Source organism: Rhea pennata, chromosome 2 (assembly GCF_028389875.1).
Source record: "Rhea pennata isolate bPtePen1 chromosome 2, bPtePen1.pri, whole genome shotgun sequence".
In the NCBI taxonomy this organism is placed as follows: Eukaryota; Metazoa; Chordata; class Aves; order Rheiformes; family Rheidae; genus Rhea; species Rhea pennata.
The window spans coordinates 131,947,905-132,092,083 of record NC_084664.1 but is presented as its reverse complement, the minus strand read 5'-3'; the positions used below and the strand labels follow the sequence as shown (position 1 = coordinate 132,092,083).

Below are 144,179 nucleotides of genomic sequence, written 5' to 3'. Positions count from 1 at the left end.
ATCTGGTCGTGAGATATGAATATTATTTTTGTTGAAAGAAAATGATTTTAGCTGCCCTTTTTTTTCCATTTTGTAGTGTCTACCACAAGTTACAAGTGTGCATGCACATGTATGGGCACATGCACACACATGTATCCTTCCCACACTTGCCTACACAGTTTGGTGTAATTGAAAGGTGTGGAGAAAAAAAAAAGATCTCTGGCACAAATTACCATATAATGGTTTTAATCACTTTTACTGCCTTCAATTTAGTGATTTAACACCCTGTATTTCCAATTTGATGCTACATAGAGTCAGCAATATAATGCTGCACAGATGGATGATTTACATGACCCAGAAAAAAAATGTTCTGTTTTATTTTGTTTATAAGATTGTGAACAGCAAGAGGAAAAACAAACAAACAAAAAAACCTCAAAGAAACAGAGATTGGGAATGTGTTTCAAAAAGTTTGCTATATATTTGTATCCTTAGACTACATGTAGAATTTAAAATTAATCATAGTTACAGCTGCTTTTGCAGGTGATAATGCAAGTATTTAAGAGAGTTATTATTGTCACTCAGCTGACTAAACTGACGATTAGTTTTCTAACAAACCATTAAATATTTATCAGCCAAAAGAAACACAACAACAGTTATTAGACAGAGCAGTTTATCTTCCACTGAATGAGTTGGAACAGTATTTTATATTTAAAAACGCTGAAAAAATAGTAATTATGTATAAAGCAAAAATTTAAAATTGTTTAAAAATATTAAATCTATCAAGGATTAAATTAAAAACATTAAATTATTACAGGAAAATGTTCAACCTCATACATGTTGTCCGTCAAACCGGCCTTTTGCACTTCAGCTATCCTCACCATCGGATGCTAAAGTCATGCCCTATACTGGCACTCAGTTGAAATGAGCAGCGTACGAGTCCCAACTGTAGGGGCAGGTAATTGCTCATCAGCATCATGAACAAACTATTTCATAGAGGATGACTAGTTTCAAAACACTGAATCCCCATCTGGTGAGACCTAATGAGCAATGGAGAGGGTTGAAGGTAATGAAGCAAGTCTCTTTTTGGCAGATGCTACTTGACAGTTGTATCTTGGGATCTTAGCAGCACTACTGTGGCCTCATATTAATAATTCTCTTGAAGATATTAATATCTTCATCATATTATGATGAAGCGTATGGAAAACACAGGATCTCTTTCTCTACAACAGACTGTTATGTAGATATGTCTTGTATCTAACCCATTTAGTGAGTCTTGATTTCAAGAGTCTGTATCTGTGTTCAAAGTTCATTGAACTGTTCCTAAATCAAGTGCTTTAGCTCTTGCTTTCTGCAGGTGGGTAGCTGAATCCCAGCAGCAGATAAAATTGACCTAACAAGCCTGTCAGGGTGTTTCTCCTCCTCCCTCCCCCAGGCAAGGGGGAATAAGCACAGTTCTGGGTCACTGCTCATCACGCGCGTCTTGCGGCACGCACGTGCCGCACGGGATCTCATCAAGGGAGCGCCGCAAAGCGCCGGCCTCTCTGCATCCCGTTCAGCAGCTCGCTGCTCTCCCCAGGGACGGATTCCTGATTCCTGCTCCCTGAATTGTGCATGTTCCCCAGAGATATACGGCTTTTAAATAGCAAGTGCATCACTGTGTAGTCCAGCTCTCAGAAAAGCAGAAGAGTAACTGCTGGCTTGAGAAGCCATTAGAAACTACTACCAGAAAGGGCACAGGTGTTTCTCCTAGTCACAAGCTCCCTCTTAAAAACTCACCTGTTGCTGATAGGAAAAGCCTGCCTCACAGTATCAGGCCCACAGTATTACCATTAATCCCCTCGGCATTAAAAATAATAATACCATAAATTCAGAATTACATTTTATTCTAACAGGAAATTAAATTGTCAAAAATCAGTCTGTGATTTCCTGGCCTAATTACTGCAACACACTTGAGAATAAGAGAATCCTCAATAACACAAAACATAGTGAGGATAACCTGAACACTTTCCCTCATTAAATACCGAGTATCAAATGAACACTAAGTTCCTACCCTGAGCTTCAAAATTTGTAGCAAGATTAGACCAGGATTTAAGAGGCAGATTAAGCTCTAAGCACTTCCAAAGCAGTCATGATCTGTAGCAGTAATGACAAAACTGATGGAAAGTAAATACTGCTGGAGACTAGGAACTCTCTGCAACTGCAGAATTAATTTTCAAAAAAATAAATAAATAAATAAAAGTTTGCATTTGCCCAGGTAAATTGGAATATTAAGCCCTTTCTAAAGTTTTCAAAATATTTTAAAATTGCATCTAATGTGAAATCTAATGTGAATTCTTAATAAGAGAAGCCATGTTTGCCAGTTTCTCTCCCTCATATCTGAATTACTTTCTGTTGTGATCAAAGTTACCAGCTACCATCATCTGCTACAGCTAAAAGACTTCTGCCCAGAAGATGCATTTGTTTTTCCTTTCAGAATTTTATGGAATTACTCTTCCTGTGCATCAGCATTTGCATCCCTACCCTACCCTTTCTACGTACTAGTAGTAGTTCTTTGAGGTCCCAGCTTTTTTTGTCTGCTTATACAGTGTCCTATGGGCTTACAGACATCCACTGCTCTAAAAATTTTGAAATTTGTTTTTATAGATTTTTCTCAGGCAGATTCTTCATGGTTCTTATAGTTTTTTTTAAAAAAAGGTTTTGTGCTTTTTTAGAATCTGGAGTTCACAGAATTATCAGAATAAAACATCTTTTACGGTAAGTTTTAGTAGTGGCTAAAGAAAACCAGCTGCTAAACTAAGTTACTTCAGAATTGCTCTGCATAATTACATTAAATACTTCTTTAACTTTTCAGAAATATTTATCATATTCTTGTAAAGTATGTGAATAATTACAGGTTTGCACATTTAAGTCTAAGGTTTTACAAAGATGAATAAGGTTGGAAGATATTCAGTGAAATATATATCTGAAGGAAAAAAAAAAGCATTATCATGACCCTGGAATTTCTTTTATAAGGGTGAAATAAAATAAACCTTATGAAAAATCACTAAGTTAGCAAAGTTATACTAAGGCTAACTAGCTCTCACGCTTTCTACATGCCCCCCCCCCACACACATCCTGTTTTTTAGCTATTCATTCAAATAGACATATCAGTATTTGCCATGATTCCTTGATTAATGGCCAAGAAGGCAGGGAGCACAAAGGTCGGTCTCCGTTGGAGGTGTGCCTGGTACTTACAGCCAGACACACACAGATAAGGAGCAGTCTGAAACACTGTCACTCGCATTCACTGTCTTTTAAGTCAGATGGTTTAAGCAGCTCATTTAACAGCTAGGTGCCAAGGAGAGCCCCACAGTCCCTGGGAGAAAAGATCTGAGCAACCTACCCCGCAGCTCCCTCCTGATTCAGGAGGCCAGGGCACCTGCTCACACTTTTCAGACCCAAATCACAGCCAGGAGCTTGGACATAGCCACAGCAACAACCCTCAGGAGCCATGGCAGGACATCTGTGCCTAGATTTGATGAACACCAGCATAACATCTCCCAATAGCTGCTTAAACCTACGGCATCTAATGGGCCAGTTTTCCAAGAGGAAAATTCACTCATCATCTGCAGATAATCAGAAACATCGAACTCTTGTTAGCACCCTCGAGCAGCTTTGAAGGTGTGTCTTTCCTAAGCTCCCTCACCACTCCAAGCACAATTAATACTAAGACAGAACATAAGTCATTGCTTTCACTAGGGTAAGGAAAGTAATTATTCCCTTTATTAAAAGTCTTAAATCCCTATTCATGTAGAACTGTAAAATGAATTGTGCTAGGGCACTATGAATTCCCAAGCCAGGTACTATCATATAACAAAGAAGAAATCCTTCATAAAATGAATACTTTCTAATAACCACTAAGACAGAAGAAAAAGAATTTTAAAATTTTAAAATTTTTTATAGTCTTTTTCCGTGCCAATATCTCCTTTACAACAAACGTGGGGAGAGGGGGGAAGAGAGAGAGAGAGAGAGAAAGAAAAGACTTGTAAAGTATGACCTTTATCTTCAGGTATTTACAACCAAAAAAAAAAAAAAAAAAAAAAAAAAAAGAGAGAGAGAGAGGCTCAGTTAAAGAGAGATCTGATGTCTTATTGCATTTCTCTACTCATATCATCCTTTACTCCCACAAACATTTGCCCATTCATCTAACACGGGAATTCAAATCAAAACAATCTGTTCCTTTATTTTATTCTAACACCTGTATAACAACACTTATGAATCATAGCCCACGTTATATTGCAGTGCTACAACTTTGAGTCCAGTATCTTCACTTTCTTTTCACTGTGAGTCTACAAGGAAGTATTCTTCAAGTGCCATCTCATCATTAATAAAGTAATAACAGATACTTACTTTGTTTCTCAATCTCTTCAGGCTCTTCAGTTCTTCGGGCTGTGACTCTTCAGGTTTCGAGTTGTGACTCTTCAGGATTCAGCCTTCCTTATTTCCTTTTAAAGTGATTTATGAGAAGTGCCATTGCACAGTGTTAAAAGTCAATGTATCCACCTTATTTTTGACTCATAGTCTATTATATCCAGTGCCAAGGTTCCTACCAACATGAATGGATTTTTGAATCAGCACTTACTACTATTGGTGGTAAGTTCTACCAGACAGTAGAGTCACATACTTTAGGAAAAAAAAAAAAAAAAAAAAAAAAAAAAAAAGCAGATATCAGCAAGAAAACAGTAATGGACTTCAAAACCTAGCTACTCTAAAAGGTAATGAATACTTTTGTAAATGCTCTGTTTTATCAGCATAATATTTTTTTTTTTACTTAAGTTGTATTTATCTTTGATTTCTTGCAAGACATGATTCTTTTCTTAGTAAGGAAAGAGAAGAAGAAAGGCTCCAGGCCCAAAAGCTTATCTGTTGCTCACTTGCATTTCCCCCTGTAAGCCAAGCATCTGGTCAATAGAAAAAACGTAAAATAAAAAATAAAGCCTATGTTGTCACCCTCAATGTCACAACCACTGTAGTGACAGCTTAAAACAGCTGCAGGTGATGGCTTCTCAGAGCAGGTTCATTGCTTGTAGCCTTTATGGCTAAACAAAATAGCCTTAAGTGCTCTGATCCAGCTGGATTTATCTGCTTGGGTGGAGCACCATGCCAGTGTATTTGCTCCATTCCCCAAAACAGTTCACTCAGCAAGCACTGCTGGACACATACCAGCAACCTGAAGACTACTTTAGGACTCCATTATATTTATTTTAATAGAACTACTAGGTTGGGCAATGCAAGACCACAGGTGGCTTGGCAGGAGCCAGGTTTGACGCAGCCAAACAGATGCCTAATAAGCCCAGCCAGACCCACACTGGCTTCTTACAGAGTCACTCGGATGTGTCTGCATTTTACTACCTGATCGATGCCTGTGAGATGGGGGATAAGTACATGAAATGCCTGGAGTCCCGGCAGGACTGGTGCTTGCAGAAGATGTGCAAGCCCCAGCACTCTTCTGCAATTCTGCTCTCTAAAACATGCGTCTCCTGGGATTTTCCCTCCTGACAATAAAAACAGATCATAAATAACAACACTACTGCAGGAAGATGCACAGGTTCTGAACTCTCTGGATCCTCCACAGTCATCTAATGTATTTTAAGACTGTTTGGGGGAGAGAGATGAACAAGTTTACAAATAGACTATTATAGATCAAAGACAAGGACATATTCCATGGGCAGGCAGTTCCAAAAAAAAAAATAATAATAATCCAATTAGCTGTTCTTTCTAGTTTTCTAATTTACGCCAAGAACACACAAGCAGACCTACTACTCAATTCTCTCCCATACCTAGAAAAAGATAAACCTATTGCAAAAGATTTGGTACAAACCTAGATTTCAAGGTGCTCAAAAGAAGGCAGATAGCATTGCTCCCATTTTACTGCCGCATAAATTAAGATGAAATAGCTTTTTAAGTATTGTAAGAGAGATGAGTGGCAGAGAAAGGACTTTTTTCTGTCTCACGATGAAATGCTCCACTGAACCACGCTGTATATATCAGCTTGCTTTATTTCAGATATACTTGACCATTAAACCATTTCTGGTCTGCCATTTCGTTTGGAGGTAGACACAAAAAAAAGTGAAGGAAAAAAATCCACATATCTGAGGAATAAGCAGGCGCTAGAAATCTACGCATGTAAAAGGAACGGCTTAGCTGTGACAGCTCAAGCGATCCACAGAGTATGTTAGCTTGACCAAAGCTCAGGGCTTATGCTATTAACTTGCCTTCAGATCCCCAAGTACCAGTGTTTTCTCTTTTAGCAGAGATTAAGAAAGAAATGCATCGCATAACATCGCAGCATTAATTGCTAACAAAGGACGTCCGTCTGTGCTGCCCTGATAAAGAGCACCTGCGTTTCCTACCGTTTCAGCATTGCTACATGAATATAGAAAACTGACAAGCAAGCATTCCTGGGGCTATATAAGCATTCATTTAAACATATTTAATTGTATCTTTAGACCCCTGCTTACTCTTCATGAATAGATTAATTTAGAAATTGTCCATTAGGATTGCAGGAATACACGACTATTCTAAGCTTGTCAAGTATTTTCACCACAATTATCTATTTTTTTCTGATTTTCAATAGCTTCTTAATCCTCCAAGTTGCACCTAATTTGATATCATGAATCATTAGCTGAAAAAGGAAGAAAGTATTTCTTACTGAACACAAATTACACATAATGGCAATAAGTGATAATCTTAGGAGATATTTCACACCTTGGAATTTAATTAAACAAAGTAGAGTAAGAAGGTCAGTGAAAACCAAACCAAACAAATCAAGGGTGCTGCAGACGCTGTTAATATTTTGGTGTTTGGTGAACCAAAACCAAATCAAACCAACCAACCTAGAAAGCCTAAACCCCACCTAGCTCCAGTCTAGCACCTTCTTTCATATTAAACAATATTGCCCAAACAAAATTGAAACACATAGCTCATGTTGATCTAGTGCTTTTGTTGGTAAGAGACCTCTCTTGTCATCACAAGGGATTTTCAAGTAATTTGGTCTTGGTTCAGTTCAGAACCTTATATACTCAAATTTCAGTTTTCTATAAAGACTTGTTTTCCTAGATCAACAGACACTAAAGAAAGAAACCCAAACAATAAGGCGATAAATAAAAGTTGAAGGACACATCAGCAGAAAACAAAAGAATCAGCGTGAAAAATACTGCTAAGAGAATAAATATAATTTTAAGTATTTTTACAGACTTGTATACTTTACTGTAGGCTTATGATGAAAATATGCAACATGAAAATATTGTAACTCTGCTAAGTATATTGAAGGGAAGATTAAAAAGAAAATAAAAAAGACTTGATCAACATTTTGACAATGACTATTACTTTAGATTTACTAGTAAATGTTTTTGCAACTCTTACAGTTGCCAGGAACATGGCACATATGAGATGCCTCTGCATTGCCTTTATCTAAATATGCAATGGGCTCAGCTGAAGTCTCACACTAGAGCCTACCTGCTCTAATAGTGCCTCTTATTTTATTCATTTATCCTATCAATATCAACTTATCAATCCTTATTATATTATTATTTTTTCCACCAGTTCCACGGTATGTGATCACATTAATGCATTAGAAACATTTGCTTTAATAATAACAAAGAAAATATCTTGACTACAAATTAAAATGCCTACAAATTAAAATTGACTACAAATTAAAATTAATATGACTGATATATCATGATTTAAATATACCCTTAAAAGCTCAGGGACTTCATTAGTTTTCACACAGTTTCATTAGTTAGTAAGATAGTGTTGGAAACCAGAAGTGATTCAGCTACATGGTCAGTTTTAAATGGACCACAAGAACTATAAACTATTTTTCCTTTCTGCAGCATATAAGCAAGGCCCTGACCCACCCAGAGAACATAAAAGCAGAAGAATTATGATTTTTACTGAAATGGAAATATACTATTTATCCAAACTGATTCTTCTGGGCATACTTTACTTCCCATCACTTGGAGTAACATTTTGTTTTCTCTTTAACTCCTACCAAAGTTAGCTTATTCTCTATCAACTGGCACATATGGTACTATATAACACAGTTGCTGTAGCTCATGGAAACAAGAGTTTCATTGTGGATACTCTGCCAAAGGGTGTAAAACCTGGACTTCAGAGCAATCAGACATCTCAGGTGACATAGTTGGCTCTGAAAAGGAAAAAATGACAGTTGTTCAGCATATGAGCACTTTATGCCAACTGCTTCATTCACAGGCACCTTCTGCCAAAAAGCCTGCGAGGCATTTTTTGTCCCACTGGGACTGCAGTGTAAAAAGGTGGAATAAAGCAGAAATAACTATTACTGTTAAAACAAGGAACCTTGGCTAAACTGGAAATGGTACTGCTGGACACAGGTACAAATGGTACCTAAAGGATGGAAAATGATAGATAGCAACCAGACCTTTGCTAATGGGACAGCTTCATGTTCATTCCTGCCAGCCCCATTTGAAAGAAGGCACTTGCAGAAACACAGTGCTGAGAAATTTCAAAAAGTTAGAGTCCAGAGCTCAAAATCACTCCACACAAGAACACATTCCTTTCGATAGCAGCCTCTTGTTAAAAGAGTACAGCGTTCAAAAGAAGAACACACTGGCTCTCCCAACATCTTTGACACAGTGTCTCAAAAAGGGACAAATTCGCAAGCTGGAGACTTAGAAAAGCAGCATAAGCCTTTTAAGTGAGAGAAACTCTTCTAGTGGGGAAACAGAATATATGGACATAACCCCTGGTCTGCAGGGAGCAGCAGAAACATGACCAGAGGTTCCCAGAAAAGGAGAATTGCTTTGTCGGGACCGCTCAAGCAACCAAGATCAGAGATTACTGGAGCTTCTCACCAGTAGCATCAGACCGCAAATAGCAGCTCTTTTCTAGCTCCTGTTTCATCCTCACGTAACTCCAGTGACCTCAGAGGCGTAGTCCTCTGTTCCAAGCATACCATGTGCAGCTGTTGCACACAAGAGCAGGAAAAAACACATACTATCTACATTTCCATTGCTTCCCCACACTACCTGTGTGGTCAGAGAGAAAGAATTTCTCATGAGAGAAAGAATTTAAACAGCTGGTCAGTACACTCCTAATAAGCTCTCTGGCTACACTGGGTGTCATTTAAACCACACAGGAATTCCTTCAGCCAGTCGGCAGCTATCAGCCCTTCCCATCCTCTCCCAGGATAACTCCTGACCCTTCTGGTAAAGGGGTGAAGAGCCCTAAGGAGTTCATTTGACAAAAAGAGGGTAAAGGCTTGATATTTACTAAAGCATATGATGTTGATCTAGATAAACTTAATGGAATGTATTTTTGAACTTAATCCTAAAACACAGCTCATGATATCTGACATACAAAGAGAAAGGAGGAAAGGGAGATGGGAGTCTTTCAGAGTAGTAAAAAAAAAAAAATAACAAAATTCTGTTGCAAATCACTGGCTGCATTTTCATAAAAAGGAGAAATAAAATCTTAAAAATGAAGAGCTTAAGACTGAGTAGTTACTCGAAAATAATTCAATTCTTTGATATGGCTAAAGGAACCTACAGAAAGGTATAAATTCCTTATGTGGGAAATAATGTTTATCAACTAAAATATCTAATAAGCAAGAGCTGAAACTTCTCATAAGACCAAGAAATGCTTGCCTCCTCACTGTGTGCCCCAAGAAAGTGAGGGACACACAATCCAAATAGCAACCAGGAGAAACGAATGGTAAATCAATCCATATGCACACAGCTGAAGTTTTAACACAAGGGTCAAACTTCAATAAAGTGCTCTTCTAACAGAGAACTATGTTGCTTTCCAGATGCTAAATGTTTTTGAATCTGTACCTGGTAGGTGTAGCTGGGCAGCAGAAAGCTCAACCTCCTCTCTCTGCTCCTGCCCTCAGCTGCAAGCAAGGTAGCTGAGGAGGCAAGGATTGATTTGGCTGAGATAGCTGACTCAGGGAGCTAGTAGAGGAAATATCTAGAAAAGCCTTAATGTATTTTTTTGCAGGGGAGGGAATAGAAGAACAGACACACAACAAAAGCAAGGACAAAAAAAAAAAAAAAAAAAAAAAAAAAAGCCTCCAAAGGAAATTAAAAGTGGTTGAAAGTGTCTGAAGGAGATGGCTGGCAATTCTACTCATTAGAGAGAGGAAAGGAGAGCTGCAATTTAGCTTAGAATGGAAAAGTCAGATGTTTCAAATATTGCCTGTTGAGGAGGTGGGAGGAAGAAAAACATTTGTGAATATTTTGTTTAGCACATTTCAGATGACCTTAGGAACCTAGACTGCATCAGGCAATTTCTAATATTTGCTCTCCATCAATTCTTTCATTTGAAGGACTAATTAACTCTTCGGTGATCTCTCTCCTCAAGCACCCTGGATGGTGCATGTACCTCCCAGCAGCCTGCCAGGAAGGAGGACGGTGGATACCTGCAGCCCTGCTGCCCCAGCTCAGCAGGAGCCTTCTCCCTGTGCACCCACTCAGAGAGGCCACATGCCAGGTAAAGGGCTTCAAATCCATCTCTTTCTGATCATTTTCCTGCAGCTCCAACCAAGACATGCAACATTTGCTTGGATGGATGTATCCTTACTGTGTATGGCTCATCCTACCTACTCCTAGAGAGCTGCTGTATGGCTTTAAATTGCTGCAAATGAGAGGTATCTCTGGAAAGTGTTTTTAGACAATTATTTTTTCATTTTTATTCAAACACGTCTTCTTTGCAAAGGTTTATGAGCAAGATATGCAGAATGGTGACTATGAAGGGAAGCGGTATGATATACGTGGCTGTTTATGGGAAGGTTCGCAATGGAACTTGTCATATAACCATAGACCTTTTTTCCTATTACTTTCTCCTATTCATAGAATGCAGTTATACACTTGGGGAATGGGGCAACATCCTCTGCTTATGAGTCACACACCATGAATAGCCACCAGAAGTGCCATCCCATAGCAGAAAAACTTCTGCTTATGGTTTTCTCAGCAGCACCTTACAGCTGAACCATTCTGTTACTGAAAGCTATCAGATAAGTAGTTTACAGAGTTTTACTCTGACCATAATCTGAATCATAACAGCATAAGGGAGATTACCTGCTTATAACTGTCTGCAGTGTAAATAGGAGTAGGAAATTGCTCATCCAAAGAAAGGGCAAGCAGGGAAATATCTTTTAAAAATGTCAAGGCCAATGTTGAAGTATGCAGGGGATTGAATGAATTACTGATTATGGGTAAATAAAAACTGCTAAGACATTTAAACTCCTTAAATTAGGTACTATGAAACTAAGCATAGTTTAAACAGGCAGTCATAGCAATATTATAAGATAAATCCATTGTTCAATACATAGATGGATTAGCACAAACAGTACGGGCTGCATGACTTTTTAAACAGCATTAAACAGTATCATTACATGCCAGTTACAAGGAAATGACACTAAACAAAACAAAAAAACAAAACCACACACATAGACACTCTTCTCCCACCAGTGGAACAAAACTTAAGAAGTTCTGAAACTTCATTTCATCAAAGCCTTTACATTTGATCCTAACATCAATAGATTCTGACAATATAGAAATTCAGACTAATTGTTGTAACAAAATGAATTAATGCATTTTTGACCCGACTCTGGAGCCAGGTTTTCTGCTCACTTCTAATTGGGCTAAACTGTCATAATATTTCTATGTTGGCACAGATATCACTGAATCATTAAAGTTATTTCAATTTTTTTCATATGTTTTCAGTATTACTTGAAAAGTGCCATAGTTGAGGGGTATACACAGGCTGATTCCTTTTTTCCTTCAATAAGCTGGAATTATGCGATAGGTTGACACAGCAATAGTCTTAGGTCAAGAGGTGCAATTGCACCTAGTACTTGAAAGTACTCGGAATTTAACAGCAGAGCTGTTTTTGATATAATGAGCCAAATCTAGAGGCAGCTTCTGGCTGTGGCTGGCTTCCCAGAGCCCACGCAAAGCTTGATGCTGCTCTCCCCAAAGATAAACACATTCAGCTTGCTGGAACTCTGCCATAAGTAGGTACTGAGACCCCACAGTCTCTTCCCTTAAAAATAGATATACATCCAATATCAACTCTATCTCCAAAATCTCAACTGGATTAACTGTATTAGAAGAATGCCACCTACTGTGTTGTAAAGGTTTTGAGCAGCTACACGTTTATGTCTAAGAGCCAGTGAATCATGCATTTATAAGAATTGGCACAGAATATTTTCATATCTAAAACCTAGAACGTCAGTGAATCGTACCTACTGACTTAACTGTTAAGAAACCATTAAACAACTCTGATACCTGCACACAGGTATGATAGCAAACTATATTAATTTAACACATGGGGAAGAAAGTCAAAAGGCATGAAATAGGAAAAAAAATAATAATAGCTCAGCTCCTTCCCTTCATGTACTTACATGAACTAAACAAAACAAACTCATTAAAAAAAAAAAAGAGCAAAATGTCACACAATGCTGATGAATCTCCATGGGTTTTACTAGATTTCTATTTTATATAGTTGGTATTGGTGCCTTTTCTGAACCACAGTGTTAGGAGGAATAAAAGCAGAAAAATTTGGGAAGACAGTCCCAAATTGCTAGGAGTCAGAGCAGTTTTAGTATTTTCCATACAATAGTTTTATTTCAATAGGCAATTTAAATGACATTGAGCTGCTGCGTAGACCGAATAAACGACAGTGCTTCATTTCCTTTATTATTTCCCCAATGGCCTTTCTGCTGCGTTTGTCTTCAGATTTTCAACAAACGTACAAAACAGGGTACATAAATGCAGCCATAACAGTAAACAAACAACACAAACGTGCTGTGTTCAAATGAGCTCAGTCACAGGGATGGACTATTTCTTACAGGCTCAAGAAGAAGTCATGTTAAAATGGAAGCAAGACCCTGGAAAACACCTACTAGTACCCCTAGAGCACAGATTCTTTGCAAGTTGTAGTTGTGCCCTCTGCAGCTTGGGTCGCGGGCGACTCGAGCTGCCAAAATCCTCAGCTGGAGCTGGCACAGGCTGCACCCTGCTGCACACAGTACAGGACAGGCTTGTTACCTCCACCGAGAGGGTCTTCCGTCTCCCAAAGCTCCAGCTCCCACAAGTTTTGCACCTTGTAGTTGCGAACACACTGCTCAAGAACTGCTTGGCAGTTAGGTACTTTGACAACTGAACTCCTTACAGGCCTAAATTTCAGTGTGGAAAAGTTCAATAATCAAAAAATAAAAAAAAATAAAACCACAGCACACTTTCAGCTATGAGTCCACACTCCTTTGCAAACCTATACCTCTTCACTTCAAAATCCTGGCATAGAATCATCTGATCTTTCTAAATAGACAAAGAAACTCCGTGAAAATTATATAAAAATTCTTCCTCACACTTCTCTTCTAGAAATCTCCCTCTTTTCCTGCTACTTTCAGGGTGCTCTGAGTTTCATCTTGTTTCAACAGATGTCTGCAGGTCCAAAACTTATTTTAAAAAGGGGGTTCTCAAAGCTCCTAACTGTACGCTAGCCTTTTCCAGGTTTCCCTTAAAATGCCAAGGGCACTTTGTCTTCTCTGTCTCCTGGAGGTTCTCAACAGCCCTTGGTTCTTCCGCAGGGGACAAGCTGCAGAAATCCCCAAGCAAACGCAAACAGTGCCACTCAACCCCACAAGGAAATCCAGGAAAATATTCCAAAGCAGCACAGCTATGGTTTTGAGGCAACACACCTGCGGCAACAAGTTCTGCATCTCAGCTGCACACATACTTATGAAGAGCTAAATCAAGAATCCCTGCTGTGCCCCTGCCAAACAGCAACATTTGCCCAATGAATATTTTTCAGGAAGACCTAGAGCCTTTTCTCTGTTTTTACAGGTGGCAAGGTCGCCTCTCTTACCAAGACTTCTGTCAGTATTTAAGGGGCATCACATTTCAACAGAAGGATCCTGGCATTACTCAAGGAGTACTGTTAGATCAGGGCCAGAAGACCCTGAGGTTTAAAGCCAAGTTGTCCCAAAGTTATTTGGATCCAGACTTCTTCTCTTCTCCTTTCAGTAAAACTATCAGAAATAAACAAGAGGAAAATAAAAAAAGAGCTTTTTTCCTACATTAACCACTACTAACCTCCACTTCTGAAACACTAAAGAGGACAAATACTGACCATAATTTCATAGAAACTGCTCATATATTCAACAACAATGTAGCAGCATTTTCTGCATCTTCCTTGTAACCCAATATTTCAGGGCTCCAGTTTCAATGCAACAGTTCACAGTATCCAGTATAAAATTTCTGTCAGAGAGACCCTGTCTCCAAAAATCTGCTCTGGTGTTCCACTGCACACATGTAGTATTCCTGTAGGCTGGAAAAGGAACAGAAGCTTTCTCCTCAGCTTTAAATTTATTCACTGTTTACTCAGATTTTCAGCTCTTCAGCCATATTTCACAACAAGAATTAAAACAGGCATGATAGAGGTCAGTGCTCTGAGCAAAATCCAAGTGCCTTGTCATTGCTTGCTTACTTCCAAAACAGAGGAGGAAACTTTTGCCAGTATATACTTAACAATTCTTTATAAAGAAATACCACAGGCACACAGACTGGGGAAGATGGGATATTAGCCATTAAACCCATACAGAAAAAATGAACCGAGATTCATCCAGATATTTCCTGAGTTCAGCTGAAAGCTTGAACCTCAAAGCATAAACAGAAAACTCCATTAAAAAACGCTTCTGAAGAACATTTAATATATTACATTTTCATGTGAAAGTATGAACATATTTAATTCATAAAATCACCTAAATGGATGCTTTTACTAATTTTGTCAATTGATTCTAGTAGCAGTTATTAGGAAGAGTGTGAGAGAGAGTACCCAGAAGCACTTTGAAACTGAAAGGAAACCTGGTCCTTATTGAAGGGGCAGAATGTTATCGATAGAATATAGCATCAATGAAGAAGCCTGATTTACCTCAGACAACACGATGTTTTTGCTACAGGCACAAATTAAAGTATTTATTTCTGGAACAAAAATCCATCATAGCAAACTATCCTCAGAGGCACCATTTTCTCACTCCTCAGGGTGTCTGGCTGCTGGAAATGAGTAATCATGGACTTAAAACCTGATTCTGCAAGACTTAATTATGGGAGGGGATCTTACTCACACGTCATCCCAGAGCAGCTAAGGGAACTGCTTGCATGCATGAGATTCAGAGCTGGCTGGGAATGAGCCCAGCCTGTTTCCCCAGGAAACAATTTTTCCAGCGATACTGAAACTTTTGGGGAAATATGAGTTTTTACACTGAACTTTGAGTATGCAACCTTTTTAACTGGCCATGTGGGAACTGAGGGAGAACAGCCAGCCCTGGCACTCAGCTCCCACCAGAGTGCTAAGAGCTTAAAGCTCATTCAAATTGCAAGTTTGACTGCACCAAGAAACATGCACAGCAGTACTTGTCTGAAGCACATCCTTCTCATGCTCTCATATGAAGTGATCTGCTTCTTAAAAACCATTTGGTTATATATAAGCCTGAGGAGAAAGAAGTGGAGCAGTAAGGATGCTTGCCAGATATGCTGGGGAGCCAAGCTGAAGTAACCAAACAACCCCTACCTATAGACACAGTAAGGCGGTTCCCTAGGAAGAGGGGCCTGACAGGGACAGCTTCCATTCTAGAGTAATTTCTAGTCTGAAGATCAGAAAACTCACCCAGAAAATGGTGGTAGTGGTGGTAGGGGGGGAATCTCTACCAGAAACTCAATCTTGAATCTCCATAAAATAAAGTCCCCTTTTCCCGTGGGATTGAGGGATGACTGTTTCAGCTCTCGCCTGCTTCTCTTGATGATTTTTTTTTCTCTGCACAACTTTCAAAACAGGGCTTGGGCCAAAAGGACAATCTTTTCTTGCACTCACACAGTCCACACTTCAGTGAGAAGCTACTCTGGGCCTGGCACTCCAGTCCTAGGTCAGCTCCAGTTACATGCCATCTTAGCAGAGCCAAAATCCTGACAGGCATGTTTGACCTTCTGTTGCTCCAGAAAAAGTCCAAAGTTATAGAAAAGGAAAAGACCTCATTTCCTCCATGTTCACTCAGTTCCCCATATGATCATTCCAGAGGTCCCTTCCAACCTTACTGATTCTGTGATTCTATGATCATTCTGTTAAATCACAACTATCAATATTCCTTTCTGTGCCTTAGCAGCAGGCCCATAATGACAGATTATCACCCTTCAACAGCTGATTCTTTGCAATATCTCAGATACCTTTTCATTCCTATTCACAACTCTATGCACTGTTTTGTCTCCAGGTTGCAAGTTCTTGCTCCTTGCTTGAAAGGACAGTGACATATTGAATCCCACTGTAATCACAGAGGAAATGTGTGCCGCTAAACTGCTTGGGATTTAGATTCCCACTTGCCTGCCAAAACAACTTTATGCTTAACCAACTCAGAGAGACGTTTTAAGACTAACTTTAATTCTGAATCAGAGGAAAGACTCAAATACTGATAAAGTTTCTGACAGCATATATTAATACAGCTGTTATAAAGCACCAGTTAGCCTCGAAAAGCACATTTACCCAGAGATGTGGCACATTTCAGTCTAGCCATGAAAATCAACATAGGTCAAAGTCCAGATGTTTTCTCTGCTTCGCCAGAAAGTCCTACAGCTTTGGCTGATCCAGATGTCTCAGCTAAAATACTACCAGTATCCAAGCCAGCTAGTCTACATTCAGACAAGCCCAAATATTAGCTTAAGTCCATATATACATAAACACAACATATAGACTACTAAGCTGGCTTTGATTTCTTCTGTACTTACCCACCAATGGAAGAAGATGCAATTTAATAGACAATAGGCAGAAGATTTATATAACTTTTGAAAAGCTATGTTTTAACGTATCAAAGTTGGAAGGTCTCTTCACTGCCAAAGAAAAACAAGTTATTTTGTTAATACTGCATCTCTGAGGAGGTGAATGCTAAGAATTCTCCTGCTATGAATTTCAAGGCACATTTCACCATGCCATGTCAGGGATACATGGGCAACTTTTGAAGCAAAGTGCTTCTCCAGGAAAAGTACAATGTTATGCAGTATCATATCAAGTCCAATTCAAGAAGCAGAACAACATCAGCAAGGTTTTGCATCAGTACTAAATACAATCAAAGGCCTAAAAGGAGAAGCAGGATCATTTTTCTTGGTCTCCCCCACACCTCCCCTGTTATGACCATTACATATTTGTTTTTGGTACAGAGGGTTTTTCTTTTAACATCTGCTGTAGAGAAAAAGAATTTGATTAGATTAACTAAAGCACTGGCCAAGGACCTGGGAGAACTGTATTTGGGTCTCCTCATCTGGGATAGATTTGCTGTGGGACTTAGTAGGCAGGCTTTTTCTTCCGCCATGGTTAAGGTAATCATTTATAAAAAGTGGAAAAGCAGGTTTCCCCTCCTCCTTCTCCCTTTCTTCCAAGGATTTTGTAGGGATAAATATGTGGTACTTACAAGTGCCATATAGGAACATAAAACAGATAAAAACTGAATGACAGCCTGAAGAAAATGAGTATGAGGCTCATTCTTTTAAAGTAAGCATATTAAATCAGTCAGGCAGAAGTATATCATTAAATTATTCCTCTTTCCAAGGTCGTAAGTAAGATCATTCCTCTGAAAGTGACTTGTAAGGAATATGTATGTGCTCTGGAAGTTATTGATTTCTATTTGTTGTTGTTGAGATCAAGACATTTATTTCACAAAACACAGTGCTTTCAACAACCACACTGTTGAGTCAAATACCTGTTAAATTTTTTCATCATGCACCAAGAGAAATGGGATTTCTCTTACCTAGTTTTACAGCACATTTAAATCTGAGTTAGTTACCCAAGGCTTCCTTTAGATTCTGTGGTGTGAATAGGTGACTTAGAAGTGTGATTCATCACACAATTTTTAGCAGAAAACTAAAAATAGGTCAGAAGAACTGCAGTCTAGAAGCATTTTTACTTCTGTCAGTGGGGGTGGAAAGCTAGGATGAGAAGTTTAGCTGAAAAGATCTATATAGTGTCCTGCCACATATCAACATTGTTTTGTGTGGGTCATCCTTACCTCATTTCTCTGAGTGTGTTTACAGTCTTTTAGCACAGTCTAAGATAACAGCTTTCCAAAACATAACATGTTTAGAAAGAATTTTAAATGCAGAGTACATCTTTTCCTCTCTACAGGATGAATATTTATCATGAAAATAAATAATATTAAAACTTTATGGAGTTTGTCATACATATCTAGGTAGAAAATAGATCAGCTTGTCTTTAAAATTTTCTCTTTTTCTTCTTCATGCAATAGTAGAAGATACTGCTTCCACAGAAGTAGAATGTTTCCTGAGCTCCCTGGCTGACTGGCTATGGGATAAAAAAGAATATCTGGCATCCAAAGTGATATTACATTTTGATAAATAATATGACAAAAAAATATTTTAAAAAGAAAAAGAAATAGGTGGAGCCTGTGACTTCTCTTCTTAGGGCTTATATCTGCATACTCCTCTGTGTGCAATGAGGAGGCTTCTCAACCCTTTTGCAAGGAAAGGATTAAATGCTCAGCCTGTCCACAAGCTCAACACTGAATATTTGTAGATTTTCACAGAAATTGCACAGATTACAGAAGATATCTACACAAGAATAAAGCTCTGCCAGTAGTAGTTGGTAATAAATTGTGTTCTAACAACTTTAAAAAAAAAACACATGTTTTCATCTTGAATGCCAGAATTCAAGAAATCATTTTTGTCCAAAATAGAGAAGAGCTTCCAGCAGTCTTGATAATTTTTTCTAATCTAATTTCAGTGATCAATAACATATTTTCAGTATAGGCACCTGGGGAAGACCTACTGAATTAATGGTTACATTTACTAGAACACCTTCTTATTAGTAGTTATATTAAAAACAGTTACTTTTGAAATGAAAGACATGAGAAAAATCATGTTTAAACCTTTGTCATTAATATGCCAAGGAGGAATAAAATTAAAAATGAGCTGAGAAGAAAAGATGTCTTATATTTTTATGGCTTCTTCACATAGCAGTAATGGAGGAAAGAAAACTGAATTTTAGTCATAGAGCAATAGTACAGATCTGCTTGGAATTTTGATGGTCTTTTAAAGAATGAAAAAGTCATCAGAAAGTGATGTTTATTCATTTTAAACTAGAACAGGGACAGAAGAAAGAACCAGATTTCCACGCATACCCTTCTCTCCTTTCCCAATATCCAGCCTGTTCGAACATGCTTCTTCTCTCTTTATTAACAGATGTCTTTAAGTTCTCCTCCCCCCACCCAAATCTTAAGAAGCTATGAACTTCCAAGAAAGTGATACATTCTTCTCAAGTTATATTGAAAAGTCTATAACCACATGGGAAAATGAAGATCTTCTCACTCTTGGAGATTATTACAGGGAGAAGCCTAAGTAGTATTAGTAGGGCAGGTCATAAAATTTGAGTTGTGCTCTGGGCAGAGGAGCCACCAAGCATCTGAAGATCATTTCAAACACAGCCCAGCTGTGTACTGCTGCCTGAACTGGTGTTGGAACAACATGGAAATTTCATGAATCAATTTTTGACCATCAACATTCACTAGTTCAGGGTTTGGTCCTTCCAGTCCTCACTAATACAACTATCAGATATTGAAGTCCACATTTACAAATTTCAATAACATTTACTGTACTTTGAAGAAGTCCTAAATTATATTCAGCATAGGGAAAGGGGGTAACACAGTGGTTTTACACTGTTACCAAACCTGCAGCCTAACCAGCTGAAGTTAAAGCAATCACAAACATCCTTTAGTCAAGCAAGGATTGACAAAGGTTGAAAACGCGCTGCTTACACATAATTTTTCTAGGGTAAATTAGAAGGGCTCAATATACAGAAACTACTCAGGAAACATCACCTTTTTGTCCCCCCCCCCCCCCCCCCCAAAAAAAAAAAAAAGAAAAAGAAAAATGGGAACCCTGGAGGAGAGGAAATCAGTATTAGCTCCTTTGACAAAGCCATAGTAGAACACTATTCCCACCCACCTTCCAGTGCTTATGGTTATCAAAAATAAAGACGAAGATTATTTTTTTCTCAGAAAATATCCAATTTTGGCTGTGTGTAGCTACACAAAGATGCAACAAAGGCTTTAGACATAGATATCTTTTTAAGAACTTGGCAATCTGGCTCAGTATTTCACAAGAATTTAGTCTCACATGTGTGCACAGACACATACACCTGCCCTATAGTTTAGATTCATAATTTCTGTATGTTACTCTTCCTGTTTCATTACACAGCTCTGTCAAGAGGAGAAAGAATTACCACACAGGAGAGATGAATTGGAAAAAACTCATGTTTACATTTATGTTCCTAATTTAAATTTAATTTGCAACTTTAATCAGAATTCCAGCCCAATAGTCAGTTAAACACTGTTAAATCATTTGTAGCGTAATCTGTCTTTATTGAACAGGAAACTTTCCTCTGACTTGACAGAGCAGCAGCATCAGTTCTGGCACTTTACTACTTCACAATTATGTTACCAAGCCTTGGGGGTGGTGGTGGGGGGAAGAAAAAGAAAAAACCCTCACTCAACTCTTTGCAAATAAAAATGATTTCCAGCCAATTTCAACTAGTTGTCGACACTGTTGTAATTTGTTGTCAAGAGTCAAATGCTCCTAAACATATACAGTATGATACCAAATAAGTTGTCTGTCACAAAGATGCAATAAATTATATTGGGTATTAAAATAGAACTAAAGTGTAATTTGTCATGGAAGAAAACCTGAAAAAATAACCAGACAACTTTTGATCTCAGGTTCAGTATAAGCCTTAGTTCTTGCTAACTAAACGTGCACATCCCACCAAACCTCTAGTGCCAAGGCTAGTCAGATGCTTCTGCAAGAGAACTTCACCCCATCCAAAACTCATTTCCACTTCTTTGGGAAGCAAGACTGACAAAAGTCTTTCAGCCCAAATAACTCGAAGCATCTCTCACTCTTTCTGCCCCTTTCCCCAGCCCAGCCACAGGAAAGGCACATAGCCAGGGTAATCTGCCCCTGCTGCAGGGCAACTGCAGTGCAAGGCTGCAAAGTCTCCGTTATAATTCTCTTGGGGGGGAGGGGGCGGGAGGGATGTAAAATCTCAACAAAAGCCTCAAAAAAAAAAAAAGAAAAAAAAGAAAAAGAAAAAGAAATAAGAAAGAAACACCCTTACCATACTGTCACCAAGAATAAGAGTAGTGGTGGGACCAAAATAGTTCTTATCCATTCGTACAAAATATACTTTTGTTATACATAACACTTTCTCTATAGCACAAAGCACATCAGTTTAAGTCGTAATAAAGCAATTGGCACAGGTTGAATTGCAAAATGTGAATATGCCACACTAGCTGCAAACTGCTGCAGGTCCGCACTCAGTCCTAGCTTTGGCATTCAGTAGAAACAGAGTTTGTCACATTTCAGATACAACTGAGTAACTATTCTATTCCCATAATTTGACTTTTTTCTCCAGAGACAGCCTGAAGGCTGCTCAAAATTATGCAGACAGGAAGTATACAAAAGTTGGAAAAGGTCTGTAAATAAAAATGGAGAAGTGGTTAGCAGAGCATAGCAGTGTTTCTCTTTCTCCATTTATTGAAAACTCCCTCCTGTAAAGCATTTCTTTGCAACCTAAAAAGTAGACTTAAAGCTAAGTCTCAGCTCTCTTTTTATTGCTCACCTTGCACATAAAAGAGCTCAAATGTTGTGCCTTAAAGTAGGACAGAGAGAGTCTTCATCTTCTTTACCTTACAGGGAAGCACAAAAGCTACCCCAAAACCTGCAGTTCTGAGTGATCAAATGCAGCATATAGCTAGCAGCTAGCTCGAAAGTAAACCTGTTAAAGTCCCTCTACGGTGACCAAAGGCTGACCCTGAAGTTCAATCCCCAGCAACAACAGCTCAGTACAACCCTGGATTCTTATCCAGGGAGAACATATTGCAGAGCACATACTCTTGTCTCATGCTTTTAGTAAAGGAATGCAAATATAACTGCAGGGAGTTAAGTGCAATCTTGGCCTAGAGACCCACTTTGCATTTTTCCTCCCTCATAGAGTCATTCTGAATTATCAGTATAATGACTTAAATTTATCTGAAGCATCAGATGATACAGTGAACTCTTCTTCAAAACTGCCTTTAAAAACTGGTAAAACCCTTGATTCTCCCTGTCACCAAGCATCTAGCATGCCAGGCACCATCAGGAGTTTAGAGCAACGTTCCTGGTTTAGGACGATAGTATATTTTTTCCACCATCGATAAGAGGAATGCGTCTAAGCATGCACTTTATCCCAGTTCACAAATAGAGTATATTATTTGCCAAAGCAAAACTTTTAAACAAATGCTTAGTACGTGTTGGGATGGCTTCCAGGATTTATCTATAAAATTTTAATGTTCATTTTATACTTCAAGGTCAAAGCAACAGTCTTCTCCATACTAGAAAAATACATTTTACATTTCACTCTTCACAACAACATTCTGTGGAACAACTTCAAAATCTTTTTTTTTTAAAAAAAAAAAAGAATTAATGTTACAGTGCATTAACTACTCTTATGGCACTTGCAGTACACATTTAAGATATTAATGCTGAACTTGAAAGCTGAAACCCTTTAGTTTTGCACCAAGCCAGAGCCACAATGGAACAGGTTCAGATGCCAGAACCCAACCACAGCACACCCTCCATGCCAAAACGTAAAGGGAACCAGGCTGACTTCTAGCTAAGACGCACACCTAAAAGGCACCCAACTTAAGTATGGGCACAATCAAGACTTCAAGAGTTTGCCTACTTTTAAATTAAGGCTTAGGAGCACATTAAAGTAAACAGCAGCTGTGGAAGCAAGAGCAAACATCTCACAGTCACAGAGAGAGAACGAAACACAAACAAGCAAGCAAAGACAACGACAACGGTCTGGACTTACCTTTTCTCTTCCCTTTCATTTCCACTTCTATGCAACTGCAGCCCTTAACCTGTTTAAACTCCATTTCTTCAGGGGATGACACAGGATGAGCTGGTAATTAACCTGAGGAAGCAGCGACTAATGAGCCCAACTGTGGTTGGAGGCACAGATGGAGAGCTTTCAAAGCTAAAGTTAATCAGGAGGGGAGAGAGCTAAAAAAAAAAAACACAAACAGAAGAACTTTACTTGAGCTAAAGTATCTAACTGGGTTTGCAATGCTCCTAGGTTTGCCATGTTCTTGCTTTGTACTGCTAATTTAATTTCCTCTTTGGGAAAAAAAATCCTTTTGCATCCTTAAAAGAAATATATATTTTTAAACAATTTAAGTGCTTAAAAGGGCCTCATGACAAGGAGAATTTCTGAGAGACGTAAACATCCATACTGTAAACAGCCATGGGTATTCAAGAGCACTTTTTACTTTATGGTTCATTAAAACACTAATATCTAATAACCGAATTAGGGAATACTGGTAGTTGTTTGCTTCTCAGCATACCTCATGATAGTTCAAATCTGCCAAGTTTTAGCAACGTTATACTTCTATAACTATTGTAGAAGAAGACATTTTGCCTCTCGGTCCATCAAAACCGGTTGCGTCCTCTACAGACCCCAAGGAACACATGGGCTGTCCAGTAGGAGAGGGCTCACAGCTGCTCAAGGCAGGCGCTGTCTGCCTCTTGTAACTTCTTGCTTAAAAACATTAGAGGAGTTATAATAAAAGCATTAGCAGAAATCATTCACAAAACTCCTTACTAAAGTGGGAGGCAGGATGCCACTTCATCTGAGAACGCGACTATTTGCAGGAAAAAATAATGTAGTATATTAGTCCTGCCGCGATAAAAACCTGGGCATGATGTTACATGAGCTTTTGCAGGACTGCAGTCTAACATGAATGCATGATTTCCACCCCACAGCCTATTCAGATTTTCCTAGGCAGGTATGGACTTTCCTGCCTAAAAATCAGTCCAGCTGTATTTTTACTTTTGTCCATTTCTGCAGCAGTCCTCAATTCCACGTGCCGAACAGACGTGTGCCTGCTTTGCACCAGCCAGGCACACGGTGGGTCCGTGCGCCTCCTCAGACTGGAAGTTCACACACAATTTGCACTGCACAGCTCATGCTCTTCATGTTACTCAGAACAAAGATTACTTCAAAGCCCAGGGCAACAGTGAGCTCTGCACAGGACGGAGGATCTGTGGTATACAATTCCACTTCAAGACTCACCTGAAAAAATAAAAAGAAAAAGGGAAGCCAGCACAGTCTTTATCTTCCTTTGAAAACAGAATTTCTGAAAATATTCCTATACTTCTTGGCTTCCTACTTGAGGATGTTTCTGGACACAAATGGACCTCTTGCATATTTAATTTTGCAGTTACTCACATTTTACTCTGTGAGTAAATAATAATAATCGAAGCTATCAATGAGGAAAGAAAACATTGCCAAGCCTAGTCTTGATTCTGAATTAACATCTCCAGGAGCTAAGGCATTACAAAGAAGCAAAACATCTGGGCTATATCTTATGCATATGCACTATTAACACAAGAAGCAAAAAAATTGCAATTTTGGTTAAGTTTTCTGCTCTGGTTCAGACCGGATTCATGTAGTCGACTGAAGAGAGCGTTAACAAATATTTGTACTTCGGAACCTCCTATATGCAAATGAAAAATGTTGGCTAATGCGTTCTTAGGAGTACATGTTCCCCCTGATCCATCCATTTTCTCCTGTGGTAGAGCCCCTTGGCCAGTACTGTAAAAGCCTCAGCATTTCATGCGGCTGAACTGCTCATTGGTACCGGAGTTGAGGGCATTGCATAAGGCAGTACCCATGCTGCGTCGGAGCAGAAGATAAGAAAGAAAATGAAAGTAGTATTTTCCTTTTGCTCAAGCTTTTCCTCCACTTTGACGTGATTCGTTAGAATGCACTTAGTACTTCGGTAGCGTTCTTTCTTCCCCCAGTCAAGTTCCCGCAGCATTTTAATGGTGCCCCGGGGTGCCTGTCTCTGCCTGGTGCCTGTTGCAGCTGAAGGCCGTTAGCTGGCTTTGCACGTCGGAAACAAATTCTCGGTAGGGTCTGTAACTTCTTTGCACTGCTGCTGTGCAGCAAAGTAGTATCTGTTGGTCGCCGACTGGAGCTGCGGTAGGCCAACAGTTACTGCTGATGGGAGCCGTCCTCTGCCTCTGCGCATTAGGTAGCTCTGGGCGAGCAGGTCGAGCGGAGGGTATTCGGGTACACGACACAAGAAAAGGCTCTGCCCCTGAGAAGTACTTCTGTAAACAGAGAAGCTTTAAAGCGCTTAGATGTATAAAAATAAAAACACATCATCCATAACAGAGTAACCACGTGGCACAGAAAAAAAAGCCCAGGAAAAGTAAGACTTATGTATTACTAAATTAAATATCTGCATTGAAAAGTCAGCGATGGTAATGAATCATTCCTAAACTCCCTCAATACTTCATCTTACATCTGATGTTCCAAATATAAGCACACACACACACACAAGGAATTAAAGAGGTGCTAATATCTTCCAGGAAAAAAAAGCATAAAAAACACAGCAGGGGCGTGAGTCGTTCCCCCCCCCCCTTTTTTTTATTTTTTTATTTTTTTTTTTTTTGCCCTGCACAGATAATAGATATCTATTTGGTTGTAGTCAGCCTCTTGTCAGCACAGGAAATTCAGCAATTCTAAACCAGAAGTGAATACCTAAAAACATATTTTCTACATCACTTAAAAGCTGTTTTCCCATCTATATTTAAAAGGGCCAACCAGCATGGAAGTAACTTAGGTTGTAGTTCTAGTTCTGTTATTATGCTAGTGGCATATGCCATAGTAAATACAATTATATGAGTGTAAACCAAGTCAAATGTAGATATAGTGTATTCAATCAGCTCACAACCTTTTCAGATTTAATTTTTCCTCGTTTATTCCCGTCATCTGTGAAACAAATTTGTCACCTGCAACTTCAAATACTATTTGTATAACCTCTGATTATAATTTCCTCGTGCCTTTCTGCTCCTAGACTTTATCAGCTCTTCAGAATCACTATCATATCTCCAGTATCCAAAAGCTTCAGGTCACTGAGTGACTTGTTTTGCTTCCCAAAGTTTAATTGCTTTCTTCATCAAGGCTTAACTTTGGGTGTCAGAAACCCACCTCCGTGGGTCTGTCGCACAGCTATTTATGTTGCTGCCTTCCCAAAGCATAAGACACTCTTCTACTCTAGCTCACTCTTGGATTCTTCCATGTTTTCTCCCTCTTTCTGAAGCTCTTCATCAATCTCACTTTCATGTGTTTATTTTTATCTTATTCACGATATCTTACCTGAATTTATCTAGTTAGATGAAAACAATCAATTAATAAAACTGGATTTTCTTTTTCTTACTTTTGTATCTGGCTAGCAGCTCAGAGTAAGCTGCATACCTGGTTCATCCAGTTTCTGATCTATCCAATGAGAACTGGCACAACAAAACAATAGGCTCCAAAAGTTTCTTACTTTATAGTTATTGCTTTAAAACATGCACAATTTAATCAGAGAATTTCAAAAAGCTTAACCACATCTTATTAGTCTTTACTTGCAACAGTTTTAGTCACTTCATTAAGAATTTCAAAAGACACACGTGGAAAGCATGGTTTCTTATTGTCATATAGTTAAGTTGTAGTAACTTTGGGAAGTTGTATTGATTTTATTTAGCTATCATTTCTAGGTTACCTTTAATTTCTAACCCCATCTTTTGATTCATTAGGAGATTTCAAAGTTTTATAAGTGTAAGCATTTTGATTGCTGTAATAAAACACTAGATTTCTCATGTTGACAGTAGAATCTTAGCAGAGACAGAGAAAGAATAAAGCTAAGGAAATGTAAAAAGCGCTTCGTTAATATATGGATTCTCTATTGTTATTGAGCTTAGTCTGCCACTTAGCACCCTAATGAACAAAAAGAAAAAGAATTCAAAAAATCAAATTCTTATCAGTCAGATATTCTGCATAACAAGCATTTTTACGTCTCTGCAATATTGTGAAGAACCACTATATGGACTAATGCTCCTTATCCTGCTTGAGACCACAAATGTAATGAGACAATTTGAGTAAGCCAGGGAAAAAGCTGTGCTCCTCTGTGTGATGTTGAATTTCATGAATAAAAAGGAGCAAGAATTACTACTAGCAGCCCATCTAAAAGTAGAAGAAATACCCCTAAGAAAGAAAAAAAAAACAATTGAAATTGTACAAAGTGCATACTATAAAGTTAAAGCATATTTGGGGAGAAGCAAAAAATATATTTAAAATGGATAAATGCAGCTTACCTTGCTCTTACGTGGTATAAATTGCAATGTAATTCCAAACTAGTCAAATAATTTAAAATAAATAGAGGAGTCTGTTTTCATAACTCTACCTACAAGCACAGCAAAAACTGCTGAAATAATCCAACTATTCTTTCCAATATTTAATTTTATAGGATGCTGTCTCCAACTAAGTATCAGAAAAGTCAGCAAAATTTGGACAGACTTAATTCCATAGAAATTACGCTCGTACCAGCAACTAAGGTTAGAATACTATATAGGTGCCAATAAGTGGAATATTTTTTTTCTGAAATAATCTTATTTTTAATGTAGGACTTTTGCTCAGTTGTCCTCAGGCTCCAGCAGTTCCTCTGATGACTTTTATTGAAGAGATTTAAGATTTTATTGCCTCCAGATACCTGCCAGGCAGCTGGCTCTTTAGATCACCAGCTACACCTCACCCAACCCAATTCCAGACTGACACGTTGGGTTAACCATCGCACAGCAGCTGTGCTGGACTTTTGCTGGCCAAATGCTCCGGAGACATTGAGTTGTGGTGGCACAGACAGCATTTTTCTCTTCCAGAGCCTACATTTTAGTAGGATGTAACATGCTGCAGCACGACTGCTGCCAGCAGGTAAAATGGAAATGGAATGATGTAACAGTTCCCTAGAGATTAATATTTCACTTTTAAACATAATTGGAAGATCTTTGGATTCTCGATGGCTGTTTCTGTTTTAAAGAACGCAGACTCACCCAGTAGCTGTATATGCGTGCGGACAGATGTGTCCCTCAGGATTGCTTGTATGTGCAAAGCAGTCATATGCACTTGGGCTGTAGATTTTAGGAGTCTGACATCATAGCTGCTGTACAGCACTGAAATCATCAAAAAAGTTAACAGGAATAAATAAAAAGAAAGAACCACAGCAAAGGCTTGTTGCATTTGGCCTTCCTGAAACCAGTGAAGATATAGTGGAGTCAGTAAATAAAGGTTCTTCACTCCAAATGAAATAAGGGAGTATAGTTCCAAAAAAAAAAAAAAAAAAAAAAAAAAAAAAGAGAGAGAGAGAGAGAGAAAAGAAAGAAAGAAAAGAAAAGAAAACCTCTGAAATACAAGGCAATTTCTCACAGAATAGCACTGATACAGTGGGCCTTGGGGCTTAAATCCTTTACAAAAATCAAAGAATCAGAACAAGTGATGTTCTCTGTGTGTACTGCCTTTGCTTTCTCTGTCCCTTTCTTTCAGTCCCCCTTTTCACTATTAGAACTTTATTTAATCAAGAATTTCCTTTCCGATATAGTTACCTACAGAGGAGAAGATATGAATAAATATAAAATAGTAAGCATTACATTCATTAGAAATACCAGCCTGGCAGGAGAAGCTGCATACAAAACAGAATCACATTTTCGGGGGGGGGGGGGGCGGGGGAGGAAGAAGAAGGAGAAGAATTTGGATACAACTGCTTGCCCTAGATCCCACCAAAATTTGCCTGTCCTGTGCTAGGTATTTACCTCAGGCCGTAAACTACACTATTGGTCAGAGCTGGAATGAGTGTCAGGCAGTAATGCAGTTACAGTAGCATAGACCCATGATATCTACACTTATACTAAGTCCTTTTTGTTCATCCTACATGCCACATTTCAAGTGAACAATGAAAATACAGGATTTTTTTTTTTTGCCATTACTAATTCAAGAAAACAAAAGGAAAATTGTACCAAAAACATTTTACAAGCTATTGCCTGTTTAGAAATTTGAAAGCACATTATTTTTATAATTTTAGAGTCTTGTCCTTTTTTCACTATTAGCAATGAATTCTACTAACATTATTCCTAGTTATTTTTTTAAAAAACCTCTACTAGGACTTGTTTTACATTTTAAACTAACCCATCTTATCTCAGTTTATGAAAGTAATAACTGTGCATATATGGTCATTCACCATGCCTCAGCTGCAGTAGGTGGTGATTACTCGGTTATCAGCCAAGCCTACCAGGTAGCTCACAAATATAACATGAGACTCCCTCAGGAACAGACCAGTAGTGCAATTAGTCTAGGATCTGTCTATCACTGGGCTGGTACTATTAAAAGACAAGAAATTTAATAGCAGACTAGTGGGATAACTCATTTTTCAATATTTAGAAACTGGACAACAGTCTGACACACAGAGTTGTCTCCTCTTTCTTAAAACAAAAAAAACCCACCCCCTACCTCAAAAAACACAGCATAAATTATTCAGAAAAAAAATGCTATTTACATATTCTGTCAGTTTGTCCTTAGCTGTGTACAAAGCTGTGTTCAGTAACAGAGCCAGTATTAAGAAATGTACCAATACAGGAATTTACTTACTAGTGAATTCATAGCAGTGTTCACAAACACACATAAAAGAAGAGTGCAAAAGGTTAATACCATGTCTTCCAAGCACAGCTAAAACTGAAAGTTTTGCTAAAATATTTTCCTTTCCCTACTGAAAGCATACTCTTGAGAGGTATTCAGATTCCTCTGCTATCCAGCGCTCTTCACTTATTTTACATGAGACTTATCTGAATGTGTATTGTGAAAGGAAATTTGTCATCAGATTCTTTTCAAAATAATGTTGCTGAGTATGTTAAAAGTATTTTCTGTCCTCTTCATGAAGAGATGCATTTCTCAACCATAAACTGTGTGGATTCACTGGTGCTATAATTGCAGCAAACCAAACTGTTTTAGAGGACACTTCAAGACAGCAATAAACAGCCAGTTTTCACTTCCGAGGAACAGGAGAATGAAAATTAGATTTCTAAGAAGCATGGGGAACTTTATGAGGATTTTTTCGAAAAAGGACAGAATGGAAATTGGGAAGTTCTTTGTTGAAAATTGTTCTTGTATGATTCTTTATTTTCCCTTGATAGTTTACTCCATGTGTTTTGAGGCTTTTAGGAAAATTTGAACACAGGGACAGGAGCATCTGATATTTGGGAAGAGTAAACTGAGATACTTTGCTGGAGCAGGACTTAAAGTTCCATTAAATATATTCATACATTTGCACTTCAAATCTGACCTATAAATATTAATTCTGGCAGCTTTTCCATTAGCCTGATTATTAATGTATGCAGTGATGTTCACTGCATTAATATTAGCACAATTTCCTCAAATAGCATATAGCTATGCTTTGTTAAATGATTGGATTGCCATGAATGGAAAATAAACCAGCAGATAAAAATCCTGCATACAGCCCAGTACTTTGCAGGCACATACAGGGAAGGAAGAGAGACACTTAGGTCTTGTTTATGTAAAACCATTCTGAGGGTTAATTATCCTTTTTTTAAAGTGTAGGTTCTCCCTTACAGAAGAAAAAAAAAAAAAAAACTTTTAGAAATACAAAACATTTAAAAACGTAGAAGAGAATGTTTTACAACATCCTCTATTAGTTCACTCGAAACAGTTTCTCAAGTTTAAACCTGAATTTATGAGTACTTTCAGAATGTCTTAGAAGTGTGTGAGGGATTGTGGGGGGCAAACTTCCTATCTGCCAAATTATACTGCTGAAGACTATAAAGATGTATACAGATACATATGCAAGTTTTAAGCATAAATGTGACTGGGCCCTGCATGCACTTGCCAATATGTCCTGCTTCTCCTGAGATATATCTGACAATCTGTCCCAAAGTCCAGAATGCTCTCAGTTTTAAAGCAAATTTGTGCAGCCACATAATCCCACACGTCAAAATACAGGTTTAAAGAACAAGAGCTTGCCCCTCTTGTTAGCATTCCCCATCTAAAAAAATCCTTCAGTCTGTCTAAAAGACTTCAAATCTGACTATCTAGCACCCTTACTATAAACTTCTGCTTTCTTTTTTGATGCTTCCTTTTGATTTGGAGAGGTGAGCACACAGAAATGTTCATAGCAAACTTCAGAGCAAGAGACTTTAGGCTGGATAGACAGTTTCTGCTTGCTCTGTCTCTAAAGACAATTCAGACCAGCTTGTGACAAGAGATTGCTCAAATATTGGCAATTCATGATTAGATATAATTAATACACTAAAAAAAAAATCATTCTCAAACAGCAATCAGTGAGTGGCAGGTTTGACAAGACACTGGGTGGAGTGAGGTGGAGGAAGAATGTGCACTCTTTATTCTGGAAACCAGCTGCCAAATTGGCTCCATACTCATGGCATTTCTACAACTGAATGTTTTCATAAACATCTTGCAAAAAATTCTATTATGTCTATATGTTCTATTGAAAGGGAGTTTCCAGCTCGGAATACCAAAAAATACAAAATAAAAAAATAAACCCATTAGATTAGAGCTTTAGGCATATCATGCAGAAAACAGCCAGACATGAAAAACAAAATGCGCTATTTGATCACAGTTCCCACTAAGGAGAAATGAACTTCTCTAGATCCAAAAGAGCGCACAGGTTAACAGATGGAATGAGAACTGCCAAACCTCAAGCAAAATCCTGTTTTGTCCTTGACAAAGCAGAAATAATTTGTTCAAGATGGAAAAGTATCTTTTGACCAACCTTATTCTTTTTACGGTTTGCTTGATTTCTTCACAGGAATAAGTAAACTATTCTTGTCTACCAAGCAACAAACTGTCATAAATAGATAAAATGTAGACTTGACACACTTCAAGTAAAGAAAGGTATCATAAAATAAATGAAAGGAATCCTTTTTTTAAAAAAAATTAAATAAGTATCTGAAATTTATGTCTGAGAAATTATCATCTATATTCAAATGGCAACCAAATAATGCACCTATTTATTCAACTTTTTATCCAAATGTTTTTCATATTTTATGTGGATGCCCATGCAATTTACCCGAGAATTGCACGACATATTCATCTGCTAGTAACATAAAAAGTACTCAGTTGAAGTAGCATAGACAATATTCATCTCTGTTAGTAAGTAATAGGTTCACATCTAAAATAATCTTTTCCAGAATTTTTTTAATCTTCCAATGGTCAGAGCCATTTCAAGAAGTGGTATTTTCCATCCCTGAGGCTTGTAAGGGAATTCATACTTTTTGAGGCACTTCAATGGTGTGTCACATGCATTTATAACCTGGTTAATAATTAAGATACAAGAGAGGATTTCAACTACATGTAGTTCTGTATTTAGCTTATTTAGTTTACATTTAAGCAGCAGTAGTTTTGTATGTTTTGACAGAATAAGGTTATAGATTAAATTAATAAAGAAAGATAAACGGGACCAATTAAACGCATACTTTCCCTAGTGTTCTTGTGGGTATATTTACAATACTGGGTAATTTTTTCCTTACAATAAATAAGCAAATTTGTTCCAGAGCAGAATTTTTTTTACTTCTATCTTTTTTCAAATGTAATGCTTGAAAAGTGGTACACTGTGGAAGTTCAAGGTATTGTTTATAATATATTGCAAAACATTAGAACCACTAAATTAATTTAAATACTTCAAAATACATCTCTTAATGCCCAGAGCTTTCATTTAATTTCTATTTATTTTCCATATTCTGTGCAGTGCCTACTCTTTAATTCTCATTTAAGATCCCATACTAGTGCTATGCTAAACATTGATTAATTCCAATGCACCAAAGAAAAAAGTCTAACAAGATAACACCACACTCCTCATATAAGCTAAGATGATTAACAGACACCAAGGTCAGCTATGAAGGAATGGTAGACATCCCACCTGCAGCAGCCTGGATGGATCTGATGCTCTTTTAAACGACAGAACTTTTGACATAAAACTGTATTACCCATGACATAAAAGAAATTAGAGCTGAAAACAAATAGTTTTAAAAATGTTTTGGCAAGTAACATCTTGTCCAAATAAACCAAAATTGCAAAGCACATCCATTAGGAAAAGGGATATTTCAACGGTTTTCTCTTCAGACACTTCACTCGCTCTCTTCTATACGGTCTACAACAAACTCTTTCCAGTGTTCTTCCACCCTCTCTGCTACATCTTTGCACATTTCTTTCGCCTTTTGGCAGCATCTCAGCAGGTCCCTGGCTGACTCAAAAAGTCGCTCCATTTGCGGAACAGGGAGCATTTATGTAGCACTTATGCAGGACCTTATCAGCTTCTACAGAAGGGACTCCCATGCTCAGGAACTGGGAAGGTCCAGCCTTAGACTGCACATTCTTCGGTGCATGGACCACGCAATAGGCTTGGCACACGGGCCCTTCATGCATGGTTAGTGCCTCTAGCAGCATGAACAATGATAGTAATGTTTTCGATAATACTGGTGTAATTCATCATTTAATTTCAATATAATACACAAGCAATTCAATTTCTCAAATAAAGCCCCAGTGATCAGCTGTGGGTAGGTGCTGTAATTGTGAATTGCTCTTTTCTTCTTTAGGCGAAATAAATGAGTGAGCTGCGATGAAATTTTTATTGTTCTCAGTTTCAAGAAAGAGATTTTGAAGGAACAACATGCAGTGCTGTAGCTATAAAATTTGCTGCTTAGCACCTTCAGGTAATATACTGTATTTGAGATTGATTCAATTGTGATCAAATTCAACCCAAAGTTTTTTCATTTCACTTTAATTTTCAGCCATCCATTGCCGACTCATTTAAGAAACTGCCACTTGCTTCCCAGATTCCAAAAAGAGCTGCAGGCAGGTTGCCATCGAAGCTATTAAGACAAAAACAACGATTATAAAGTTCTCAATGCTCTAGTAACTCTCTTCTAAAGGTAAACTAGCATGACTCCTCTGTCAGATCATCACATTTGTGGACACAAACTTGGACGGGTAAATGAAGTGTGTCCACAGCAGTCTTAATAAGTTATAATTGAACTAATTTTGATTTTAAACAATTCACAGGTAGGTAGCAGGCTCAAAAACTTAATCACTTACAAACTCACACTCTGAAATGACAATCACTGATAATCCTGTTGCTGCAACTATTATTTAGTGTTACTCGATCATTTTACACTCCTACAAAACAAACATTTCCATGCATCCTCCATCCGATACAGAGTCATAAGGAGAAAAAAAATTTCCTGTGGGAACCTTAACTAAATGACAGTAGAGGCAATTAAGCTGAGAAACATCTGCCATTACTCTCCACGCAGTGAAGCTTGCTTTCAAGACTATAGCGTAGGAGTCTTCATCTCATGATTAGACAGAAATGTATCCTGGCTCAAGTGCAAGAGGAATTAGCAAAAACCATACCAACAAATGCACACTGGTCACCCCCCTCACCCCCAGGACAGTCATATCATGAGGCCTCCAACCTGCCACCCAACAATACTGTTCAGCTTATGCATGTTTCAAGACATTTCCTCTGAAGGAAAGAAAAATTTTGAGAAGAAAGCTTTGGGAAGAGGTTCTTCTTTCAGCTTTGCATTTTAATGAAAGTAAAAGGGAATATTTAGAGGAAATCCACGTCGCCCCCACGAATCACAGTGCAGAGAGTCTATAATATCTGTTCAGAGTCTCTCATTTGGCCCAATATTAAAGATCCACTACACAGAAGCCCTCTCCCTCTCCTCCAGTCAGTCCCTTGTTTAGCTGCAAACTTAAAGGTATATACAGTAGCCTGCATTAAGCACTTGTCCTCCTAGTCCTCTTTTTGCTTCTGCGAGGCTCCAAAACAGAGGGTGGGCTCAGGCAGCCAGGTTTGTGGAGCAGGGAGGGCAGGGGAACCGCCAAAGCCAGGCAGAGCAGACAGCTAAAGGCAATGCTGAAGAATGGGTGAGACAGAAAGGTGGGTCTGAAACGTCACACTGCTTTGGGAATAGGGTGCCTCTTTCAGTCCTGCCATTTATCTTCGTTGAGACTGAAAGCCCTGACACTGACCTGACAGATGCTTGTGCTGCTTCTTTCTCATCAAAAAAAAATGTGCCAGCATCAGCCCTTTCTTCCTTCAGTAGCTCAGTAATTACAGAAGCAATTTTCTAATGTTTCCCCTTCAGACTTTCTGTGGACCTGGAGAAAGAAGGAAAGGGAAGGAATTATAGGGAGAGTGTGAAAGACAAAGGTGGTCATGGCTCACCTGGCCTGGCCAGGGCTGACCAGGCCCTGCAGGGAGCAGGAGCAGAAGGATGGGAAAGAGAAGGAGCCCAAAGGAGCACCCTATGGCTGCCAGCAAGTTCACTCCATTTCCTCCTCAGGGGCAGCCGGAGTCCTCTTATTTTCTTGACCTCTGTATATTTGCTACTTATTTCTGGGTCAAAATTTCCATTTTTCCAGGCTTTGTCCTACCCCTGCTGAGTTCCCACCACTTTCCCTTCCATATCCACCTGCCCTCCCCCAGTTGTGAACTAAGGTTAGAGATATCCCAGCTCAGCCCTTTTCTCTCTGTTACACTTCTTCCCCCTTTCGAATGGAAAACTTACCTGGTTTGTTCTGGCTTCTGTTCCTTCTCCTCCCAAGATGATGACTGTGCTCAATATAAATTATTTAAACACTCACTGGGATTGGAAGTTGATATTCCTTTCTCTCCCCAGAGAGGGTTCTACCAATCAAAAATACATATTTGTTAGTTGTGTCTCTGACTTAATACTTATTGAATTATTCCATGAAAATGAGAATAAGTTCAAATGAAGAGAGTGAGAAAGTCATGTTTTCTTCCTCCTATAACACATAATAATCTGCAGCTCTAATTAGCCCATTTGAAAGGCAAAGAGGAGTTTCAAACACACTCCGATCAAGGACAGAAATGCAAGTGTCTGTCACATACATGCTATTGCTTACTCTTTTTTCTTTGAGGCCTAATATACATTTTAGTTTCGAACCTGAAAGCAAGAGAGTTGGAGAAAAATCTACTTTGCAGAACTGAGAAATGTGAATGTGACCAACCCACTCTACACAGCAAGGACTTAGACCTAAGGACTTTCATCTGTGAAACATCGTAAGTTTCTACACAGAATTTTCTTGTCGCCATCAGTTTGACATATTTGGGAGATCTGAAAGATTTAGTTAGAATAACGTACTCTCTGATTAAGATAGGTCCAAAGTCAAGCAAGGATGCATGATTGCAGCCCACCAGCAATATAGCTGAGCTGAAAGGCCCTGGTCAGGGCTTTGGAAGCCTCTTGACGCAAAATCTCGGGAGCTTCTCACAGCAGAGTACAAAATCAGCAGGGTTCTTGTCCTTGCTACAATACTAATAATACCACTTTTCATCCTCTCCTTCATGACTGTTGATTAGTTCCACTCCCTCACACCCTTTGCTACTACAAGAGCAAGCCAAGTCCACCCTCGATGGGGTTATACACAGTTCCCTGTCATCTTCCAACTTCCCTCCTTGTCACTTCCTGCTTCATATACTATCATCCTCCTATGAATGCTCCTTGTCACACGTTTCAAAATGATCCAGAAAAGGCCTCGCTTTAAATTCAAACAAATTCATTTAAGGAAAATGAAAGTGTAAAACCTAATGTGACAGGTAACTGGTTATATTCTCCTTGCATATGCTGTATTCCTTTCCCATACACTTCCCCTCTTCTTTGTCTTATCTTAGAAACTCTTCATAGATGATAGAAAATTTTTTTATCAGTGAAACCCTATATTTGTCCTATTGACTTGAATGAAGCCAGGATTTCATCCTTTTCACAGTACTAAGTAGTGCTACTCCTGTTACTCTAAGTCAGAGGATAATCCAGTGAGAAGTTTATTGTTCAGCTATTTTCTCTAATGATTTTATTGTCTGTTCTTAGCAGTATCCCCAAGCACTAATTAGGAAATTGCTTTGACACAGAACTGAATTCTTCTCAGAGCTTTAAAAATTGTAAGAGAAGAGTACTTGGCATCTTAGCTATTGTTGTTTGTGACCAACACTTCTTATAGTATCATTTCTCCCTCTTTTATATTGATTCTGAAATCTCCAAGCAACTTAGCAGCAAAGCAAAGCTTTGTTATTCAAAGCAATTGACTTGTACAAGCCATCTTAAAAATAAAAGACAGACATACAAACCCAACATAAAGGACATGCAAGTGATTGTACCTTTTGCTCTATGGTGCTAAGGCCATGTTAAGTGTTTTTTTCAGAAGAGTTAAATACATAAAAGAGGGGTGATACATTGCCATTTTGCAGAAGCCACATGTCTGAGATCAGTACTCCCAATAGCAGCCAAGTGGCCTCAGCATGGGATTCACAGCAGCCAGCGTTATGTTTTGGGAGCTAATCCAGCCAACCAGGCAGAAACACTGAAGCCTAACAGAGGAAAAGGCGACTGAGGCTCACCTTCACAACTCGGCCCAACTCTTATGTGTCATCTGGGAATGTTTATTCAAAACCTCTGTCTCCCTGGTTTTGAAGGAGCATTTACATCGGTATGTCCTCCCTTCTGGAGCAGTGTCACCCACATGCTCTGAGATTTCTTTTCAGCCAAATCCAGGAGAATTGTTTTGAGCTTTAGGGACAAACTGAACTGGGGACAACCTGCTTCGCGATTCTTGCTGGGGCTTCAGTGGCAACTAAGTCGCCCAACTGTATAAAACTCCACGGCAGGCAAGTAGGAATCAGGCACAGCCCTTGAGAAGCTGTGGGCTGATAAACTTTTATCTGACATGTCTAAAGTGGCAGCTAGACATTTGAACTCTTTTGTGGACTTTTGCCTGTACGATTTACAAGTCCCTTTGATTTAGGATTGCAGTAATTACCTATTCTTTTTAAGGAATTTATACATTACTCTACTTAGCACTGCAGTGTTTAAACAATGTACAGACATACTGTGATTTAAGCATCTCGGAGATTAAACCTATTTAGAAATGCATAGAGGTAAACTTTTGGGGAGACTTTGAAAACACTACCCCTCACCTTTTTCTACTAAAATCATCAAGGACAGTAGTCATCTCACTCAATTTTATTTGTCTCTAATAGGATGTGCCTACTGGAAGTACCTATTCATTGATTCTGGAATTTGGCTTCAACTGAATTAGTAAAGATTACTTAAAATTATTTGATGATGAAAAGATGCCTGCCCTAAAGAATTCTGCTTGGATATCCTGAGCTGGGCATACTGTTTAATGTTCACAGCTACAACGGGTTCTACAGGAAGTTTCACTTAAGAGATTTAAATGATACCTCTTTAAACAAAGTAAGTTTGCAGCTAATTTACAGGATTTCCTAGTGAACATACAAAGGGAGGACAGAACTCCAGTTACAACATGGTTTATCAAAAATCATTTCACAATCAAGCTTATTGGTTATGATTTATTTAAAGGAAAAGCTCTTGTTTTCACATATATCTACTTTTTTGTGATAAGTAAGGAAAATGATGAAAAGTATTGGGTGAATGGCAATGCTCAGTGTTGTGTGCAATTATTACATTACTTTGCTATATCCTACCATGGCGGAAACACTCCAGGTAGCTATTTTAAGATTACTTTAGAAGCCTAAAATAAGTTTACTGGCCTTTGTAATAATCTACTCTTTGATATTGTATTGCTATATCTTCTGTGTTCAGAAAAAGAATAACCCAAACGTTTCCTTATTTTGATTGTCTTGAGAACTTCTTTTTGTAATGTCCTTCTGTCTAGTGGTCTGTCAAATTAAATACTTGAGGCTTTAGTATGTAGTCATTTTATAAAACATTAAGAACAATGAATTGGGTAGGTATTTGAAGTTCATATTCACAAGAGAAACTCTTTTCTGCAAAGGCTTAATTATTTCCAGCAGTATTCACCAATGAAATGTTTGGAGGTGGTTTGTCCCATAATACTAAAGTCCAAGTGTATATCACTGGATTAGATTTATGCAATTTGCTATCTTTTAAGTTATTAACTGATAACATGTTTTTCATAAGCCATTCATGATAGGCCCACAAATTTTGATTTTGTAAGGCCTTACCTATCATTTGCACTTTTTAATCCTACTCTAAAATATGCATGAAATTACTTTAATAGTAGACTTCAGAAAATAGATTTTAACAGCCAAATACCAACTGGGTGCCTTTTTTCTCTACCAGTTTTCAAATAAAATTTAGGAAATATGCCACAGCTCATTAGATTTCTCCTATGGCAAGTTCTTAAGACCTCTTATCAGATCCCTTCAGCCAGGCCAATCTGTAATTATTGATGCACAGCATGAATCATGCTGAGGTCACATTAGCTTTACCTTGATTCTCAAAGGGTTAAAAACTCTGTCCTTCCAAAAGGAGAATTTTTGGCGTATAAGTTTGAGATCTTTACTCCTGCCTTAGAATTAAAAAATATAAAATCAATAGGCTGATATAGGTGAAATTCAGTAAAAAAAATAATTTACTAAATGTTTACGGTAAATATTTGAGATGAAGACACACTGACAACATCATTTCAGAATATATTGAAATAAAGCATAAATCATAGAACTTTTAATTCACTTTCTGTTCTCATAAATATTTTCACAAAGACGAATTCTATAATTAGCAGCAAATGGAAATAAGACCCTCTTCCAAAGACCAAGATAACCAGGATTTTTGAAAAAGTACTTCTTTTTCTAATAATATATGTACTGTACATAATGTCATTGGCTAATGGGAAATCCTATCCTGCCTTGACCTTCGGTGCTTTCATGAATTTCATGCTCAGAATTTCATTTTCACAGGCTGCTAACATTATCATAAGCCAGGAACAAAAATTTTTTTTTATGTTTTTAATAATCATACCAAACCCTCTTAGTTAAAGGGAGTAAAGTCCATTTAGTAGTGCTACTGCAGTATTTGGTGCAAGACACAAGGAAGAGGGCGTTGCACTGACAAAGCAATAGTGGTATGGGGTTATTTGGTCTACAGTTCAAGATTGTGACTGTTTGATAATTATTCTCTTCTAAAAACTTCTTTTCTTATTCTCTTCTTAAACCTATGCAGAAAAATGTTGAGAGAGTTCTTAGTTTCTGTTACACAGTCATATTGGGAATCAGTGAAAATTGTGTAATAGTTTGAATAGTAGTAACAGCAGGAATGATGCTTAGAACCCCCCAAAATATAGCAGAATTTATTATTAACAACAGGTTAGGATCACACCACTGTTAATCCCCCAAAATATCTGTTTCTTCTCCTCCACAAAAGTGAGATAAGATCATGGAGATATATATCATGTTAAAAAGATTCAGCAACAGTTAACAGAAATCCAAAATCCCAAGTTCTGGCTATAGGAAACCAAGTCACTGGGTGCAGTCACTTAAAATGACGATCTTACTACAGCTGTGTAGAACATACACAACCTTTACTGCAGGGAGAGTGCTGTGAGTAGAAAACAAGGGCTGTAGAATGAAGCCCTAGAGGGTTTCCTAAGCAGGTGGTTCTTGTCGCCTCCTTTTGCATCCCTCAGTATTTACAAACTCTGGTCTGAAAGCTTTTTAGTGGTACTGTGAGTAAAAAGTCCAAAGTCCAGCCAACCTTTGAACCCGTGTCTTAGAGTTGTATGGTAAAACCTCATATTTGTATATTTGCATATTTTCAAGCCTCCCCCTGCTATCGCACTAGTTTAGAAAAGTGCTTTGTTTTTCAAGAGACGTTGAAACCGCACACAAGGTTGTTGCCAGTGCTCACTGCAGCTCTGGCATTGCCAGCGAAGCTGAGATCACGCTACGGCAGCGGTACCACAGGTCCGTTTGTCTCACGCTCTAAATAAGATGCACACTTCTTCAGCCTCTTCCTCATGCTTTGCCCTATTTTCAAAAGTAAACCAGCAATTACCAGAGACAGTAAACCCTCTGGACTGCAAAACTGCCCGCTTTGCTAACCCAGAGTTTTGGAGGGCTAGGCTGGCAGCTGCTGCAAGCACCAAGGAAGGACTAGGATCTGTTTGTGGCATATCTAGTAAAAAAGGAGATGGATGTAACTTTTGTTGAGCCCTTCACAGCAGAGAAGGGAATGGTGCTGCAGGGCATTTCCCCTCAGGACCGCCTCTTTCTCTGGGAAACGTCATCAGCTCGTGGCCGGGCTTTAGCACCACGCGCATCAGAGCGTTTAACGCGCGTTTGCTTCACGACAGCTACGTCTGCGAGCTCACAGCCACGGGTGGCGGGAAAACACATTTGCCACACACACAGTTCTCCAAAGCAGCAGCCTGCTAGCGCAGTTATAGGGGTCTGTACGAGCCACGCACAGGTATCAGCCGTTCGTGAACACACAGCTATTAGCCGTGCCTATTTAGCCATGTCTTTTGCACATACCCACGTCCCGTCATCCCAGAGTGTCTCAAGTGAGCACTGGCATGAAACCCAGAACACCTCAGGCAATTTAAGAGATCTAATTACACAGCTAGTCGAGCCTTTACATACCCTTCCCTGATGTGGCACCCTGAACCTGCATGAGTGCAGAGCTGTAACCACATCAGCAACCATCAGCATTAAAACATGCCTTAAAAGAAAATGATTATACTCTTATCTCCTGAAACAGAAATTTCAGAGAAGAAACTTGCTCTTAGTATTTGGAAGTCATAATAGGACTCACTTAGTAAAATAACATTATATATATCTTTCAGATATATACCTAAGCAAGTAACTCACTAATATTTCATCATGTAACCCTCAATGTCATTCTAAGATTTCTTTTTAATCTCCCCTTCTAACAGTTCTGTCAGCATGTAATCTTCACATTTCCTGTAAGGCAATACTGCCCTCTCTTGGTGCAATTTACTATGCACAGCGTTTTTGATACAGTTCACCTTCGAGGTTAGAAAGTGTTTGAGATGTATAATTTGATTTTTACAGAAAAAAACATCCTAAATGAACTTTGAAAGATGATGACAAACTTCAGCAAATGAAGTATTACAAATATAGATTTAGTTTTGTAGGATGTTGATCCCCCCAAAAATCACTACTACTAATAGACTACCGAAAGCCAGTATTGCATAATGTTAAGATTTAAAGCAAATAGCACAAAACACATAAATTCTCTATAATATTTAGTGAAGAAAAACATAAAGGGAAGGCCAGGACAAAAACCGATGTAAGTTACAAAGTTTATAAAAGCAGACATTGAAGTGGTTAAAACATTTATTGAGCAAAATTTGCTTTCAATCTTAAGTAGGTAGATTGACAATCTCACCTGGAAATCAGCAGCAATTAAAGATTTTGAAGCAGGAATCAAAAAAATCCGTGCTAAATCTTTCAGAAATAGAAGTAAATTAACTGACGTACTGCTACTCTTTAGCACTGCCATTTATCCCCAGAGAAATTTTCACTTGATCTTTATCCTTGCTCCTGTAGAATGCCAAAAATCACTTTTTGATGATTTTGCTATGCAGCTACAAAAAGATACGAAGCTTTGTTTTCAACTTTGTAACTGTGTAGCCCTGTAATACATCATTGTCGTACTTAGTAACAGGTCATATGCTTTGCATTGAGTTTGCAGGGCCTCACAACTGAAGCTTATCAGGCTTGCTGTCTGAACATTTCTAGACCTGCCTATAGCTTTGTTTTACTTGGTTGATCTGTGACAACAATTTCTCTCATTGACCAGGCTTCTCTAGTCAACTGTTTTACTTCACTTTATCTGTGTGGTACAACCATATTGTGCATAGATAGCAATTATTCTATGTAGAATGAGGTATTTATTATTCTAACACAGTGACGTAGCATACAGAAAGACAGGCATGGATGAGAGGATGCAGCACAGAGGAGTACAGGTGCAGGACAATAAGAGATGGGAACAGGCATGGCTCTGGAGACTCCACAGCTATAAATCACCCGGGGTCACTTTAAAAAAATGCAGACCTGCAGCTGCACAAAACTGGCTTTAGAGGTAACAAAGAACAAACTCACATCTGTATATGGTTTATGTTTACATAACATAGAGCTGTAGATAAATGAAGAAGAAAAAGGCATAAAAGTGTGCTAGCACGCATACACAAACGACCCCAAGTAGATTCTGAAACAGGAAGACATCAGCAACATCACCAGCTGAAACATCCCTTTCACTGAAAAACTCCAGAGGCAATTTATAGCATTAGCTTCTCCAACAGTCTAGTACCAATGACTTTATGATGCAGAAGAGCAAAGGAAGGGTGAGCCTAACTCCAAGACAAAGCAAAAAAGAGTTATGCATTACAATTTTATTACTACTATTACTGCTTTTTCATGTAAGTACTCTATTAAATTTTACTTTTCTGTAACAATTAGATCTAGACTAATGATTCTTGAATTAGATTAAGATTTCCATTATACTAACCAACAAATGCTTGGCTTTATACACACACAGATATGCATCCTCTTTACCCATATACCAGACTTCGGGCATACCTTTCAAAGAGAAGATTACCTACTGCATTCTAGGAAGTAGAAACCAGCAAGTCTCCATTTCTTGACCAAAAATTAGACAAAAGCATCAGTAAAAATGACAGCTTTGGTCACACTGGTTTATATTAAAAGATGTGGATTGAAATCCTCTCCAGTGTTAGGACAGAGGGTTTGTCATATTGCTGAGATGCAGCTGTTCAGTACACAAGAGCTACTGTGTATCTGTATTTATCTGCAGCTACTGTATTTATCTGAAGTCTCTTAAGAAAATTATAATCAAAGTCAGAAATCCACCTACACATTTTGAGAAGTGGGAGTCTGAAGTAGGGCTTCTAAACTTGTTTCCTCATTTTTAGGGACCTGAGTTTTAGAAAGATCAAACCTGACTCTAACAGAAACTATTAGACATTCAGTTGAGAACCAAAAGCACACAGAAACCTGTTCTAAGAGAACATACTGGGGCAAGAACACAAAAGGATGTCTCCGGAAAAGAAGACTAACAGACACAGGGTACAAAGAAAAATTATTGGCCTATTGCCTACAAGGATAAAATGAGAAACATCTCAATTTATGGAGATCATATTGTACACTACGAGTGTTTGAAGTAGGGTAATCAAACAAGCAGTATAAAAGTAGTAGGACAGTTTTGTATTGCACTAAAAGCAGGAAACCAATTAAGAGGCTAGCAAGATGGCAAGGAAATACTCATATCAAAGAAAAAAAATGCTTAACAGATTGATACACTTTTTCTCCCTTCTGTCCCTCTCCTTCTGCTCTACAATCATTCTGGACACTTGTGCATGCAGGAAGGGATAGAAAATAATTCAGTGTTTTGTGCTGCACAGCTGCTTTTCTCTAGCTCTGAATCAATTGGCAAAAGTCCTAGCAAGGAATTATATACACTCGTAGTCCACTGCAGCAGTAGATGGAAACTTAACAGGAAGACAAATATTCCCTTAGTTCCCCAGGTAAGTGTCTCTGAAAAGCATCCTAGATACAAGGGATGACAATCAAAAGACTCCAAACTGAGGTTGCCATCATGTTAAAAAAGCATGGATAAAACAGATTCTTGTTTACTTAGATTATAAACATGGTGTGAGCCTGTTGCAAAACAGGCCAACTTTACTTGTAATTTGTGAAGTTGATGCACTGTAAAGCTACACAAGACAACCATTGTCAAAATAATTATCAGCTCATTAAGGTGCTCTGAGGACCTCTAGGAAGAATACAGTGCACACTAAAACAGCTTTCAAGAACATTGATTAAATTCCACGCTGTTTGTTTTCAAAATGATGGTACTTTTTTTAAAAAAAAAGTACCTTAAGAGAAAAAGCTGCACCTGCACTGATACAGGGGGGTTGTTTATTATTATTTGATGAGAATACAGACTCAGGAGCAAATACTTAAACAAGAGAGCCAGTACTCAGCTGAACAAAGATGTTCAGGTGTTTGACTCCCAAAGATTTTTATCCTGTTTCCTAGATTTCTGGGATGATAGTTCTTCAGTTTTTCCTTGACAATACGTGCTTAAAAACAGGTTTTCTACAAGACTGCACTGGTTGAGTCATTCTCTTGCTCACAGAAAATAAAATAATAAAAAAAAAATCCAGTTTATCACATCCTTGCTTGAGTACAATTACAGAATTGCAGTCAGCTTAGCCTCTCTGCATTGCATTTTTCTTCTATTCCTGATCACTAGCAAAGCACAGCCTTGTCAAGAGGAACCTTCAAAAGGAGGCCCTTGCTATTCTTTCATCAAATTCTTATTTTAACCTAGATTATTTGTCTGTTCAGGGTTAGCACAGTCTCAGTATTTAGAAAAAAATGTGAATCTGTTCTTGAATGTAGCTTAGCAAGGACCAGGCTCTGCAGAAGAAACTAATACTTCACATTAGTATTTCAAAAGTAGTACTCTGCTCAAAATAGTTTCCCTGTGTTGTGAATAATATTTCATCTTTTCAGGTCTCTGCACAGTTCAAAATTGGGCAAGAGGTTGTATTACTGTTTGTCTTTATTTCTGAGATTCAATAATAGCATTTATTAAGAAGCGAGTGAACTAACTATGAACAAACTGAAAACTGAATTTCCAAGTGAGAGAAAATATTAATATGGAAACACAAATTAAAGCAAGCAGAAACCACCAAAAATCCATTTTATTGCAACAATGTCCCCATCATCAACTGAGATGGCAAAAATTAAGTTTTAATTCATTCTGCATTTCTACCTTTTTATTTATGTAAATATAAATTCAAGAGTGTAAAATAAATCCACATATAAAACACAGAAGAAAACACATTCTCTTTTAGTGACTCAAAAAAATACATACTGAATAATTATGACAAATCATCCATTGTCCATTTTTCCAAGTATACAGGAGTGAAAAAATGCAGAAAGTTATTCTCCAAAAGCATCCTGTATAAAGTCCTTAAAGTATAAGTAATATTTAGTAATCTCATATTCTTGAGCTTATGGATGTAGATTCCAAGAAAGGAGGAGAGACACAAAACATCTCAAACTTCAGATCATTTAAACTCCATCTAAAATAATCCATTAAAAAAGGTTATGTTCAGTTCTTAGAGCTCAAACATCACAATTACTTATAATAAGTATATATACTTATAAGTACCATTATTTTGGAAAACTTTCCTAATAGTTTTTCCTCCTTTTAAAATAAAGTCAGAATACTTATTTCAAATAGTTTTGTTTACTTATACTGTAAATATATTGCGGAAAGTAACTCCACATGCTGGTACAACAGGCCTTTATGAAGCTCCATTTAAACATTACTATGATGCATCTTAAAAACAATGACTATAGCATGAAATGCACACTGAAGAGTCAGTATCATGGGATTATGTACTATCTTCCTTCTCAGATGCATCAAAATGCTCACATTTTAAAGTATTGGACTGTTAGACAACATGAATATTGTCTGGTTATGAATATCCAGACTAAGAAACTTAACTGATGCAAAAAGATATGATTATTTTGCTTTCCTGCTTTATTATTACACTAGAAAAAGTCACATTATCAGTATTATAAATGTATTGCGCAGGATATTTCAAGGGGAATGTTTTCCACTGGGTCCAACAGGTAGATATGACCAATGATCACGGCTTCTAATACACATCATGCTAAGTTCTTAATAAACAACATTTCCCTCGTGGTTATGTTATAATAGAGAATGAAGAAATAAGATGGTAAAAGCAAACAAAGCTAAAGAACTGCAAGTAACTTTATCAAACAGAGAGGAAAACTATAAAAGTATTTAAATCAGCACTCTTGCAAGTTCCCACAGTTGCACCGCTACTCTTAGGTTTCCAAAAGATGCATATGATTTTATAAATATTTTCTGTGCTAAGAGCCATGTTCAGAAACAAAATACAGGCTAGCACAAGTCTACCTTCTTGGAGATGCATGTTAAGTATAAAATCCACTTAAAGTGCATTAACTGAATTAATCCTAACTTCTATTACTATAGCTATCCCAATAAGCAATACAAACTAAATGTTATCTAAATTCTACCTCTACTTAAAAGCAGTAAATATAGATGATTGAGATCTAAATTACAATCCTTATTATCAAATGTTGTGTCTCAATGCTGTGAGCTTTAGAAATAAACAAGATGCGCTGTCCTAAGCTTCCTGCAAATGAGGAAGTGCCTCTAGTTAGAAATACTGAAAGTGTACAACTGAGTTAAATAAGCAGAGCTGAAGTAAGCATTGCTTCATTTTATATTCAATATGATGTTTCTTTAAGGATCTGAGAGAACCTGTTACTTTTTTTGAGATCTTTTGGCAAAACATAAATGCAGAACAGCGGGGCCATCTGACATGTCAGAACTTATATTTTCATGTTTCATTAAAGCCAACTCATTCAGTGTCTGTATACAGTTATTGCACTTGTGTTGTTGGAATACACTTACACCAACATAGTAATAATGATTGCAACAAAGCCATAGCAAAATAAACTTTGAGAAGGGTTCGATTCTAACATCTGGAGATAAGTGTCTGAATGTTTAAACTGTTCCCCTAAGAATAAATACAGACAAATTGCTAAAGTTAGATGCGTATGTTTAACAATTATTTAGCATATATAAAATTCCACTCACCCTTTTATCAATACAAACCTGTTAGGGATCAAAAAAGACTTACCATGCAAAATATTGATTAGTGCTGCATAATGGAATATATATTTCTATCAGAGTTAAAACAGCATTTTCAAAATTTAAAGAAAAATAGATTTTTAAAAAGGGATTCTACTGTTGAATGCAAGTCTTCCTTGTAGCAAAGACAAGATAGAGATAAGTAACAATATATCACTGTACTTCAGTCTTGATGAAAGACTAATAATAATTTGTCCATCTATTTCTTAATAAATGCTACATTTTCAAGAATAAAGGAACTATCAGTAGGCATTATTTCTACTTAAAACAAGTTATTTCTCTCTGTAATAGGTCAAGTATGCTTTTAAAGATTCAGGTAATGGTAGACTCATAATTTTCTCTCTCAGCAGATTTCGAGGAGGCTCTTCTGGCTTCAAGGCCTCACTGTGATCTTTATCCTCTTCCTCTTTGTTATCGTCTTCCATCTTTTCATCTTCTTCACTGTCTAGAGGTTGAGGAATGAGTTGATTACCAACAAATACATAGGTGTTAATCCTGCGTCTACGACATCTCCTGCGTTTTCGTTTTGGAGGAGCCTTCTGAGCAATACCCTTCGCTTTCATCTCCTCATTTATGAAGTTTCTAAGGGTGCGTCTGATATAGATTCGAGCTAGGTCCTGGAGATTCCTAACAGCGCATGGAGCTGAAATGAAAGAGAGTAAGTTGTATTTACTTTCTAAGTGAAATTTCCCTCTAACAAAAATCTAGCTGCAAAACATTAAGACTAATGGTTAAGAGCAACTGAAATTTTAGCACACAGTACAATATGCAAATAAAACAAGTGAATATAGAGAGTTCCTGAGAAAACCTTGTAGTATATTCACTACTGAAAGACTTCTTATTCAACAGACACACTTAGAGAACTCAAATTTGAGCTGACGATGACTTCTGGAATATCATTGATCTTTTTCAGAAAATGCAGAGTCCTAGAAATTAAGGTATTTTAACAGATAAGAAATAAGTTGAAAGCATAGAAAGATTACTGAAGTATTTCAGAAAGCATATATCAAATAATGTCACTTTTGAACATCTGGAAAGTCTTGAGACTTTCCCGCTTCTGGTACTGCACTGTTCTAAGATTCTGCAGATAGGAAAGAATTTGCCCTTTATGCAATAATGGTCTGCACAGGTGCCTTTCTCTTACAGCTCTAACTGCTAGGCGAGAGCCATGCCAGCTTGTCAGCTGTCCAAGCAGGTAAAGTCATCCCTAACTTTGCAGCAGAAAAAAAATGAATCAAAACTGCCGAGGTCCAGTGTAAAAAGAGTAGAAACAAGCAAAAAGCCACATGTATTCCAATGAAAGAAAGAAAGGCGATGACTAAGTGTTTTGGGGCTAATGCATGACCTGTACTAGACAACAAAAGTGGAAGGGAGGGAGGGAGGGACGGAGGGAGGGACAACCCTGCAACCTATTCAGTTCTCTTGATTCTCATTTTCATTCCTATACAAAACAAAATTAATGGTGACTACCAAAAGGAGAATTCAGTGAAGAAATGAAGAAATAATTTGGATGAATACACTTCCAATATTGCATTAAGCTTAAAAACTATTCAATATATTTGTAACTAAACCTTTTGTTTCATACACTGACTTCACATGCATACTAGCTACTCAAACTTAAGACAAAGGATATTTATAACGGACACATCCCAGTTCTAGCAATCCTGACTTCAGCTAATGCCAACTGAAAAAAAAAGTTTATTACAAAGACAACTCAGAAGTTACAAACAAACCCTACCTGACCATTTTCAACACTTCTGCAAAATCATACTAAACAGGCCATAATCACAGAGTCTATGCCAATCATCCTAAATGCAAGCACAAACATAAGACATTTAGAAGTTTAAAGTAAACGAACTGGCAGATACTCATTCCATACAGAGAACTAAGAAGGACTTCAATCGAAGTCAGAAGACAGACAAATTATTTCTTCCAAAAGATGGAAAAAGCTTTGAAACAAGGCATCCTGTTCAACCTCATCTTTCTTAACCAGTAAGACAATACAAAACAGCTGACGCTAAACATGTATGAGATTAGAGATTTTATTTTTAGTGTTAGTTATGATTGATCCTATTTGATTTCAACATTTAAAAGGTTCCAAGACAAAATGTTTTCAAATTCTAATCAGAAATAATCAATCATCAGTTCTTCAGATATGAATGTAATTAAGGAAAGTTGTACAGTAGTATGATTATAATCATATCCTGAATCATAAGCTAAAACTAGGAAGCACTAAACAACTGATACTACGCAAGTCAAAACCCAATGCTCCTGTATTTCTGTTCAGCATCCCAGGCATGTAACAAAGAAAATGAGCTTTTAAAAGTCTTCAGATACAATATATGTATATATAAATCTTTGATAGTTATTTATTAGTATTACTTAGCTACTTATTAATAAATGATTAGTATTACAGACAGGAAAGCTGAAAGCTATCTCTTCTCACCAGAAAGGGTGGAAATGGAGTTCTGGACACATGTCCTAAACAACAGGAAAGTGTATTCAAGAGCAGTGACTATTTTGCAACTGTTGGTTACAAAGTGATTAAAATCAAGAACTCACTGCCCCTCCTCCTCCACTCCAGTAAGTATATAGGTTGAGACAATATATTAACATTATCCTAAATTGGAAGAAAGACTATTGTAGTAAGAGGAAGATCACATGAAGAGTCAGAGGTGCCTATAAAGAACTACAAAAACTGAAAGCATGAAAATTCCTGGAAAGCTACCTCAATAACTGTCACCACCTGCTTATGTTATTGTCACTCATTAGTTGACAAGGTGGGTAGGATTAACCATATTGCTAGCAAGCCTTCATAAGTCATCGGTATGGTAAGAAATGAGCAAGAAATAATTCATTTTCATTTTTGATCACTGATCTCAAAATTACTTGATGTTTGAGAATTATTATCTAATTACCTTTGAGACTAAACAAACTTCAAAAAGTCTGACAAAACTTAGAATCTAGGAAGCTGCATCTTTTATCCTTTTTGATAGACAGATGACATTAAAATTAAATTTAGACTCTATTAAAATCTATCATTGTGATTTATCAGCAAATCAGGATGTATTGAGGTAACAATCAGACAGAATTTTTAGTATACACAGTACCTTATGAATTAATGCAAGTTTATTTCTCATGTTTTAAGCTATCCTATTAGCATACTGCTAAATGTAAGCCCTGCTGCAATGCAGAATATTTACTTTATCAGTGCTAGTGCTGCCTGACCTTTATTACATGGCTTCTAGTATGCCCACAAAGCTTGCCTTTGCTTGCCAGATGCCAAACAGGTATAACCAATCAGGAGTTGAATATCCACTATTAAACTATTTATATAACATGAAAATTTGGATGCATTTTACTATCAATCTGCTCTAGTTCCTTCAAATACTCATAAATAGTCAAAAAACAATTAAGCATTTTTTCCTGTTTACTAGCAGTAGTAAACAGTGTCTCTGTAAAATGGTCCTTTAGCAACACTTCTACAGCCTTCCATGAGGAAAAAAAAAGAATACTTTCAGAATGACTGTCTCACAGATATTTTAAGCCCTACATACATTAGTTAAGTGTTACATGTAAGTATACTACACTGAATGGCTTCTGACATATATGTAATCAGCCCTTAACATTGTCCATGGAAAGATGCAGACTCCAAGCTTACATGAACAATGAACGACATCTGTAATTTCTGGCTTAAATTTAATAGTCTAGAAAATGTTACCCTCCTACTTTGGACATTTAAGATGCTTTACAAAGTTGTGGATTGTATTCTGAAAGAGAAATTGGCTAGGGCTAGTTTTTTGACATCAAGATCAATTTATTTAAATTCACAGAAAAGCTAAGTCAATCCAAGCACTGAAAAGCAGTGTATCTTACTGATTTCATTTTACAGTGCAGCTTCAGTTGCTTGAAGATTTTTTTTTAATAGCAATAACTTTGAAGTACTTTTGTGTGCTACTTACCTGAGCCCCTTCTCACTGAAGAGCTGGTTTTAAATTATTAAGTTATACATACGACACAGCTTTATTGTACTAGAATTCAGTTCTGAATGTTACTAGTTTGCACTGGTTTCATCTGCACGATGAAAATTCAAGACTGGTAACAGAATGCTTGAAAATCCATCTGTATCTTCTACAGAATTAAACTGAATGTCTATTCTTACTATGATTCTATACAGCTTGATAAGCCACCTCCATATTTCACTGTTAGCCACAATACATCCTCTATTATGGAATAAGTCTACAACAAGGAATAGAAGAAAAATTTGTTTTTTTAAAAAAAATCATTTAAGAAAATAGTTTCTGAAGTCTCAAAAAAGCAAGTGTTAAAGCTACAAAAATGAATTATTTCTGCAAATAACTGATTATGTAAGAGAAAGGATCATCTACACTTATCATCTACACTTTAAACAAAACACCAAATGGAACTACAATAAAGTAATGATCCTTCATGAGCTCAAAGTTAATAACCAGATCACCAAGATCCAGTTACATGCTATGCAATCTGATATGACTTTCTGGACTCTTGAAATGTTTAATACCTATTCTGTATTTCAGAAGTGCACATGTAAGAAAAAACACAAAGAGGATTTGTTCCCATCAAGTTGCATACTAAAGCAGAAATAAAAGAAGAAAAAAAAGCTAGCATCTAGTATAGATGCTACTAAAGCCCTGTATACTATTCTACTCCTAACTCTAGCTGTCCAGGCAGACCACTTCATCTTTGGTCCTTCCTTTGATTTTTCCTGATCATTTTGGCAATAGATGCCTTTTCAGAGACATTCTACCCTTTACTAACCCAGCTCAGACTACTACAGCTACAAAGCAAACTCCAAAACAGCTAAGCATCACTATCAGTTGCAGAGATAAGCATGCTCAGCTGTTAACACGCTGCAGTATTACAGTTGCAGTTTTGATTTGCTCCTTCCATTTCAGGAGGAAAAGAAGAAATATTTTTCTCTAGGAGACAATCAGAAAGTAGGCACTCCTGACACACCTGCTATTGGCTGAACTAATTTCCTGTGCCTCGTTAGAAGGAAGTTGAATCTCAAGGGAAAGAAGTCTGGAAAGAGAAGCTGAAAACAAGACATTATTTTAATTCAAGCTATTAATTGTACAGCAATACAAAACAGGAGCCAGAAGCACATGAACAGTCAGCTACTGCTTTTCTAAACTGTACGCTCCTGTTCTATCATGTTACATGTCTGTACAGCATAGCCTCTCCACTTCCAGGAAAACACTAGCAGACATGATAAAACCTGTCACAAAGGGAGACACCACAAGTGACACTTACGCAGTCCCACAGTGTCATGTTTGCCACTGTCGTTTCTGTTTGGTTGCACTAGTGGAGCAAATGAAACAGCAAGGATATTTTTACTTTCCCACGTGTTCTGTCCTGTTCTCAGGATTTGTGTTAGCTGGAAAAAAGTGATTAAAGTTTTATTACACTCAGTACTATTCAGATTAGTGTTTAAATACATTGTTATTTCAGTACGCTTTAAAATAATTTATAAAGTCTAATTTATAGGCAGAAGGGAATCGTATATTCCTTGAAATATTATTTGGTCGCTAGAGTAATTAACAGGACTTACTTTGACGTTGGGCAAAGACACAAGTAGAAAATGAATGACCGAGGCAATTCTTCAAAATTTACACAGTTTATAGAGTATTTCAGGTTGGAATCAACCTCCATAGCTCAATCTCGTCTCAAATACAGTTAACTTCAGAGTCAAATCAGGTGACTCAGAGGCTTTGTCAAATTAAGTTTTGAAGATTTCCATGAATGGAGATTCCACAACCTGTTCTAATATTCAGCCACTCTCACAGTGAAAAATTGTTTCTTTGTAATCAGACAGAATGTCCCTTGGTGCCATCTGTAACCACCTTCTTTTCCTTTTGCTGTGCATCTGCAAGGAGAATTTGACTCCTGTCTACTCAGTAATTTGTCCATCCCTTTAGATAGTAAAGTTAGTAATTAGATCTTCCCTTCGCCTATTTCTTTCCATACTAAACAAACCCAGCTCTTTCAGTCTCCCCCTACTCTACATGGTCCAGCACCATAATCATGTGCACATATGGCAGAAATATTCTTAAGAGTTAATTTTGTTTTCAAATCTTGGCTTCTTTTAAGTTGAATTCCATCAGTTTCAAACAATATCTTAGTTAAATGTTTTTGTTTTCAGGAATTACTGAAGTAATTGAATGTAAATGAATGATGCAGGTTATGTTCAAAAGAAAGTAGATATAAATGGCAATTACTTCTGAACAATATATTTTTTTTTATCATAAAGTATTTCAGTAAAATATTTTGGTATTTAGATTTAAAAGGATATCAACTTAAATAACATAGCCTTTCTTTCTCAGTTTCCTTACCAGCAAAACAAGGAGAATAATACTTACCTTTGTAAAGCCTTTTGAGATCTATGGATGAAAAGTGATAGAAGTGCAAAGTATATTAGAATACTCCTATCTGGAAAATGTTAAACCTAATATACGACAGCAACACTGAAAGTTGCTTAAAGTAAGTCATCATCTTCTTTTTTTCTTTTGATCTTCTCCATACCATTTCCCACTAAGCACAGCTATTTCGGATTTCTCCAAATGCGATTTAAGAAGGCTTTTTTTTGTTTCAAAGTACTGACAGTAAAAATGTATGTGTGTTCAGGGAAGAATTTCAAAGTAGTTTTGGGACTGGGATGAAATACCAGGTTTGCTACAGACTTTGACAGAATGAAGAAATTCATGCTTTTCTACAGGTTTAAGGTGGGAAAAAAAAAAAAGAGTACAAGACTTCATTAAAAAACCCTAATATCTACACAGCTGCAGTAATACATTGATCCAAGATGTTATTAGTCAAACATTAACTTAGTCAAATACATATTGAAAAGCATTCCTAAATTATATAATTATACTAAAAGACAGCAACAGGAAATTATCACTAAGTCACCTGATCTTCTATAGGCATTACTAAAATGCCTCCAACTTTCAATAAAATTTTCATGTAGTTTTCATGGTCTTTCTGGACTCCAGCTCCACAGTAAATCCGGTCATACTGATGACTGTCTGAGGCTATTTCCAAACAATTACCAACCACAAAGGCAGGTTCACAGAACTCAAATCTAAGGGGAAGAAAAAAAAAAGAGAGGGGACATTTCAAAACAAGATTTTAAAGAAAAGCCAATCCAGATGAAGACAGAAAAATAATCCTCATATTTAGGAAAAGACAGAAGTGTTAGCATACACACTTTAAAAACCTGCATTACATGGTAATACTATCTAGAAAATAATCTATTGCTTCCACCACATTAAGTACCACCACAAAAAAAAAAAAAAAAAAATCTTCAGCAGTTATATCTAAACAAAAATGGACTCAAAATATCCTTAGACTTCCTAAATGCAGGCAAATAGACTTGTCTAAACAACCTTACAAGCCGTAAGAGTCCCTTTAAAATAATATATTTAATCAATGTTTATTCAAGAACCTGGGTATCACTCAAATGTTCAAACAATTCAATTCCTAATAACTGACTGAATTAGGCTCTTAAGATTCACTTCCCTCCACCTCCACATTTTCCATATTCAGACCAATTCTCTCCCCCACTCACCCCCCCCCCCAAAAAAAAAAAATCATTGGAATAAGTTTTCATTTTCTGGCTACACACAGAACAAGGAAAAGCACATCTTTGATTTTCATCTGCAGACTGAAGTTATGTAACTGCTTGTAAGTGGACTCAAGTTTACAACAGAAGTTGTAAAGATTATAAGGACCACTGCACAACATACCAAAGAGAAGTATGCACAGGACAGAACTTCCTTGTCAAAGCCGCATATATTCCCCGTTACAGTGATAATTTTCTGACAATTTTTGAATCACTGCAGCATTTGACTGCTCATACCATGACACTAATTTACATATTATAAACTTTCTTCTTCAAATTTTACATGTTCTCTACCTACTTTAAAATGAAGAAGAGAGACTACAAGGTTTACCATAGTCGCTTACAGAAAGGAAAGCAGTATTTTTTTCAGAAAAAAAATACACCCCCCACACACTGAAATAAAGCCTAACATCTTGTAGGTCCAGAAAACAGCTAATAAGCCTCATGTGGTAGTATTAAAATTCCACTGCATCTCAAATTTAACATAAAAGCAATTATTCCCCTCACACACAAATACTACACAAATGCATGCAGCCATTTTATAAACTTTACAACTGTCCATCTTTGGAAAGCAAATTATTTTGACCTGGCTAGCAATAGCAGATCCCAGTATGATATCTGATGACATTCAAACCAATGCTGCTTCAATTATAGTAAAGCTTGGCAGCTTTTGCTACTTCTTGATATTGCACATAACTTCTGATCTACAACATCACCAGTAATAAATGAGAATTCTATTACAAATTATATAAATTCAAATCCTATTAAGAATTTTAGAATTCTTATCAGAAGATTCAGATTAGAATTCTTACTAAGTTTTGCCTAAGAATTCAGTGCATTTTACTTCTAAGGGATGCTCAATCTTGAAAATATTGCAATGCTCTCTTCTTTGGACAGTCATGGACAGACCTCAGAATCCTTTACCAACTATTGCAGCTCTCTCAGGCTGAATGTGCCCAACAATGTATACCATTGTTCCTCATCTAAATCCAACAGAAAAACCACAGGCTACAAACAATATTGGTAATTAGAAAGAAAACAGAGGGCAAAGGGTAAGGAATGACTTTCTTGATGTACACAACTAGACAGCAAGCCTCAACTGTAGTTGAATCGGTATCAGATGAACAGAAAGCTGAATAGTGACAAACAGAGACCTAGATATACATTAGGGGAAGGTTAAACATTGGGAAGAAAAGAAAATCAAAGGCATTCATTATTTTGCTGAAGAAGCTATCTCACTTCAGAGGCTCATGGGAGAGTATTATGCATTTTCAAAATACTAAGAGCAGCAATCAGGCAGTTCATGCTATAGCTTTAATTTCAATTTGCCTACAATTTAAGTCAAGCATCATCACACTGACTTAACTTGAAAGATTGAGAAGTCCCTTTGTGAGCTTCAAAAGGGAAAGAAAAAACGGGTTAGGAGGGAGGAACATGGTACTTTCCTAAAAATGCAGTTTTAAGTCTTGAAATAGATGCTTGCAGTAATTTGTTCTTAGAGAAGTGAAAACAGCCTGCCTAACTTTGCAATTTCATGACTTTTTGGAGATTTTCTCAAAATGCTCATCTAGTAGTAATCTTGCTAGCTTTTAGAGACTTCCAAACAGCTACCCTAATGCCTGTGAAGCCACTGGCCATTATCTTCTTAAAACAAAAAGGAACCCCAAATTCTCCAAGGAAACAAAAAGAACTAAGACAAAATAACCTAAAAAACATCCCCAGACACAAAACATGCTATATACAAGTAGCAGACGCAAAAGAAGATGTACAGATTTTAAAAAAGGCTGAAGAGCATTTCTCATTTAACTACAGTACACAGCTAGAAGGGCATTAAGTGGAAACAAAGACACACAAGCAGTTTCCTATCGCACATCTAAAAATCAGAAAGATCAAGGAGACTGACTCCGCATATAGGCACCATAAAGCCTAGTTGGACCATGACTCACATGACTAGGAGGCTTATGACCAAACTGGCTAGGCATTTGTTAGTCCCTATGCTTCAAATACATCTTCATCTGTTTGTCAGAAGTAAGAGTTTCCTTAAAGATTAGTTTCTTGCAACAGACTAATACAGTCTAGACTACAGGTACCTGCAGTTCTTGTAAACTCTTCTTTGGTTAAAGTCAGCTGAGAAATCAGGGGGTATATTCACTCCACCTGGCTGTTCAACAGTAATACCCAGGTGGTCTACCTGCATACACTGGCCGCCCATTTAGAACATGAAGTTCTTGAATTGCCAGACATACTGGTTTGGGGTATACACTCAGGAAGCCAAATATAAATAAGCAGAAAAAACAGGAAGAAAAAGGTTGTAATGGTGTCCAGTCACATCAATGCATGAGGTCAGAAGCCAAACCTCTTCATTTGTACTGCCACAGAACTAACTGTATTGTGTTACGACATAAACAATGACAAGAATACCAGAAATAAGGGCATTCATAGGACTTAATAGAATATTATCGACTTTTCAAACTTAGTCTAGCTGTACAACAGTGAACTGTACCTTCTCTCCACCACCACGTAATAATGTAAACCTAGTCACTGCAGCAACAGAACTATTTCTTCCTCCACTGAATTTTCAGTTGATACTGCTTTCAAAGCACGATGTGAACCCTTGAAAGTTATAAATAATTGATAAATGCATGTAGCACGTTGTTATATTTATATAATCTAGTATTTTGTGGCAACCTCCCACCAGAGACCAAAAGGGAATTTAAAGAATGTGTCACTACCATGCTCATACAGTTTTCAAAACAAGCTATACTAAACACAACTGCACTAAAACATAACTTGGAAAAGGAGAGTCTCTACCATTTTATCAGGGAATGACATTAAATTTAAAACACTAAAATTCTGCAAATAAGGATTAAATCATTTTAATACCTTCCAAAACATCATAAGCTTTCTAGTCTTACACTATGGAAGTAGAATCAATCACAGTTTTATGATGGAATTTAACCCAGTCAAGCCCAAATTCTTTCAGCTCTAATCACTACTGCACCCAAGATACTGATTTATTTTATTCCCAGTGCCTTCAGTACATCAGAACAGAGAAGGAAATTCAGTGTTGAATCTGTAACACTAAGCTACCTTTAATTAGACTAATGACTGCTGAAAAAGATTGGTTTATTGTTGGAATATGCAATATAGACAGACACACAAGCTATCTATTGAGATGAGGTACATTTCACTTGATTAGTAACTTGAAATAGAACTAAGAAAAAGATCTGAATGAAGAAACACCAAGCACTGTTTATCTTTTGTTGACTTTTATGAAACTGATAGGGTGACCTTGCAAGTATTTACAGAGGTAAATCAGAAAATTCATGTTATTTCATCTGTTAAACAAAAAAAGGTACTGGACTAATATGGATAAATTGGAGTCACGTTAGGTTGTTCAGTTGAATCTGGTATTTTGATTATGACAGTGGTACAGCAGCCAACAGAAGGGAAATAAAAAGTTCCCATTATAAATAACACCGCAACAAGAAGGGCGATGTTTAAATAAACACTTGCCATAGGCTAACTACACACAGACCATGCTTAGCAGTGGCCCAAGATAACCAAGAAGTTTCAGGTATAAAAAAAAAAAAAAAACTTATTTGATCTCATCCTGCCTTTTTTCCTCTTGCATTTCAGTGAACTGTCCCTCAAAGGCAATTTTTAATCCTCTCAGTATTACAAGTGTACAGGTTCAACATAGCCACAATGCTTTTCTTCCAGATAAACATCAAAAAGCATCTGCAGAATTAAAATCTGTTTTTGTTCTCAGCACAGCAACTTAAAAAAAAAAAAAAGCAAAGAAGTCAATTACTACTGCCCCCATTCTTCTCAGTAAGATTCTCTATAGGTATTATAGTGAAACATTATTATTGCAATAAAATGTCTATTCAAACAAATATTTATAGCAAAGAATTAAGAGGTTAAAGTTTATTGCTCTTGTATCCATATCCACCAATCTATGTGTGATAACATGATATTACTAAAAAACAGAATAGTATAGTACAATAATCTACTCTATCAGTTTCTTTCAAGTAGATTGATTGCTTAGTCCTGCCATAACATACACTGAATCCTTGCTGAATTTACCCATTACTTCCAGCTCTGGAAGGTCTACAGCATGCCTTTTGGTCTAAAGTTTCCTATCTATACACTTTCTTCCATGTAGGATATTAATAATCCTGATGTTTCTTGAAGATGAGAACAGATGAAATCATCATGAACTGCCAGTCTTTTTTTCTTCCACTTTCCCTTCCCTGCTCCCCCTGCAATGGTAGTATACATACTTAATTCTTAAAATAATAATAATAATAATAATTGAGGGGATGAGCAGAAATCAAGTAATTTTGGAGAAAAAGACTTTCAATATTCACAGATTTAATGAAATCAATAAAACACGTTCCAAAATGCTTAAAACGCAATCCTAAGGAGGACCTTCTTGCATCTGCCCTCTGCTAACAGGAAAAAATTGTTCTCAGATTAAGTATCACTTCAGTGATGTTTTACACCTCTAACTGCTATACTCATTCCAAGATACCATCTAACACTACATTTCCACATATCATTATATTTACAGATCATACTCATATCTGATCTTGCTGTTCACACCCCTTACAGAAAACTTTCAGTGTGAACTTAGTACACTTGTTTCCCATCATCCACAGCCCCTCCAGAAGGGCAGAATCTCAGTGCTGTCAAGCTGCTCCAAGGAATTCCCCTCTAACGTTCCACAAGCTGGAGCCAGCAGAAAGAACCCCTTCAAACAGTGGAAGGAACGGGTATAAATCAGTTTCGGTAGACTGATTTAGAAGATTCTTACACCTTTCACCAACTGGCTCATCTTTTCAAAATATAGTTACAGAGGCTAAAAATAATGCAATAAATAATATATTTACTGTGTTTATTTTCAGATGCAGACTGAAAAGGTACAAACGAAAAAACAACCTAGGAAATTCTAGCTCCAAGAAAAGAAACAAATACTGAGTTTCAAACACAATGAGTTCATAAATCAGTAAACTTACTCCAAGTATTCCTAAAGCCTCTGCTTAAGCATGAATTTACTGAAATAATTCAAGAGCCTTCCAAATAATCTGATATATTTTTCAGTTTTAAAGCTGATACAAAACTTATCTTTAAAAACCACCAATAAATGTCAATTCTCATATGGCCTTCTGCGAGATAACAAAGTGTGAAACAGACTAATGAAGTATTTTCCAGCTTCCACGACTCATTAACTTTTAGCATTTTACTCAAATGCAAAACACAGTTTTGAATGACTATTAATCAGATTTAAAGGGGCGTTTTACACATTGCATAATGCAGGAAAAGGTTTTCCCATTTGTTTCTCAGTAAATATTTCCTATGTTATATCCTATAAGAAATGCCTATTTAAGATCAAATAACTAGCTAAGAAACTTTAAAGCAACATCTGCTAATACTGGACAACAATTTGCAAGACTAAAGACAATTCTTTTCCAGGTAGAATAATAGATGGCAAGTCCTCTCAGTGTTTTTTTTTTCCTTTCTTTTTTTTTTTTTTTTTTTTTTTGCATTGTTCATTCCCTGCCTTGTTTAAACCCTTTATTCAAACTCAAGATGGTTTTTGTTCATACAGTAAATGTGTTTGTGCAATATTTGCAGCTTTCACTGAAACACTATACACATTTTTATTAATAGGGAGGGTATCAAGGGGACAGGGACAAACTCTTTTCAGTTGTCCCGTGTGACAGGACAAGAGGCAATGGGCAGAAATTGAAGCACAGGAAGTTCCGCCTGACCGTGAGGTGGAATTTCTTCACTGGGAGAGTGACGGAGCCCTGGCACAGGTTGCCCAGAGAGGCTGTGGAGTCTCCTTCTCTGGAGATCTTCAAGGCCTGCCTGGATGCAACCCTGTCTAACATGCTCTAGGTGACCCTGGTTGAGCGGGGAGGTTGGACTAGATGATCTCCAGAGGTGCCTTCCAACCCTACTGATTCTATGATACTATTGTTATTTGAGATCTTGTACATGTATACTATTAACATTAGAATAAATAGAGCAATATTAAGTCTTTGAAAACAAAATAGCTGTTAATCTACAATAACAATTTAAATCACTTACATCCAATAACAACAGGAGAAATTTATCAGTATTAGAAATATAGCCAGTGATGCAGTAATTCTGTCTAGAACACTTTTTCAGTTTCTAGTCAGTACAGCAGGAAAGTAAATAAGAAAACTGTATTTCAGCTTCATTTGTATGTGTTATTCTCAGGTGGAATAAATTGTCTTGGTCCTATCAAGTGACCTCAGTGCTCTTGTTTACAAATCATCTCAGTTTCATTGAGATGGACCAAAAAAATTACTATTTCTGAAGAAATCTAAACATTAGTTCTCAAAAGTTCTTATGACCTCCTTCTCCCTTGAGAACTATTTTCAAAACTTCATTATGTACTGTATCTAAGTTTTGATGACAAAACAAAGAATTGTATTGAAGGAATAATTTATATCAATTCTGCAGTGAATTCTAAGAAAGGTGGACAGCAACAGGGAGCTAAGAAGAATTTTGTCATCTCAGTGCTTATCAAGGGCCTAAAAATACTCATATACAGAAATTTGGAGAACAGCTTGTTCTATTCATAGTATATTTGCAGCTCCCCCCCTTTTTTAAACTAACAGATAAAAGTACTTTTACAGGTTAAAATCTTGAATTTTTCATGTTTTATAGTACAGATTTTTGTGAAGCAATAGATTTGAACGAGATGAAAATTTTCATCAACAGTTTTAATAACATTCCAAATAATCAAAACTTGCAGCAACTACAGATCTCTAAAAAGAGATCTCCAGCATTTTTTTACTTATTTTTAATATATTCTTTGTTTGTGGTTATGAGAACAAGATTAGAGATTTCTTCAATTATCAAGTACTTTAAAAATGCAGCTTAAGTTTCTGCTTAAGTAAAGGCAGATTCAATTGTTTTTTATTTTGGTTTTATAAGGTGTTTGGCTAGAAATACTATTTCTCTTCAATATCTCTAAATATAAAAGGAAAAAAGGCATTTTTATTTACATAACTCCTGGCATTAAAGAATGTTACTAGAAGTAAATTCTTCTGGTTAGACTACACCTCAACAAGAGTTTATTCACCACTTAATAAACAAATATTTTCACTACTTGAATCCGAGACTAAGCCAGCAGTAAGATTTAAACGGAGAAAACTGCCAGTGAGTTTGGGAGACTGCTTGCTTTTCCTGCTTAGATTTGTACTGCAATCATCATCCAGCTGCACAAGGTAGAAGCTTTTCTTTAGGTACATACAAGGAACTTTCAGTTTCAAATCTGCTTTTATGAAAGTAAAACTGAGCCTTCATTGTCCTATAAGGAGCCCTGAATTTTGATGAAGACAAATACTCTTAGGAGAGTAAATTTACTATCTTTCAGTGCCAATACAAGCTACTGTATGACTTCAGGAAGAAGTTTCACCCGTAACAGTTATCCCAGAAGTAATTCTAGGGTTCTTGTCACTTACCATTGAAGTGGTTTCTTTTGATCCTGAGAAGGGTTGGTGACTTTCTCTCACAGCAGGGACTTCACCAGCTTACCCAGGTTTGGTTTTGATAGGGTGCTAGAAGATGGGCAACCTAGCTTTGCCCTGTGGCTCTCTCTCCGAGCTGGATATTCTAGGTCTAGAAGTTGACTGGGAGCAGAAAAGACAACACATTCCCCTTCAATAAACAGGTGAATCGGGGCCTGATACTTGCACATGTGTTTAGATAGAGCCTTCTTACAGTGATTTCTTTCCCCTTAGTTGGCATGCATTCTCTCAAGTTTTTAAGCATGAAAGAAAGCCTTAAGTATATTTCAGGCTCAAAAAACATCCTGTCATTTAGATATAAAGTCTTTCACACCTCAACCACAACTAGAGTTTGGAAAAAGCTTTCAGAGGACACTTCTTTGCTTCTACTAGCAAAAATACCTTGTCAAATAAAATCAAGGCAGCATTTTACCTTTCAGAATGATCAACATCTCCGTTTAGAGGAAAACTATTTTTATAGATTGGTGGGATATGGATACAGATACAAGAATTATCAGATTTGTCCTTCTGAAAATAGGTACCTGAAAAGCTTTTCCTCTGATGAACAGCTGAAGCAGCAATAACAGACAAAATCTCAGCTACCAGACAGATAATTCTCCTTTAAGTAGAGAGATAGTCTTAAATCCTTTTGGACATGTTAATTTCACATTGCTACCAGTCTTGATCAAGCATCTACTGCCATCATATAAAAACAATTTCATTCAAATTTCAACAACATGCTTACCAAGAATTAGGAAAAAGAGTGATATTATACTACACAACACACGATCTGACAGCTAATACATCATTCCCCCCTTAAAAAAAAGGGCTTCCAAGTAAAATTGCAACTTGTTTTAGCAGAAAAATTCTAAGATCAGCATGTCCCAGCTTAATGCAAAAATCATATGCAAAGAAAATAGCCTATTGTTTCAAATGACAGAACAAAACAAATATTACAATGTGTTTATTTAGGATCTAATTTGAAGCTCTTCAAGTAGCTAAAGATAAGACCCCCTTTATATTTGTTTCAAAAGGAAATTGCTCTAAAATACTCAGATTAGTTTGAAGAATTTTATTATCTACTACAAAACAATGGAATGCAAGGAAGTGACAATGTAAATTTTTGTGTAATTCTCCATCCACATAACTCAATTATTGTCAGGCAAATTGAATGCAGTCTGTGTTTTACCCATCCTCTACATAGCTCTTTGGAAACTGCTGACAAGCATAACAGATTTCCCCCCCCCATAACATGCACACACATCCACTGAGACAATTAGCTTCATTTATGCCAGTCTGTCAGATAAAATCTATTCTCAAACCATAAGGATGTCCGTTATACACCAGTGATCAACAGTAGACAGACGCTGTACATCTTATCAATCCGTTTCCTCTGGTGGTCTCTCATCCAAATACTAAGCAGACCAAATCAGCAGCAGAGTTTAGAAATCATAGTCCAGACAATTGTGGGCTAAGTATCTTTCATTTACAAGCCAAGATGCAACAGACTTAATTGAAACAATAATCAAAACCAGATTTACTGATCCACAACACATTATTCTGAGAGTCTGATATAAACCAAAGACATTCTGTATAAATTTGTTTATATTAAAATACACTAAGGATATACAAGAACCCAATCACAGAAGAAAAACACTTCACCTTCATTAACTACAATAAAATATACTGTATTTACAGAGAAAGCAGTTAGAATCAGATCAAAAAAAAGTTACAACTCTTTCCCCAACAAAACACATAATTCAAACATCCAATCAGCATTATTTCAGCTGAAGTAGCGTTATTACTGATGATTTATATCAAAAGCTCTTTCTTAGCAGTATATGTTTGTAAGGTTAGCTGTGGGGAAGGGGGGGTTATAGCCATTGCTTAGTATTTTATTGTTGTCAGGAAAAGGTGGATTGTTAAATAGCATATGCCAAGATGCAGTACGTCAATTAGCAATAAAGTTTGGATAGTCTTTTTCCTCACTGAAGTAACACTGTATAAGTAAAGACCAATTTAACCTTCATCACAGATAGCACATAACATTTAGACTATTGCACCCAGAATCAGCCTTCTCTGAATTACAGGAAATTTCATCTTTACTCTAAAATATTCAGATCTTTTTCTACATATAATCACTTCTTTCCTTCAAAAGAAGATATCAATGTTCACTTTCGACAAATTTAACAAACCTTTCTCCATTTTTTCCTATTTTAATTTATAAATGGCGCTGTTCAGATATTCATTAACACAAAATATTTTAGTACGATTAACTTCAGCTAAACAATAATCACTTTTTTCCTTGTTATCCCCTCACTCAATTTCTCTTTGTACTTATGTATAGAAACATCACCAGACAAGAAAGACATATCAGTCAAAAACAGAGCTTTTTGTACATCTGAACGATTGCACAGGAAGTGATTAGCTGGCTGGGACATCTAACCAAACAGATCCACTGATACAGTACAAGTGATTGCCTTTCACACATTTTTTCAGCAGGGATCATATAAAGTGCTCCATGAAGTTCATTTTTTTTTATTCTGGCTTCTGTGTGTATGTACTCTAAGTTAACAGACAAGCTTCAATTAAAAATAAAACTATAGTAATGAAACACACTCATATTCTCTTCTGTATAATTGTATTATTTATTCTACTCAAAGAAGGTGTGGGGGGAAACAAAGTAGTACTTAAATCATCTTGCCAATATTATAAGTACAGAAGTGAAAACAAATGCAGATAAAGCTAGAATGGTATTTTAAACTCAACTTCATGCTCTACTTGAAAGGGCCTTCCTTTCCTCAGGAGGAGGAGGAGGAAGGTCTGTGGTCAGACAAGAGCTCTAGAAGTTTGAGGCAGAGAGGAAAGTGAAGAAAGCTCCAACCAAGAAAACCAAGAGCAGAGCATTCTTAAGGCACATTACAACAAATGCACAGGTATAAGAGAATTTTCCTCTGTTCTCCACCGGCCAACAAAAGATGACTAGGACGTGCAACTCTTGTGCATCTCCTTCAATTCAAAAGTTCCGGATTTCCAGAAGCAACCTTGAAACAACTGCTGGAGAATTTTTGCCTAACAGGAAGAAAGTCTTTACAGAGAGTAACTGTAAGAGGTACTGTGTTGTCCCTTTCATGGGAAAAGGTGGACAGATTCAGATTATGGGCATACTTCAAAACAACAATAAAAAAAGGCCATGTTCAATTGTAGGGTAGGTGAAGCCAGCAAGAATCCTATAACTTTGAAGTGAACCAGTAAAAGCAAGTGGCATATGAGCACAGATGAACATTGCTCTCTCTCTTCAGGTAATAAATATAAAGCCAGTTAGCTAAACTCATTCATATCTTTCATACCTAAACCAGCAATGCTAGATTAGAAAAGTTGATTCTGTACTGGAAGATGTCCAACTGTATAATCTGAACTGATTTAACAGATACAAATATGTAGGGTAGGACACCAGCACACAGATCATCATGTATGTATACATATGCAGTGCACATACACACACACATATGTATATACATACACACACACTCCTCTGAAAAATGCAGGGAGATCAATTTTGCCAAGCATTATACAGCAGCAATACTCTCAACTTCCAAAACTTCTTTAAACCTTAACTTACCTCAACAACTAATGTAACGAACCTGAAGTCACATGTTTGTACAAAACACTTTTCACTATGTATGATGACATTCTTCTTCCCTCCCTAAGTTCACGCACAATGACATACCCCAGTTTAAAAACAAAGAAACTCAAAAGTGAACTGGGCAAATTATACTTACTTATCAAAGCTATCACTATATTTTATGAAGCTCTCCAATTTTTCCTTGGCATATTCTACCACATCTGAATGAAGCTCTATTCCATGATTTATCCCAAAAGGTCCTGTAAATAAAAACAGCATTTTTTCTTTAAGCACAGCCCAACCACATGGAACAGTGTTATACCTTTTATCTATGAAAGCACTAACTTCACATAAAATTAAGTCTCCCAATGTAGCTGAACAAAGATATTTTAGTATTTGTGTTACAGACGTGTAAGAGAAAATATATGAGGTAAAAGGCCACCAGAGGCTCAAAGAAAGAATAGGATAGTACTATGGCAAAATTCATCTTCATAAAGATGTAGAAAAATGAATCTGACTGCATTTAAGTCATTAAGCTACTCTTTGCTTCATTTTCAAAATGCTGTCCTCTAACAAAATCAAGTTATAATTTACTCTGTACTTTGATATTTAAAGTTCAAGAAGTTTTGTTATGGCACATTTTTTAGCTTGTGACAATTTGAAGATTTTTGTTATTATATACCTTAACAACATCAATTCTTCTATTATGCAGGTTCCTAAATCAGAAATTGGGAGTGCTGATTTAGTTTTACAATAATCAATTTCCAGACAGCACACTGAAGTTGACCACACTTACAGGTTCACTCATCACAATGCCATTACAGCTGCAATGCTGCTTTCCTACAACCAATATTTGGTATCCAATTTCTTCTCCCCCACCTTCCATACCCGAGTTCATTTGCATGCCAGAAGTTAAAGTTATTTTTCAGGAACAGGAAGAAAACATGAGACAGTAATACTAAGATTAGTCCACATCAGGAAGGAATCTGAATCAGACAGTCACATTTGCTGTGGGGATTCTATATTTAGCATGCACTCAGAGCCCAGAGACCTTAGTCACCGGAGCACAGAATTGGGGTACAGAGAGAGAAGAGAAAGCAAATGTCATTAAGATGACACAGAAGTTAAATTTCTTTCTTTTCTCTCTCTCTCTATTTTTTTTTTTTTTTTTATATAAAGTATTTAGCCCCAAAACATTAGCCAATGAAACAGAATTCAATTTGTCATTTTTTGGACACTGGTTCATGAAAGTGGACCAAGGTTACTAAGAAAGCGTTCATTCAGTTTCATTACATTGCATAAAAATATTAGTAGATGCCACTAGGCTGATCAATAATTACAATTCTTAACATAATTGAGAACATTGTGTGAAATGAAAATAGATCCAAGAGATTAAGTTACTATATACACTGTTTGTAAGGTCTTTGATGGCAGACAACAGGTAGGCAGATCATGTGAGTGAGATGCTTTCTGAACTTGTGAAAATGTATTCTTCCTACTTACACTCAATCTATTGCAAGTTTATCTATCACATTAAGAAAAGCAAACAGCACAGTTAATCTCTTCCTAACTATTTCAATCTTCCCTTGCACATTAATAAGCTACTGCATTCCTAAACAGCGTGGTTGCAACTATACTGTTCTGTGGCAACTATGAAGATATGCTTTATTTAGTATTAACTACCATTCCCTGAACCTTGTGAAATACTTCACTTGCTGATTTAAAGTGAATTAGAAAGATGCAGTGTCCTCTGTCCAGAAGTTTCACATATATTCCTTTCAATATTAAATTTTGAAAAACAAAGAATAAAAAAATTGTAAAAGCAAATTGAGAACTGTTGGAACCAAATCCGTGAACAAGACACTACTGCATCATGATACACCATATCATTTGTGAGCTGAACAGAAATCAGAGGATGCATACTCTCTTCTCTCCTGAGAAAGTTATAGTTGCACACTGAAGTAAAACAGTCAGCAATTCTGAAAAAGTGACATCAACTTTTCTGTTACTCTCCAAAGTCAACCAGTTTCTTTCAATGTACTGAGTTACTAATATTAGCACATCATCTTAACTATGTTTAGATTTTAACTGTCAATAACAATTAACTTAGTCTCTATGAAGTACAGCTTTTTAGATGACATTTACAAGTGATCTGCAACTTCAAATCATTTGCAAATTTATGTCATTTCAATACAAATATAGCGAAAATGTTACTCACTGCATTGTCAACTCACTAGATACCCAACTACTGTCAAAGAGCACACGGTTCTCTGTTACCAATTGCAGTGCATGATGAAATTGCTTTTAAAAGGCTTTTGGAAGTGTATACACAGTTTGTCAGAATTATACTTCTGTTTCTTTTCCTTTTTTAAAGCCAACAGCTGCTTTAACATAAACACTACAATAAAAATGATTACATACAACCATTAACTTCAAAGAGAAGCAGAAAACAAAGGCTCACACATCACGGATACTTTCTACACCTCAGCCTAGCACTCAAACCACATTAGAACAGTACACAGACTTAGGAGATTGGGTACAGCACCACAGAAACATAGAAAGTCTGCTTTTGTATATGAACCAGCTGGAACATAGTTCAGGAGTCACTCTTCCGGACTCTTCAGCAGAGTTTAGAGAAGTATCAGCACCTCAGCTTGCTCTGTGGGAACATGTGCAATAATTGTCATGCTCCTAGGGGGCTGTCAGCCAACTTTATCCTCTGCAAAAGGTAAGTCTTCTCCCTTTTAATTTCAACTATGCAAGTATTCTTAAGGACAGGAATTCTGCTTGCTAATGAGAGGTCAAACTCCAGAGCATTCAACAGCTTTCCAAAAGTCAAGCAAAACAGATTAGATAAATAGAGATAAGTGCAATATACATTACCTGTAGATTTGTTTTAAACTATCACCACAGGACAGGATAATGAAATAACAAAGCTTTCCACAACGAGAGAAATCAATTAATATCCTTACTAGTAAGAGCGTACCTTTTTAGAAGAAACGCAGTAGTATTTTCTGATTTCTAAGCAGGTATTTATAATATCTTGAATTCAGTCATAGTTAATCTATTTAAAAATATCTACTTCCTTGAACATAAACTTTTCAAAGGCAACATAATACCACTGGAATCTGCTTTCATTTTTAATTTTAACTTGTGAATGAACACTAATTCCTGTTTCCACAAGAGGGAGCAACAAATTAGCTGTTGGATTTACTTAAAACAACAAGAACAAATGACACTGATGATGGGGAAAGAGAGGGCAACTATTTAAGTTCGTTGTGTACCCATCAGGGATAATTTACACTCTTTAGAAACTTTTTAAAGAAGTTTAAAACTAGCAAATCAACTCTTCACACTTCAGAGATATATACACATATGCAAAAATCTGTGTATTGCCTGTTAGTAAGCTTTCTGAAAATGAAACAATAAAACTGTATAACATAGTCAGTAAGATTATAGCTGTAAAGATTACTTACAAAAATAAGTTATTTTATGTAATGAAATTGATCAGTAAATAAAAATATGTATTTGCCAGAACACATCCTCTGTATTCTAAGTATCAAACTGAGAAGGAAAAAGAAAGATTTCTCCTTAAGGTAGGTTTTGCAATTTAAATTTAGCCAGGAATATCTCATTTCATCCTTTCTCCACATCAGAAATGTGCTTGAAAACAAAGTACTAATCTCTTAAAAAAAATATATATATTTGCATGTGAAAAATAAGTTTTCTCTGTAAGTATTTCCAAGCATAATTAGCCTTCAAAATTTAGGTGTTCATTTTTATAAACTGCGAATTGAACTAAAATTTTAATCCTCATTACAATTGTTCCTCTATGACTTTTCTGTTTAAGCAGAAAAGACTTCTCTTTCAAATATAAGTTTTGGACAATAGAAAGGCAATCGTGAACAAATGCCTCTCTTCCAAAACAATTCATGAAATATCAGCAAACAACTTGCAGAGAACACCCAATACTTTAAAAAACACATCAGAGTCTTAAGTATAGCACTGCTACTTTTGGTATGCAAAGTTTTACAATGCTTGTGTAACCTAAAGATATATGCAGAAACAATATATTAAAATAAAAATGTTCAAGTTACCTAATATTAATCCCACCATTGTACTCAAATATCCGGTTCCACTACCCAGATTTAGAAAAGATAATCCAGGCTGAAGCTTCAGTGCTTCCATGACTTCAGAATAAATGCAAGGTGCTGACAAGTGTATATTTCCATGCTTCCAGGCCAAGTCTTTATAAGCATTGTCCCTGTATCCTTCCAGATAGTAATCACCACGATCAATTGCTCTGAAGGCTTGCTCCACACTCTCAGTGCGAATATACTGAGCTTCTTTCAAGTTATCAATTAAGTCATCATTGTCTTCTCCAGCACTCACTGCTCCTCCCATGATGAAATTCTATTTAATTCAAAAATTTGTTTGCAAAATACATTAGAAGGAGAGTTTTCCAAAAAGTGTCAGTGTGCAATGGATTCTCTATTCTTCTTTCAAAAGCACATCATAAATGAATCCTGAAAGAAAGATATGTTTACATAGCTTGAGTTTCAAAAGAGAAAAACAAATCAACAAGTATTAGAAGGTGACAAAACATCAGAAATACAGAATCACTTATATCAGAACTATTAGAGTCCGGACAGTTAGCATTTCAAATATCCGCCCTCCAGATTCATGTCCACTCAACCCACTTTTTTTGGCTTTGCTCTAATATGCCAACATGGGCTGTTCACATTAGCAAGCGATGTAGCATAAGAGGAGCTTATACAGAGAATGAAAATATCTAGTGCTGAGAACTTAACACTTACTATATACATTTGCAGAGAAGGAAAATGTCTTTAGACTAGCTCTAGTCCTGTTGACTAGAGACAAAGCCAGATTGAGAAGCGATGGCCAGGAAGTGCACTCCAAGCGTTTGCTCCTGAGCTGAACCACAATATTAGTGCAGAGACACCGCACGTTGCTCTGTTTTGGATGCAGCAAAGGAACACCTTCTAGAGTATCTGAGCTCCTCCTGATTCCTTCCATATGCATTAAAGGAGCACGGTTTCCTTAAACACCTGAAGACTTTCAGTAGCTTGCTAGCACTTAAATGATTATAAAAGCTCTAAGTCCTACATAGTATACTTACTTCAGAAAACAATTCCTTCGAAGTAGTATTTTATTCTGCAGTTACTACACTATTAATCACTAAACTCATCAATTCCAAAGGTTAGCATTTTGAATGTTGCAAGAATTACCAGTGAAATAGGAACAAAATACTGGAAAAAAAAAATACAGCACAAGAGTCTAAATCTTGTTTCCAAGAAGACAGCCTACCAGGATCTGTGTTAAAACCTAAGCTCTGTTTGCTCTTTTACCATATGTATTCTTACGAATCCCCTCCACCAGTTCATTGATGAATACAGTACCCACAGCATATAGTTACTAGCATTAAAGTCTTGCTCAGTAAGGATCATTCACTCTGCTTAAGTTTAGATAGCCAACAGACGAAAAAAACATCAGGATTGTTGGTCTATATCCTAGCCAACCTTCCTTAGCTTTTCTTCACTTTTTTTTTTTAATAAGTCTTTCCTTTAACATGCATCCAACATTACACAATTCGAGTCCAAACAAATGTGGATTGTTTTTAAAACTCAGCATATTCAAGAGACTTTTCCCAAGCAGCAGAAGAAAAAAAATGGCTTACAAACCTAGAGTGAGAGACAGGTTATTTTTTTCCAAAGGTATCATTCTAACAGTACAGTGATGAGAGGTATATATACAAGACAAAATGTGAGAACTGGAACAGCAGTAGCCACTGTGGTGCATATTTTTCTTTCATGAGCAACAGACAAAAACATTAACTAGAATGACTTCAAGCTATACACAAGACTACTACTCACAAAACACTCACCACTGAAATTTTATTGTACTATTGAGTACAAACAATATTTCTAAACTTCCAGTTGTCTCTTAAAATCACCATATTCCATATTATGTTCAGAACTTAAAGGTTCCAACAGAACCAAGCATTAGTATGACTCAGATGTGCATGATTTTTTTTATTATTTCCTCTGTTGTACAAGCATGATGAATGAATTTTGCATAACAGGTTACAGATAAGGGTATTCAGAAGAGACTGAAAGATGTTTCAACTACAGTTTGGCTGTAAATGTCTAAACAAGTGAACTAAATAAGTTAATACATCAGAAGTATTTTTCCCCAAACCATCCCAAAATATGCATTTTATCATCATATTCCAGAATATTCTTGTAAAAATACAGCTTATGAGAATAGCTTATGTCTATTTCAGTACAGATGACAATAGCACTCACTAGGTCTAGTCTCAACCCCTAACTTACTTCCAGCCTGACAGACCAGGCACAGCCTGATAGCTATAGCCTGTATCTGACACAGCCTGTTCTTGGTGGAATGGCAACACATTCCCCTGCGTTTCTCCAAGGTAATAACCACAAGCTATCAGAAATTCAACATGGCTTTCTGTATGTTTCTCCACAACAAAGAGCCATAAAGCATCTTGTTATAATCAGAGACAACTGGAAATATGCATGTTCCAAGCACATTATATGATTTTAAACACAAACAGGATGCAAGGAGAAGACTTAAGTAATATAGGTGCTCAAATATTCTGAGGGTGTTTAGATTTGGTGAGTTTTAGGAAAGAGGAGAAAAAAAAAAAGGTTCTTGCTGTTCTTGCTGTCACATTCACAAAAGTTTCATTCAAATCATTCTGAGTATCAACAATACCAGAGAAAATCATGTATCAGCTATTATCACTGAACCACAATCCATACATATCCATTTTTACAGAATTTTGACTGCTTTTACTTCAGCAGGAAAGGAAAACACACAGACAGCTACAACCACACACATAGCATAGGCAAAAGGGCATTTACTGTTTAAGTTATCTTTAAAGACAAGTCAAAGTTGTAATGAAGGGCTACTTGTTTCTCCACCAACTTTGTTATTTACTTTGTTACTAAGGTAGAGAGGTATTAAAATTGGCTTACAGTTCTTCCTCACTTCATACCACCATAGGCTGCAACAAAGCATGTCCTTTTCCACACCGCCCAGTTATTTGTAACATCCAAGAAATCAAATGGCATAAAAGTGCATGGAAATATTCATAAGTCAATAGAATCAATTTAGTCTGAACAGGTATTTCACTTCCTAGGTATGCACAGTTATTTGCTCCAAGAGATCCTGCAGCTGAGTGGCTAAGGTCATGAATGACAGGAATCAAAACTGCTCACATCTGCCATTTCTCTACTATTGCACAAATAAGCATTTCGTGACTGCATAAAAAGCTGATACCCCAAAGATGTTACTGTCATTCAAATGGGATCCCCATCCAAATGTGTCCTCAGACTCAAGGAATTTTACGGCCTGATGGTTTTTTAAGAGTATGCAACCATATTTTGAAACGGTTATTTGGCCTCTCCCTTACTTCCTTGAGCTAACATTTTTTTCTATCTTTCCTTCTGAAAGGATCAAATCTTCTGCCTCAATATTGGAAGCCTATATTTTGTGCCATTTTTATCTTCTCTTAATGGTAAGATCCAAGAAGGACTACTAATCTTCTCAAAATAACTTCCAACAGGATACTCAATTACAATAAGAACAAGTGATGAAGATTAGTTTCTTGTATATTAAGTTATCCAAATGCAAAACACCATAAGACAGTTTACATTTTTAGTGGAATTGCATACAACTAAACTGTATGAGCATGGCTTAATCGACACTGGATTACTGTGTGCCACAAGTAAAGCAGTGGACTATGAAAAGAAACAATGAGGGAAAAAAAAAAGTTACAGGCAGGTAAGCTAGATAAAGAACAAAACTGAAACACAGCACTGCATTAACTTCAGATCTGTTTCCTGGATCACTCAGAGGTTCAGAATGCTGAAGATTTGGACATGAGAGCTAAACCTAACTATGTATTGCTTAAAGAGTTATTTAGCATAGCCTCCTCAGGACACAAGCCTTGAAAAAAAAGGAAAAAAAAACCATACAAAATCCATAAGGAAACCCACACCTCTCATTAGTCTGAAGCCTGGAATTTTGCTTTAATTTTGAGGGCTGGAGCACCTGCCCTACGAGGAACGGCTGCGAGAGCTGGGCCTCTTCAGCCTGGGGAAGAGAAGACTGAGGGGGGATCTGATCAATGTGTACAAGTACCTGAAGGGAGGGTGTCAAGGGGACGGGGACAAACTCCTTCCAGTTCCCCATGTGACAGGACAAGAGGCAATGGGCAGAAACTGAAGCACAGGCAGTTCCGTCTGACCGTGAGGGGGAATTTCTTCCCTGTGAGAGTGACGGAGCACTGGACCAAGTTGCCCAGAGAGGCTGTGGTGTCTCCTTCTCTGGAGATCTTCAAGGCCGCCTGGATGTAATCCTAACACACTCTAGGTGACCCTGGTTGAGCAGGGAGGTTGGGCTAGATGATCTCCAGAGGTCCCTTCCAACCTTACTGATTCTATGATTCTATGCAACAGTTACCTGGTGAGGAAGGGGGAAAACAATTCAAAGAAAGGGAATACTTGAAGTGAAATTGTTTTAGCATTAGCCACAAAATGTCTAGGCAGTGGTTTATTTGGGACATTTACTGCTCCACAGTGCAAAGCACTGAACTGAAAAGTCTGTGCAATCACATTATCAACTTTGGATGATAACTATGCTAAATTCAAACTGCAAATCCCAAATGAAGATGTTTAAACATCTCAGCTTTCCTTTTGAATTTCAGCAGATCAAATACAACCATCAGCACTTCATATTGTGCTCAGCAACATAGGACATTAATCACTTCATGTTAAACTCTTAGTATGATTTGCTGTCTCCATTTTCTTAAAGAAATCTAAAGTTATTCTGCACTGACATTTAGTAATTTTGAAGAGATTTTGCCAAACAAAATGTCAAACATGGTTTTTTGCTAGAAGATAGTTGAGGAATCCAGGGTTAGAGGCCCAGGACAAGTTTGTGAAATTCAAGATTCTTTCTGCAAAGCAGGGAGCTAGAAATACTGGAAATCCCAGTTCTCTTCAGGATTTGTCTTCCAACAAAAGTAGCTCATTTCTATTTGTAGTTTGGATTGATAGAAATGTTTCCTTGTTGCCCTCTGTATTAATCTGCATAAAACACCAAGTCACTAAAAGATGAGTAACTGTACAATATCAGTGCTAAGATTAATAGTTAGTTTAAAAATTTCACATATGCAAACTCCAATTTACCAGTCCAGATCATACAGTCACAACTCTTCCCCTTAGCCTCATATATAGGTACATACACTATATGTAAAGGGATGGGCGAGAAGGAAGGAGAAGGTTCACAGCTACTATAGCCCTGGTAAGATCATGGGGAAACTGAGGACTAGTCATCATTCAGGCAATACCTTTCCATCTAAACCAGAAACAAGTCTTACTAATATTCGGAAGTGGAAAGTGGTAAATAGCCAAATCAAAACAAAAGTTGATCTGGCATAACGATCAACCTGCAGGAAAACCCTGGGTGAAAGCAGAACAGTGCACTTCTCAGGATGTGCAAGTGTGTGTGTGTGTGTGTGTCAGGATGTACACATGTAAAAGGCATGCTCCTTTTTATTTGTGAAAGAAGGAAGGTACAGTTTCATTTGTAAAAATCTCAGGTCTGCTCATACGTCCTCAGTTGCAACATACCTAAAAGATAAACAAACTGATCTTCACAGAACACTTTAATGAACCATTGACTCAAATGATAGCTAATGAGTTTGAAATAATCTATAGTAGTGACTAAACAATAGTTCTATAAGAAATAGTATTTCTACCACCCTAAAAACAATGCATAATTTTCTTTAGAAATACGCTTAAGAACACTTGAACAGTAACTCTAACACCAAGCTTTTTGAAAATTAAAATGGCTGCCACATTTGTTGAACAGAAGTACCACTTAGCCCCACCTGCAGAATGTATTCACTACGTCCAACCACCAGACGGAGAACTTCACCAACTGACTATGCTCAACTGGTGAGCAAGTAATGCACAAACTGTTAAGAAAATGGTTATTCTTTCAGGTTGCAACAGATCTTTATAACTTCTACCAGAAGATGTCTTTACTAGTTCCACCAAAGAAATGCTTTCTCATAAAATAACATTTGCTAATTTCAAGATAAATAAAATTTGTTTTAGTGCTGTGAGTTAAGTGTTTTGTAATTTTATTTTCTCAGGGTTGATATCTCAGGATACTGGAGTAGCAGAGATTTGCTACTGATGGCACTGACCAAGTCTTTCATCTTCATTAATGGTTATCACCCAGAATCTCAAAGGAAAAAAAAAAAGTAAAGATTTGATGCACACTTTGGCACTGGAGGCAGCAGGGAAGAAAAACCAAAGCCTGCACCCTTACAATCCATGGTGCTCTGGACTGAAGCATATACAGCAAAACTGAGCGGTGAGTTGGAAGTTTGGTTGATGACTTCCCCTAATTGAGGATAAACACAATCTCACCCTTTTCGACCACAGGTTAAATAAAAGCAAGGACATTCTTCACTTCCTTTTTAGTTAACTTGCTTTTAGTTTGATTCAATTATTCAACCACAGTGTCCTCCTCCAGCCTCTGCAGCAACAATTAGCAAACACTCTGCTGGAGAAATATTTCTGTAAATACCAGTACCTGGGAAGATATACAGATCAATGCAGATTTTTCAAAAGGGAAGTGACCTCTTGTGCAGTGAAGTTTTTTTGTTTGTTTAAGTGGGACACTTACCATCAACACATTTATGCTTGCCCTCAGAAAGTAAAGTTACTTGCGTCTGAAGATACACCTGCTACTATTTTAAACTTACGAAAGAAACTACCCTACAAGCTATTTTAGTAGAGTAGAGGAAAAAGCAGCTGTTTGCTTGTGGGAGGTGATCTAGAACCAAGATAAACAACATACTAAGATACACAAATTCTACATAGCTACACCTCACAAGGCTTACAAAAAGCATCCTGGGAATGCCAATGCTATCTAAATTGAAACACGTGATATTCACAAACAACATGAGTAGCATTCTGATGACTATTATATCAAGAAGTATGGAAATTTTGGAAGAAGAGCAGCAGGGTGCTTGACATGAACATAAAATGCAGCAATTGTCTTTAGACTTAGCAATCCTTGGAATCCAGTAACCAATAGAAGCTGTAGTTTCAATATAGTCTTTAAATTCATTCACTGATTAAAACCAGCCACAATAAAAATTGTTTTGAATTCACAAATAGCGTAGAATAAGTTTTTTAAATGTTGGTGAAGTGTATCTTGGGAAGTTTCTTCTCATACAATTAAAAATGAAATGTCAGTACAATTTTCAATCAATCTCTAAAACTACACACAACTGTATTACATCTCTGAACTGTACCTGACTTAACTTGCAATCATTTTTACTGGAACTTCATACAATAAGTAGTATCTCATTTTTCTTCTGATGTCACATTAAACAGGTTGTTTGGGGGCTCTGTGAAGCTACAAAAGAGCTGACAAACTACACGCATTTGTATTCATCATTTCAGAAGCCACAAAAATAAACTCTCATCTACGAAGTTACTAATTTAATGCAAGCTTTGTAAGTTCTTCTGTTTACCAGTCAATCAAATGAAAATGAGTTTTTCACATTTCAGAATTCTTGCAAGTAATACATTTGCACACTTTAAATAAACTCCTTAGGTCACCAAGGACTGCAAGCTTTTCTTAAACACAAACTAAATACCATATTACCAAGTTATCAAGTTAATTTGATAAACAAAACTTTGCCCTTTGTAAATCCACACAATTTCAATTACATTACAAGCTTTAAATCTTGCAATATTCTGACCTCATATTTTCTAGGCTCATCTATGTAACTTATTCGATTTTACTATCCTGACTTTCACTTTGTCTAAAAGGATGAAAAACAAAATGGAAAATAAATGTGCTACTCAGATCTAAGGCATTCTAAGAATATACTGTTTTCATTAAAATGTCAGCTCTGAGCATTCAAACGTAATACTGAATTCAGTCTGTGACAGCATTATCTGCACTACAGCATTCATCAAGTTGCTTGGTAAGGCATCCCCTTTCCCCATCTGGGATGTGTGTGGGGAGGAGAACCACACCTATTTTAAGTAGGTAACAATAAACTGTAAAAATATTCTTTAAAAAAAAAAACACAGGATTCAGCTATTAATTCCCTCTTATCCCCAGTTATGGAGTATTTTTAGTGTGGAAAATTAAGTCCACACGTGCACACATGGGCTTAAAACACTTCAGTCCATTTCTACTGCTGTTAGTCAACTTGTGCAAATTATGATCTCTAGTTCATTATGACTGCACATTTGCCTGTTCTTGTCCTGTTTTTGGTAACTTCTACAAAAAAAATTTTAAATTTCCTTTTTCAACTAATTATGATAGAACTCCAGTAGTAAGGAAACTCCAAACTGCAGAGCAGAGGTTCAATACAACCTTCTGAAAAATGACTGATTACTATGAGAGGAAAACAGAAATTATTCCATTACCTTCACAACAGGCAAAGGCTGGAAAGAGCCAAAATGTGAATTGGCTCTGCTGGAGGTGATTGACTTTAACAAGTGACTCAAAATCAGAATAAACTGTAGAACATAAGTATTCCAGAATGCAGGATTTAAAAACATTTCCAGAACTCTTATGCTTTAGCCTCATTGCTAAATAGGAACTAAAGGCAGTAAGAAGTCCTGCCTGTTCTGAAGAATAACTGCTACTTAAACTGCCCTCTCTTCCACAGCATTTCTGAGCAGTAGTTCAGAAAAGAGGAAAATAATCATTTCCAGGGTAGCTATAGTAACTGAACTACCTGTTGAATTAAGGAAAACTCAGTATTGGAAATACCATTAGCTTTTCAAGTATGTATTCTAGAAAGACTTGTCTCACTGAAATGAGAATATTCACTCCTAACCTACTGTTCACTAATGCACTGCTCAGTGCATCATTTCAAGCTTTTCAGGTTAAACAGAAATAAGTCATACAAAGTCAAGTGCGGTGAGTCCTCCAATTTAATACACTCCACAAAGCATACTTCAAGGTTCTTTGCAACGTAGGAACAGACCACAGGATTTAAGTTAAGCGAAATGAATATAGAAAGCTACAACTACTGATTTTTACCTGAGTTGCATTGACCTACACAGGCACAAAATGTTATTCACCCCTGATAAAAGCTTTAAGCTCTGATCCTCTTTAAGAGCTTCCAGAAGATGCTTACACAATTTTTCCAGGTATGCATTTGCTCTCACTCCTCCTTCCCCAACCCTAAGTCTCCTATACACACTGAACACCACACTGTTAAGGTCTCAGGAGATCCACTGAAGCCTGCTGCACTCAACCCATGAGCAAGCAATGACAAGGACACCTGTGCAGACTTCATTATAAAAATGTGCTCAACCTTGATGATTACATATATTTGTAATTTTTGGATCAAACTTTCCAGATGTCCACTGGAGCTTTTGATTTTTATTTATTTATAACTGAGAAAGTTTACAGGAACCAAAAGTTTTAGAAGTTGAATTTTGTTGGTTGATGACCCAGTGAAAAAAAAAAAAAAAAAAACACACAACTTTTCTTCTTCTTTGGACTGGGATATGTTTTTTCAATGTATGTTTTCTTCTACAATGTATGTTTTCTTCTACATCACATTTGTTTTTCCTCATCTGAAATCTTCTTTATATGACAGCAACAGTAAATACTGAAAAGAGCATTTTCTACATGCCAGGCACCTCGCTGTTTTCAGGTATTCTGATGAAGACTTTACTTTGCTATGTAATAAAAGGTAATAAATTTGTAAAGAATCCTAAGCGTTTCCTGGATGAAATTTTTAATAGACAGCTTAGCCTATTTACATCCTGACTCAGTACACTTCACTGCATACAATCTGGATGTTCAAAAATGTATTTGCAAAGCTCAACCTCCCTGGCCTCACAAAAAGTTTCTTCTTCAGTCTTTATCTGTAGCACCACATAAATGTGGTCTGAATTCAGTCTACTTCAAAACAAAGAAATAGGAGTTCAGTGTTTTCACATGAGATCACTAACTGTGCCATCACATGTCACACAGGGATGATAACCAGAGGGTGTAGGACAACTTCTGGAATTGAAAAGAGCACAGAATTACACCCAACAAGGATTAAATAGCTCTATACCCTCAAAAAGTCATGCTCTGTGTATCTATTTTGGGATACCAAACAGCACCACTTATGATTCTTCAATAGTTGTCACTATGGTCACCACAGACCCAGCTTCAGTGTTCTTCATATCCTGGAATGCCCTCTGGGCCACCAACTGACCTTTCTTAATTATATGCTGTAAGACCTCCCTGCTGAGACAGGAAAGCTGTCTCACTGCCCTAGTTCAGTGACTCTAATTGCTAGCAAAGATTATCTATCAGTCATCTGCATAAGACTATTCCTCTCTCCTCCTCAATTATGAGAGATCTTTGGGATTTCCATACCTAAAAACATTTTGAATGTAGTCATTCGTGTTATATGAACAGTTTTAAATTGAGAGTAGGCACAGGAAAAAACTTCTTAACAGGATCTGCTCATATCTTAACTTCACTGTCTAAATTAACACTTGACCATATCTGTCATAAAACTTTTGTCAAGAAATGGTCTTATTTATAAAACAAAAAAGCCTGCCTGGATGAAAGGCTGATAAGATAAGCAGCTCTGAAATCCTCTGACTAGCCACTGTGTTTGCAAAGGTCTCATGAGATTTTAAGCACTTGACATTACTAACTGTGCAGAAGATACTAGTCTGTTAGGCATGAAAGAGTTTGTCCATTACTGATGGATAACAATAATCAGTTGCTGCTTAGTCACCAGAACCAGCATGTCTTCACATCAAGTAGATGAGCAGAAGCAGTGATAGAAAAATAGCCTTTTTCTTCAGCCCTCTGAAAAATCAGTTTTTCCAACTAGGAGGAAGCTGAGAGCTAGTATTATCATTACAGAAAACCAAATAACTGAAGTTTGTTATGTGTTTGTCAGTCCAGTGACACTATCCACAAGATTAAAGGAAATAATTCCAATGTATTTCTAAAATATCTGAGAAGAGTGTTCACCCTTAACAAAGAAAAAGAAAGAAAGAAAAAAAAAAAGACACATATCTCTGATGGTGACAAAAACCGACACCTATGAGACAGTATGAGACAGCAGTGGTGTAACTACACAGTTCCAGTAATGCTTCCTTGCCAGCGAGCATGCTTTTTTTCCACAATGCACACTGATAGTAAGTGTCAACAAAACAGTAATAGGTTCCATAGGTGCCAGTCTGTTGCTTCTGACTAGTATTCAGCCATATGGAAATTAGTAACACCACCCTCTCAAGATATTATATGTCTTTGAGTGAAAACCAAGTTCTACTTTTTTATAACTTGTGTGTTCAAAAGTATCCTCTCAGCTGTGTATTTCAAATCAATTATACTGTTTCTCTCCCACACCAGCCCAAGAAGTTTGGTGATGCGTGATCCACAAACTGCTCCTTCCTCCCTCTGCAGAGCCTACAATGACCCAGTAACCTACCATAGTTCCATTAAGAGAGCTCCTAAGCAAAGAAAAAGGATGTCGGCTTAACCCAGTGTCCAATATGGAGGCAGGAGGGAGGGGGGAAGGCAACACACTATCCTTCCTCAGACAGCGGTGTCTTTGAAACAAGCTGGCAACAGTCTCCTTGCAGTATACTCTCTTAAAAGGAGTCAGCTCCTGATAGGTGTGCTTACAGCGCTGCCTATTCTCAGGCCAAGACTACTTAAGCCTGCCAAGTATAAATTAGACCTCAGAGTACTGCTTTATTACGCTGGGAGGAAGAGGAAAGAAAAAAAGCTGCTCTAGAGAATCTAACAGACCAACAGAAAGAAGGTGTACCAGATAATATTGGCTAGTTCCCTGGCAAGGCTTTAAAATATCAGGACTTCCTAAGACAAATAGAAATCAGTGATGTTCAAAACATACAAATGTCTGATATTCACTTAGTCTGTATCATGCACCTGCTTTTCAAAAGAAACTGCTGTATGTGCACATATTTCACAGGAATCAGCTAGCTACAGAATGGCCAGGCTGCAAAATTCATTTCCACAACCACTTTGTACAGGAGTGTTTAATACAGAATAATCATTTCAAGCAGGTTTACATAAAGCACAGAAGTCAATGGTTAAGAAGCAGAAGAGCTGTATAAGATGTGCAAAAAAAAACTTAAGAATCTAATCCTGGTCAGTTAGTCTGAAAAAGCATAAGGCATACAAGTGACACAAACATTTCTGCAGGGCTTAGCATTATACTAATCATACGTCATTTAAGCAGACACCTTTGACATAAAGAACAAACCAAATCCTCAATGTTTTTAAACCAAAGTCCATTTCTCTTTATGAAAGGAACCACTTAATGACTAAGTTTGTGGTGATGTGAAGACAGTCAAAACAATTTAAGATAAACTTAACTTGAATTTTTTAGTAAAAAAAGTCAGACAACCTGATTGCTTACACTTCATTTTTAAACGTTAGGCTTTCTTGATGCAGAAATCAATATCCTGATATAAATTTATATATATTTATATATGCTGTTCTTAAAAAGTTATCCACAAGTAGTCATTGTCATCTAGGCCTTCAAAAGATTTACATATTAAAGCCTCTTGTTATGAGGGATCCAAGAAGCTTCACCTCAAGTTAGCAGGACATTTATAATCACAACTCTGTCCCAGAAAACACAGAACTGTAGTTCACGTAAGTGATTATCTGTGGAACATTAATGATATTCATTAAACTAGACAGTAATATGATGCTCCTTTCCCTTCAGAATCACCTTCATAAAACAACTAATAGTTTTGAGGAGGAAAAAAAAAAACTTTTAGAATGAAATACAAAACAAGTTTAGTGCAAAAACTGAAACATACTCTCCTAACCTTTTTCTATAAACGTAGCCTCTGCAGCCAGTCTTAAACAGATCAAGTCATAGTTCATATAATTTTGAGAGGACTAAATGTGGCCTACAACAATATATTCACTAGTTCAGCCACTGATGGGAGTTTGAAAGCTTGCTGCACATAAACATTTCAAGTTATTTAAATAACTCACTTCCAGCAGCAACAGAACATACGCCTGTTGCTTTTAGCAAAAGAAAATAGAAACGAGGTCAAGTGTAAAAATAGAAGATGGTTACATTCCTGTCACTTGAAACCTCATCTTAGAGCTATGTATTTACTGCAGCCTCTACCAAAAAAAAAAAAAATAGTAGTCCAACTTCAGACAAAAAACAACTTACCAAGCTCCAAGTGTACTAAGACCTCTGGGTTTTTTAGCTTTAGAGAATTTTTTTTCCAAAAGTATCACAATAGCACATAGTAAGATTACAGAATTTTTAGTATTTTACTATCAAAATGTTTCTCTAAGAATCTCAAAGTTTATTTAAATTGATAAAATTTGGTGTCTACTGTACCAAACCTGAACTATCATCCCTCAATAGCACATCTGCTAGTAGGTTTTTGCTAGGTGGAATCTGGTATCTCACAGAGAGAAAGCAAGCACAATCTTCATATCTCTCTCTCTATATATATATAAATCTTCAGTAATGCAGGCACACAGTCCTTTAAAAGGAAAAAAACACTCCAGGTTTATTAACAAGATGTTTACTAGATTCCTGATATGTTCCAGCATAATACAATAGCATGTTTTTAAGTAGTTACTTTATTTACTTTGGCCTTTAATCTTTAAGGGGGGCGAGTAAGGTCTGATCCTTCATTCTCCATTTCTCTTCTCTGTTCCTTTGAACTCTGATGCAAAAATCTTCTACTCTCAAATAATTCCTAAATTCTTTCACTAATGCAATCTAAGACAGTCATATTGAATTCACCAATTTTACTCTGGTTTAAGAGAGAAAAAAAAATCTAACAATTACTTCTAACTTATCGTGTCAAAAAAAAAAAAAAAACACACACCTTTCTTCCCTTTAATCCTCAAAATCTGTGCATCTCCAAGGCTTCTCACACTTTAGAAGCCTATGTCAGTCTGCTTCATTCTGCAGGTACACCATATAAATCTGTAAAGCAACAGCATCCCCTAAAACGGCTCAGCTTCATCCAAAAATCCCATTTACTTAAAATGTTCAGTGCCTACTTTATGTAAAACCAGTATTATCCATCCTTCACAGCTCTTAACTGATAAAAGTATCATTTATCAAAGCTATCAAGACCTACAAATCAAATATGAAATAGATGGATTTATAAAGTATATCAAAATCTTTACACAAATGCAAAAATCGTTCAGAAGATACATTCAACTCTGTTTACAAATGAAAGTTTAGAGCATTAGTATCATTACCAAACCTAGTTCCACACGCAATTTCTTATAGTCATTCTAGCATTCTCCCTATTCCTGTTGCTATTCGGAAAAAAAAATCTACTTAAAGGCAGCATTTTAGAGTAAGTTTTGCTTTTTTAACAATATCACTTTAATTCACACTTCCATGGACAGCCTGTTACTTCTACTGCAGATTTCACTTTTGCAAGCATTCAACTATGCTCACATGGGATTAGACAGCTTATTTTCCAGCACATTTGAAAGATAAAACTGAAAGTTATGTGATAAAAGGCTCATCTCCACACTCACAAAAAAGCAGAGGCAGCCTGGCAGGTGGGAGAACCCAAATGAACACCATGACCCAACTCCTCCCAGGGCTAACCCAGGGGAGCCACCAGCACCTGGTCAACAGGAAGGGTTCAGCTCTCCAGAGCACCTTACAGACTGAGGGGCATCACTGCATAGGGAGATACGAGACCTCTTATAAGATGCAGAGAAAGAGCACTTGGGGATTGTACAAGACTTACTTGGGGAGGTTTAGAGGAGGAACCAAAGGCAGGGAAAGGGAGGCTTCAGGGTGGTTCTGGGAGGAACAAGTGTAGGAAAACAGAGGGGTAAGGGGATAAAAGGGGCCAGTCTCCTGTGAACAGGCTGCTGGTCAGTACACTTGCCTGGCCATGCCCTGCATCTAGTCATCACTATCTGTCCTGTCATCTCATTAAACTCTACTTCTATTTTCCTGGATGAGGGGACTCACTATCCTGTGTGCAAGTGTACATATAGAGGTCTGAGTGCCAGCAACTGGAGTGGGATCACAGTTCACAGGGCCTGCATGTCTGTGGTGACAAAAATGGGAGTGGAGAAGGGTTCCTACATCAGTGTGTGATGGCTAGCAAATACCAAGCTGCATTAGCCAGAGAGCATGAGAAGTGGCTTGGAAGCCAGGGGTAGTGGGTGTGCTGGGGTGCGGGTATGTGAGAAACAACTGGAAGAGCTAATTACTGGAGGGCACTAAGGGTCCACACCAACTGCTGGAGACCATGGGGTTTGGGGGTTGACTAAAAGACCTATGCAAGCACATGCATGTGTGCAGGAAGTAAGGTAAATGCTCCAAGTGCCAGTTACAGGGTAGACTGAATATCTACACTCAGTTACTGAAAGGATCCATATAAAGCATCACATACAAAGCTGTGCACACTTAAATGAAAACTCAGATGACAGACTTACATTCATTCAGTCAGACATAATTCTGAAACCATTATTGCAAGTGATATTTGAAAGCCCCTTGCTAGAAAGTGGCAGTTCAAATGTTAACCTTATATTGAAATTAATTCTGCAGTCTACTCACTCAGATTTCCTCAAAATGTTTCAAAAGTCATCAGCACTTAAATCAAGCCCAGTTACCAGGAGTTTTGATAATGACAGATGTATTGCTTCCTTATGGCCCAAATTTTGAAGCTATTTAATATGGCTAAACGTGTGTGTGTGTGTGTGTGTGTGTATAAGCAGGGCCTAGTTTTACTTTATAGCACTAAGGAATCAGTAATAACTTCAAATATAAAAAGCTAAATCAGGATCAAAGCCCTACAACAAAAATTAACCTTTCCTTTGCGCCTAAGCAGACTGTTTCAAAAGGAATAACTGATCCAAGACAGGATTCTATGGATTTATTTTAAGGACACAAAACTATGCCCAGTAAGAAACTGTTTAATTACTTTTTGAAGGAAGCTGGAGTTATGTTTATTCACCTGAGTTCCAAGGGATTTCTGTTAAAAACTTGCATAAACGTAGGAAAAAACAACTTCTGGCTGTCTTCTCAATCATAGTCTAAAAAGAATGCACTAACGAAAAACTCATGTTCAGTTATAGAAAAAAAAGAGACTTGTAATTTAAAAATAAGACAGCTACAAGAATGTTTCCTTTTCATTTAGGTTAAGATTTTCTATACTTATCCTCTCTTTGAAAAAAACAAATATTTTTACATTGTTATTGACATTCCTTTATAGCAGTCTTGGCTTAAGGTATCCTTTCAAAGGTGACTGACAGGGACAGAAGAGGAAAAGCAAGCAAAGGGAATCATTTAGTAGTTTATAAGAAAAACTGGTTTGCTTACTCTTATATTTCACTTCTAGTCTGCCTAGTCTAAGATATTGACAAGCTTCTCTAGATAAGATTACAAAATACAGCTTTCAAAAATGGTAAATATTAAAAACAATACAATTTCATATAGTTAACAATGCCTAAAACTGAATAGAACTTGTTAGTCATTATTTCAGAACTTTGCTCAAGTGGTTAATTACTCTTTATAAATGTTCCAACTTGCCTCTTGTCTCTAAACAGCAGCCTCAAGGGGGCCTGAAATCACACCAGTTTTTAGTACGGCCAAAAATGGCAAATACTTGAACAAAAACCTCTCCCAGGTCTTCTTTAAAGGCCAAAAACAAAATACATATGCACATTTAATTTGAAAATTCTTATATATTGTTTTGTTTCCAGGTAAGAATCAAGTACTATAAAAATATTGCTCCAAAGTTACAAAGTTACTTATAGTACTAGCAACTGCAGATGTTCACACCTGAAAATTAGTAACTAAGGACTATATACTGTGTCTGGGTTCAGAGCATTTTGAAATGCCTGAGTAACCATTTCAAGGTGGTCAGATAACTATTCCATCACAAAATGGAAGCTGATAACCTTTCATCACTGTTTCATGTAGCAGCTGTGCACTTCAACAGCAAAAGTGAAGTCTTCATCCCCTTAACCCTACCCCGTAATTTCTTTTCAGTCATGAAAAGCACCTGGTTTTCACCTGACAGAAGTGTAGTTTACAGATTGTAACACGAGAGGCTGCTGCAGTCACATAACCTGCTTTAGTCGTGCCAAGAACAACTCATTTATCCAAAGCATGCCAGAACAGAGAAGTTGAATCCTACACTGGCTTTTTTTTTTTTTTTTTTTTTTTTTTCCCTCTCCTGAGAACTTTTAGAACTGAGTTATTCCAGAAGATAAAACAACCTCAGGGAACTAGGCAGTAATGAGTCTTAGTCACAATGAATACATTATTAACTGCAGTAAATAAGCAGCGATTAGAGCCTGTGGGATTCATATGCTGCAACTGTCAGCTCACTGGAAGTTATAAAGAAACTCAGTAACTCAACTTTTCATTGTCCTGCCAGTTTCACCAACCTACTGACTGCAATAATGACAAATCTGGAGTTTGTTCAAAGAGCATCACCACAGTAAAGATTAAACAATTACATTGCAGGTGACCACTCTGAATGGAAACAAAAATCTGCAACTCATTTTATTTTCAAAAGGGTCAAGGGGAGAGTTTTGCAAACGAACAGCAAGGTCACATGCCTCAGCAGAAGAGCTAGCAGACTTCACCTGACAGAATCCAACATCAACAAGAGCAAACAAGTACATTCTGAGTCTCAGAGAAAGATTTTGAGGGAAACCAATTCCTTCAATGGCAAACTGATGTCCTAGTAAGAATACGCTTAGCATTCCTGACTACATGAAACTATTAATAATGCAGGAAACTTTTTGCTGAAACTTTTTGCTGAAACTAAGCATCTCATGTATTGATCTTAGAAGTTCATGCTTTCATAACTTGCACAAGTGTTAGCCAGTTCTTTCAAATAAAGACAGTTGTGTTGCAGACATGATTACCAAAACAGGGCCTCCAAATCTCTGCTCTTTTGATTTCACTATGTAGACCATTAAATAGCACAGTGACCCTCACTGGACTGAGCAGTATTATCTGGCTTTTTCTTTCCAGCATTTGTCAGGGAATTTGCATTGTAATTCCTGAATGCCTACTGAAAGTATCTCCTACAGATATACCACAAGTAAGTCGTAAGAACAGCAACCCCTTTTCATCTCCTTCCCACATGGTCCTACTCCCTCTCCCCATGTTAAAACAATTATTTATGGGACTGAAGCTTTTCATTTGGGACAAGCACACTACAAACATATCACTTTCTGGATATTCTGGATTTTACTAGCTGATTATTAGCATAAACAGTTTGAATAACTTTATCACCTTATATATGGTAGCTATAAACCTCTCTGTTTTTAGAACAAAATATAAAAAGAATCAAATAAGACATGTCATCTACGAGATGTTCTCTTTGAAGTTAAGTCCCCCTTCACTCCTGAAGACAGCTGCAACCAATAACAAACATTACTTGTTTTGCCTGAAGGTGAATACCTATATAAATATTTTCAATAATTACATTCACTAGCATATATGTTTTGTATATAACATTACATACTTCCTCTCAATGTCTTAAACTACTATTACAGGACTCCAATTTGATTTTACCTCTTACCTCTTAATCTATAAAAGCAGTTATAGACATCAGCTACAAACTCCCCAATGACACTGTCAAATGCCTCCAGATGCAAAAATTACCCAGCATTACCAAGTTGTTCTATCCATTCTGACAATAGTTTTCAAAAGTGGTTAATTTCCCATTAAAATTATGCACAGTCCACTGTCTTGCTATAGTCCTCAACAGTAAGAGTAATAACAAAACACTGAGATATGGGAGAGTGATTTAGGTGCTTTGCAACACAGACTTCTAGTGCCATTTTAGATGCTCATGGTAATTACCAGCTATTTGGTCTATGCTATGGCAGCAATTAGCTTTAGAAGTCTAACTTCTTACTTATGGGGAGGAAGAAAGGACAAGGTGTGGGCAGAAGAAAAGCTGCTGTCATCATGTGAGTTAAGAACTCCTAATCAGTACAGAGAAACTAAAGAAGGCTGAAGGAAGTGTCCTTGAAAAGGAATATGACAGCTGGAACAGGAAAAGCAACCAGGAAAGTTGATGTATCATCAGCCAAAAAATTTCTAAGAGAAGAGACCAGGGACAAAGCAGAGACACTCCAGACCTGTAAACACTTCACAGAAACCTAGGCAGGAACTTTTGCAGTGTATCACTACAAGGTTCTCAAAACTCTCAGAACAGAGATCCCATTCACAGCAACCATGTTCGTGTACAACTAGCCACAACCTCTTGTAAAGCTTGTCCGTTAGCAACCGAGACAAAAGCTGCCCTTTCTCTCACTGCTCACTTATCTCTAGATTTATCCTGCCTGGCATTTAACTTTTACTACAGAAGAAAGGTCTTCAGTAGATCCTGTAACATACCTAACAGCTCTATGCTGACAACCAGATACTCCATAGCACCTAAAAATACAACTAGACACCTATGTTAAAGTATCTTTTGGTATCTGCAGTGTGGAACTAATATCCCATGTTGCTATCAAACTACTTGAATCTAGGCTTAAGCTCATTTGTACGGTTTTGCGGTGAAACAATCCAGAATGTAACAAAGAAGCTTTTAAACATTAAATTCATTTCTCTTCTGTTATACCCTAGAAAAACTAGGATTTGCAAATCCAAGTTTAGCAATAATTTTGTAACAATATCCTGAACAAATACTGCTTTAGGAAAATTGAGTACAATGTAAGAATTCAGAAAAAAATCCTAAGCCTCAGTATTAAGTTACCTTTCCATCTCAAAATTAATCTTCCTACAATTCACAGAAATCAGTGTTCTACATTTGTAATATACTAGCCTTCTTCACTAAGTCTTATATAAAGCAAAGCCAGATCTTCAAAATTAGCCCTCATTAAAAGCATCTCATGAGCAGTGCAGTCCAAGTCATTTTCTGCCACAAAACAACCTTCCAACTAGAGAAACAGTTTATTCTTGTTGCACGTTCACTTCCCCACTCTACAACTCCTCCACCCAAGAATACATCAGAATATGTAGACTAGAAGTTACCATGGTGACTCCTGATGTCACCCCTACGCTATTTTAAGACTGTAGGGGTTTTTTGTTGGTAGTGATGTTTAACTGCTCTACAATAACCTCTAAAACACTGTTTTATCTTCACAGGGAAGCAAAGCTTATGTTTTGGGGCATAAATTTAAGGGACAGATATAATTCTTTAAGAGATACTTGACTTGTTTTTCAGTTATGGTGTACAGTAACAGAACTATAATGTTTTCTAAAAGCAACTTCCAATACCTCCTGCTTCAGAAACAAGTTTCTGGGGATTAACTGCAACTTTTAAAGACATTTTAGTCCTTGTAAATTTTAAGAGTATAAATACTTTGTTACTTTTCAAGTTTCCAATAAGCTCCTATAAGAAATGGTATGCATCTTGCAAATCAGATATCTGAACATATTTTTTAAAAAGAATCAATACACAAAATCATCAGGTTTTTAAGCTCCTAAATGACTTAACTTCACTGCCAACTTTGAAGTAGTAACACTGACTCTCAAATAGAAATTTGATATGATGTACCAGGAGGACAAAAAGGAGAAAAAAATAACATTACTCTTCTGAATGGCAGCTGGGTAACCATTTACTGCTGGGGAAAAAAATGATATTCAACATCCTAGAGCTGCTACAAATTCTTCAATGCCTGAAAGTCCAGCCCAGTTTTCTTAAAACAACATAGCATGAGCAACACAAGAGCTTGTGTTCAGTAGGCCTGAAGTCTCTCATTAACATCCAGTACATACAAATAAGCCTTACAGGAAATGGAGCACAGCAGCTGTTTCCTTATGTTTTAATGCAATTATACCCACATTTAATACAAACTGCTTCACTCTCTAGAGCTCTAAGAGAAAAAGGAAGAAATAAAAATGTATTATCATGCTTCTGTGAAGTAGTTAAATAAAAAAGCTCTCCTTCAAAAAAACCCTCACATTCCTCCCATTTGATCAGTGCTTTTCCAGACATTTATCAAACGTGGACTGATAGTAAAACAATGTAACAAAATATTCCTACACCACTGTTTTAAGGACAGTTAATAAAACTAAACCAAATAGCACAGAAACAGAAATATCTTCTCATGCTGCTTTTTGAGTCACTACTTCACAAGGTACACTTTTGTTAGAAAAGACGAAGCACATAGATCAACTTCTAACCCTGCCAGAAGATGCCTCAAGTGCCTGTAAGCAAATCATGTGTCTGATTATTCATTTACAAAACAAAATGGCACACATTCTTCCAGCCTTTGCATTGTTAATTTTATATTCTAAGTGGGTAAAATAATCAGATAATATTCACTGATGCTAGCAGGAAGGACTGTGCCAAGCCTGTAGATTTCAAGGGATTTTTCTTAACCTATGAGCTAATTAATGACCAGCTTCAGAGAATCACTTTTAGTACAGCACAACAAAACATTAGATCTCTGTGACATTACTATTGAAAATGAGAACAAAGTAGGAAATTAAAAGAACGAGTCAGGATAAAGACATTCACCCTGAAACACTGCAGGCCAATACCTGTATTTTCCAGTTATTTCCACAATGCATTGAAAACTAGGATGCATATTCCCATACTGGATACTAATTTCAAAATTACTTTTAATGTGTTGCTTTGGAAAAATCTTGAACTACAACATCAAACTTTCTGAAACATTGCTTGAAAAAAAATATTTTCTCTGTATTAAGTTTTAGGAACATCTCTGAAGGGGGGGAGGAGTGGAAAACATTGTATTACTAACTATGCATCAGAGTAGGAATTTGAAATTTGGCAGAGTTAAAGGTGTTATTGTTTTCTTTCACATTTGCCTAAGAAAAGTCACAGAGAATAACGCTCTCTTGACACTTCCACCAATATTATGCCCAAGCCTACCTGTAGTTTCAGAATACCCATGTACGATCTCAAACCAGCTATGCTTCTAGGTCACCAAAATATAGGCAAGTTGACTACTCTGGTATCGTCCACCACATGAACAGAAAACTATGATGCAAGTCTGGTAGCTGCTTTCTATTCTTAGTCTCTTATTACACAGAAGTCTTTCTAAAGGAGACGCTGGGGCCTGGCAGTCACTGAAAGAAAAACAGAAGATAAAACAAAACTCATCAATATGGCAAGATGAGTATTATAAAAATGGCAAGACTTGGTCAAATATCTAGAGCAAGAAATAAAAGAGAACACTAAGATTAGATTAAAAACAGAAAAGCCACTTAACAGAGGCTGAAAGATTTTTACCAGGATTCTGGAGTGAAGACGTGGGATTATGATGGCAAGAAACCTAACACTATAGAGACACAGAGATATTATTCAGCTGTCCAGGGTATAAATTCAGTATTACATTATCTTTTCTGTTTCTGCAGTTTGATGACATCTTTCTCACTAGCAGACCTCCCAACAAAATCCAATTGTTCTCCCTTGCATTTCTGAGGGGCACTGACCATTATCAAGAACATCTGGCTAAGTGTCCATCTCCAAAGCCTTGATTGTGATACTCTGACCTCACTCGCATATTTCTTACATTACTACTTTATATTTTCTTTATTCTTCCCAAGTTAGTTAAGATTCTGTTCTGGACTTTTCACACATTTGTCCACCTACACATCCAAAATGTTTTTCAAGCTTTTCCAACAAATCAGGTAGGAGCCCTACAGAGAAAATTTATTCAAGTCTGATTCATTCCAGAGACAGTCTGTCCAATGCCCAGAGTAAGGTAAGAGTCCTGTGGAAAAAAATGCATCACACATTATGATTCATTTACAATGAATAATGAATTACAGTTACAAAGGCACTCTCAGTTTCAGTATTTACTAATTCTAAGCACTAGATTTTTGCATCTTAAAAGCATTCTCTTTAATATGGAGGGAATCAGGTCAAGAGGGATTGAGTAGCTTCATCAATTCATTAAAGTGCTGACTACCCTCATCTGTGACTTTTTTGTGTGGCCACAGTTTACTGCTCGTTATCAGAAGAAACCTTACCTCCCTGGCAAAGTGTGGAACTCAGCTGGCCTTGACCCGAGTAAAAACTTGACAGGGAAACACACTACACCCTCTAACAGAATAGTAGTTATAAAGGCATTGCAGGTATACATGCACTATCACCACAGTGCAGCAGCGTCATCTCCTTCCTTACTTAAGGCTCTAAATATGTTTTTCTTTGCCTTTCACCACCAAGAAAAAAAAAAATCTTCTCTATTATACTTCAGGGGTTTTTCCCCTCCTTTTTTTATTTCTCTCCCTTTCGCTGGCAAAAAGGGCAGAGCCGCACAAACCAGGTGCAGGCTGCCGACTGCGTCTCTCAGAAATGCCACGGCTCCTTCCCTTCCCCTTGCTCAAACTTCACCTCGAGCCTTCGAAACAGGCCGAGGCAGGGGGCGGAGGGCGACGGCGACGGAGGCGAGGCGCAAAGCCGCCCGGGCACAGCAGCGGCGGCCCGCGGCGCCGGGCGAGGCGGGCCGGCGCTAACCGCGGGCGGCGGATAAGCTGCAGGCAGAGGTGACCCCAGGACGCCGCCCCCGAGCAGATAACAACAAAGAAAACAGGCGCGGGAGCGGGTGGCTGCCCTGGAGCTAGTTCCTGCTCCTCCCCCTGCGCGGCTCTCCACCGAAGCCGAGACCGCAATGTAAACAGAAACGAAATGTGCGTTTATGGAAAGGGGGGGGGGGGGGGGGGGGGCTGAGGCATCCTCTGCATCTTCTCGCGGCTGCCGCCAGCGACGCACACCGTCTGTCTGCTCTGGCGTAAGAGACGAAAACCAGTTATCCTGCGTTTTATACGCTTCATGTGTGTAAACAAAGTATCTCTCTCCTCCCTCTGCTGCCACACCACCACTTCTGAGGGCAAGAAATAACCTTCCCCGGCTGACAGCTTTTTTCCTTGAAACAAAACAAAACGTTGTTTCACAATCCCATTTGCTCCCTCCACAATGCTTCGACCTCGAAGACGCAACCCCCCTACAATACTCGACGTTATTAGGCCTTGAAAGGGAAAACACGCGAGCTCCCGGCCCCACTCCGTTTCCCCCAACGCCAAGAACTCCGAGGGGAGGAGGCAGAGCTCGGCACCTCTGCGGGGGACGAGCGCTTCCCCCACCCCCACCCCCCCCAAAAAAAAAAAAAAAAAAAAAGTCCGGATTCCGAGGCTGGAGCCTCTTCCTCCCCAACCCCTCTCCCCACTAAATTCACGTCCCCTCACACCTGCTCGGACCCACGGCAGCCACACGAACACCCTCTGCGGGCCCGGGATTACTTACTACGCAGGCAGCGAAGGGACACGGCGGGCGGCGCTCGCAGGGGAGGAGGAGGAGGAACGGGCTGCCGAGGGCGTACGCGCTCTGCCCGTCCCGGGCTTCCCCTCCCCGCAGGCCCGAGGGAGGCCCGACTCCTTCGGCCCTCGCCCCGTCCCAGCGGCGCGGAACCGCCCCCCCCAACCCCCGCCGCGAGCCGAGGCCGTGCGCGCGCGGGGCCAACGAACAGCGGGACCAGAGCGCCCGGGGGCGGGGGAGGGGGGGCAAGGGGGCGCGAGGCCCCGCTCCGGCCACGCCGCGGACGTTACCGCCGTCCGTTGGCCGCGCTCCCCCCCCCCCCTCCCCGCCGCCGCCACTGCCCGCCCCGGCTCTCGGGCGGCCACCTCCGCGCGAACGGCACTCACCGTCCTGCAGCGCGCTCCAAGGCCCCGCGCCGGGGCGAGGAGCAGCGAGACCCCCTCTCCTCTCCTTGGCGGGGGGGGAAGGAGAGACGTAGGCGCAGGGGCGGAGGGTGGTAGGGCCCCCCGGTAGCCCCCTTTCAGCGTCCCGCCGCTGCCCGCGCCGCTGCGAGACGCCGCGAGGGGAGGAGGGGCCCCCGACAGCTGAGAGGATGTAAACAGACGGTCACGTGACCCCGCCCGCGCGGGCCGCCGAGCCCCCCCCTCCGCGCCAAGGGGCCGGCCCCAAAGGGAGCGGGGGGAGGGGGCAGCCGCGAGCAGCTGCGCTTCGCCCCGCGATTGGCCGCGCTTCGCCAGCCTGAGAGCCAATGGGAGCGCAGCGTTCGCGGCCGACGTCACCAGTCGCCCGGGGACGCCGGGCTCCTCTTCCAGGCGCTGATACGGAAGCGCGTTCCCTCCCCACCCCCACCCCCCCGCCAGCAGCCGGGGAGCCGCCGCTGTGGTGGAGCGTGGCGGCCGGGGCCGGGGCCGGGGCCGGGGCCGGGGCCGGGGCCGGGGCCGGGGCCGGGGCCGCGCCGCGCCGGCCAGCCCGCCCGCCCGTGGCGGGCAGCGCGGTTGTCTGCCCGGAGCGGCGGCTGAAGGGAAAGGGGAGCAGGCTGACGCAGTGGAGGAACAGGCGGGGTGGAAAAATGAGATAATTTGAAAAACTACCGTGATTCCGGGAAAAGCTTGAAGGAATTTGGGGTTCCCGAATCCAGGGGAAGGGGATAGGACAGGACCAGGCGGAGACTGAGGCAGCCAGGGGTCCCGCGCACTGGCACTGGGGAAGCCCGAGGTGATCAGAAGTTTCTGGCCTGTCTTGGTGGTGGGAAACAGCTCAGGTTTCTCAGTCGTCGCCTTATGTTTGGCCTGAAAGGCTGGAGAAATGGCAGATCTGAGGAATCGGTGGGTAAAGTCGGCTGTTTGTGATGTTTTGAAGAACTAAAGCAAAAGTTTACAGGTGGCAGGACTTGTGCTGTCTTGGCTGATGAGTTTTCCTTCAAGGAAAGGAGTGAGAAAGGCTGGCGATGAGGGTCAGAAAATTGATGATATTCACACTTGTGGAATCAGGAAGGTTCAGCGGATCAGGCAGAAGGCGTAGTGTTTAGGGATTTCTGCCAGCTGGGTATGGAAACCTGAAGATTTACAACTGATCTTACAGTGATAGAAACAGCAACTTTAGTAACTTAGTGGCATTCACAATGATAATTTAAACTGTAGTGGTTTTAGTGTTGAGGGATTTGCAAAATAGAGCTGAGAGGTGTCAGGTTTTGAGTTTTAGCCAAAGTTTGAATACTGGTGGAACAGGATTTCTAAATAAAAGCCATGAGAAATGAACTATGTAAAAATGTAGCTGGTAAGAGGCCAGCAGAGAGTATTACCTGTTGGGGGGGAAGGGAGAGAGGAGAGGTAAGGAAAGAGTAGTTAGTACCTTTAGCGTATGATGATTGTAGATAGCAACAATGAAGGTGGAAATGGCAGTATAAGGGGAGGAGTGCTGCTGGGATAAGATGAGAAATAATTCTGTCTTTTGTTGACTGATAGATTTAAGTCACACAAGTGTACATCATGTTACCGCTTAACTGATGCGCATGAGAGAAGTAGAGGAGAGAAGAATCAAATAAATTCATTTTTACCTCGAAATAAGCCTTGTCCTCAGGTAATAACATTAATAAGTCATTGCTGCTGGCCCTGACTGTTACACATTTTTTGCTAAGAATTTTTGTATTGATATAAAAAACATCTGTAATTCTCCACGTGTTGCGTGTATAAAAAATTCTTACTTTCCATTCCTTCCCTTTCCATCTCACCTTAGATCTTCTCTCACATGACCAACACACACGCATTACCTGAAGACCAATCATACCAATATTCACTCCAGACAGAAGTTATGCCACATTATGCTCATTTAATTTTGAGGAAATTTTCTAATAGTGTTTTCTACCACCCCCATAAATTACCATGTTATGCTTGAACTGATTTCATTTTCTTTTCATTTGCAGCAGACACATCAGATTGGGAAGGTTGTTCTCTCCTCTCGGAGCCAAAAAGTAGAAGCCTCAATGTTCTTCAGGTTTAGTAGGAAATTCTGCTTTCAAACATGTACAGTTCTGCAAATCTAATTTAACCCCTGTCAGCCATCATCAAACCCAAAGTAAGATGCATATTTTCTTTTGCAATGTGTAACTTTTGCATCTTGATGTGAAATATACTTATTGTCACAACATTTTAAATTTGAGATATGTATAAATTGGACAACCTTTCTTTTCATTTAAGTGTAAGTTAACATTCTCAGAAAACATATGCAGCTCAAGTATTACAGGACAGGCTCATCAAAGCTCCGTATAAATTAGCTGAGTTCAAAACCTTTGTAGAGCACTTAAGAACAGCACAGTGAACATCCTTTCACTCCCATAAAATAATGGCTTATTTAAGTTCGTGTACTCCCCCCCAAACTTCTTTATTATTTGGAGTTTTCTTACTTTCTATGCAGATTTAAGCAGTATTTACTCTTTCAGTACTTTGACATGATTCTCTGTTACTTTTTTCATGATCATGCAAACAAAATAAGTATGTCTTTATTCTGTGCTGCTGGTCAAGATTATAACATTCAGATGCCTGGAAGTGCATACTTAAGATTTCTAATTTACAGATAAAAACTGAGATTTGCTACTAGTGATCATTAAATACTGAGTCTGTTACCATACTGAAATGAAAATCAGCACATATACACAGCAGTTTATAATAAATATTATTCCAGATAACTTCTCATGATATGACGTTATGTATTTAATCTTTTACTTACATAGAAAAAAGTTGCACTCTGGACTAAAACAGTATTTTGACCTTCCTAAAAATGCCAGTAGCTTAAAAGTAGAATGATGCAAAGAACATTTCTTAAAGGTAATCCTGATAACATAAAACATTTTTTTATACTGTTTATATTCCTTACACATCTCAGTTCAGACATTAAAAGCTAGTTATATCATTATTGCTATTGTTTAAGATTGCTTGCTTCAAGTCGGTTGCAACTTAATGTTCTGGGATACCAAAAAATCACTTTCAAATACTTTCCAATACTACAGAAAATATATACAAAGCACATTTATTGTCTTTAAATGTTGTTTTCAAACATACAGGATACTTTAGTAATTTAATAAAGCTTTACCTTATAAAATTTTTGCCTAAGCTTTAGATTTTTAAATAATTTTTATGTTACAGTACAGTCTAATAAAGTTACATTATAACATTCTGTTGGATTTCTGAGGGTTTGGGGTATTTTTTAAGTATTATCTATATCAAGTAGTAATCTCTGTACTCCCTTGCTTAGCCCTGGAACAACTAATGCAAGCCAATGCTAGATATAAAAGACATACCTAAGCTGTGTTTTTACTCAGTTATTTCATGTTTTGGCTTGTGCATTTGAATGTTGACTTAGCTTTTCAGAAAATAGTGAAAACTTAAAAATTCTCATTTTGAAATGGTCAGCCTTTTCATTTTCACTGATTTTTGTTCTTTACTATAGTTAATAAAACCAGATTTTACTGGTAAATTTTAATTCCAACTTTCCCATTTTGTATTGACTGGTTTTTTGGATGTGTGAAAAGGGCACCAATGCAAAGACAGAGAAGCAAATTCTGAAGTAGCCATTTCAATCTATGGATCTTATTGTTACATGGATTACTTGCCATTTGCTTTCCCTATTGTCAAATTTCTGAAGAAGTGTATGAGTGTCAGCATTTAACAAATTTTGTTAAGGAAGTTATAACTAATGCATAGGTATTTAGAGGTTCAGTTAACTCGGGGAAAAAATAATTAACTAACTGATGGTCCCCTCGGGCCTAAACAGTTAGAATTTCTTGTTTATGGAAAGTTACCTATGTTTCTAACTGATGCTTTATGGAAAGTATAAAATTAAACAGATAAAAACAAAGCAAAGAAGATGTAGTATTGGGTCTGCATGTAGTCCAGAAAGCTCACGTAAAAAACATCCCAACAGAGTAGTAAAATAGAGATGAGCTAATGTAGAATACAAGTTACATCCGAAATACTATGGAAATTTAATTAGATGTCCTGATGCAAAAGCTAAATCTAAACTTGTGTTTAAACTATAGACCTTCTATCTGTTTTGAAATGAATTGGCATGAGTGGGACGATACGGAGATGTGGGTAAGTAGTACTTGTTCTTATATCAGAGCCAGACAAGAGCTAAGCCCCCCCTCTCCCCCCCCCAAAAAAAAGTGAGAGTCATTTTTAAAATAAATGTAAGAAATGTTAAGATTATAAATTTCTAATTCAACAAATAATTTCAATTGATAGTGGTCTAAATAACTGAATAAACTGAACAAAACAATTCTGAAAGATGCATACAGTGTTGTCAGCTCTTGCAAAATTAATTTTTTTCTCATCTTTTTTCCTTATTAAAATATCTGTCAACTTCCATTATGGCAGTAAAGCAGGAACCAAAAGCTGTCCTAAAAAATATGGTAGGACTTGTGTTTTCAGAGTTAATGATACTTGCTGTTTCTGTTTCTTATATTACCCTTATCATAGGGACAGTATATGGCCAATGTAGCACGGTCAATAGGAGCTTAAAAAGTTGGAACTGAAGAATTCTAAACAAATGGTTTCACCACGAGCAGCTCTAAGCAGGATGAGAAGAATCCATTGCTTTCTGAACTTGCACTCAGTCCAATAATTAGACTGATTTGGAGATCAGAAGCTGATTCTTTCCTCCTACTTCCAAGAAAAAAAAAAAAAAAGTTTTCACACCAAAAACTAAACTGAACACTCAAATAATTTTAATTTATGTTTAATCTTCCAAATTTGTGTAAGTTTTTGATATATGACATTCTGTTTCTCATTCTCTTTACAGTTGTTACTCTTTTTTTTGTTTGTTTTTTCCTCAGGGTTCTACAGTTTCATTAGACTTTCTTCCCTAAGTCTAATCTCATTTTGCTTTTTTGTTTCATCTTTAAATATCAAGCATTTTGATATTGCAGTTGATACCCTATGTCTGTCTTTTATGCCTTCTCCTCTGATATTCTTGTCTTAGTACAATATGTTCATTACTATGTCATTGGGATTTCTTCCCATCTTTTTAGTTTTTCTTTTCATTGCCCTAGTTCTTCTCTTTTGGTGGATTTTCTTTTTTTCTTGACTGGTGTCTTATATGTGTAGTGCAGAAAGGGCATGTTACATATAAGCAGCATTACAATTTCAGATACTGTCTTCTGCTCCCTACGGGAGGTGTCACTTCCATCAAGAGGATACAGTGATCATATATATATTTCATGTTGTATCATGCATTGTCATTGGTGCAGGCTTTTTGAGGAAGGGAGCTCTGAAATGGAGAAACACTACAGCAACTTTCTCTTCTCTTCCAGAATTAATCCTTCCATATTAACATTTTATCTCGGAGCAAAAAAATAGTGTACTGTTGAGGAAGTTGCAAGTCATACAGAGAGAAAGGGTAACGAAGTAACGGCTGGAAGACAGCTTCTTTTATCCTTAATGTTTGGTCTCCCTATCATACTTTAAAAACATTTCAACTTATTTTTGCATTCCTTGCTCTCAGATATTGGAAAGTGCTTTCTGTGGCTGTCATCTATCCAAGTAGCCATCATGCTATCTCCAAAGATCAGTAGTATCTGGGATCTCCAGATCCCAGGAGGGCTGATAGCTCTCATGCAGTGCCAGAGTCAAGCTGTATCCATTCAATTGCACCTACAGCACCAACCCTCTCACAGATAAGTTCTAATGGACTAGTCTGCACAGACACTTATCACATCATGACCCCCATTACTAATACATAGTCAACTGTCAGGCTGTCTGAGTGCATTATTCGTTTGATCTCCTATCACAGGAATGTGGCTACTTTGCTTTCAGATGTGACCTGGCACTGGAAGGAGTTTAGTCAATTTGTATAGTGCTGCTTAGACAGGTGAGACCTGCAAGATCTCACCTGTAAGACTGATGAGTTCTGCATATGCCAGCTCTTGCACATCTGTAACTTTGTTAATTGATATTTGGGTAAACAAACCCCAGATAACTATCTTAGACAGAAACGGTCATGTGCTTATCAAGCTTAACATGACAGTAAGCTCTCCTAAAGGCTCCAGAACTAGTTAATTCAAAAAGGAGTAAATTATCATTTACTCCAAACCATGTCTTTATGTGACACATTACTTCATAGGGTATTCCTATTGGTCTTTAAGACTCATCTGCAACTTTAACTTTCTTTTAGTACTGTATACTATCCCTTTCCTGGCCCTTCCTGTGAGGTAAATTGGAACTATAGCCTTTCAAAGGCATTTGTAGTTTTAGGAATTGAGATTTTCATTGCTGTAGATTTTGAAATACACTCTCTTCAGACACAAATGCCATTAAGCAAATGAATACTGTTACACACCCTGTGGATCACAGTGCTGCTCCTCTAAGCATTCAGAATTAGTTCTAGCTAAAATGTGTTGGGGTTTGACGCACTTATATTTATTTGGGATCCCCATGATCTGTCCATATATCGCAGCTCTTAATGCTCTATTTAAGCAATTGCATCTCCTGTCCGCTTTATCAGAGGGAATGTGAGAATAGAAGCAGAAACTTTTTTGCTGACCTGAGTAAGCAGGAATAGCAGTAGTATTCACCAAAAGTTGTATACCTGCATACATCTAGTTAGGACAGTGCAGGAGTTTTTTTCACTTACCATAAAATCCTCTGCTAGGGCAATGTTAGCATACTCGGGTTTCCTAGAGTAATTGTTGTGAGCGTTTCTGAGTGTGTGCAAAGGATGGCACATAGCCAGAAGTATCATTTTAGCTGTCAGAACATAAGTTGTGCTCAGGTCATATTCTAAAACACTGAAAGCACATGTTAGAAATACTTTCTTAAAGTGAAAGATGAGAATGTCTGAAATTAAATTAAATTAAATGGAAGCTGTGGCCATAAACATTGGTTTGAAGGTATGTCTCTTAGGATCTGTTCTCTGACCTTCTTGCGGCTACTTTTCCTATTTACTGCTCATGCCTATGTCTTAATTTCTTCTGTTAGGAACAAACACAAGATAGAAGGGTTCCAGTAATCTAGAGTCACTGATAATTATATAACAAAAATCTTGTCTAATCATATTATGCAAAAAAATCCTAGCTTAAAAAGCACAAAAATAATGGTTGACACAAGATAAAAAGTAAAAAAAAAATCTTTTATAAAGTTAATATCAAGACAGGTTTTTGTCTTTTACATTTTGAATAAAATAATTTTTTCAAAGAACAATAAAAGCAATATGGAGCTGCAGGGGCCTGTGTTCAAAGATATATTGAAAGAAATTGCTAGGTGATACTTATTTTCTCTAGAGCACATTTCTTTAACAGGTCTGGCACTGATATCATGGAAAATATCTTACTGGTATTTTATTACTGTTTTCTAGTTTTCTTAGTGAAGTAACTAGAAGCACAGTGTACAACTGTTACGATAATAGAAACCTGACTTAGATAATGATGGCAATTATGTTAAGGATGAAGTTCACCTATTGTCTGTAATGACATTTTTAAAAAAATAGGATATTTTAAGCCATTCCTCTATTTCAAAACATTAGGAATACTTATTTTCATTGCATGTTTTTTCCATAGCCTTTAGGGGAAAAGAAATGTTTTTCTTCTATTGTTCTGCTTTCAACAATTTTAGCTTGTCTCAGATGTTTATTAGTATACAGAACAAGTATGTCAGCAGAAAGTGTCAGCTATTATCACCTCTGTCCTATTCATTGATTGTAAACTGCAAGCAGAAGACAATCTCCAGTTAAAAAATGATGATTTTTTTTCTTAGCTGTAGTGGGCAGTGAGTCAACAACAGACTTTTTGTGTCTTTTTTTGTGTAAATCAATAGGGTGTTCTGTGAAGTTTATGGTGCTTTTTTCTTTAGAAGCAACACAGCCCTTATGTCTGAGGAAAAATTATATGCTACCATAATAGTTTGAACGCAGTCTGTGAGCTTTGCTTGAATGAGTCACTGTTGAAAAGAAGCTATTTTGCATCTTAAATAATAGCTAAAAATATATTCTGAAATTAATAACTGTTGAGAATTAGTCTGCATTTTTGCCAGATTTTTAATGAAGTATGGAGCAATATATAATTTCATTGATATAAATTAACAATTAACTTATAGAACCTCTATTCTGTATATGGACTGATAATATACTGTAATTAGTCCTCCTTTGGATAATCAACTTGCCTATGTGAGGCTTATAAGGCCAACCATCCACTTGCAAGGTGAAAAACTATTTCTTATGTACTGCTTTTATCTTTAAGTAGGAAAGTTGAGAAAAGCTATCTACATGCTGTAAATATGTAGATAATTCAAAATGTTTCTTACAGTTTCCTTTTTAATGCATTTAGTATTTTCGCAGAGTAGGAAGGTTAGCTGTATATGGTTTTTTCTGAACTAATTTGTCTAGCCAAACATAAATCTCTAAATGAATGGTATTGAATTGTTAAATGCTAACTTATTCTTCTTTTGGATTGGTATAGAACCAGCTTTTACAAGGAGGTTGTCAAAAAGACAAGGAAACATTCATTTCTGTACAGCAGTCATTAAAGTTTGCATGATATTTTCTTTAAGTCCCCAGTATATAGTATTTTACATTTAAGCATTTTATGAGAAACTATGGAATTAAAAATTAGATGTCACAGACTTACCAAAAGATTTGTGCTTAATATTCAACCTACAGTCTGCTTTGTAAAGGCCTTAATAGAAGAACATAATCTTTTCTTTTAGACCGCTCCAAACTCTTGATGCTTCCCCCCCCCCCCCAAAAAAAAAAAAAAAAAAAAAAAAGGACATTTTTCTCCAATTTTGGAGAGGTTTTTCACCTATTTTTTGCTGCTTTTTGGTTTCTGGATGACGCAGTTGCCTATAGTTAAGTCCTAGGAGTATGTGCCTGTGCAACTTCGTAAATACGTCTGAGTGAACCCATTATTTAGTGAACTGTATAAAACTGGATTGTTAGGATAAATGTAAAGGATATGTGGAACAGATCTGTATTCAAGCAATTAATCAGAATGCTTCCCTAGAATGTACAGGACTCTGTCAGATGTATAGTAGAAGAAATTAAATGCCATAAGTATTCTCTGTTTGGAAAAGTGTTTTACCTTTTACCTCCAGCTCCTGGAGTAATGATGAAAAAGGTAAAAATAATGAGAGATTAGGAAGGTAAGGAGCACGAAAGAAACCATTTATATATAGATATGGGGATAATAGTCATCTTTTACAATAAAGCTAGCCAGGTATGCTTCCAAAAGTATTTTTAATTCTATAGGAATTGTGTTTTAAGTACATGGAAACATAACAATATTATTCAATTCTACAAAGATTAAAGTATGTGACAGTATTATTGATTGTATAAGACAGTGTCGTTGATAATATTGTAATATTTACTCTCTTAGTGCCTATAGACTAAACACAAACATTTTTTAAAACACTTAGCACAGTCAGGATCCATAGTAGTAAACGATTTCTCTCCTGGTAAGCTTACTACTTAAATAAATAAGACAGGTGCAGGTTTAAAATGGAGGTTCAGTAGACAGAGTAAAATATATAGCAGTAGTAAGCATTAGGCTAGTTGTACAACTATGAGAGAGCAAGAAGAAAAAGGTTATGACACACAGCTGGGATCTGAGAAGTTACAGAGGGTTGCAGAAAATAGCCAATAAGAATAAAGCAAAACAAAGCTCAAAATTTTAACTTTTTTTTTCTGAGTATACAAATCTCTGATCATTTCTGCAGCTGCTTCTGCTAGCGCTAATTTCTAAATATTTTCTGTCTTTGGCTTTTTTCATGTAGAGCTGCATAGTTTAGAGTACAGCTAGATCACAGTGCCTACCTAACTGAGGAAATGTCACTGGCACACTTTGAAAACGTTCTGACGAGAAAGAGTGGGTAAAGAAGGATAAGAAAATTAAAAAAGATACTGAGGGTAATATAACTGAAATATGCTGATAGTGAACATGGTAGACTTGGGCTCCACCACTCATGTTAAAAAAAGGATTTATGTGATATACTGAGTATTTTCAAATGCCTGACTTTTTAAAAAAAGAGATGCACTTTTGACAGAAATGATGGCCACCAAGTATCAAGGAGCAGCAAAAGCAGAACTATTCCCTAAGGAAAGGCAAATCAGGAGCTGAGGGTGGCCAAAACACAACCTAGTGGTGTCCTTGCTGGCAAGGCACAGTCCCACTGCAGTCAGATGAGCAGAATAGGATGATGACTGCAGCAGGCCTTATCAACAGTCCAGCAATCAACAGGCAAAAGCAAGGCAACAAGCCAGGTCCAAGATCAATCTAGGAAATCCAAAAAGCAATCCAGCAACAGGGCAGAGAACGGTAGGTACACCTACAGCATAGTTCAGATGAAGGTTGTTGATGCAGGCCTGAGATTAAATGGAGCTCCAGGGCCATGGGCAGGAGGTGTGGATGGAGGCCCTAGGTGAGGCTGGTCAGGGCCGCTAAGGCCTGTTAGTGCACGTGGCCCTGACACTGAGCTTTTCAAAGGATCAAGCCCAAACAGATGTCTTGCAAGACATAACTTGGCAGGTCAACCTTTGCAGTGAATGCATTAGTGCAGAGTATAATCAACAGATTAAGGTTGTACTGATTAGTCATATTTAAGGTACACCAAATTAAAAGTTTTCTGATTGTTTCAGATGATTTTGAACAGGCATTAGTCTCTTGTAGAAATGACAAAGCTGACCCTTGTGATAAAAAATAGGTTTGTGATCTTTTTAATTTGTTTTATCTGGCATAATGCATACATCTTAACATGCAAGACAAGGACAAATAAGCAGAACACTGTTTTTGTAAGCCTTGACTAAATGCCAGAGGCCAGCATTTTCATTTTATTGCACATTGCTAATAGGGGAAGATCTTGTTAAAATGTTCTCATTCTAACATGCAGCCACAGGACTGAGCATTTTTTACTCCAGAAGATCTGAATAAATGTCTTTAAGTCTCCACCCTTTAAATCACATGGAAAATTGTGTCAGCCTGATTCCTGACAGTTCTCAATTTTCTACTAACTCAAAGAGATAAAAACCTAAATAATCAAATTATAGGCAATAAATATCTTTAAATCTTGACAGAGATTGAATGCCTTTAACTGTTTTACTCTACCTCTTTCTATTTTTTTCATAGAATTACACAAAAACCTGCAGGAAAGAGGAACATTTTCTTGATCTTTCTTTTTTTTCTTTTTTTTTTCTTTTTTTTTTTTTGGGGGGGGGGGGATAGTGTGAAAGTTACTGTGCTAAAGTCAGCAACTTTTAATCCTGTAAAACAAGAGCCTGAAATCAGTGGGACTACATGTAAGTGTAAGGGTATGCCTACAGGTGTTTCTTATTGTGTGTATGTTAAGCCTCTAAGTGATAAGAAGAGTGTTAAATGGTCTTTGAGACAGCAATATAGATGTATTCTGTCTGCATTATACTATGTAACAGCAGTGGCAGAATCTGATCCTGGAACAATTAATATCTCAGTATATTAAAGAAAAATCATTATTTAAGTAGTACATTTACTTTTATATGGCAGTTCCCTGCTGCTAAAGTGGGCAGAAATGCAAGAATAGTTTTTTCCTCTCTCAAGGAACAAGCTATTTAATAACTAAATAGTTGTGCTTTTTTTACAGTTTTGGGGATATAACCAGTTAGAATCTCTGCACTCCTGTGAAAATGTTTCACAATGCATAGGTAACAATATGTTAATGTTATAGAATGCCCACTAATTATGTTTGTTGATTTTTCCCTCTTTAAAAATCAGAATCTAGCTAATTTTTAGGTATTTTAGTCCTCCACATAACACTTTTCCTGTAGAAAAAAATAGATCTGAAAGTATACTGTAGACAGGGTCACGAAGTCTTAGCTCAGTTGGTTAGAGCATGGTGCTAATAATGCCAGTGTTGCAGGTTCGATCCCTGTGTGGGCCCCTTGTTTGAGGGTTGGACTAGATGATCTCCAGAGGTCCCTTCCAATCTTACCAATTCTATGATTCTATGATCACAGGTAGATCTATCTGTGGACAATTACATTTGCATTTTTAGACTGTACTGGCATCAACATAGCTGTGATCAATGAAAGAAGTTTACACTTACATCTCACCTTGACTGAGAAGTAATTGGTAAGTAATTGTACAGTGCTGCTGATTTAACACCTGTGTTCTCTAGAAGAGTTATACTATAGCATGAGAAATGAGGCTTGGGAACTTCCTTTCCTGCACAAAGTTCCCAAGCCTTTTTTCTCAGTGTGTTTTAATTCACCTGAATTAAGCCACTTTATTTCTGGCATATATCAGCACAATTGAACCCATAATGAAAACAAAGGTAGAGATTAAGACATAGGAATAGAGTAGCATCCAAATGATTTCGAGTCTCTAGAAGCCACTAGAAACTAGACAGCATGTAAATAAGCATGTAGCTAACATGCTGGGCGTTTGTTTTCCTCATGTACTTCTGTATTAAGAGTAGTTATACAGATGTGTAAAAGCAGATATACAGAACAAAAAGCCTCATACAACTAAACTATTTAATCACACTCTACTTTGTTCATGTACATCTTTTAACATATAAAATACTATATGAATGCTACTGCATAGCTTTTCATTTATTTTATGATAGCCTTTCGCCTTCCAAAGAGTTGTCAGAATCCTCAGAGGATTATTTAGGAATATAAAAATAAAAAGGAACTGCTTTTGTCTCTTGAATCTCTGCTAGGAAGAGGACAGAGTAGGAGCATTGTATTTTCTGGAATAACAGACTAGAAATAGATTTTGGAAAGTCACAGTGAAAGATGCATCATAGACTTTTAATAGCTGTTCTGAATAATTTTATGAATGGTGCAATTTTTTGGATTCTGGTTTAAAAGTTCTTATTTTTTGTTATGAGGCTTTAGACATTGCTCAATAAACTTATACCAGATCCTTACAAATCAGAGAATCACAGACTATTTGGGGTTTGAAGAGACCTCTGGAAATCATCCATAGCAGGGTCAGCTAGAGCGCAAGACTATGTCTAGTCCGATTTTGAGTATCTCCGAAGGTAGGTAGTTAACAGCCTCTCTGGCAACCTGTTCCCTTATTCAATCACCCTCATAGTAAACAATTTTATTGTGTCCAGGTGGAATTTCCTATGCTTCACTTTGTGCCCATTGCCTCTCGTCTGTCACTGGGCACCACTGAGAAGATTTTGTCCACGTCCTTATTACACCTTCCCCTCAGATATTATATAAATTGATAAGATATCCCTCGTGATTGTCTGTTCTTCAGGCTGAACATTCCCAGCTCTCTCAGCCTCTCCTTACAGGAGATGCTCTAGGCCTTTCATCATCTATCTTTATGACACTTCACTGGACTCACTCCAGTAGCTCCATGTCTTGTACTGAGGGAGCCTAGCACTAGACACAGCAGTCCAAATGTGGCCTCGCCTGTGCTGAGCAGAGGGAAAGGATCACGTCCCTCATTCTACTGACAATGCTCTTTCTAACGCAGCCAGGATACCATTGGCCTTCTCTGCCATGAGGATGCATTGCTGGCCTATATTCAGCTTGCTGTCTGCCGGAACCCCTAGGTCCTTCTCTGCAGAGCTGCTTTCTAGCTCGTTGACCCCAGCCTGTACTGGTGCATGGGGTTATTCCTCCGTAGGTGCAGGACTTTGTGCTTCCCTTTGTTGAACTTCATGAGGTTCCTTTCTTCCCATTTCTCCAGCCTGTCAAGGTCTCTTTGAATAGCAGTGCTATTGTATATCAAGTGCTCTTGTATATCAGCCACTTCTCCCAGTTTTGCGTCATCTGCAAATTTCTGTGGTTTCTTGCTTAGAACTTTTGGACCTTTTAGACCTTATCTGTCAGGGAAGCTTCAATACATTGTACAATGTGGCTGTACTGCTGTTGCACAGTGACCCAGTGACACAGCGTTGGTTTTCTATTTGTCACGATCTTTGCTATCACTGACAATAATAAAGTCAATGTATTACTTTTCTTTATTCTCACATTGTCCCCTGCAGCTAGGCAAGATTGTTTCAGAAGATAGCAGTAGTTTTTCTTTCTTGTGGTTATAAGAACAGTCTTAAAGAACTTTTATTTAATTCTTACTCTGACCCCCTCTGAACATTGATATTAACTTATCACAAGCAGATCTGTTTTCTGAATTGCAACAGAAATAAAATATATGTGTATGGTTATAGTAGGTTTTTTAAATTAATTTAGCTACTGCAGTAGAGCTACACCATTCCTCACAATCAAAACTTGAGAGCTAGAACACAGTCAGATACTGAAAATCCATGCTGTAAAAAGTACTTGATTTGTGACTCAGAGCTGCAGGGGACTGTAATGTCTGAAGACATCTAAGAGAATGAAATGTGCTCTTCATTTTGCCACAGTAAAGTAAAGACCTAGCAAACGAGTAACACTGATTGGTGAATCACAATGTAAATTTTCCTAGTAAATGTGATCTGTTATAACCATTTCCCCAAATTTCAAATCAACTTACTCAATACCTATATGAAGCCATATAAACTTATTTTGTATAAATACACACGCACATACACATGTGTCCGTGTGTGTGTGTATGAATATGTGAACTCGGGTAAACTTCCTTGATGCTTCTTATTTAAGTACCCTCTAAATATTGTTAGGGTTATTCTAATATCCTCACCACGTACACAGATCTTACTTTTCTTCTTCTTCCCCCGCAAAAAAGGTCACAAGGGCTTAATACACTCAAGATCTTAATGCCTAATTCTAGACCGTAAATTCTTTGGGAGCAAAGGATGTCATTAGATGTTTCTATTGTTACATCTACCTATATATCTCACCTATCAAAACACTCTATTTTAATAGATTAAATAGCCTCTGATTTTCTGGTGTTGATGTGGTAAAATTTATCCTGACATGACTCTTCTGCTTTTACAAGAATTTCTTTGGGAAACATGGTCACTGGTTTGGACTTGTCCTAAAATAGGAATCATATTTAACATTAGAAATTGCTTTGAAAAGCATTGTTTTTGTTATCACTGTACTGAGGAAAGTTTATTAGAAAGGTGCAGAGAGATTTGTAGTTAGCCAACATCCTACTATTGTTACCCTTCCAATGGGACATTAACATCAGAGAGACTGGCCTTCTAGCTTATTTTTAGATGATTATTCTTTGTAGCATGATTACTAGAACAGCCTTATAATGCTCGCAAAGCCAAAAGCTCTAAAACCTGGAACATAATAAGATGGCCACGAAGAACCTGAGCTAAATAGGAAATACAAATTTGATAGGGATTTTTCCTCCTACAAAGAGAAAATCATCTCTGTTTCTCAAAAAGGATCTGGAACTACCAATCAAGTGGTATATACAAACACCTTCACCCATGGAGAAAGTAAAGGGCTATGGCATTGAATACTTCTACTCAGTCTTTTTATATTTAATACCAAAGACTTTAATATAAGTTGAAAGATAATTTTCACACAATTAAATAACAGTGAAATAATGATACTTTTCATTCCCATAGCCTTCAATATAAAGATAATTATCTTCCTAGATCTCTGTAGAATAAGTATGTATCATTATCCTTATTTTATAGAGAATATAATGAGGCTTAGTAAGGTTAAACAAATTTCTCAGAATGAGGGAAAAAAAAAGCTATGGAATACCAAGAATAGTACTCCAATTTCCTGTCATCTTGTTGTATTCTTTTTTCACAAGATCAGCTGTTATTAAGTTGTCATCTGAAGCACCTTTTAACTGGTTATACTATGAAGAATTTGAATAAGAAGCTTCCAAAAGTTCATTTGAGAGATGAACCATCAAGATTGGAAATATAAAAAGCATTGCACTGAAGATGAGTTTTGTCAGATATATACAGTTTAAAAGTCCCTGTCGAATTACCTTGTAGGATGCAAATTGTTTGTAGAGTTAGCTCTAGGAACCTAGTTTAAATGGTGCAAATCATCACCACACAATGCAGCCTCATCAAAATACTGGTGATGTCTTCTGGTTGCTTTCGTACCAAAAGCCTTGAGCCTTAAATTTTTACAAGACAAAGGAGTGATTTACAGTTCACGACTTGCAGAGACAGAGTCCTTAGCTGTTCTTTGCACCCTGTCTTTTACATGCTGGTGACTGGTCATTGGAAGTTGGACACAGCAGAAATCCCTGCTGTTTCTTTTTCTTTATTCAATAGATTGAAAACTCCAGATTTTTTAATCTTCAACTTGAAATCACTGGAAGCAGATCGCTCTACATGCAATTTTGAAAAAAATAGATGATAGAATTCCAGTATGGGCATCTTTAAAAATAAAATTTGGAATCAACATTTGAAGTCTTTATTTTTTTCCTTGGGGAAAAAATAATACTTTAATATTAAACTGTGAGTACTGTATACCAAATGGAGTTCCTGCTGTAATTAAAAATTACTTTACAATCCTTACATTTCTGTTTAGGTTAGTCTTTATGGGGATGATGTTTGGATGAATTCAGAAACTGTTTTCGTGTATTTTTGTAAATCTCATCTACAGCAAAATTTAGCTGCTTTCACCAGGCAGCACTGACAGTTGCCAGAAAAGTGTCAAAATTATTCTCAGTAAATCTGTTTCCACAAATTTGTCTCAGGTAAAAAAAAAAAAAAAAAAAAAAAAAAAAAAAAAAAAAAAAAAAACATTGCTTGCAAAGAAAACGTGTCTTCTGATTAAAACCAAAAAAGAAAAGAACTAGAGATTTTGAAAAAAAAAAAAAAAGTAAAAAATCATCTCACTGAAGACTGTATTTATTTTTACCTGTTTGTAAGTTTTTAAGAATATTCCTTATATGTCTGTAGTACGTTCTACTGTTTCCCAATTTCATAATTGTTTAGAAAAGATGCTTTACAATCTCCAAACTATTTTTATGATATGTAAGGATCAATTTTTCTATAGTTAAATGTTTCTCTTTAATATTCTTATTATATGTTTTGCATCTTACATGATAACAAACTGCAATCCTTCCTTAAATAAGTTGCAGGTGTGTCTCACACCAATACAAGACTGTACACAGTTACTCTTTGAACACCTGAATACCCTTAATGAGTTATATTACTGATAGATGGAGCATAGCCTACTGAGCTCTAACATACCTGAGCTGCATGCACACAGTGTCCACCAGTACACGTGCTCCCAGATGTGTGTATCTTAAGGAATATTCTGCAAAAATGCTGGAGTAATTCTGGCAGGACTGCAGCTCTGGCAGTGTTTTTCTGAGAAGGCTCTGTCATGGCACTTCAATTTTAGGATGGTAAAATAGAAGTCCTTTGCTGATGGTGACTCCAGATATATTCTGGTTTGCTTATCAGATTGTATTCCTTGCTTGCCAGATGTGTTAACCCTTTATTGTTTGAATGCCTGGTACCATATGAAAAAGAATACCCAGTACTTTCTCTGTAAATATGCAGACAGACCATGTTTGAAGGGGCTCCAAGATTCAGCTTGAGGTTCAAAGCAAATACTGTGTTCTAAATACATAAAAGAATTATTATGCAGTTTGACTCTCACTCTTTTATTGATTAAAACATTCTTGGATGGATTTTCATTTGGGGAAAGAGTTTTTTGGAAGAGAAAGCTTGGTGCCGTTTTCTGTACCAAGAGCAGAATTACAGGCCCAGTCATTGCTTGGAGAGCATGTTTTGTAAGAACACAATTTGATCACAGAAATCTATTGCTTTTTTACTGGGATTTGCCTTTGTCTAAAGCTGATATAACAGATCTGAATCCAGGTTCTGTTGGAAAACTACATTGCTAGATGGGTTTCTATAAGAGCCTGTGTGGGGCCTTTTCCTGAAAAGTTAATCTTCTTGTGTGTGACCATTTGCAATGAGTGTGGAACCCCTACCTCAAAACTTGCAGTTCTAGCCAGTGAAGCTTCTAAGTTGCACAGCTCCGGGAGCTGACGGAGGGCTTTCAGGGCCTGTGGCTATAAGGCCCACTGGAATGACTTATGTCACAGATACGGAAAAGAAATACCTAGCCATTTCTGTTTGTCTGAAGGATTGTGTCTGCAAGCATCATGTCATTAGTTTTCCTTTCTCAGAAGTTTTCTGAGTAGTTAAATGTCAGGCAAAAGCCTAAGGGAATCACTCTGATATCATTTCTTTTCTATTTAAAGATAGATCGAGAGATGCAATCCACTTGTTAAAAGGGTAGGTGTTTTAATCCAAAGTGAAAAATAGAAGGCATTCTGCAAAAGAGTTGAAAACAAATTCATCACTTCACACATTAGACTATCTAGAGATGAGTCTTTGGCACAGTTTTTGCAGATAAATAGCGTGCCTATTTGATCAAAGAAGTTTTTGTAGATTAGCTGAATATTAAAGATGTAAATATGCTCTTCTCTAACAAGTATATAAATGGCAAAAATGATCAAAGTAACCTTTCATATTTCTAGACAGATACTAAGTATGCATTTTCTAATGTTAAAGATTGTACTTGAAAAAACTAAAACAAAGCACTAGAGCATCTTCATCTGCTCTTATCGGGGGGGAAGGGAGAGTGAGCACAGTGACTTCTTTTCAAAGGCTGAGAGAGGGACATTTGTTGTGAAACATTAATCCTTTGAAAACAGGAGACAGTTGATAGTGGCAAAACCTACTCCATCACTCAAGAGTCTGACATCCCTGGAAAATGGCTGGCTAGACTACACGAATCTCATTTTTGCATTGCTCACATCCCTGTGCTAGCAGCTGTTATCATACTGTTAGCCTTCTGAAGTCCTTATGTAACCTCTTGAAACTTATATGGGCACCATACTCTGAAATTACCTGCCAAATATTTAAGAAAAGAATCATCGTTATCTCCCACTTTCATTTTCCACCTGGGGGAGAAATAACTTGATTAGTTTGGATGATGATAGGAAACTGGAAGAAATCCAATAATGATTTTTCAGTCTGAAGGATTAATTTCCTTTCATTTCACTCATTTCCATTCAGCTGAAGATAATTAGGTTATGCAGGTCTAGTTTCAAAGGACACAATTTGAAATGATGGGCTTTGCCCAGTTACGTTAGTTTTAAGTTGGCGATTTTGATGATGTTGCATAAAGTGAAGTATAATCCAGTTTCTTTTCCCAGAGATATGTTAGCTCAGCAGTGAAGACATGTGCTGATACTTTTTTTTCCTCTCCCCACTAAAGTACACAGGAACAGATCTGCTGAGTAGGAAGTGCTATTTTTACATAGTCACTTTTCAAACTAGAGTTTTGCTGTAGACATTTTGAAGGGATCACACTAAGCAATGTAGAAGTCATTGCTCTTACTGCAACTGGGAAGCTGTTGTGTAGGTCATTTAATAACTTGCTCATCTCCTCTTAATCCATTTTCTATCAACTCCTGAAGTATTTTCCAATAAGTATTCTTCACATTGCTAAGGCTAATCACTCAAAAATTATTTGCATACATGCATACAGGTTATGATGGTTGAAAATAGATTTTTGAATTATGGTCATCTAAAAATAATGGAATTCTGATTATTTTCTTTTCAAAATTCTTTTAAAACTTACTTGGAAACATTGCTGTAGCATCTGAGCAACCAATCTATTCTCACAATCAGCCCTTTGAGGTAGAAAGTGTTACTATTCTTATCCTCCTTATTCAGATGAGAAATATTTTGCTCAAAGCCATCCAGGATCTGCGTAATGGAGAGGGGAGTTAAAACCATCTTTCAAGTCTCAAGCCATCATCTTAAGAATTGTTCAAGTGCTAAAAAAGTAGCAAACACGAGTAGAGACCTTGTTTACACGTGATGCAGAGCCATCTCTCTCGGTCATACTAATGACTCATTTTTTCTCAGCTTTTTTTTTAGATCCCTCCAGTTGCTGTCATTGACCTGCAGTTCCTCTTCTTGATACCTGTGCTAGTGGCAGTGTATTTTTCCCTGTGCTGGAAAAATAACATAAATACATCTTTTGTCCAGGCCTTGCTAGTCTGGGATAATGTATATAGTCAGTGGTTCCCTTCTATCTGTTGTATATTGGAAAAGAAACAATACTGTTAAAAATCAGTCTCTTTCCCCCATAAGAAAAACACATTCATAAATCATAGATCTGCAAATAACTTAGTAACTGACTATTCAAAACTTCTGCTGAAAGTTAACCTTTTGGCTAGAAAGTGTAGCTTTTCATTAAAATTATTACTGGTTAGGGTAAAAATTTACCACTTACATAATTTTTTTTATTTATGATTTCTGCAGAAGTTTTACTTAAGAAGCATCGGCTGAAATTAGGAAAATTTACCTCTTTACATGCAGCTGGAATAAAGTGTTTGTGATATGCAATTTGCTAATACAGTCAAAACAGGAAACGTTTTCACTTTATATGGACAAGCACATTTTGAGCTGCCTCTCACATTTTTATTTTGAATGAAACTATGTCAAAGAAACCACAAGATATGTAAAGTATTTGTGAAGCCTCCTGCCACCTCTTCTTTCCAAACTTTTTCTAGCACTTTTTTTTTTTTAATCTTGAGAGCAGTCTCATTGACCTTGATAGCTCAGATTTTAGAGTTCAGTTTGAACACCTATATAAACATTTACAAAAATATAGCGTGGGTCTTTCCATTTGAGTTTGTTTTACAGCTCAGATACTGGCTGCATTCACCTTAGAGTTTGAATTAATATCACCCCACAGTTTCCTAATGCTACTTTTCAGGACAGTTGCTTTCAAGACCAATTAGCCTTTCCTTCCTAGCACAGTCCTTTCTGATTGTAGAGCAGCTTCTTTCTTAATGCTGGAAGTTGAGAATGTTTTAGGCTTAGCAGGCAAGGACCTTTCTCATCTAAGACCAACAAAATTTGTTACTGAATTCTGAAATAAGTGGAAGGAAAAAATAGCCAAAATGTGAATGTGCATCTGCAGGTCTCTATATATGTCTCCTGTGCATTTATCTTTTCATTGAAAAGACATTCTTCCCCTTGTCCAATGAAGCAGAACAAAGTAGTATGTTAATTTTAGGATTACACTTGAATGCAAACATTTTACTTTCAAATGTTAGTAATAGTTCTGATTAATACATTATAAGCTATTAATTTGCTCTACCCATATTAAAGTAAGGAAGCAAAAACACACCAAAAAACAGGCAAGTAAATGTATTGTCCCCAACAATGGTATTCTGTAAGTCACCTTGAAAATAGCCCAATAGAGTTGCAGTATCCAAGCAATAGCTTTAAGTCAGTGCCCGTCCTTGTCTTCTAAAAAGTGATCGTATTGTGTTTGGTCTGTAAGATCTAAAGTTTAGTACTCATCTACAAACTTGAAGAGTTGCAGTACTTTCTATAGTTAAGGAAAAAGAATAGTTGTTACATTCTTTACATCCTTACTTAAAAAGTATAGTCCACTGAAGAAATTATTTTTCATTCTTACAATTTGATGACTCATCTACTTTTTAGATTTTTGCTTTTTGTACATAATAGTTTTGTCACTAACTTCAAAAATAATTGAATGTTTTTCTAGGAAGAAATGTTATTATTTTATGTAGTGTTTTCAGTAAGACTTATTTTTAATGTATTTTAGAAGTACAGATATTTCTTCTTATATGGTTTCAAAGTTTCACTGCTAGGTTGAAGCAAAAGAGATTCTGTTCTGTAGTTTAGGAGAATAAATTTTTTTAGATGAGCTAATGGTATGTTACTGTTAAGAGCTGTGTATTAGGTTATTTGATGATACATCCCTGATGCTAGATGTATTCATGTATGAACTCTGCTGATGTTCACTTTTCCCTGAAGACCCTGCTTTTACTTCAAGGATTTGCAGAATAGGATTATAACAATATTTCCAGGTGGCACTATATCATTCACTAGAAGAACCTTCATTAGAGAATTCCCTTTTAAATCTGAAGATGGGAAGGTAATTTGATACATTTTTTTTTCATGATCAAGTTGTTTTACTGTGTGAAATCAAGGGATCAAGGAATCCTTGTGTTACTAAAAAGTCAGACCCTGTCAAAAAACTCTCAAAGTTTTAAATTCAGAGTTTGAGTCAATTGAAAGCTACAAAAAACTATTAAAAATACAGTTTGCTTTGTGCTTTCTCTAGTCATTATCTTTAAGGTCTAATGACTACATGCATTTCGCTTGATTTATAGAAAATTACAATTTATAAGTAGAAATTTAAGGTCTCCTTACATGTTGAATTTTTTGAAATGAAAAAAAACCTCAGGATCCTTGTACAAGATTTCAGAACTGTTAAATGAAAGCAATAAACATTTATTTTTCTAATATAAATTTTTAAACTTTAAGAGTACAAATTAAATGACAAACACACTGCTAGTTCTGCCATATTTCTATAGTTAATTATACTCAAAGTCGGGCTTCTTACCTGATGGAGTTCAATGTTACTTGACACTAATAAAGCAAACTTCATGTAAATAAGCTGAGAATACGGCTCACTAAATAGAAAAACTCTACTAAGCATTAGGAGAAAAGATACGAAAAAGTATACCAGGAATATGTTACAAATAAACATACTTTTCTGAGTTCAAACTCATCTGTTTAAAAGGAAAAAAGTTTTCAGTTCTAATAGTTCAATTTCACCCTTTGTTCACAAGTGAGAAACTCTCATTCACTGTTTGTTCCAGTAAAGGAACTACTGAAATGAATGAGCACTTGAGAAAAATCTGATGGGCCCTGGACTTGGGAAATTTCAGTTTGCATTAATTTGTATTAAACTTTGATTAGTTATATTAAATATGCAAAGCCAAAAAAAAATTAGAAACAGAATTTCCCTTTTCTTATATTGTTTATCAATCTTTATTTTATTGAGGCATGTAATGCCCTCTACTGGTACACATGTTTTATATCAAGTTGAAGTATGGGTGAAACTAGGAAGTTAGAGATGAAATAAATAGTTGGGAATGTGTCCTTTTCTCCCTCTCTAATTTATATGCTTTGCCCTGCCCAGGACTGGCTCAGTGACAGAACTATTCTAGCTATGTACAGTTGCTAATATTCACTTGGCAATTAGCTGAGATTAGTAGTAAGATTTCATTTAGAACTTCTTCAAAGAGAAGCAAAGCTCTTCTAGTTCTCTCCTGAACTAGCTATACCGCCTCTGGAGCACATAAAACTCCTGCCAGCATTGAAGAAGAATTAAAGCCAGATTGTTCTGTTGCTGCCCAGCATTTATTTTTTTTAAAAAAAAAATCTTACTAGTGCTTTGTATATCAAATACATTTACTTACATGGGGCTGCTGTGAAACTATATCCGTCTTTATTTGGCATAGTTAAAAGAACCAAATAGTGGAAACATATTTTACCCCAGTAGATGTGCATATTGAGAGAAGAGTTTGTCTGACAATGTTTTGTAAAAGTCTGTATTTTAGTGGAAAAGGAGATAAAAAGATGATGGAAGTTAGGAGAATGAACATAGGCAACTCCCTTTGACCCCCCTACACTCAACCTAAATCCCATCTTCCTCATACTCTCTTTCTTACAAAATAAGTAGTGATGTTCATGGAAAAGTAAAGAAAAAAATTAAGTGGTAACTGGAACTGGACTTCAAGCTGCAAGACACTGTCTGTGGCTGTTTGTTCCTGTGATTTTCCAAAAGACAAGAGTTTATACATGCTATTCACATCAAAGGACAACAGAGATTGATGGATTCACTGATAAATTCTTTTTGCCTAAGCTTTTAAACACAGCACTGAATTACTTGAAGTCAGGATTCAGGATTCCAGCAACAGAGAAAGAACAGCTGATAGAGGAGGGTTTTTTTTCCTAATTCAGATGTTCTATTTTGTTTTACTTCAGCTGTACTTAAGCACTACTGCTGCAGAAAGCTGTTGAGATTATCCAACATAAACAAATCTAGACACTAAAGCAATTCTTGCCTTTGGTCAGATTATTAGTGACAGTGTTGTGTGCTGCAAAGTGCTGATTGTGAAATCAGGCATACAGCAATAATTCAGAAGGTTAATTCTGATATGTCAGAGCTGACTGGAGATTCCTTATGCATACCAGCTCCATGTAAAGAAAGGCAGAAGGAAAACAGACTTCAGTATCCCCAGCTGTTTTCCTGTTCTTTTTTTTTTTTTTTTTTTTTTTTTCCTCTTGGGGATGGCAGACATACACACATTCACACACATTCACACACAAAGTACAAATAAAAATTGACTAAATAACTCTTACTAGTAAAAGTTTGGGGGGGGGTTGTCCAATTCTAAATAATAATAATAAATTAAAAGATCAGTGTTCCAATTACCTCAGCTTTTACATTCCTTTGACTGAAAACCACTGTATACATTCTAAAAACAATCTTTACCTTAAGGCAGCTTTCTGCCTGAATAGTCAATTTAGATATGGCCCACATAACACATGTGTAAGTATGACTACAAATTTGGTTGGTTGTTTTTTTTTTTTTGGGGGGGGGGGGGGGGCACAAGTTCGTTCTGATTGTGCTCTCAGCTGAGTAAAAAACACATAGCCATATTAGCACAAAGACAAGCCTGAGATAAGATACCATTTCAGGTCCCGTGCAAGTAAGTTCTCACCACTCAACCTGTGATGTTTTCTACATCTGGGAATTGAATAGTTCCTTATCTTACTCAAGGCTAGCACAGTAACGGTTGACTATAGTTCCTTCCTGCTAGGAGCATTCGATATTTACAGAATCATAGAATCAGTAAGGTTGGAAGGGACCTCTGGAGATCATCTAGTCCAACCTCCCTGCTCAACCAGGGTCACCTAGAGCATGTTAGACAGGGTTGCATCCAGGCAGGCCTTGAAGATCTCTAGAGAAGGAGACTCCACAGCCTCTCTGGGCAACCTGTTCCAGTGCTCCGTCACTCTCACAGGGAAGAAATTCCCCCTCACGGTCAGGTGGAACTTCCCGTGCTTCAATTTCTGCCCATTGCCTCTTGTCCTGTCACACGGGACAAATGAAAAGAGTTTGTCCCTGCCTCCTTGACACCCTCCCTTCAGGTACTTGTACACATCGATAAGATCCCCTCTCAGGCTTCTCTTCCCCAGGCTGAAGAGGCCCAGCAATCACAGCCATTCCTTGTAGGGCAGGTGCTCCAGCCCTCTGATCATCTTGGTAGCCCTACGCTGGACTCTCTCCAGTAGCTCCATGTTTCTCTTGTTTTGCGGAGCCCAGAACTGGACACAGGACTCAAGATGAGGCCTCACCAGGGCTGAGTAGAGGGGCAGGATCGCCTCCCTCAACCTGCTGGCAACACTCTTCCTAATGCACCCCAGGACACCATTGGCCTTCTTGGCCGCAAGGGCACATTGCTGGCTCATGGTCAACTTGTCATCCACCAGCACTACCAAAATATAAATAAATAAATACATAAAAAATATATATAAATAAATATAAAATATATAAATGTGTACAGAAACATCAGCTAGTAAAACATAACAAATGATCCATCTGCCATGATCTGAAACTATTAGCACTTACTGTGTTACAGGGATGAAGAGACAACAATCTAAACTGTCCTCCAACATACTTGGAAACATCAGCAGAAGCTGCCAACATGTATTTGAATACACTCAATATTACCAGCTGAAAGCATGAAGCCCCAGAAATTGAAGGCATCCTCAAAAATTATGTAGATGCCATTTGGCATGGGAGACCAAATAGGATCCGAAATTTTTTTTTTCTTTTTTGTATGGAATAACAGAACAGTGACAGATTGATAGCTAAATCCCATAGCTGAGGCCTAATAAACATTGAAGAGTTCAGCTAAAGAAAGGCTGAGAAAACAGATGAAATTCATGCCACATATTACAATCTGAAGTTAGTAATTGCCATCGAGGTACTATTTTGTGGCTTCCTAACTTCTACCGGCCATTAGTTTTTTGAAGAAGCTGCTTGTATTTATAGGGCACTCTGTCCCTGAACAATTTTACTGGCAGGAGATATGTGGTGAAAAATGGATTTTCTTGGACAGTATTACATTGATTACCTTTCAGCATTTATTGTTATACTCCTTAAAGACCAAATCACCTGAAGTACATTAAGGACTAAACTAACTTTCAATTGCATGCCTTTTCTTATGCTAGCTACTTTGAATTAGTGGCATGTCAGTTTGTGTAATTGCTGTATAATTTCCACTGTTACTGTATTTCAATAATATCTAAAAAATAGAGAAGCTGTAGTCTTGAAAGAAGAGATAAATCACTTATAGATAACTAGTCACTCTACAGAGAACTTAAATGAAGTTTTAAAAAGTAAGGAAGTTAATAAAGAGTGATGTCAGATACTAGCAAAACAATATTTGGTTAAAACAAAAACAGAAGTGTACAAATCATGTGTGTAAAACAGAGAAATGGGGTGCAGATTAAAGTTAATTAATCCTGAACAGAAACAAGGTACAATGTGAAGCAAATTAAGAGAATTGTACTAGATGCACAAAATATAAAAGAGAAAAACAAAGAAAACAAGTCAATATATTAAAAACTGAGTATTAAAATTGATTAAATTCAATCAGGAACAGAAGAAATTCATCTGAAATGAAAAACAGAACCAAATACTTTAATCTATACGGTGATTTTTACTTTAATCACAAAAGCTGAAGTGTAGGAAGAAAATATCTTTTCACCGATTTAATATTTTTTAAAAATTGTTACCAAGTCCTATCCCTTGCCCCACCCATTTGTTTTCACTTCCTCAGCTAGTTTTCTTGACCTTTGTGACTTCCCATGATGTGGGAAGCGATGGACCTCACCTGTAGATCTTTCAGTTCATCATGAGAGGGCAGGAGACTTGAGAAGTGTTGATACCTTAATCAAGGACCTGGTGAACTGCAAGGGAACATGTTTTGGCCAGGATTAAGCTTGAGGATTATATGGGATCCTGAGACCAATTCCATACTCACGTGATTCCTTAAATAGTGTTCAGGACCTCCAGGAACTTTTGTTCAATTGTGATGGGTTTTCCCGAAAATGTAGTCTGCAGCTGCTGCTCCTGTTTCCCAATAAAGGACCTCTACTGCCTCCAGCTCCTGAGAACATCTCTTTCAATACAGGGCCTGTACATCCCAAGCTGATTATTAGTAGGATGATTCAGGATACATGAATCCCCAAAGACTTTGCTTATGCAGCTCATTATATTGAAAGTTATTTTTAGTTTCCTGTAGCAGCTTCCTGGCAGACCTATATGACTAATCACCAAATCAGCACTGCAAAACTTTTACTGCTCAACTTATGCTCCTTTGTTGTTTCCCATCTGCTTGGCTCTATGTAAACAGCACCTGCTGGTGAACATATGGCTCAGGCAGGGTGAGACTGGAAGGTGGGAGAATACCCCAGCAGAACAAATTGCTTCCTAAACTGGAGCCAGTTAAACCTTGGGAAGACAAACACCCCCCACTCTGTTTTTTTAAACTTACTGATTAACAGTCAGAAAAAACTTTTTTTTTCCTATATCAAAACCTTATTTGTTTTCTTGTTAAAAATAAAGAAAATAAATACATAACAGAGACAATAGGCTGGGACTCTTATCTCTAGGCACAGGCTCTCTGGTTGGCCTAGAAATTCCCTTGCAGTACATTGAGCCCCAAGCAAGTTTCCCCTGGGGGCCCAGCAGTTCCAGCAGTCCCACCTTGAGAGAGCTCATAAATTGTCTTCAGCCATCCCTCGACTCTGCTCATGGTAAGGGTAGAGAGCCAGTAAACACTAACAGTGAGATTTTGACAAAATACAAAACTATACCCCTATTTTTTCATTCAACTAGATATAGCAGACACATGACTTCATTACAAGACCACTAGGTGGCAATTTAGCAGCCCTGTATCAGCATTTAATATATTCGACTTCTTCATTGCTTTAGACACCAAACTGATGAATGCCCAGTTGAACAAAATTCTGCAAAATTATGTAGCTCTGGTGGCCATTAGTGCTAAAATTATTAAAGTGTTTGTGCTTACTGCATTGCTCCCAGGTGTTCATTACGTTCAGCGTGTCACTTCGGCCAGGAAGCAGGACACAGAAGTATTGTTTGTCATGTAAAAAATAAGAGTCATTCTAACTTTTAATGTATACATTGTGTTTCAGACTATCTATAAGTTTCAGCTATATGTATCTTGTGAGGAGGCTGACTCCCTCCACAGCTGTAGCTCTATACCATCATAAAGTATATGCATATACAGAGGCCAAAGATAGTAGGATAGTTACCATGGCTTTTGTCCAAATCTATTAAATGAGTCTGAAATGACTGCACCTCCCCAACCTTCTACTAATAAAAGATCAGAAAAGTTTATATGAACCATTTTCATAGAAATTGGAAGCTGTATGCCTTACTAACAAGTGACTGTTTTATGGTTGTCTGAGAGGATTGCATTGCTGCAGGAAGTCTTTTACAGCTGGCAGATTCATGACTAGCATCTAAGCAGAGAGAGAGGGGGAAAGTGAGCAATTCAAATGTATGTGTGTGTGAATGTACAGTTATTTTCATTACAAATATTATATAATCTATTGAAATATATACTACCTATATAACAAAATATAGAAAAACTGTGTTCTGATTGCATACCCCTTCTGGGATAATGGTTATCTTTAGTCCCAATACTGTAGAGATTTTTTTATGGATTTTGCTTATCAGTGAAGTAAGTCTTAGATGACTGATCTCAGAGCTTTTGTGAAAGATATTCTTAGTAACGCCTACGGTTTATGATTCAATAAGGAGATATACAAAAAAAAATTTGCAGTAATCTCAAGTGACACACACTAGAAGCAGTGAGCTTTTGATATGCTGACATTTGTTCCCTTAAAAAAAAATAAAAGGAACAACAGCATATTGTAAAATTTCAGCCTTCAGATGCTAAAAAGAAGAGGAAAGGGAGGAAAAGAATTGCTTGAAGTCAGAAATCAACAAGACAATATATAGTGCTTCTGTAGCTTCAAAGCAGGCTGACTCAGAAGCTAATGTTTTGTTAGAAAAGGTCAAGAAGAAAATGGTTTATGGTTTTCAGTGATCTTATATTAAGTGACTCCTCGGTCTCCAATTACATAGCTGCTACTTGATGCAAGAAATTCAACCAGTCTGTTACTAGCAGAAAATACTGCAAGTGAGTGCAGCCTAAAATTGGATTAAAGGATGGAAAGAAGATTGTGAAGACTGCATCAATCCAAATGAAAAAAAAAAAAAAAAAAAAAAAAAAAAAGAGAGAGCAAAGATCCTTCTCCTCGGAGCTGCTTTCCAGCAGATCAGACCCCAGCCAGTACTGGTGCATAGGGTTATTCCTCACTAGGTACAGGACCCTGCACTTACCCTTGTTGAACCTCATGAGGTTCCTCTCCGCCCAACTCTCCAGCCTCTCCAGGTCTCTCTGAATAGTAGCACAGACCTCTGCTGTATCAGCCACTCCTCCCAGCTTGATAGCATCAGCAAACTTTTTGAGGAGGCACTCTGTCCCCTCATCCGGGCCAAGTTGAACAAGACTGGACCAAGTACTGAGCCCTGGGGGACACTGCTAGCTACAGGCCTCCAACTAAACTCTGATGACAACCCTCTGAGGACTGCTTTTCAACTAGTTCTCAATCCACTTCACTGTTCACTCATCTAGCCTGCACTTGCTGAGCTTCTCTATGAGGATGTTATGGGAGACAGTGTCAAAAGCCTTGCTGAAGTCAAGGTAGACAACATCCACTGCTCTCCTTTCATCTGTCAAGCTGGTCATCCCATAATAGAAAGCTTTCAGATTAGTTAAGCAGGATTTCCCCTTGATGAATCCATGCTGGCTACTCCTGATCACCTTCTTATCCTTCACATGCTTGGAGATGACATTCAGGATGCTGCTCCATCACCTTTCCAGGGATGGAGGTAAGGCTGAGTGGCCTGTAGTTCCCTGGGTCCTCCTTCTTGCCCTTTTTGAAGACTGTGGTGACATTAGCCTCCTTAAGCCTCAGGCACCTCTCCTGATCTCTATGACCTTCCAAAGATGATCAAGAGTGGCCTAGCAATGACATCAGGCAGCTCCCTCAGCACTCCTGGGTGCATCCCATGAGGGTGCTTGGACTTGTGGATGTCAGGTTTGCTTAAATGATCTCTAATACAGTCCTCCTTGACTAAGGGAAAGGCTTCCTTTCTCTAGACTTTCCCTCTCGTCTCCAGTGTCTGGGATTCCTGAGGGCTGGTCTTAGCAGCAAAGCCTGAAACAAAGAAGGTATTCAGTATCTCTGCTTTTTTGGTATCGTTTGTCACCAGGGCACCCACCCACTTCAGCAGCAGGCCCACACATTCCCTAGTCTTCCTCTTGTTGCTTATGTATTTGAAGAAGCCCTTCTTGCTGTCCTTGACATCCCTTGCCAGATTAAATTCCAGAAGTTCCTTGGCCTTCCCTGTCACATCTCTGCATACTCTGACCACATACTTATATTCCTCCCAAGTGACCTGTCCCCTCCTCCACATTTCTTCTGTTTGAGTTTTGCCAAGATTCCCAAGATCTGTTCTGTGTTCCCTTGTTTTTTTTTTTTTTTTTTTTTTTTTTTTTTATTTTTCTTCAGTTTAAAAGTGTTTTCTTCTGATTTCTGTTCTGATGATACCTAGCATATAAATCCAAAAATGTTCTTTGGTCATTTGGTCATGATTGCTTTAGAGGAAGATATTTATGCAGACCTATTTCAAAGCTGTGGCTTATTGAGGGTTTTTATCTAAACAAGTCCAAATAATTCTTCGGTCCTGCTTGATGCTACTCACTGCAGTATTTGATCATGCTCTGGAAGGATAGCACAGATTCAAGCCCTAGGGCTTCATTCCGCTCCTCATTTACTGAAGTCAGTTGACTGTGTAAATGGAGCAGACAACAGCTTGAATTGTGGTTTCCTTGTTCATGCCTTTCTCCTAGCTGAGTATTTTGTATTCATAGTTGTATTTCAAAATGTAACTATCCAGGGTGTCTCATGCCTGGATATGCTCAGAGCAAAATAGGAAATGGCAGAGCCACGTTTTACATGGTACTGTGGTCAGGTTAATAAGCCTTGCAAGTTTTTTAGATATTACAATGTTGTGCTTGAACATGGCTTGCCACCTCAAGCATGTTGCCATCTTAAATATTGCTAAGTAACTTCTCTATCTTTGACAACTTGTGTCTAGTCAGGTGAAAACATGGAGTGACCAGGCTCGTTTTTGTCTGCAGAATACTGTGTAACATACCTTACAGTCAGCTCTGGGACAATTTGTATTTGTCCCCAAAATATGTACAAAGAAATAGTAAATGGTAATAGATTTTGTTTTAGGCAAGTTAACAAAAAAGTCTGTATTTTAAAGTCAGCAACCAGGTCTATAAAAGAGTACAATACACTAGATATATGTTAAAATAGTCTTCTGTAAATGCGTAGTACTCTTCCAGTGATAATACTAATAACGTGTTTTGTGTACATAATCTTATTTGAACAACAGACTAGCTGGCCTCTGTTATATGTGACCATACACATTGTGGAAAATTGTCCAAATTAATATTTACGTGACAAGTTGAGGTCTCAGTTATATTGATAGGTGTAACACTGCCTGAGTATTTAGCTAACAGTGAAATGACTTTGAACCTAAAATAGGAATAGAATATAGGCTGTATTTTTAGGATATTCGAGATAGGAATAAGGGAAAAGTAATCAGTATTTATAAAGCATTGTTAGACTGTTTCCTATGCCCAGAGGAAGCCACAAAAGCCGTAAAGGAGCCTTCTCCTCATCCCAGTCCTAGAATGCAGAGTAAAACTATAAGTACCAGTATGATTTTTAAGCAAGCTGTCTACCTCAAAATAGACCCTTCCATTCTTTCAAGATCTATGAGACAGGTTGAGATTGAGCTAAAAGCTGTGAACCCCAATGTCTGTATTGACATAAAAAGAAGAGAAGAACTTCCTGAAGTTGCTGGCAGATGCAGACAGAAACCTTTGCCCCTTCACTTTACGGTATTTGGGACATGGACATAGTTCATTATTATTACCTAATACCGATATTGCTAAACTGTATAGTACCTTACTCATGCATTGTGGGGCTTCATTATTTTGAAAAGACATTCAGCATCCAGCCTCCAAATAGTCTTAGGCTACTATTTAATACATATTTTTAGAAAGAAAAAAAAAAAAAGCAAAACACAGTAGCCTGGTCTATCAATATTAAGTGTCTTTCAGTTGGAAATGGAAATTATCTCTTGGAAATTTCTGTACAGAAATGGAAAGTCAGAGAAATTACATTTTATACAATACTGTCCTTTTGTCCTGAGTGGAAATCCATTTCAGATAATAAAGACCCTGAGAAAGGTGAGCAAAAGATTTAACATGTTAAGTTTTCTAGATGTTCTACTGACTGTGGCAATTTCAACTGAAAAGAACTTTTTCAATTCTTTCCAAATTTGAGAAGACAATAGGTCTTCTGAGAAAAACATTGTTAGTAATTCAATGGTAAAACTTTTTACTCTTACATTATTATAGTTTATTATTTTTAGTTTACATTCAAGGTATTTAGATTCCATTTCAGGCATGGAGAACACACAGATCAGAAATACGCAGTTTGGTTTTAAGAACTTATTTGAAGTGAAATTTGACTCATGCAAATTTCGCTCAGCTACTGCTACAGTTTTTGTTACTTAGAACTAAGTCTGAAGAGCTTCCTAACTAGATTTATTGAAAAAAAATTCTTGAAACAAAATTCTTCTTACATCACCTGTAAAAACAAACCAAAGGAAGTACATATTAAGAGAGAAAAATAAAACTAAAGAATCTGATTACATTTTCAAACTTCCAGGAAAAACAAGGTAGAAAAATATAAAAACTATCTTAACAATGTCCTTTTCAGTTATTTAGAATGCAGAGATCATCATAATCCACAAAAAACTCCTGTTTCTACATCACAACTTTTGGCTAGTAATAAGGGAGGAAAATGGAGGATTTTTGAAGAAAAATCATGAAGGTTTATTCTTGGAAAATAAAACAAAACTGCTGGCTTGTATATGGTAGAACAAAAACATGCTGGGTGGAGATTTAGCAACAGAGAACAACATACCATGATCCTTGTACAGCATATTGACAATGTTCTCTGAAAATTCAGGGCCAGAGGTACCTCAGCCCAAAAAGTGATAATACCATTCATTGCAAAATAAGTGGCATGGGTAAAATTTTGTTTGATGTTACTGTTAGATTCTGGCTCTTCTGTATAAAAGGGAAACTTTTTATAGGTTTTAAATTGGACAATAATCTTTATCCTCGCTTTTTTCACATGAGAAAACATATTTTCCCATTGTCCCATGAATCAATGCTATCACTATATTTTTTCATCATTAGAAAAAGGAAACTAAAGTCTCTGTCTAAATTTAAAACTGTCACCTTCTCTGTAGGCACATATCTTTACCCACAACGTGTACAAAATTCCAGAAAGAAATTTTGAAGCTGAATTTAGAAACCATGTACTGAAGTTTTACTGCTTTACCCCTGCTGTTGAATGTAAAGGCTGATTATGAAGCGTTCAAATGGCTTATGCAAACTACAAAGAGATCTTGCTTCTCCACATTACACAGGAAGCCAAAAAAGGAAAAAAAAAAAAGGAAAGAAAGAAAAAAAGAAAAAAAATTGCATGGTGAGAGGATGAAAATAGTCAGGAAATTGCAGACAAAACCAAACAAACAGAAATAGAGACCTTAAAAAGCTGAAGAGGTTTCAGAGAGCTTTCTATCTCGCATGGGATAAAGAGCAAAAAAAGAGTTGGCATAGCCTGCCAACTACCTGCTACCTGAAGATCATGTTCCAGAGACCCTGCAGGTGACAAGTGACTGCAGCACAAAGCCAGTGTCACAGTACTGGCACTACAGGGCATCTGTACATTGCAGTCCTTATCTGCAGCTTTCACATCAAGTCCTTTCAGCTGGAGGAAGATACGACATTCGACCTTGGCAAACTCTGAGGAGATCTGGTCACCAGGGAAGGACCCATTTGGAGCTTTGGATTGCTGCAATTAAGAATACTTCTTGAAGTTCAGAATTGAGATTTTCAGATACAAAGGCTATTTTTGGGGTGGAGGTGAAGCACACATTAATTTCTCTGCATATCCCCCACAATCAGACTGTCAAAAATTACTTGCCAAATACCTGGCTGTGTTGAAGAATGAAATGAGACTGCAGAGAGCATGACCTCGAATGTCTATCACATCTCAGAAGAGGGGAGAGAGAGAAAAAACAAGAGCGAGCTCTGAAAAAGTGGTCTGTCCCCTTACCATTTTGTAGGTGTGGCAAAATGCTTGATTATACAGTCCAAAGTACAAAAAGGGGAAATGCCCCAGCTGTCAGGCAGTGTTTCTTCATAAGCAGAACTAACAACTAGCATAACTGTCATAATAAAATACCTAGGGAAATCCCTAAAAATGGAGGTAGATATCTGTATAGATCCATACACACATTCTATTTACATTTTTTTCAGTGCATGCCATATGGACGTTTCAGTGCTTCCTACTAATGGTATATATGGGCTGTCTGTGATCATTACCCTGGAACAGGAAAATTGGAACTTAGAAAGGATTTTGTTAATAAGCCTTTTCTAAATGACACTTTTACAGTCCACCTCTCAAAGGAGTACAGTGCCAACTTTGTTGTGAGGCAGATGGTAGTGAAAAAGGTGGATGTGACTCTGATCATTTAGCAAGGAAATTAATTTATGTGATACTAACCAGCCTCCAAATTGGGTTTATTGGCTCATTACAGTTTCTCCAAAATGCCAAAGCTTTATATTTTAAAGAAGCTGAAGGTTATTTTCAGGATATTTTAAAAAGAGAGCAAGAGAGAGAGGGGAGAAAATTGAATGAATGACTGAGGATCTGTATTGAAGGTAAGATGATAACTTTTATGCAACTTTGGATGAAGGACTTTGCAGCTCCACCAAGGAATGCTGAGGAAATTCTGCAGTCATGATAAAATGTGTCTTTATCCACCCTTGCCTCATCGAATATAAAAGATCTTAGCTTATTAGTATGATGGCTTTGAAGAGAATACATCTTTAATTGATCAAAATAAAAATTAAATAGATTATGGCCTAGTGTAATAGCATATAGATATTTCACAATTTATTTTTAAACAAACAAACATTGAACTCCTTATAGAGAAATAGCTCTGAGTCTATTTAGTTTACTAAAGACAGGAAATTCAGGATGAAAGTTGGACAGAAAAGCTGAAAATCAGTGTTTGTATTTCAGTGTTTTATGTCACATGATGATCCCTATATGCAGCTTAAAATATTAATTCTTGACTGTGGAGAACATACTGATTGAAACAAGGAAGCCAACTAATGGACATTTTTAGCTTTAATTTTGTTAATTCCTGTTTGTGAGTAATACATCAATGTCTATCATCATTTCATCATATTTCTCCTTCCATACTGGTCTGTTCTTTAATTGTGTTTTTTCCAAGTACTACATTCTACAGTGTAGTATAATGATAGCTCATCAACACAAAGCTGCATGGTTTGTTACTTCTTGTTGTAGTCTATGGTATATTGTTGTCCTAATCCTAATCCTAATGGATAGTGGTGCCTCTAGAACTACCCTGCCAGAGGAAATACCTAGTAGTATTCCTTGATCTGATGCTTTAAGTGTCTGTAAGTGTGTTCATAAGCTGAAGCAATTTTTTTTTAATGTATTACAACATGTAATCTAATGGATTTTTTAAAGATTCCTTAAAAATTAGTCCTAAAGCTTCATTAGGTTGCTATAGTCAACTGTTATCTTTAATAATTTTTTGACATTTCATGAAATATGCAAACTAAAACTACAAGACAAATAAAATATTAGGCTGTGATTTATTTTTACATCTCTATATTTATTCTAGTGGTAGAAAATTCATTTCTAATAGATTTTTTTTTCAAGAACAAGTGGTATTTTAGGCTTTCTATTTTTATACAAATAATCATCTTTTTTAACTTCATAGATTGGAGACTCTAAAAATGTAGTTATGTAGCTATGTAGTTTAAAATGTGGTTAATGTTAGTAGTTTGGATCCAGACAGATCTGCACAAAGGCACTAATCATGATGTGAGTAATACTTGCAAATTAGGCTAACTCCTTCATGTCTATTGGATAGCCTTTTTATATATCCTGAGCATTAATTGTTGATGCTGCAATCTGAAATTTTCAGGTTGTGCTCTAGCTACTTGAAATAGAGGCACACTCTAATTGTTGCCTTGTTTTCATTTGGGTGAGCTGATATTTATCAATAGAAAAAGAATCAGAAAATTCTCAAAAAGGTCAAGATGCTGAGTACTGGGAGCTAATTGTTTGTGGATTTTGAAGGTTTGGGGAAGGGTTACTTGAATTATCAGATGATTTCAGGTTCCTTAAAATGACGAGTAAAAGTTTCCGATGCTTTTGGAAGTGAGAATGTTTCACAGATGCTCATATGTGTCTTCTATTACATTTCAGTCCTGTACTAATACTCAGTTTCTCCAGAACAGATTGTATGTAATTAGCTGAAATGAATACCTGCTATGGAGTTTAAGGAAATCCTCCAGAAGGGCTTGGCTAGAATTAAGGGTCCCTAAATCCCAAACTGAGACCTAAAATCCTCCCTAATCCTGGAGATATTTAAGTTTAATAGCTACAACCCTGTTTAACTTGGAAGTTCTCGAGGCAGCTAGAGCTCTGTTTTTATGTGTGCCCAGAAATGCTTTTGTTTGTTCAGTTCAGCGCCTGTCTCCTGCCTAGGCTATTGCTAGGATCCAAAAATCAGGTTTGCCTCCATTTTGCCCAAATGCTGCCAATTTGATTGGGGTTTTTTTTTTGTTTGTTTTTTTTCAGAAAATGACTTGCATGCAGGATGTCCCTGCACAGCAAAAACATAGTTGTGATCGATTTTATGCAGAGAATGGGAGGAAGTAGTAAAGGCAGTGCTAAAGCACAGTGGTTAGAGCACCTCCTTAGGTGACTACTGTACACATCTATTACAAAGAAATTCCCCCCAGCCACACCTGGTGTGAGATGCTCAGGATAAAGAGCTTTCCTTCATTTCTGCTGCAGCTGACAGATAAAAAGCAAAGAGGCTGAGATATACTGGATTGGTAAAAACAAGATTTTCTTCCTACTGGTTTTTGTTCCAATTATAGTCAAATTTATCCCTTATTTACGCCAGAGACTCTCTATTTGTTGCAGGTACCCAAATGCTTCCAAGAATCGATATGGTTGTAAACATTTCAAGGGCAATTAGAGAAAAAAGAATTACATATGGAGCACAGTGAAATGAAAAAAGCAATAGAGCTTCTGCATATGAAACATTTTCTAATAGGTGGCAGAGTAGCTCCTTGTGAAAAGCTGTAGTAGTCCAGTGATTTGAATAACATACAATTTTTATGAACAAAGGCTGCTTGAGCATATCTTGCAACATTACTTAACACTGGCAATGAGATGAGTGTGAATACTTATAACTTTAACAAATAAAATTAATGCCCTCCTGAATGCTGCAAGGCATAGCAAAAGTGGGAAGTTGGTTTATGGCTTCCCATGTAGCATTAATGCAAAACTTAATGAATACAAAACTTAACAAATAAGCTACTTATAAATTTTCTACCTTGTCAGTTAATGCACTAGCAGATTCTGAGACTAGGATTAAGGTTTATCTAAAAAAAATTTATTGGGCAAAAAAAAGGAGTTCAATAACCTATGTTGATGGTCCCCAAATGTTTTCCTTTTTACAATCTCACTTTTGATTGCTGGTTCTGGTTCCTATCAAGCTAGCATTGATGACTGAGAAGTAAATACCGGAGCTTTATTTGAGGTCGTATCCTCCAAGCTGAGAAGAGCACATCCTGCTTTCTATATCACAAGCTTTTATGTTAATACTTCTATTTTATTAAATAATATCTAATTATTCATAAACCCATTCTAGCAGCAGAGGGGAATAAGAAGAGAGGAGAACATATGTCATAGGGATTGTGTGGGCCATCTATCCAGAACAGAGCTATGCAAAAGTGTCATCAATACAAAATGTATTGCAGGACTGACCAAAAAGCGCAATTACTCCTATCATATTTCACTGTAGTGCAATTTCATTATGCTTTCCCCAGCTCAAGGGATTTTCATCTTGCCTTCATCAAAAAAACATAGGTAGGATGAGGTTTGAGTGAGTCAGCTCTTAGATAAAAAAATTACAGAAAAGCAGAAAACAAGTAATTTTCAGTGCAAGTCTGTCTTTTTCTCTCTTCTTTACCGGTGAGGTAGGTATGGACTGACTTTGAACATTCAGTTCTCAGTCTCCTTAAATTTTGAGGCGGAACTTTGAGGAATCTAAAGACTGGCACCCAAAATGTGATAGATACCAGTATACACTTTGGGATGGAAAAAATGCAAGTGAAAAAATGCGTCACATTAAATGCTGCAGGCTTTCTACTTCCTCTAACTCTGTGGCCATTGCAAGTGTTCACTGCTTAGAAAAATTAAGCTGACCTGTAATATCACAGAGACTCTGAGAGCTCATGGGAACATTTTGCAGGATAATACAGTTGATTTAATATTGAGTATGAACCCTCTCTAAATTCCTCCTGGACTGAAATGTCTGCACACTCTTTACAAATATAATTCATTTCCTATTCAAATGCTAATCTCTGCTCACAACACTACATTCTTATTTGATAAAAAAATTAGCTAATACTTTAAAATGGCTTTGAAAAATCACACACATCATATTTTGGATGATCATCATTTTAACAGATTAGCAGCTAACTAAAAGGACTATGACATTTCATAAAGCCCAGACCACACTTTTCAGAATCATCTAGTAGCTACTGTCATTCTAGGTTTTGTGCAACTATTTGAGACATCACAAAGACAGACTTTCAGAAAATGTCAACCTTTTGTCTAAAACGTCAGATCTGCTTGAAGTGGATTATTTTAGGTATCCAAAAACATTTGCAGTGAGGTCACCAACACATTCCTACAGTAAGCAGCACTGCAATAAATCATATTAAACACTTTGCATGGCATCATTTTAGGCCATATAGCCCAGCAAGGTTTATTATGTGTGGCTGTAGTAGACCTGTGCTGACAACTTGCAGCATTACTGTTCCTCCTTGTGCTTTGGTACGTTGCGGATCCCAGGAGGGTCACATCCAAGGAAAGCACACAGAGCTCCATGAGTCCCTTGCTAGAGCTGTAGGGATCACTGGGCAGACACATCCACGCAGCTCTCTGTAGACAAGCCTGTCTCTGCCGTAACTGGTGGTATCCCAGAGCTAGTAAGATGATCTGGACCAAATTACCTAATTCCTGCTGAATCAAACCCATTTCCTGAAGAACCAGTGCTTTGCCTTAGCACAACTGTCTACCGTGATGTGTGTTTTGGGAAGATTATTCATTTCACGGCAGTGGTGGTTTCGAATTTGTGCATCGTGCATCATGTATCGGTGCCACGCTTCAACAACACTTACAAGCCTCCCCTGACCGAGAAGAACTAGCTGCTATGGAAGTCACACGCTGCAGTGGCTCAGCAGGACCCAACCTGGCGAGCTTACGTGGAAGAGCCCAGCTGGTACCAGACCAGTTTCTTACAGAAATGCTTGGTCTTTACATTCCCTGCACTTTTTGCAATATCCTCCTGAACTCTTCCTCTCCTCCCATTATTCACAGTGCCTTAGTCTGAATCAACAGAGTTGCAATAGTAGTTCTGAAGTTACTTTTGCTTTGCGCTAAGAAAGAATATTAACCGACAAGGTTAGGAAAGACATGGGAGTCTTTTTTTTTTTTTTTTTTCTTTTTTTTTTTTGCATGTATCTGGGCTTTGTTAAGTGGGCTAAAGCCAACTGAATACTTGACTGTCAATCATCCATTCTCTTGTCTCATTACACAGCCCATTTCTTAAGGCTCACCACAGCAGGAATTGTTTTCATTTTTGTTCTGCTAATGGAACCTGATTTGGAAAAACTCAATGGAAGTCACTTAAGGAACCTTAGCTTCAAAGGAAAAATATGAAACAATTTACTTCCCAGTGGGGAAAAATGTGGGTTGGAAAAAGAAAAAGGCAGTGAAACAAAGAAATGCAGATAGATATAGAATCAAAACTCAGTCCAGAGTGTGGGAGCCCAAAACACTGCAGGAGTAATCCATGTAATGAACAAACAGCCTGAGGAACCCACAGGGAGTTTCCAAAACATTTTCCCTTTGAAGGAGATAAAAATAATTTCCATAAGAATTATAGTCAGGGGTTTGTAACTAACACAAAGATAGCATAATATATTTTTAGACAACTGTTTTTCTGCTGTGACTGAATAAGAGTCGGTAATGTGTGCTCCTGCTGCAGATAATGGACCTAATTCTGCAGCTCACACAGGAAAGATGTCCTTGATTCAAATTCACTCTCTAGGAAAGGTTGCTCCTTGCGTATCTATCCAGATATCTTTACATATATGCATATATCCAGGTAACATAAGACCAGTATAATTTCCTTTATTCTGAGTTCAGCCTGACAAAAAATTCATGTCACTTTTACAAAGTTTCAGTTCAACCTTTTCTCTCATCATGAGTTCCCTGCAAACAAATCTTTTTTTTTTTTCTTTTTTGTTGTAATTTTTTTAAGTGCAAACACCCTTAGCATCAGGTAGTAACAAAAGTAGAGCACTCGCTATCTGCAATTCATTTGCTCTAAGTCTGTAAATAGCTTCTGTTTTTAGATTCTTGGATACTTAGCACTGTAATATCAAAACACCTGTTGGCACAGCTGGAAGCAACTGGACTGATTTTTTGCTTTAACAAATGATTCTCATTAAAAGTCAGTCAGAAACATCACAGATCTGCGAATAAAAATATATGATTACTTAAAAAGTTGCACTATTACTAATGAAAATTAAATACAGTATGTAGCACTGTATAAGTTGCCAAGAGTTTCATCCAAATTTCTTGTGAAATCTGTGAATCACCATGGGTTGTTTTTTGGTGATGGCAGCACTGGAAGCTGTGTAAAATAGCTAGAACTTAAAAACTAAATAGACACATTATATGAAGCAAGTATTAAAAAGAAAAGCAGTGAGCACTGAAATATTTGAGCACTTCATCTAAGGTGGTAGTTGGAAACCATGAAGCACAGTGTTCCAAAAAGCTCAAACAAATCTTCCCTCCTTTTTTTTATCAACCTGCTAAAAGTCATGCAAGAAGCCTGACAGATAGGAAAATCAGGATGTTATCCAAGTCCACTTCACCACTCGACTGATGAACCTAACTCTAAATTTCTGCTTCCTTGGTGAGAGCCCTCTTGCAGCTCTTTATACTGAGGAAGGTCCTCCAGCATTTCTTTGCATCATGTCATTGCTGCCCAGTGCCTTTAGTGTCAAAATCCTATGTTCAGCAAAATCCAGCTAGATTCACTAGTGGAAAATGCAAGAGCGTTAACTTTGAAATTTGTCTCATTCTCGTTACTTTGAAACCTCGTGTACTCAGTGTAAGAAAGTACAGGTAGAAATACTGTTTAAAACAGAGCCAAATACTTTGCGTAAGTAAGGCAACCAAGGTCGTTCATTCTAGAGTACCTGCTCTAACTGTGGAAACATACGTTGCCTAAGGGTCTGTACTAAAGGAGAAAGAGAGTTTTCAAAACTCAGTTATATTGGTATTAATAGAATACAGCCAGATGGTGCAGTCATCAATAATCTAAAAATATCCCTGGTGCATAGTCAAAAGCAAAGTAGCATGAAAATTAAAATTAAAAAATTGCACTCACCAATAATGTCCTTAAAAACCTTTAATAGTAACTCACCCTAGGTTTGCTGAAAGGTCAATGCAGAGATCTGGTGAAAGCTTTTTACGCAAAGATTTATTCAGAAATGCAGCTTTTGCATATGAAAAATCACTGAAAAAGAATCTTACTATTACCTGACTGATTATAATATTGTGTTCTTATGGAACTAGATTAGAATAAATGCTTTATATGGTGGCTTTGACTGACATCTAATTTTTATTAGGAAAAGGTGCTCTTTCTGCTGAATAAAAGGCTTACAAAAGAGTCAAAGCTTCCACTGACATACCTAATTCATCACTGACCTGGGGAATTTGATACTGTCTATACACCCTTGCACAAAAGGCACAAGAATTTACATTTCTGATCAGCAATTTATTTTGCAATGATAGAATATTGCAATTTATGCAATTATTTCTACTTGTCTAAGATACGCTGGTAGTCAAGAGCAACTTTTATATACATATATATACATATATGTATATTTAAACTGATACAAAACTATGAAACCACAGCAAATAATATATATATTAAATAGTTGTTCAGCTAATACACACACACACGCACACACACGAATAAAAGTAAGTGGTGATCCACTCTACTAGCTGCATAGAAATAGTTATAATCCTTAGCTGCTACTTTTTTGCATTGTTTTTTGCAGAGCCTCTCCATCTAAGTCTGCTGTTGGGAACTGAATGAAAGAGGATGGGACAAGCACCACAGCAAACATTTATTTCAATGCTCGTTAATGTTAATAAGATTTTTAATATTTTTATAGATATTTATGACCAAGTAGTCTACACATAGACTTAGCAATTAGTTATAAGCTTTAAGGCAAGTTTCAGATCTAGCAATATTAACAATGAATTTGAGAGCCTTTGTTTTCTGCAAGGTCAAACGTCTACTTTCTCGAGACCATTGGAGTACCACATGCACAGGTCTTATGAAAGAGAGAGTGCATATAATTTCTCAGGGCACGTGATTCTGAGCAGCTCCTCAGTAATAAGAGAAATAATGGAACAAAACGTGGCAGGGGATACACTTGTCAAGTAGGAGAAATACCACAGTTAAGTGCAGTAAAGCCACCTTAGCATCACGACTTGTTGAAAAGACGACAACTTATACCAGTAGTTCTTAAATTAGCGGTGACAGGAAAGACTGAATAAACCTTCACAGCATGAGAAGACCCAATAAAAATTTTATTTTTGTCTCTGCTCAGTCTTTTCCCCTCCTTTTATCAAACTTCTCACAGATTCTCTTTCCCTGTACAAGATCTGGTTTGGGTTACTGAAAGCCATGTGGGCTACTGGAAAGATCAGAGTGTATTGCTTTGGCAATGATTGCTTTCCTAGGGTGTAGAAAAATTATGTTTTTAAGAAAGATATCATGGAGTGTAACAATCAAAATGGGAAGAAATGTGGATGCAGAGTTTGAGGCATGCTAGAGATGAAAATACATGTAGAGTATTTGCATACGCAGGCATCAGAGGAGCCCAAACTATTAAAGAGAAAGGCATGGTTTTAAAATGCTTGAGAATGGCTGACAAGAAAGGCATTCTGAGGGAAATGACATAGACGTGCAAAGACTGCTCTTGCTCGAGACAGCCGGGCAACTAAGCAGTCTTCACAGAGGGCGACCTGCTCAGCATCACACCCCATCGCAGGCGCAGAGCACGGAAATGTGGTAACATATGAACCAGCTAGAGAAATTAAGGTTGTGCTGACCTTTCAGCGGTGTAACTAGCCCGGATCTGTCCAGCTCTATCATTAATCCACAACAGCTACTTGTAGGGGGTGATACACACTTCTTTGCCTGAGAATCATTCACTGCTTGAACTATTTCAGCGTAAGAAGGAGCATCCATAAACCTCGTCATTGAAAACAAAGGCCTAGCACTTACCTGAAATGGAAGAAAAATACAACATTTTTAAATACTTTTGTTGTTCTTTCATTCAGAGATAAGCCTAAGTGTGTTGGGATGGTTCTTTCAATAAAATACTTCAGCAGTTATAAAACACCCGAGACTTCGTTTTGGCATCACCCATGAAAAAGTCTAAGGGCTAACACATCCCCATTAATCAGATCCTTTAAACAAATGCCCAGAACATCCGTCTGAGATATTTAGAGAATTTTCATATGTTCTAAAAAAATTAGGAGAAATGCATTATTTCTGTTTTTAAAAAAGACAAGAAAAACCTATTAATTGTGGTACAATTTATGGAACAAAATGATTCTTTAGAAAAGCCCAAATATCTTAATGTTTTTGGTCCTGTTTTGTGCCTTCCTTTTTATTGAGACAGATGGTGATACCTTTTTTCCGTGAATAATTTTTTATTCATGCAAACTTCATAAATATTTTTACAAAGTTATCATTGCTACTTGTGAGGGAATTCACTTTCATGTGCTCACTCTTTAAGAGCAAGGGTAAATTTTTCAAAGGCACATAAACTTAGGATCCTACATCATTTTCAAAAGTGATTTAAACCCCCATAGCCTGGTTTCATTGAAGCCAACAAGATTTAGGATTTGAAGGGATTTATTTAGATGGTTTTCAGTGTTGTTTGGCAGAAGAGACCAACACGACTCCTAGGCAGCTCGCGGTTTGCCATTTCAGCACCAACTTGTGTGCCTATTTGCAGCTTGAGATCCCTATGTGGGAATTGTTAAGCTTGTAAGAAAGGGATTTTCAGCTTTTTAAGGCAAACAGCTGAGCAGGGAGCTGCCTCAATTAGCCAATAGTGAAAGACTGAAGAATGGGGCTTATGTGTCTGAGCAACTGATGTGCTGCCAGTGGAGAGAGGGCTCCTCTCGCCCAGGCTCCTTGGCTGCGAGCTCCCCGCCGGACCCCGGCGCCACGGCCAAGTCCAGTTCTTAAGCAGCCCATGTCCTAGTTGTCGAAACCTCTACCCGTCTCGAATACAGTTATCGTGCTGCTTCTGCAACTCCCTAGCTGCCGTGTGGTGTGGTGTTGGGCTTTTCTCCCGGCTAGCAGTGGCCTCTACTTGTTGGTCTGCCTGTGGACCTGCAGCTGTGGTTGGGCTGACCTGAATCCGTCGAACAGCAGCAGGCGGGAAGGTGCTCTTACTGAATTGCAGTGATGGTCTCACTGTGACGCAGCTTTAAAACGATCAGCAAAACCTCTTCAGGTGCTTAACTTGGTCTTATGATCTGGCTTGAAGGAAATAAATTGTTTTCGAAAATGGAATTTATTGGCATAACCTACCTATGCTGAGACTCTTCAAGGTGTTTGGACATAGCAGTTTCACATTAACATAAGTAACTAAATATTTAGGTATCTAATTATTTCCGGAAATCTGGATCTTATACACTTCAAAAATCCTGGGTGCCTATCTGCGTCTTAGAATACCTAAAATTCTTCAGAAATAGTGCCCATAACTCTTCTCTCTCTCTCTCTTTTTTTTTTGTTGTTTTTTTTTTTTTTTTTTTTTAAGTAGAATTTTCCTAAGTAAACCTTCTTAAATAAAAGTTTAAGTAAAACTTTTATGGATATCTGATTTGCAATACACATGCTGAACACTGAATAATTATAAATATATTCAAAAAACTTCAGAAAAGAATGTGTATTACTTCTGAGGTAACTGTTAAGCTTGAGACAGCTGCAGTTTCTATTTTACACTACGTTATGATGTAACATTGCTTTGTTATTTTACAGTTTGCTTTGAAGTCCTGCCACCTATTGGTTTATCAGTGCAATGATCAGGGCGGATGGATTTCTTGCTGTAATACCACAAAAGAAAATATTCTGCAACATCATAACCCTAAGTAATAGAAAATCTAGTAAGTGACCAGAAGTGATGTAACCACTTTGCACCTGCCAGGTAGTTTTTTAGTGCTATATTAGCACCCTACCTGGTCTAGGCAATTGCTAAACCTTAGCTCTCTTTTCAAATTTGAAGTAACAAAAGAATTGTCTTTCAAAGATCAAAATGCTGAAGCTATAGAATCTTATTCAAAGGATTCACAGACATCCCTAGAAAAGCATGCATATGTTTATTGATGCAAAATAGATTTAAATATACAGATATGCATGCACTACATTTACTTACTTCCAGCCAAATTGCATATAAATAGCTCTTTTCATAACTGCAAACAGATCAATCACTCTGAATTTATTTGTAATGCATTCTTTTATACCACCACTACACTGCAATATGGGAATATTTTTAGAATTCTCCTTTAGTTTATGGTATTTTGGTACCGTGTTACTTTCAAGATCCTTTATACACACTAAAAATCTGTTTATAGTGGCAAGAGTATTTGGCTAATGACAGCAGAGCACAATCAGAAGCTAAGAGGTATATGGGCAGTGCAAGACAAAAATCTAGGTGATAACAAGTAATCAACAATAGTATGGAAGCAGAAGTTATAACTGGGTGATTCGTTTCTAGACCTTCTGCTACTGAGATTTTTGAAACTTTGTAAGGAAAATGAGACTTTTTCTAGACTATAAAGATCAGAAATAATTGATCTTACTTTTAAACTTAACTCTTCTTAAGAAAAGGGTCTTTGCTGAGGAGATACTTCACCCTTGGATAGAGATGTGTGCTGTCTCTGATACCTGACTCCCTCCTGCCATCTGAGAGGGTAAAATAAAACAATTAACTAGACGACAAGAAGATCTTCACATCTAATGTGTGGAGCTAGCCAGCTACCTCTCTGCTTTCCTTGCTAGTATAAAAACAGAGTACACAAGGAAGACCGTGCAGCGGAAGCAACAATCATCTTGTTCACAGCTGCAGCATAGGCTGCATGAAATAAGGCGTCATTGTCAACATAACTCGCCCTGACAACGCAACCAAGTTATGTTGTGATTATTTATGCAAAAGGGTCTGGACGGAGAAGACAAAATATTTTAACAAAAAGGCTTGAAAAATATATCACCAACAAGAAACTTCCAATCTGTTAATGGCTCTTTAAATATTGGGAACACGAAACTGCTTAATTCAGAAGCCTTGCTGTCTTCTGTTCATTATTTTGTGTACCCAGAAGAATTCACTAAAGTGCACTCCACACGATGACAGTATGACAAGGGCCAATTTGTGAATAACTTGTCAACAGCTTGAATGAAACTCTAGAAATCCATAACAGGTGCTCGATAGCTATAATCGAGTGACAGATGGATTAGATACATGAAACCACAACAAACTGACTGAATGGGAGAGGGAGAGAGAATGAGGGTGAGAGTGGGGGAGGTTCATTAACTATAGAAGAGAGCAAAAATACATGAATTATTAAAGAAGCTGCATGAGGCAATTTGTGTGGATGCTTCCTGCTCATCTTCAGCAGGCCTGGAAAGAGGAACTGCAATGCCAGCTACTACACACAGCAGCAGTGACCTCGTATCTTGACTCTAGGCAGGGCTGCACCAGAGTTTGGCATTGGCCTTGATTTGAGAAATCACTGTTACATTTTAGTAGATATGTAAGAGCTGATTCAGCAAAGTACTTCAAAGCGTTCCTTGCTGTAAGCATGTGAATAGCGCCATTAAGGCCAGCAGAACAACTGTATTTAATTCAGACTAACATATTTAAGTATCTCACTGATTTCCGGTTCTCTGTTGTAGCGCTTGGAGTAAAAGGAGATGAATTTCAGCTAATAGAAACTATTACAAGTCCAGTGAATTGTTTCAGGTCTCTGCTGGCTGTTACATTATTGACCAGGAAGAGTCTCTCCTGACAGCATGAAAGCTGGTAGGAGCACAAAGCTCAACTCAGTGGCATGGTTGTGTGGGCAGCCACAAACCAACCAAGGCTTCCATCCATGTTATAAGCCACATATTTGCCACCCAGGCCAGAGCTAGAAGCAGTACAGACCTGACCCATACTAACAAGCCCAGCTTCTCGAGGAGCCAGCGCTTGCCTGCACTCCCAGTGCCAGCACACCTGACGGATGACCCTGCAGCATCTGGCAGCACGAGGTACATGGTGCTTTGGGCACCAAGCAGCCCAAATTCTCAAGCTCTCTTAATTCTCAAGCTCTGCAAAAACCTGAGCCTGCCCCTGTGCCTGGCCTGGCACTTGAGGGGTGCTGACCCGGGGAAGGAGCACAGCTCCTGTTCCAGCTCCCTGGCTCTCTCTCACCTTCTGAAGAATTTCCATTTAAATTAAACCTAACCTGCCTTTTCCCTATTTTCCTCCTGTGCACAAAGCATAATGCTACGATCCCAGATTTGCAATCATTCTGTCAAAACAATGCTGCTCCATAGCTAGCTATTAAGGGAACGAGCAATACCTTGACAGCTGGTTTGCTTTCACAGATTGACCTATCTTTCTTCTTTTTTTCTTTTCCTCCTCACAAATTTTGTTGTGCTTATACCTTCCCTCAGAGAAAAAATTGTTAAATTTTTGGGTAGGTAATCAATAAAACACAGTTGCTGATTATTTCGGGTGTGAAAACAAGGCTCACAGGTGGTAAAAAGGCATTAGTAACTTGATTTCTGTTCTCTTCACCACAAATGTCATGTAAACACATAAAACAAACAAACACATAAAACATTTAGAAGATTTTGGTGTATCTACAAGGATTTATTTGTCTTGTAAACAGGAGTTTCTACAGTACCAGAAATCCTTGTGATAATAAAATATGGCCGTGTTACGATAAGATATGGGATTTGAACTCACACACAGTTTAATCTTCTTGTACTTTGGCATAATTCTTGTGTTTTATGATACGTTAACTCCTGTCACAGTGCAGTCTGCTCTGTTTACCTAAGGTGAGACTCTGCTCTGTGGTTGCATGAATAGAGGCTGATCCCCAAAATGGTACGCTGGCACATTCTTATTCCAAAATCAGATATGTTAACCTTCAAACAACAAGTTGGAAAGGTCAGAATTAACCCAAGGAAAGCATTGTTTCATACCTGAATGCCTTTCAGCTCCTAACAACAAAGAAAAAAGCTGAGTTCACAGGAACCAAATGCAGGAAAAAGAGCCTGGTACAAGCATACAAGGCTTGTGCATTAATTAAATCCCATATTATCTCATTTAAGCTCTACTTCATAGGCTTTCTGGGTGCATATCTTCTTGCCTTGGGTGAGAGATTTCATTGTTAGCCTATTTTTTTTTTCTTCCCTGGCTGCAATAGCATTCATACAAAGATGTGACCAAGAGGCTGAAAGAGAGTAAGATAAGCCGTGAAAAGATCATGAGCTCTGGTAAGGATGCTCAGCTTTCACCACTAACCCAGTAGCAAGCAATGGCAATATGGCTAATAGTTTCTGCCTAAAACACAACAGGCATGTGGAGTGAGCAATAAAATCTTATTAAAGCAAATGGCAAATCCATGGATAAATCAATCATATTTCAGTCTCTGGAAGAGTTTGGGAGCCTGAGGTAGTTCTTAATCA

The 144,179-nt window shown here is 37.5% G+C and overlaps 1 protein-coding gene and 1 long non-coding RNA gene across 11 annotated transcripts; one reads left to right on the top strand and one right to left on the bottom strand.

The window, feature by feature from the left end:
- Positions 1 to 45,487: 45,487 nt before the first annotated feature.
- PCMTD1 (protein-L-isoaspartate (D-aspartate) O-methyltransferase domain containing 1) lies at positions 45,488 to 95,297 on the bottom strand. 8 transcript variants are annotated; one of them, XM_062570368.1, is made up of 7 exons: positions 95,105 to 95,193; positions 92,331 to 92,527; positions 70,449 to 70,877; positions 66,509 to 66,611; positions 54,465 to 54,636; positions 52,812 to 52,935; positions 45,488 to 48,162 (listed from the first exon to the last, which is right to left on the bottom strand). In XM_062570368.1, the coding sequence occupies exons 3-7, from the start codon at positions 70,753 to 70,755 to the stop codon at positions 47,792 to 47,794; spliced, it is 1,077 nt and encodes a 358-aa protein (XP_062426352.1). In that variant the 5' UTR covers positions 70,756 to 70,877; positions 92,331 to 92,527; positions 95,105 to 95,193; the 3' UTR covers positions 45,488 to 47,791. The 8 variants fall into 8 exon arrangements, with proteins under 8 accessions (XP_062426352.1, XP_062426351.1, XP_062426354.1 ...); XM_062570367.1 differs by lacking the exon at positions 95,105 to 95,193 and adding an exon at positions 94,707 to 94,773; XM_062570370.1 differs by lacking the exon at positions 95,105 to 95,193 and adding an exon at positions 93,054 to 93,082.
- A 391-nt stretch (positions 95,298 to 95,688) lies between these two features.
- LOC134137431 (uncharacterized) lies at positions 95,689 to 130,756 on the top strand. Of its 3 annotated transcripts, XR_009957693.1 has the most exons (6): positions 95,689 to 96,043; positions 96,683 to 96,797; positions 97,141 to 97,292; positions 99,253 to 99,307; positions 107,187 to 107,301; positions 128,457 to 130,756. It is a non-coding gene; the product is annotated as an uncharacterized LOC134137431 (long non-coding RNA). The 3 variants fall into 3 exon arrangements; XR_009957692.1 differs by lacking the exon at positions 107,187 to 107,301; XR_009957694.1 differs by lacking the exons at positions 107,187 to 107,301; positions 128,457 to 130,756 and adding an exon at positions 111,347 to 111,752.
- Positions 130,757 to 144,179: the final 13,423 nt, after the last annotated feature.

Bases quoted from the DNA above. Each gene is read 5' to 3' on its own strand.
- PCMTD1 (XM_062570368.1), bottom strand. From the start codon at position 70,755: ATGGGAGGAGCAGTGAGTGCTGGAGAAGACAATGATGACTTAATTGAT. The intron at 66,612-70,448 runs GTAACTTGAACA...TTTTATTTACAG, and splicing joins AATGGTGGGATTAATATTAG to GACCTTTTGGGATAAATCAT. The intron at 48,163-52,811 runs GTAAGTGTCACT...CTTTCATTTCAG, and splicing joins ACATGACACTGTGGGACTGC to CTCCATGCGCTGTTAGGAAT.